The sequence below is a fragment of the Sceloporus occidentalis genome, unplaced genomic scaffold (assembly GCF_023333645.1).
Source record: "Sceloporus occidentalis isolate IW3139 unplaced genomic scaffold, rSceOcc1.0.p SCAF_2, whole genome shotgun sequence".
In the NCBI taxonomy this organism is placed as follows: Eukaryota; Metazoa; Chordata; class Lepidosauria; order Squamata; family Phrynosomatidae; genus Sceloporus; species Sceloporus occidentalis.
The window spans coordinates 207,274,455-207,418,633 of NW_028316982.1; the positions used below are offsets into that span (position 1 = coordinate 207,274,455).

The window sequence follows — 144,179 nt, forward strand, 5'->3', positions numbered from 1 at the left end:
GGTCATGGCTGAAACCTCAGTGAAGAAAAATTGAAAATTATTTCAGTAGGACGAATATGCATAGGAAGCCTTCCGTCCAAAATGAAATTCTATGCAGAAATCTCAATTATGATTCCCAGTATTCTAGGTATATTCTTTCCTGATAACCATTTCAAAAATATTCCCTCACCAAGAAATCTTGTCAGAAGAGATCCTTACTAGTGTTTTCTTCTTCTAACAAATATTTGGCAATTTTATCTATTTGAGTATTGAGATTCCTTTGCAATTTGGATTTTCTCTTGTTTCAGAATGATTACATTAGTGGTGTAAAGGGGGCTGGGGACATCAAGTGCAAGCTGTTGTTTTTTAACATGTGCAGTTTGTTTTTACCAGTAAAAAATAATACAAATTTGTTTGTGGCAGGAACATGCAAGCTTTATTATCACCAATCAAAAGTCATAGTATAACATGCAAACTTTTAAATTATACAGAACTTTTCCACAAAGACCAAAAAAGGCATGTCATTTACATTGCTTCTATTGATTCCTTTGTTATTATGGTATTATTATGGTATTCTATTTTTTATTATTCTAAATAGTCTGTTAGTATAGTTAAAAGCACAGCTGCTGGTTCTCCAAAGTATATGTCATTCAGATAAGGTACTTGTTGATCTCCAAATGTAATGGTTCAGGTAACCCCAAAATAGCTAAACATTTAGAGCCTTTGTATCATTAAATTGCAAAACATAATCTCTGTGATTTCCAAGACAGAACTCTAGGAAGTACTACTAAGAATAAAGACCAGTAAGGAGGACAAGACTCCAAGAGGCTATTTTATACATGTTTATCTGTTGTGGTTTCTCCAAGAAGGCTTGTGATTGTAATCATTTATTATGTCAGCTCTTGTTTTCCTAGAAGTCTGTAGAACCAGATTCTCTAAAGGCACTGGTAAGCTGCTTCTTGTTGTGTGCCATCAAGGTGTTTCTGACCTACGGCGAGCCAAAGGAGAACCTATCACAGGGTTTTCGTGGCAAGATTTGCTGGATGTATTCAGAGTTCTCAATGAGAAAGGAGTATGTGATGTTTTTCATAATACCAAGTCATCCAAGCACATTATGTCCCTTGGCAAGAGAGAAGTGGTCCAGAAAGAGAACTGGAGTTTTCCTCCATGGCATGTAAAACTAATAGGCTTTCCTTGCACCCCTTGACTGGGTTTTTGCTCTCAGGTTGTGGACTGCACTGGGATAGCATCGTTCTACAGCAGCCTTAGGTTCCAGTACAATACACAAGGTTTTCTGGTATTTGACTAGCCATTGGGGATGTGCTAAACATTGTATCTTTGTGAAGTCGAAGGCTTTCATGGCCAGCATCCATAGTTTTTTGTGGGTTTTTTGGGCTATGTGGCCATGTTCTAGAAGAGTTTCTTCTTGATGTTTCACCACCATCTGGAAGAGAATGGGTATATATATATATACTGTGTACCCTCCTACCCTGAGGCCTGGCCATCAACAGAACAATACACAGATTAACATGGGAATCAGTCCTCCTCACCCAGGGTCACACAATATATATATATACCCACTCTCTTCCAGGCAAGCATTCTCTGAAGATGCCAGCCACAGATGCTGGCGAAACGTCAGGAAGAAACTCTTCTAGAACATGGCCACATAGCCTGAAAAACCCACAAAAATATGTTATATCTTTGTTTAGACCCAATAGATCTAACAGAGTACCCATCCTAAATTAACATAATAAACTATTTTTTAAGAAGGAACTTTATTGAACTGCAAATCTTCTATTGGGTCTAAACAAAGATATAACATTTGGCACATCCCCAACCGCTCAGTCAAATAGCATAAAACCTTGTCACATTTATTATTTATATGCATCTAAAAACCAGTAAGTGCCAACACACTGTAAACTTACTACAGATGGTGTACTGATAAGGAAAATACAATAGACTGAAAGTGGTTACAGTTAAGTATATTTGCATGTTATGGACCATTGCCTTTTCCCAATAGAATTCTGCTTGGCACATATAGTAAAATTCCACTATTTGCACTGCACCTGAAACTGCAAAGATTCAGACATATAAGCAAAAGATACATACCATAGCCAGTATTCAAGACTAACTGAAAGAAAGCAACTCGTAGCATGAGCTTTTGTAAACCTGACCCTACTCCATCAGGACTAGCCTGGAAGAAGGAAGAGCCTCCCTCCAATCCATCTGCCTTGGTCCAGGCCTCAGAGGGAGAGAAGAACCACTGGACCTCATCCCCTTCCCCTCCACCATTCCCTTCTCCTTTTGTGTCGTGTCTTTTAGATTGTAAGCCTGAGGGCAGGAAACTGTCTGATTAAAAATAATAATTGTAAGCCGCCCTGGGAGCCATTAGGGCTGAAGGGCGGGCTATAAATACCTAAATAAATAAATACTTCCTCAGATGTATGCTACCAGCTTCTTTCACTCAGTTAGTCTTAAAGGTGCTACAAGACCCCTTTGCATACTGGTTTTCCAGACTAAGGTCCAAAACACACTGCAGGAATAATCTAGTTTGAGACTGCTTTAACTGCCCTGGCTCAGTGCTGGGGAAACCTATAGTTTATTGTGGCACCAAAGCACTCTGACAGAGAAGGCTAAATGTCTCACAATTCCCAGAATTCCCTTGCATTGAACCAGGGCAGTTAAAATGGTCTCAAACTGGATTATTCCTGCAGTGTGTTTTTGACCTAACACAACTATGTCTTTGAATTTTATGCCAAAGCAAGGACTCCTCCCTTGTTCTGGCAAACCTGGCCCACTGGGAAACCTCATTCGACCTTATCTTCTGGAACATCAGCAGGAATTGTGATAGGGTTCCTTTCATTTCTCATATATGTTTCTTTCTTTTCTTTTCAGTATAGTCTGGGCTTCTTTGTTTGAGGCTACTGTATGGGTGAAATAATGAAATGAGAGGTTAACTGAAATCCAGATACCTGATGTACAATATGTGCCTAGCTGGATCACAAAAAGGAGGGCAGGAGTTAGGATCAGTACTTGGAAAAGTTACTTTCTTAGTTTATCGCAAAAGTGTGGCCCACTTGGTTGGACTACACAGCATGCTAGCTGGGAAGCTGTAAGCTGGTGAAGTCCTCAAACCTCTCCCCTTCCTTTGGGCCTAAGAGGAAATTACAGCTCTTCCAAAGTAAGTGTCAGTTGGCTTGGGATAATGACAGGCAAACGCACAGAGGGAATCCAAGCGGGACCAGAGAAAGGGAGGGAGGGAGAAGGGAAGGAACTGGCTTTGCTCCAGCTTGCAGAGATAGGGCAGCTGTTCTTAGCTCTCCTCCATGACACCCCATTCTGAGCTATTGGACACAGCAAGGCACCCTTCCTTCTTGATGCTGCTGCTGCTGCTGCCTAGCTGTTCCTCCCCTGTTTGCAAAATACCTGAGAAACATCACCTGTGTGCCTTTGCTCACTGACTCTGCATCTTGACTGCGTTCAAAAAGCCCTCACCACTGTCGCTTTGGTGGCTGGGAGGCAGGCAAAGGGGGGAGAGTGCTTCCAGCATTTGGACTATGGCCCTGGAGACCACGGTCCCTGTCCCTGCTTGAGCGGAAAAGCCCACTGGGCGAGGCACACTCTCTCAGCCTCAGAGGAGGGCCATGGCAAACCTCCTCTGAAGATACTTGCCAAGAAAACCCCAGGATAGGGTTGCCTTATAGGGTCGCCACAGGTCCACAATAGCATCAACTAGATGGGGAAGAAAGAACTGCATCCTCACTGGAGACATAACCCAGTTTGGCCCCGCTTGGATTGTCTCGTCTGAAGTCTATGGAGTTCTGGGAGTTGGAGTTTGTTGTGGGGCGCTCCGGGCCCACAAAAAACTCCAACTCCCAGAAGTCCATCGCCTTCAGTCAAGGCAGTTCAAGCGATGTCAAAGCGGGTATTCCTGCAGTGCGGACGCCTGGCTTCCGGGGCCTTTGGTGCCCCCCTCTGTCCCCAGTCTGAGGGGAGGGAAGGAGGGAGGGCTCGGTTTGGGAGCTCTGCCTTTAAGAGGCAGCCTGCAAGTGACGAGGAGGGATGCACGGGGCCATGGCAGGATGGCAGCCGGCTATAAAGGCATTGTTCCACCTCCTCTCTCTCTCGCATCTTCCCAGCTCGGCTCCGCTCGCTCTCCCGCCTCGGAAGACTGGGGATAAAGCCCCGCCGACAAGGAAACGGAGGAAGAAGGGGCGAAGAGAGGGAGAAGGAGGGAGGCGGGAGGCTGCCTTTGAGCCCTTGCCTCAACATCCTCCCTCCTCCTCCTCCTCCGCTGCTGCTGCCGACAAGTGAGCAGGGCTCCTCCGTCCCTCTTTTGCGCTCCAAACTAAACGCTGCGGGTTGTGCTTCAGTCATTTGTTGACTTGCCTCCGAGTCCTTTTCCCCCTTCAATGGCTTACGGCGACCCTCTGATAAATAAAGCAGGGAAGACGGAGAAGAAGGCGGAGAAGAGGTCCTCTCGGGGTGGCTGAAAGTGCAGAGAAGAGAAGAGAAGAGAAGAGAAGAGAAGAGAAGGGGGGAGGCTGCAACCTCTGAGAAGCCAGAGGAAGAGGAAGAGTGGGCAAAGACAGACTGAGAGACCAGAGCGAGAGAAAGAGAGAGCTTGGCGGGAAGTTTCCTGGGGGCCACTGCGGGCAGCTCCTCAGAGGAGACCGGCGCCAAGGCAGCCTTCCTCCTCGCGGCTCCCGCCATGCTGCCCCGGTTTGTGCCCTTGCTCCTGCCGCTGGCTGCCAGCTTGCAAGCCGCCTCTTCCCCTTGGAGCCCTTCGGCACCTGCCCCGGCCTCCCCGCCTCCGCCTCCTCCGCTGCTGCTTCTGCCGCCGGGCGCCGGGCTGGTGGAGAGCGTGGACCGGACCTACGCCGGCGGGGGCAAGGCGGGCTACCTGCTCTACGCCGCCGGGCAGCGCTTCCTCCTGGACCTGGAGGAGGACGGGCTCCTGGGCTCCACGGAGGAGGAGATGAGGCGGGGGAGGAAGAGGAGGAAGGGGCGCTGCTACTACCGGGGGACGGTGGACGGCAGCCCCCAGTCCCTGGCCGTCTTCGACCTCTGCGGAGGCTTGGAGGGCTACTTCGCCGTCCATCAGGCCCGCTACAGGCTCCAGCCTTGGCGGAGGCCAGGGGAGGAGGAAGGGGAAGAGGACAAGATCTACGGCGACGGCTCTGCCCGGGTGCTGCACCTCTTCTCCAGGGAGCCCTTCAGCTTCCAGACGCTCCCCGCCCGGCCCAGCTGCGAGGCCCGCCAGGGCGCCTCCTCCTCCTCCTCCTCCTCCTCCTCCTTGCCCCCGTGGCTGGCGGCGGGGACGGGGACGGGGCTGGCCCCCAAGGCGGCGCTCTCGCCCGGCCTCTTCTCCCCGCCGCAGCCCAAGCGCTGGCGGAGGAGGCGAAGGCGGCGGAGGCGAAGGCGTCGGCGGAGGCGGAGGCGCTCCCTCTCCCGGGCCCGGCAGGTGGAGCTGCTGCTGGTGGCCGACGCCTCCATGGCCCGCAAGTACGGCCCGGGCCTCCAGCACTACCTCCTGACCCTGGCCGGCATCGCCTCCCGCCTCTACGGCCACGCCAGCATCGAGAACCCCATCCGGCTGGCCGTGGTCAAGGTGGCGGTGCTGGCGGGCGAGCAGGAGAAGCAGGGCCCCGAGGTCAGCAAGAACGCCGCCGCCACCCTCAAGAACTTCTGCAAGTGGCAGCACCAGCACAACCAGCTCGACGACCAGCACCAGGAGCACTACGACGCCGCCATCCTCTTCACCCGACAGGTAGGGCCAGCGGGAGGGGCTCCTTGGCAGGCAGCCTCCGGCTCCAGCGCAACCTTCTGCCTCGCGGCGGGGCTTGGCCTGGGCGGCCCAGAGCTCAGGATGCCCCTTTCTTTCCCTCAGGGAGTCTCTCTACTTACAGATTCTACAGACTAACACGGCTATATCTATTTGAATTCTACTACAGCCCTGTTTAAATATTTGAAGGGATGCCATATTGAGGAGGGAGCAAGAACAGGACCCAGAGCAATGGATGCAACCTCCAGGAAAAGAGATTCCACCTCAACATTAGGAGGAACTTCCTGACAGTAAGGGCTGTTCGACAGTGGAACACATTCCTTCCCCGGAGGTCTTCACACAGAGGCTGTATGGCCATCTGTTGGGGAAGATTTGATGGAGATTTCCTGCATGGCAGTATTGGGTTGGACTGGATGGCCCTTGTGGTCTCTTCCAACTCTCTGATTCTATGATTGCAGCAGGTGTTTGGCATTGCAGCTGGATTGTCAGGTATTGATGCAGTTTGGCATGATCCCACTTAATGGCTGGAACTCATGAGGGTAGTAGTAGATCTCTTCAGTGACACCTCTGACAGTCTGTGAAGTCTAATTAGACGTCTGTCAGAGCTGTCACTGAAGAGATCTACTACTCCCCCCCCCCCATGAGTTAGTTGTCACCAGCCAAGTGGGATTATGCCAAATTTCATTAATACTTGACAATCCAGCAGCAATGCCAAGCATCTGCTGGAAGGATGACTCCTCTTCTCTTTGTGATAGAATTCAAAGATATAGCCATGTTAGTCTGTAGAATCAGTATGTAGAGAGATCTTGTGGCACCTTTGAGACTCACTGAAAGAAAGAAATTGGCAGCTTTCATAGACTTCAGTCTAGCTCCTCAGATCCATTTGGTGGAGTGGAAGCCAGGCACAGACACACACACACACACACACACACACCTATATATATATATATATACACACACACACACCATTGCATCTTCTCCTTGTTAGCCTCTGCCTGACCACTGTGGGAAAAGGATGTTGAACTTTTGGTCTAACCCACCCCAGCATCTATTGTGTGCTTAGAACATTTAAAATAACTTCTGAATAAACATAATTAGAGTTCAAGGGCAGTATCCTCCAGCACTCCCTGACCAAGCCATTCATCATCCTGGGCACCTTCTTCTTAAGATGCGCGGGGACTTAACATTGGCAGACAGGTTGTTGTTTTGCACATTTAGAAGTACTTGTAGGAGGAAGGCAGCCTAATTTTTCCCATCATTATTCAAACAGCCATAAATAGGAAGACCCTTACAGAGACAATCTGTAGTTACAGGTGCTCTCCATGTGTTCAGTGTAGTTTAATCACAAGTACTGTAAGGATGAATGCATCGGACAGATTGTTGACAGCCTTTGTTATTCCTGGGAGGACTTAACAACTATCATTCATTATACAAATGCTTCATCTTTTAGTACACTTCCGACTGATAATCTTTCATGAGTCTCAGCTATGGAGGCTCAATGCCCACTAACCTAATCATAAAGGGAACTGACCCACCCATACAACCACCCAGCCTTACTCCTGACCCCACTCCCACCCCATTTTTGTGTCCATATACCATCCTAATGTGCCCATGGGAAGCAAAAGCACTAGGGCTCTGCAGTGAGATGCTGCAGAAGTGAAATTGTCGACATTGTAATCAAATCAAGAGCTAGCAGAGACACCAGCCTGTGTGACTTCCCAGCAACTGTCCTTACATTTTGTCTTTCTAAACTTCAAATGAATTAGTCCCCCTCCTTTAGGTTGTTTAGGATCCACACAGCAAGATGAAAGTTGCTCCTTTGACTCTTCTTTGCCAAAGTCATCCCTGATACCTGACAGGGATGAGCTAAAAGCCTTGTTACTTGTTACTATACATTTCTCACAAGGAGCTTGATTAGTGGTTATGTCCTCATACTGCCTTCAGTCTGATAGACTTCTCACAGGGCTTTTACATCACTGAGGTTTGTTCTGAATTATCCTTTGTTGTTATTGTTGTTGCAGTTGTTGTGTGCCTTCAAGTCATTTACTCTAAGGCAAACCAATCACAGAGTTTGCTTGGCAAAATTTGTTCTGAGCAGGTTTGCCTTTGTCTTCCTCTGAGGCTGAGAGAGTGTGATTTTCCAGTGGGTTTCCATGGCTGAATGGGAATTCAAATCCTGATCTCCAGAACTGTAGTCCAATGCTCAGATCACGGCACTGTTGTGGAGCTTGAATTATACTTAGGGAAATTTTGCTATCGAAGAATCTCATTGTGTAACTTCTGTGTGACAATGCTACAGACCAATAAGCATTTCTCATTTATTAAGTTTGATGTTGGTTCTGAGCAGAGATTATTATGTTTGTCTGTGTAGAGTCTAGCATAGTTCCAATTAACCATTCTTTATATCAGCACTGAAATTTTATTCCAGTACTGAAATCCATGTTGAAAAGTTGAACCAACATGAATAATAAGGTAAGTCATGAATAGAGAGAAAAGTTAGTAAGTATCTTTACCAGAGAGTGTTTTTGTTTTAGTGTGGCCATCATTTTTGACTTATGGTGATCCTCAGGTGAACTTTTCATGGCATTTGTCCAGAAGGGTTTAATTCTACCTTCCTTTGAGGATGAGAAAGTGTGACTTGCCCAAGATCACCCATTGGGTTTCTACGGCTGAATAGAGATTTAAACCTTGGTCTCCAGAATCCTAGTGCAACACCCAAACATTATGTCACATTGGTTCTCTGATCAGAGAGCATTACTCTTATTTTTTTCTATATTCATTTTAGTTATTGTGCATGTCCTCTATCAGTTGGATACTAGCAACCAAAAGAACTAAGAATGCCTTTGGATCAAGTTTAGACCTGGCTCTGTTGATGTTAGTTGGGAACAAAATGTGTGATATAGACCTTGGGGAGCTCTCAATTTCCTTGCTTAGTTTCTGGTAATTTAACATGGCATTTCCAGCATTAAAAGAAAGTAGCAATAAAACTGGAGAGGCACAACATGTGTGGCTCAAAAAAGGAGAACATAAATTCAAACCACATGTAAACACAGCCGCAGAAAAATAGCGCACCAGGTTAGGTGAAGGGTGGAGTTGCAATGCCACATTATCCGCAGGATGGAAACTGGTCTCTTAATCCATTAGAGTTCTGAACTGGCAAGTGTTATCCTCACAGCTTTTTGGATGAGTTCAGAATGATACTTGAGAAGCATTGGTTGAACCAGTGAAAGAGGTGTGACTCCTGTGGACATGTGGCACTGTTTATGCAATAGGAACTTCTCAAAACAAATGTTCCCGTCAGTCTGCTCTTCTACTTTTCCCTCTTTAATTCAGAAAAACATACAATTTTCCATTAGAGTTCCCTTCCTCTGCTACATCGCTAGAGAAGGCTGCCAGAAAATAGGAAGCTTGGGATGTTTTCTGGAATGAGTTACTCCAGTAAAGGGGCAAGGAAGAAAACAACACCTAGCCTGTTTATCACTTCTAAATTCTTTAAATAGCCTGGATGTTCTTGTCGTGCTGCACATGTCCTGTATGGATTTTTGTTGTTGATGATGATGTCTAAAACCATTCATTTTTAACCTTAAGCATAAAGTACTGGAATACATCTCCAAGGCCTTCATGCTCAGACCAGATCATTAGATACACAAACAGTTCCTAGGCATTATTATTTAGGCCTTTTAAAGGAACAAAACGTCCTTCAGTTGGTTATCTCATAAATACTTATATATTTTATAATTCTCTTTTTCTATGACCAAAAGGCCAATTGCTTTCTGTCCCATTTTCATACAAGGCAGAAAAGTTGAGAGCAGGATTAGGAATCATGTGGCACTCCAGATGGCATTGAACTACATCACTCATGAATCCTAGCCAGCTTAGCCAATAGTGAGGGATGATGGAAACTGCAGTTCAACAGGAGCCCTGGTGGCACAGTGGTCAAATGCCTGTACTGCAGCCACCCATTCGTAAACCACAAGGTTGTGAGTTCAGTACCAGCCAGGGGATCCGAGTTGGCTCAGCCTGGCATCCTTCCGTAGGTTGCTAAAATGAGTACCTAGTTTGTTGGGAAAAATTAGCTTACACTTTGTAAACATCTCAATACATCAGTAAGTGGTATAGAAATGTCCTTGCTATTGCCAGCATCTGGAGAGCCACCTTATTCCCACCACTGTTTTAGAGGCAGTCCATACAGCCAGAGTGGGACGAATCATGTACCTACTTCTTCCAATGTCCCTCCTTTAAATTTATTGATTTTTTCCTCTATCAGGAGCATGTGTACTTGCATACAAATTGTTTTATAGCTCATTAGCAATGTAGACCACAAATCATGTACATGGTAATAAACTATATGCACATTTCCTCAGGGAACTACGTTGTTCAGGTGGCAGTTAAAATGTGTTTTATGATCATAACGTATTTGTCATTCATTTAGTCTTAGAAGGGTGGGAAGAAGATAGCTGTCCATAGACAGTTGGAAACCTTAAACTGACTTTGGGAACACACCCCTATATTTTATTACTTTCTTTGCTTTGTTTATGGCCATGTAATGGAGAAGTTGTATGATTTCATTTAGTGTGACATTTTCCATTCATTGGTTCTCCCACAAAATCACTTGGGAAGCATTGAAGGCAGGTGGTAAATGTGGCTTGAGAAACTAGCACTCACATACAGTTGTGGGTAGTGGCTTCCTTGTCAGATGTTGAGGAACCTACGGCTTTCCAAACATTTTTGGGCTGTAATTTTCAATAGACCTAGCTTGCACTGTCAGTGGTGAGGAGTGTGGAAGTTGCTGCCCCCAAGATCTCCAACACAATTCCACTATTGTTCCACTTTAAATGCCATGGTTCCATACCTTGGAATCCTGGGACTGATAGTTTAGGAAGGGACATGTGGAAGGGACATGTAGAAACCTCAGCCAGAAAGCTCCAGTTCCTCACCAAGCTACACACCGAAGTATTCCATAGACTGGAACAATGATAGTTAAAGTGGAATAATAATGGTTTAGTTCCATAGTGTGAATGGGCCCCAGGTAAAATGCTCTGACATAGTCTTGGCCTGTGTTTTCCTTATTGAAACAAAACCATCACATCTTCTTTTCACATAAATTGAGCTATTGAGTGGCATAAACTGACATCTAAATTTTGAATTTTTAATTCAGTGGTGACATATCAGAACTTTTTTACGTCAATTAAAAAAAGTGGCTTTTCTCCTTCTCTATGGCCTGTTACAGACAGGCCAAAATAAAGCTGCTTTGAGTCACTTTGGAGGTATGGTATTTCAATGATGCATGAGTCCTAAGAGTCCAAAAGCCACACCAAAGCTGCACTCCAGTCCTTAGGACTGGAGTGTGGCTTTGGTGCGGGTTTTGGACTCTTAGGACGCATGCATCATTGAAATACCATACCTCCAAAGTGACTCAAAGCAGCTTTATTTTGGCCTGTCTGTATGGGAAGGAAAAAAGATGCTCAGGAATGTCCTTAGAATATTCATCAAGGAGCATCAAAGAGTGAATGAATCACTGTCCACATTTGAAAACATGAAGAAGAGTTTAAAGGTAAAAATGTCAGAGTAGAAACATCTCATGGAGCACAGGTCTGTTTTCCTTAAGTCTACTGGTTTTTTTACACATTTTCTTTCAGCAAGGCAAGAAGTAGCAGCCTTTGGCATGAGTGTTCCACTTTTACAACTCTGTTTTGAATGTCTGAAGTGGGTTGCTTAGCAACTAGACGCTTAGCCACAGCTCCATATTTTGATGGGCTCCAAATGTGGCTCTGTTAAGTTTTTGTACATGCAGATACCTTCTTTTTCACTGCTTGTTTTTCAGTCATGGATCAAATGTATGAGGTACATTTTCCATCCCTGTTTATTACTCCAGGCCACTTTGAACTTCAGTAGACTAATATTTGCATATCATCTATCAAATGAGCACATTATTGTAGTCACGTAGTTCATTAAACATGACATTCTGCCTTTAAAAATATTTGAGTTGTCTTTGGATTCATTTGCCAATGGTAAAAATTACACTTTGCATAAAAATCATATTATGTATGTAATCACCTGGTTATTATTGAACAGGACATGCTTGCAGGTTTTTCCTTGCCACATTTTTTCATTAAATGGTGATATGGCTCAGAAAAAAAAAATCAAAGTATTATCAGAGCAGTTCAACATGGTTCAGCAAACTTTATTCAGATCTAATAATACAACTGTAAAATGAAATAAGCAAACCAGGTAAGCCTTGCATAAGTAAACAAAAACATTTTCAGCATTCTAGAAACCACTTGAATCCTTCTTCCAAAATGCAACTACAGTCACCCTTTCAAGTCCGTCAACTTGAAAATCCATGGAGGGGCAACCACCATTAACCATCAAATGGACATCTGTCGGGGATGCTTTGATTTGGATTTCCTGCATGGCAGGGGGTTGGACTGGATGGCCCTTGTGGTCTCTTCCAACTCCATGATTCTATGATTCTAATTATTGTGGCTGTTGCTTCACTTCTGGAGGCCACTAGGCTTTAGAACCAGAATGTGAAGCAGACAGAAGACAAAAGCAGATGAGTAGTTCTTGCTGATGGCTCCCTAAGCAGGAAACATGCCTTTCTTGGTGCTTTAATCTACCCAAAGTTCTCCTCTTAGCAAGACCAGTAAAAGCTTAAAGCTGGTGAGAAGGCAAATCTTCACTCACCCTTGCTCATGTGACCAACTGACCAGTGTAATACAGTAATGTTGCTTTTTCATTCACTGGGCATCTGCTGGAAGATGATCAGGGCAAGCTAAAAGTTAAAAATAGAAGACAAAGGAATTGGTATTCTACAGCAAACTAAAGCATTACTTCAAAAATGTCATACTTCAATAGGGGATCCAAGCCAAGGTTAATTTGAAATAATCATGATTTCACACGTGTTTAGTTATTTTCACAATACTTTCAGCAAGTTTATGGCTGTGATATGAGCATAGTGGACTTAAGCATGTACAAAATAATTTTCCCCTGATGTTCCATCAGCATATACATTTTATCCTGTATATGGCTGCATGTAGAGTTCAAAGAAACAATTTCTGCTGATGTTCCTGAAAATATGGTCAAATGAGGTTCCCCAGTAGGTGGGTTTTGCCAGAACAAGGAGGGAGTCTTGGCTATGACATATAATTCAAGGACATAGCTGTGTTAGTCTGAAAAATCAGTGTGCAAAGGTATCTTGTAGTGCCTTTGAGGCTAACTGAAAGAAAGAAGTTTATAGACGTGAGCCTATTGAAGATGCATGTACACATGGCTGCATGTGTACATAACTAAGTACTATGTTTTAGGGAAGTTATTAGCAGCCTCAATATGCTAATACTGTATAACAATGAGAAAAGGCTCAAAACAAGGTGGCTTCCCTTTCAGTGGGTACTGAACCAGTTCCAGGAACTGTCCAAAGTTCTGATTACTATCCTTCAATAGGTTAAGTGCCTTGAGTCGGTTCTCTAAAGGCTGGAATAAAATGTGGAGAAGATTCAGCACTGCACTGACAAAGATGCCAGCCACAACTGACTCTAAGTCAGCAGTAGGCATGAGTGACTTGAAGATTAATATGAGGGAGAGGGATATGTCATAAGAAAGATATAGAATTTATTAGTTTACTTGAAATGAAAAACACTATTTCCTTCCTTCATTCCCATAAAAGCTGTATGTTGGAAGCAAAGCTTGCAAGTAACAAACAAGTGATATTACTTTTCCTATGTTGACTTTTGGTTAACAAGGGCACAACAACATAATTCAGAAAAATTATACAATGACTAACAACCTTGTTGTGTTTTAGTGTAATTCTCAACAAATAATTCCAGAGATTTGTGGGGCATTTCTTGCATTTTGAACTGATTTCTTCTTTAAAATAAAAAAGTAGCACTTTCCTGCCCCAGAGCTTCATAGCATAGGAGATGCCAGTAACAAAATGCCACAACATAGAGCAGGGGTAGGCAACCTTTTTGACCTGGGGGCCAGGTTGCTGTCCCTCAGACAACTGGGGGGCCGAAGCCAAAAAATAAATAATGTTTTAGAAAAATAAATAAATAAATAAACCGGGACAACTGTAGGACAAAATTTTCAAATGGAGGACACTTTTTATTTAAAAAATGGAGGACACGAAAAAAATTGCTGATTTTTTAACAAATGTTAATATAAATGCATGTTTCTGAGGCTTCTATAGACAATTGCCCCCCTTGACCCCCTTGCCCCCTCTTGCTCCCCTTGCCCCAGCTTGCTCCCCCTTGCCCCAGCTTGCTCCCCCTTGCCCCTGCTTGCCCCCCAAAGGCCCCGCGCCCTCGGCATGGGCCTCTCACACGAGGGCATGGGGCCAAAGGCTGCTCACGCGAGAGGCCAAAGGGCCTGCACCCTCACCATGGGCCTCTCACGTGAGGCCAAAGGCTGCTCGCACGAGAGGTCCTGCCAAAGAACCAGCTTTGTCTGAGGACTGCTCTGGTGGTCATGTGGCCAGCATGTCTGCACCAAACACTGTTACCTTCTCACTGAAAAGTGGTACCTTTTACATTTGCATGTTTTTGAACTGTGAGGTTGGCAGAAGCTGGAACTAGTGACAGGAGCTCAGCCCATGATGCAGCACCCAGACCTCAAATTGTCAATCTTCTGATCATCAGAATTGGTGTCTTAACCACTAAGCCACTGCATCCCTTTTTTAACCATACCTGGAGTTAAAAACAAGCTGAGAGACTCAATCTATATGTTGGATGTTAATCAGGATTTAGTTTCAATTAAATCTTCAGTTTTCCCCCCATTGGTATCATCTGTTGAAATCAGCTCATGGAAGAGCTTAGTACTTATAAATTTTTACCTTTGTCCCTCTGAGAACTGCATTTACCCGGAAGCTACAGTTAGTGCAAAATATGGCAGCGAGACTGGTCGCTGGTGATTCCAGGTCAGACCACATAACACCTATTTTGAAAGATCTTCATTGGCTGCCTATTTGCTTCCGGGCGCAATACAAGGTGTTGGTTATGACCTATAAAGCCCTAAATGGCTTGGGCCCAGGGTACTTGAAGGACCGCCTCTCCCCATATAATCCGCCCCGCACACTCAGGTCGGCAGGGAAGAATCTGCTGGAGGTCCCAACTGCACGTTATGTGAGGACCTCGCAACGGGCCTTCTCTATCTCGGACCCAAGAATATGGAATAATCTCCCGAACGAGCTTCGCTCCACCACATCTTTAGATACTTTTAAGAAGAACCTTTCTTCTTCTCTAAAGCCTCCCCCCCCCCCCATGAGATGTTATTTTATGTTTTACCCCCTATGTTGACGACCTTGTAATGTTTATGGATTCCCCCACTCAGCTGGCCCTGTGTTGTTATTGTGACTGTTTTTCAATGTTGTTTAAACTGTTTTTATCTTGGTGTATTTTTAATCTAAATTCTGTATGCTGCTTTGATCAAAGTTGGAAAAGCGGGATAAAAATAAACTACTATTATTATTATTATTATTATTATTATTTACAGAACTACATTTCTGAACTATGAGGTCAAGCAGATGGGCTGGGAAGTGCAGTTCACAGCTGCTCTGGCACCGTTTGCTCCAGGGCCACAGTGACGGCATGTGCCTAACCCTAGTCCAGGCCACTGCCACAGTTTTTAATCTGGCCAGAAAAAGGAGCAGTATTTTTCCGCTTCTTTTGCAGCAGGAGTTGGGCCAGCTCTTCCTGAAAGAGCCGTGCCTGGGATGGCTTCTGGCTGCGCTCAGGGTGTGTGTCACTAGACACCCTGCCCCCAGCGTGGCTTGACAGCAGACCTTTTCATCCATCTGTTTCAGGCCTATGCCAGTATCTCTTTTGGATGGCCAATATAGAAATGTTATGAGAAATTTGAGGCTCTGCATTTGTGGTGTGGGAGAGGTAGAGAGTATTTCATGCTATTTGCTCTACCGCCAGCTTTATCAAAACTCCAGGAAGAGATTCTTAAGACAGGTTTTAGCTTAGGGTGAGAGTTCTTATGTGAAATAATGCTGGCTACTCTGATGCATATGTCACACATAAAACAGCCATATTTGCTAAGACTTCTAAAGGTATTTGTGCTAGTTATTTGTAAAGATATTGTTATAAACTGTGCAAGAGGTTCCATAATCTGATATTTTTATATATGTACATGTACATATATGCATTATTGTATTGGATTTGTAATGGCTATTAGTCAAATACAGCAAATGAATGACAGTAATCCTATGAGCTTCATGGCCAAGTGGAATTTGAACCTGGATCTCTGCAGTCTTAGTCCAAGACTAATCATTACATCATTAATTTTTGACCTACAGAACTTGGCTATAGACAGAACTTAGAAAGTTACTTTTATAATGTAACTCACTACTTCTAAATGCACTACATGCTTGATTAGATTCCAGTGCAAATAGAACACATGGAAGATACAATTTAGATTTAGACCACTGAAGGAAACAAAGATAAAAGTTAATGCTATGGCTCTGGTTGCCTCCCCCCACACACACACATTTGCTATTTATTTTTTAAAGCCATTAATACAATTGTTAATTATGTGAATGATGGCTGTTCTATTTTGGTCCTTAGTTTCAAAAAGCTATGAGAAGTTTAGTTGCAGATAAATAACATAATAGGAGTCCTCCAGTGGAGATCCTTTGGAAATCTCCAGTAATAGAAATACTGTAATAAAGGCTAGAGAACCAGTGTGGTGTAGTGGTTTGGGCTTTGGACTATGACTCTGGAGACTAGGATTCAAATCCCTGCTTAGCCATGGAAACCCACTGGGTTACCTTGAGCAAGTCACACTCTTTCAGCCTCAGAGGGAGACAAAGGCAAACCTCCTTCTGAACAAATCTTGCCTAGAAAACCCTATGATAGGTGTGCTTTAGGGACCCCATATGTTCAAAGGCACACAACAACAACAACAATAACAACAACAATTATCCCTTAGCCACTTTTATTGTCACTGATCAGAGCAGACATTTCAATGTGACTATGATTACCTACTCCTACTGTTCACAGGAATGTGTGCAATCATGATAAGCACTTACTTGAGAATCCTTGCCGATCTATTCAGGAATCCACAGACTCGTTCATGAAATCTGCAGTGCCTCTGCCTAATTCATGCAAATTTATGAACTTGGGCAGAGACATAGCCACTTTTTTCTAATTGTGCAGAAACCAGGCTCAGTTCCTTAATGAAGTTCCACTGGCTGCCTCATGAACTCTGAACTCAGCAATATTTTATGCATTTCATGAATTATTTAGTTTCTTAAATATAGTAGAACATATATATGTATGGAAACACATGCACATGCCTAAAACAACATTAGTTAAAGATGGGTGTCTGTAAGACCCTGTATAAGTGTTGCCAAAATTTTCTGTGTAAGAGGTTAAGTATATGTGGCTAAGAGTCACTACAGGATATTAATAATATAGTTAGTTTGTATATATAATTTTCATGGAAGTGGTGAATTAGTGAAAGGGATATTTGAATGAAACAGGGAAATCTAGGATTTGGAGAAATAAGACATCATGCTGATAGATTTCTTGGCTTGTTTCTTGTAAAAACAACATTATTGAAAAGGCACTTACTAATCCACACATTCTATAAACTATGGAATTGGCAGGATTGGAATTACTTTTAGGAAACATCTGTATTGTTTTTGCAGGTGTTGGTTTTAATCAAGGTTCTACCACTTTAGCACCCTACTTTGAGCAGCCTTGGTCTGCATACAACTTGCAAAATGAACTTGAAGAGTGAACTCTGAATACCCATGGGCTTACCTGTTGCCATTTGAATGGCAAAGAATATTTAGAACATAGAAGTAAATGGAGGAGGGGCTGCTCTACATACTGTGGACATATCTGTAAAAATATATATGTGCACATCAGTCTAATCTTTACACACATACACATGCACACACACTGGATTTCTTCATATATTGCCCTGGAATTTATCTTCAACTAATTTGGAGTATATACACACTAGGAATGTTAATATTGACAATGTCATCCTCACAAGTCAGAACAAATAATGACAATAGTTTTCTCCCCTCCACAGGGCATTTTCTTCATTCATACATCCCAAAGTATTTTGGGAAATTATTATACACAGAAGTAAATGTGGCATTTTGTGTGTGAATTGTGGGGTTTTACACACACACTTACACACACACACACACACAATTGTTCCCATATAGCCATATGTCTAGGAGGGAGCTGCAAGATTGTGGATTTTCTATCCAAACTTCCCAAAGCAATCGTACAAAACAAAAATCTTGCGCACACAAAAAAAAAACCATTTTGTGCAACAAGACCATATGCCTATTTTCTTGTGCAAGATTGCTGGATTTTGTGCAGAAAATATTGAGTAAAAGTTTGCTGTTTCTTGCATAGAGAACAGTAATCTTGCACACACAAAAACGCACATCTTTATCTGAAAATATATTTTGTATATGCAAAACACCCCATTATTCCCAAACAAAAAAGTGTATTTCTGCACAGAATACTTTTCCAAAATACTTTGAGATACATGAATACAAAAACTGCACAGAATTCTTGCCCCTGTATTATTCTTCCCTGAATGTCAGAAATTGCATTTTCTTAGACAGGAAGCACTTAACAATGAATATTCTTTCCATCCCAATCTACACATACATCATGAAAAACAAAATCTAGGATTTCATAGAATGGTGGCACACCAGTTGAATTGGTATAAACAGCCATAATTATATAGTGTAGACTGGGGTGGAAAGAATATTCATTGTTATAGATAGTTTTCCTTTGAAAGACAACGGAGATTATCACATGGGAGGCAAGAGTCCTCCTCCTGTCATTAAATCATTTCATTTGCATGATTGGGGGAAAGATTATCACGCTCCCGTTAATACCCAGTGGCATGTCCATTACTATTTACTGATGGGAGAAAAACAGGATAAGCATGCGGGGGTGTGATTACCTTCCCCCGATTGCGTGACTGAGATGATTAAATGATTAGAGGAGGACATTTGCCTCCTCCTCGTGGTAATCTCCAATGCTAGAGCCTCCAAGCAGAATTTCAAGTATCACTTTAATTTATTTATTTATTTAGGTATTTATAGCCCACCCTTCAGCCCTAATGGCTTTCAGGGCAGCTTACAATAATATTTTTAATCAGACAATTCCCTGCCCTCAGGCTTACAATCTAAAAGACACGAAACAAAAGGAGAAGGGAATGATGGAGGGAAAGGGGATGAGGTCCAGTGGTTCTTCTCTCCCTCTGTGGCCTGGACCAAGGCAGATGGATTGGAGGGAGGGCTCTTCCTTCTTCCAGGCTGGCCCTGATGGAGCTGGACCTGCCTGGTGAACTCCTTCACCGGCCGAAAGATGACAGTTATGGAGGGCGGAGTCTCCTTCCTTCAGGCTGGCCTCTGATGACACTGAGCCAGCCTGTTCTCTCCCTCACCGGCCGAAAGATGACAGTTATGGAGGGAGGGCGCTCTATCTTCAAGCTAGCCTCTGATGACACTAAGCCAGCCTGTTCTCTCCCTCACCGGCTGAAAGATGACAGTTATGGAGGGAGGGCGCTCTATCTTCAGGCTGGCCCCGATGGAGCTGAGCCAGCCTGTTCTCTCCCTCACAGGCTGAAAGATGACAGTAATGGAGGGAAGACACTCTATCTTCAGGCTAGCCCCTGATGACACTAAGCCAGCCTGTTCTCTCCCTCACCGGCTGAAAGATGACAGTTATGGAGGGAGGGCGCTCTATCTTCAGGCTGGCCCCGATGGAGCTGAGCCAGCCTGTTCTCTCCCTCACAGGCTGAAAGATGACAGTTATGGAGGGAAGACGCTCTATCTTCAGGCTAGCCTCTGATGACACTAAGCCAGCCTGTTCTGTCCCTCACCAGACGAAAGATGACAGTTATGGAGGGAGGGCGCTCTATCTTCAGGCTAGCCTCTGATGACACTAAGCCAGCCTGTTCTCTCCCTCACAGGCTGAAAGATGACAGTTATGGAGGGAAGACGCTCTATCTTCAGGCTAGCCTCTGATGACACTAAGCCAGCCTGTTCTGTCCCTCACCAGACGAAAGATGACAGTTATGGAGGGAGGGCGCTCTATCTTCAGGCTAGCCTCTGATGACACTAAGCCAGCCTGTTCTCTCCCTCACCAGCCGAAAGATGATAAACCCCAGATCCCAGCATTCTGTAGGGTACAGTAATGAAATTTAAAATTGTATCAAATTGCTAGAACTGTGTGGTGCAGATATGCTGGATGTCTAGCTCCAACCTGACAGTTGCACTTAAATATCATGATAAACCATTATTTATCATGAGAGGAATGAGTCCAGCAATTCCCCAGTGTTTCATACTTTCCCTCTTGGTTCTTCTAATACAATCACAATGAGATCCACATCTTTTTGAGAGTGTGCAACATGCAATGGAAACACTAAACTGTGGATACTCTTAAATATGAATAGTTTAGAGGATGTTGTAGCATATAGCCCTCTTTTATTATTGGAGCAGTTGTTTAATAAAGTGGTAATACAGCCAAAGCATTACAAAGTAACAGTAGTTCTTCTGTTTTTGTATATTGCTACCTAGAATTCTCAACCTGTTGGAGTAAGAAATCTGAGCAGGAACATACCCCATGTAGTGAATAATCATCTGCAAGGATCCTGGAACTGTGTGCTTTGCCCACCAGAGATAACTGTACGGGTTTTTTTTCATGAGAGTAGAATTCTGAGACATAGCTGTGTTGGTCTGGAATAGTTTACAGTTTCATTTATATACCGCTTCATACTGAATTAGCAGTGTCTAAGTGGTTTACAACTGTAAGCTAATTGCCCCCAACAATCTGGGTACTCATTTTAGCAACCTCAGAAGGATGCAAACCTGAGTCAAGCTTGAGCCCTTTTGCTGGTATTGAACTCACAATCTTATGGTTTTGAGTAATTGGCTGCAGTACAGGCATTTAACCACTGGGCCACCAGGTATGGACTATTGGTATTAGTCTCAAAGGTGCTACAAGATCCCTTTGCATACTGTTGCTTTCATAGTCACTTTCTGTGGAAATCAATCAGGCCCATATGATGTTTTCAGGTCCTTGCATTGCTTTTATGTTTACTTTGCCACCATAGTTAATTTCTGATCACATTAACAAAGTAAAACATTTGGAGTGAGTTCAGAGGTTATTTATTATTCTAGTCACTTGACCATGGATCATGCAAGGAGGCCACAGCTTTGGCCTCATAACTGTAAATAAACCCTATAACAAAGTTATTTTGGTAGCTCTCACAGACCTGAGGTTAGGCGGGTTACTAAAATTGGAGAGGAAATATCACCAGCAGGCCTGAAGTTCCCTGTAGGTAAAGACCCTGGGAAGCCTTTAAAAATCTCATAGCTAAAAACAGTTGCCAAAATCACCATCATCACTGATAATCAGTAACATTGATTATTCATGGGATTGGATTGATTTGTCAGTTTTGTCCCCCCCCCCTCCCGGTACACATGCACGCACGCACACACTAATAAAAACACTTTTCTATAAAATTTGATTTTGGACTATTCTCAGCAAAACAAAAGAAAATTCTCAATATACCGACCAGACCAAATTTGAATGGCACATCTATTTTTGTCATGTTGTACCTGCAAGCCATGTAGCTGTTACACATGAGGAGTTTGTCAGGGGAAAAGTGTGGAAACCCTAATTCAACACCTCAAATGTGGCTGAATCTAAGCCCTCTGCTTGGAAGGCTGGATCTGTCACTTTTATGTTCTTCCACATTCAGAATTTTTTTTAAACCAGAATTTCTTTCTACTGAATTTGTGGGGGAAATATATTCATTATGGAATAATTACAATTTTTATGAAAATATTCTTATGCATTCTTAAACATAGAGACTCATGTTGATCTGTATTGGAAAAAGAATATTTGAATGCCAACTCCTGGTCCACCAAGGCACACACAACAATTGGCTTACACCAAACATTCACCCTGTGACTACATCCTTAGGGAAGTAAGGATAATCTTGATTTTCAGTATTAAAATCGTGTGTGTACTATGAATATGGGTGGTTAATTTAAGGGCTGCTCCAGCTCTTTGCAATAAATGAAAATAGTTTCCAATTGGCCCTAACAGTTGTCAGTTGGTGGCTTGAAGAGCTTCAAACAAAGAGTCCAACATGCTGCTAATTGTTGCCTTTGTTGTTGCAATCCTTGTGTAGGCTTATTATCATTATCCATCTCTTGCTGTTTGCAAAGAGATTGTAGCTCAAAGCTGTCAGTGCCTGTGGGTGCAAAACTGGACTTCAAATGCTTTCTTTCCCTTCCCTTCTTTGGCAGGATTTATGTGGGCATCATTCATGTGATACTCTGGGAATGGCTGACGTTGGAACCATATGCTCTCCTGAGCGCAGCTGTGCAGTGATTGAAGATGACGGCCTCCATGCGGCTTTTACAGTGGCTCACGAAATTGGTATGCAATGCCTTTTTTGTTCCCTTGCCAAATACAACACTTGTAACAGCTGCATTAGTTACCAAAATACTTTACAAGTAATTCCAGATTTTCCCCTGGTTCAGATATACTCTTGGGGATTAAAGCTGTGTACATTTGCACTTTGGGGTTAACTAACAGGGGATCAGGAGGCAAGTGGAGGTACACAGTAGGTATTTCCTTTCTGACAGTGTCACTTTTAAATAAAGGCTGGAATAAAAATTGGAGGGATGCTACTATCCCTTTCAAGGAAGTACTCACCCCTCTTAAGCACATTTGCCAGGTAAACAGTTTGTTTCTCTGTATCTCTCTCTCTTTCTCTCTTTCTCTATTTGCATGTGTACCTAATGGGTTGAATTTGTAACAGTTTATTTTGTACCACTTCATTCTTCCAAGTGGGGAGGCACATATCCAGAGATGTGATGATACAGGTTACCAGATCTAGAATGGGGATCAGCATAAAAGAATCAGGCAGCTTTAACCTGCCCCCTTATACCACAATTCCAGTTGGATTAGGGAGCAGTAATTTATACCGCACAAGAGTGATTAAGAAAAATGAGACACTTTTTTCAAATATAATTTGCTGGTGAGGGCCTCCTGACATGAATAGGGACTGCAACAGGAAGGGTGAAGAGTAACCTTCTACCTCTACTATTTGGTCCAAATCCATATCAAACCATATGTACTTTGTAGTAAAAAAAAATAAAGAAAGGAAGGAAATGTGTTGTTCTACTTGCATCTTTAAAATTAGATATTCTATGGCTTTATTAGTTACCACCCTAGAGGCAAAAACGTAACCTTGAATTTAGCCTGCAGTGCATCCCATCAAATTCAGTGGGGCTTTTCTCTCTGTAGACATGTGCAGGATTGCTCTGATTTTTTTAAAGAAATGGCAGAAATGTGAACATAAACATTAACAAAGGACAAACCGGTCAAACAAAACTCTGCAACACCTTGCATCACTTTTTGCACTCTCTTTTCTACACTGAACATTGTGTGTACTGAGATTTTGTGCCATACTGGCTTCTGATGCATGTACTATATTTACAAACTTAGATGGACACACAGGGCAGGAGGTAGCTGTGATGGGCAAGCCATTCACTGAGTTGCAGTCCCTTTCATAGTAATTAGCTTTGACTGAAACCAGGCAGGCTCAAATGGTTTGTTTCATGAAGTGGTGAGGGTGAACAATATGTTATTGCAGGGTTGGGTAGAGTGTGAACCTTCCAAGCAAGTTAATAAAATAGTGAGTGTGACCCTTCAAATCCCCTGAGTGGTAGATGCGGACTTTCTAGAAGTTACACACCCCTGTATCACTGTTATAGCATTTCCAAAAGTTTCCAACCTAGAATGCCTATTTCTCTTTCAAGAGTGTCTGAGGTCAGTGACAACTAATAAAACACATAGTTTCAAATTTTGTGAGGTATATATATATATATATATATATATATATATATATTCAGTCAAAGGACATGAAACTAAACACTACTGCATCCTACCTGATCACTATCTGAAAACTAATGAAACTCCCATCCACATCAATACTCTTGTAGTAAAACAACAATACTCCCAAAACAAACTTGACTTTGGTTTGGCATCAGGTACAAGACAAATCAGTAGCTGGCACTCTCTAAAAGTTCTCTTTGCCTTCTTATTTCTTTCCAAGAATGTAAAGAAAAAAAAGTGCCCCTGTTTTCCAGTTTTAAATTTAGCATTCACTCTGCTCTACCCTGCTAACAGTTTTCATGGAAAACATCTTTAGTGACAGGAAGGGGATCTGCCTTTATGTTAACACACAAGACAAACTGAAAACCTGAATACACTGCCAACTTTGTTAGTAAACTGGGACCCTAAGTCCCACTATGCCTGTTATTTTAGGCAAGAAACACCCCCATGTTCTTTCCTACAGAATGACACAAGAGATGCTTGGTAAAAATTAGGCCCAATTTAGGAATGTTCCTCTTTCCCTGCTTCCTCCTGCTCAGTTTGAAATAAGGGCTGTCTTATAAATTTACTTTCAGCTGTTCTCTGATTTAACTTTGGATGGACTGACTTCCCTTGTGAAGAAAAACTTACATAGTTGTGGGTTCTTTGAGTATTCAAAGAGGCAGCTGCTGTGTTTGAGTATGTGCACTGCTAAATTGGATCTGAATTTTAGAAATGTGGGAATCTGCCTTCTACCTCTTTCATGCTATCTTCACAGGCAGCTCTCAAGGTTTTCAAAGACAAAAGTGTTTCTCAGCCCTAGCTGAAGAAGCCCAGGACTAAATATGGACCTTCTGCACATAAAGCAGGAGGAAGCAGGAAAAGAGGAACATTCCTAAATCGGGCCCTGTAATCTAACCACTGTAATCTTTCCTGCAACTTGCTTTTGATGTTGATTTAGCATCCAAGTCCCAATGCTGTCCTCCATTGCCAATGGTCTGATGTTTTTGGGCAGGGTATCCAGGGAAGGAGGGAAGCTTGCACAGGTTGCAGCTTAGGTATGCACATGCACAACTTCATATTAGCCCAAATACATCCTGTCAGTGATAGGACATCTCAGAGGCTTAAATTATGCCCTGAGTGGAGCGGGGGACAGGGAGGGAGAGGGGAGATGGTGGTTGTGGTAGTACACAGAATTTGATTTGTTTAGCAATAATAATATAATTCCTGACATCAGACACACTTAAAAGAAAAATTGGTCTTTTCAGTTGGAAGAAATGCAATTGAAGCAATATCATGTTGATCTTCCTCATTTCATGAAAGAAAGCATTTCAGCCTGCCCAAACAACAGAGCCTGCAGAAAGACATATAAATCAGTGTAATACAGATACTTTGCAGATGTTCCCAATTCAGTCCCTTTCATCTTAATTTAATTTTTAAAAAGTGACCAGTTAAATATCTTTGTCTGAAGCTCTGGAGCACCATAGATAGTCAGAATAGACAATACTGCATATGGTGCACAAATAGCTACCAATATTCCTGTTTCTGCACTCTGCTGTTGAAGTGCCTAGGCCAAGGAATGGTTGATATATAGTCTTCCAGATGCCATTGGCTGGCGGCCTAAGGCTGATTGAACTGCAGTTCAGCAGTATCTGGAGGGAAACATGCTCTCTATCCTTGATTAAAGGTCAACTGTCACATTCTGAAATAAGAAACATTGTATGTGCTCATCTGGAACACCTGCCTGCTAATCTCACATGTGTTGAACTTTAACACTCCTCCAAATGGCCAGTAATCCCAGTAATAGACTCTTCTGTTTATCTTTCTCAAATCATGGAGCAATTGTTCTCACACTAGCATTTATCATTCATCCCACCTCCTGTCCCCCCTTTGTGGTCAGGGTTTCTTCCCCTCCTGGAAACTGTAATGAGGGAGTAGGGTCTCCATCACATCCCTATTCATAATATCAATGGGGCCACTAAGAAATATATGAGGAACTGAGATAATGGAAACAGACAGTATTGTGTCCTGTCTGTTGTGGAAAATCCTAAAAGCAAGGAGAGTGGGATTCCAGCCTCGGGTTTAAAATGTCACAGATAGTCTCAGGAATTTATGGGAAGTAGACCTGAACAGGAACTTCATCATTAAATAAACTGCTTCTGATATTTATTTTTTATTTTTTATTTATTTTATTTTTTTATTTTATTTTATTTATTTATTTATTTATTTTTGCATAGGTATAATTGCTGAGGCTTTTAATCAGTCTTGATGAGGTCTCATACATAAGGAAAATCTAGTCTGCACTTACCCAATTCTCTTTATATGAAAGATGAGTCCTGGACTTGCAGAAGGTTCTTTTGTTAGGCAGTTTTGGCATTAGCCAAAATATATTATGGGGTGCAACATTTTTCTGATCAGTGATCAAGGCTAATTGCAGCAAGACAAAGACATCCTGTGTTCAGTAAAGATACACAGAAAATAATCTGATCAGTTCAGAGCTATGGGAGTTATATTGGTGGGAGGGAAAGGTTACTAGGAAGCCTTAGCAAGGGTCAAAGCCAGTGCTGTCATCATTAACTGGGGTGGTAATTATAGCCTCATTCAATTTGGACCAATATGCATTGAACAGAACTTGCACATACTACTAGTAGTAGAAATAACCTTGGTACCATTTTTAACCAAAGTATAATTAATGGAGTGGGGGTAGTTTTGAAGAAGATAGCTGTGTTAGCCTGTTTCAACATGGGAATGCGATTTGGCCGGGATCTAGTAGCACCTTTCTTCAAATGCGTGGAGTGGAGCCTCTGTGGACAGACATATATACAAATGTGATGAGGGGATTATAAAACGTAATGGAAATTCAAGACATATAGGTTAAATGGGGCAACATCTGAATGGTGATTGTAAAATGTGGTTAAAAGCACAAAGGTGAGAAATTGTTTTTTAGGGATGCAAAAATAGATGTACAGGTAAACACACGTTTAGTAAGGATGATCAGTAATTGGTGCAAGTGATTCAGTAGTTGGTGTTGGTGTATTAAATGAGAACTAAAGAGATTTTGTAGAGTATCTTTGTATTATTAATTTTTATTCTATTTCAGCTGCATTTTTTAAAACCGACCAAACTGTAGGTGCTTTCAGAAATACCATCATTTAAAAAAAAAAAACCTGCCACTTTCTAAAAACAGAGAGAAGATTTAAAATAAAAACGACTTTTCTTATACAGAGCTACGTGGTCTGTGGAATATTAAATAATTGATTTCTACATATAAATATGAAAAGATAAAAGCTGCATTTGAAGAAGTAGTACAACATCAGAGTTGTTGTTTTTAAAAAGGTTGCTAAAATAGATATTTTCAGAAGTCTAACATTTGTTAAATGATCTGGCTTTTGCACTTTTTACTCAGACACTGCATCTTGCTTTTAAAAGGGGGAGAACAAGCAATGTTATAAATTAGCAAACCATCTAGATAGTTTCAGTTTGTTTGTTAACTGTATCCAACAAAAAGCTGAAAATAACAGTAGGATAGCTGAACATTTTTATACAGGTCCCTCTTCCCTTGAAGACCCATAAAGGAAATATGCTCTAGTCAAATCTACTAAACTTTTATTTGAGCTCTAATTAAAAAGTTGAAATACATTCACATCAGTTTCCATAGTTTTAAGCAATTTTATTTGGCTCATAGATCCTTACTCTCTGCCTCATGATGCATGTTTCCTTTCATTATGTAATATCAGACATGAATCTCATGCAAAAAAGAAGAATTCTGTGAGAGAGCAGTTGTAATAAATTATGTCACTAAAGCACTCGACAGACGAACAGCTCTGTGCTGCCCCTCTTTGCTCCACATCGTTGCTGCAGAAACCCAACAGCATGGCAACAATGCGCTCCCTCTCGGGAGCAAAAAGAAGCTGCTGAAAGTGGCTTCCTGGAAGATACAGGATTGGCATGCATGTGTGCCCCGATCGCATCACTTCCTGCCAGGGCCATTTGGGCACTGCACAACACTCGCGCCATCATGATGCCACCTGTGTTGATGGCAGCGGGCCATCATGGCAGCACCCTCATGGACTAGGGCTGCTGGACATGTAAATGCCCAGCCTCATCTAGCCCTAGTTTGTGGTGAAGACGCCACCAAGTGCCTGTTTGTACTGGGCCTACGACAAATTTGCAAAATTCTGTTTTGAACACATGTGTATCTAGAAGGTCTCCATAGATGCTTCTGCCATATAGTTTTTGGTTGCTGAGTGAAATCATCCTGAAATGTTACTAGGTGATATGTATTCCATGTTTTTCCATTTTTAGGTTCACTTTGGCCCGGTACAGACCGCCAGTTTGCGGCGGCCTGGGGCCAATTCTAGGGTTCCAAAGCATGCAGCATCCACACACTCTGGAACCCTAGAACATATGGACGGCACCATCTTCACGTGGTGCCATCCATATGGGGCGCGCGTGTATGACACCAGTGCGGTGCCACATCCGTACCTCCGGGCGCTGCACTTGTATCATGAACGTGTCACAGTGCACCAATGGTGCACTGATTATGGTGTCCCCGCACACCAAGAAGAACCTGTTTCTTCTGGATTCCTTTTGGTCTGGAGGGACATCGGAAGGTTTGAGTGCTGCGGCATCCCTCCGGATGAAAACTGGGCACCTCGAGCCCGCCCCTTTGAGGCGGTCTGGAGAGCCCCTTTGTTACTTTGTTTCAAAGACTTGCATCAAGATGAGATTGGGACTAGAACACAAACTAGAAGACACCTAGATATTGTGTTTTTTGAAGTTTGCACTTCAGTTTCAGGAGGACAAATTGCATAAAAATGCATACATATGAATGATATATTTCAAACTGGGTTTCCAAAAAACATGTACACAAAATTGTACACATTTGAAATATGTGTACAAAAACTATATACAAAATATGCTTATTTTGGAATTTTTCAAAAAAATGCATAATAAATTTTCATGTGACATTCACAACCTGATTCTGACCTAGGCTGAAATGAACTCATTGGTAGAAAATTGTGAACATGAACAAAACTGAATTTAACAGATTCATGCATCTGTATTTGAATAGACTTTTTGTTTGAACATTATCTCCCACTTCAGGACATGCAGGTATGCAAGGATTATTTAGCTGGCAACTTTCACCACTAGCCTTCAGCAGCAACTTTCACCACCAGGCAATAAAGTGCAAAATATAAATTTACAATGTATAAGAATATATCATGAGATGGCATGTCAATACCTCTATGCGGGAAACAAATATGAACCATTTGGATCTATCAACTTCAGACACTTTACTTAAATGAAAGATTTTTAAAGTAAAAATAAAACAGGTAAAAAAATCACTTCAGTTTAGTCTGTAAATTGGGCATGAGTTGAATAAATGCAGGAACAGAAATGCTGGCTGGCTGATATGTGTCTGAAGTTGAGTAACAGAAAATGTGTACTTGTTTCTTTGTAACTTGCTATGTTAACAGGGGTAGGGAAACTTTGGTTTGTCATATGCCTGTTCCTATAATACTCTGACAGTGCCAACAAACATGGACAATAGTATGAGACTGTGGGAACTGGCAGAGCCAAAGGTTTCATCTGACTGAGGTGCATGTTTGAATGAGAAAGAACACTTGAGGGACATATGTTATAGTTTCACTGTGATTTTTTGGAATTAAAGCTGTTGCCTAGAATCTTCTCAAAATAGGCTTAATTAGGTAGGTGAAAATAAAAGATGCATTTCCACAGCATCTCTTTACGTTAGGTAAGAAAACAATGATCTTCTTGCTTTTCTCTCCCCTCCTTTTGGATGGTTTCCTATATTTAGAAAATCCCAATATTGCTTTAAAGTCTTCTGTTTTCTTACACTGGTATTTGAGTCACTGAATAACTTAAGGAAGATCTGTATCATAATTTGAGAAATTCCATCTCATTCGGTCCACTCTTAACAGAAGAGATGTCCATGTCTCTAAATCTATTGCAATGAAGGATCTGCCTTTTAAAAACGGTTTCCATATCCAGTTTTTACAGGCGTACTGTATTGCAGAAGAATGTGACATGTCCAGGATCACACCTGACATCTATAGCAGAGAGCAAATATTCATGAGTTTTAATGGTTTAATTATTAAACTAATCTTTTTGCAGACTTTAATCATGTCATGTACATTCAAGGAAATTTCATGTGAAGAATGATTTAGAGAGTCAGAAGTTAAACATTTCTTTGTCCTCTCAGCTTCAGAAAGAGTGTATCTGCTACAAAATGGATAAAGTTGGGAGTAGTTGTCCTGCTGCTCCAATAGTCACATTGGTGTTTACATTTTTCTAAAACATTTACTGGACTTCTATTTTGTCATTTAGGGTTTGGCTTTGGCAATTGCACTGGTGATTGAATTTAAACACAACTCCCTACCAACACCTGCCTCATTTTGTAGTTTTGGCTACCTCCATCTTTTCTCCCAACCAGCTCCGCTTTTCCCTCTGCACAGGACTTCCTTTGTACAGCCTTCACTTTGATCTGCAACACCTCCATTTGCAGCTTCCATACCACAGAGTAAAGTAACACTGCTCATACAAATGTTTTTGGTACTTTATTTTTAAAATGTAACTTTATATTTATGGCATTGTAAGAAAAGGACTTCTGTTTGTTTACCTTTTTCCTCCTGTATACCATCCCAGTCCCCCTTTTTTTTCTCACTTGACACTTCATATTAAAAAGAAAGAAGAAATTAACACAGTAACCGATAGTTGAAAATAAACAGTTTAACACTGACTTGACTAGTCTTGCAGTTGGACAGAGCGCACATTTCATCAGAGCATTGATCTGAAGCGGAACCATGTTGATGAGCTGGTGGATGCCTCTGCTGGTTGAAAAAAAAAGGCATGAGGATGGGGCTTTCTAAAGAAAATAACATTCTGCAGACATTCTATGAATCACCAACTTTAACCCCTGGAAAATCATAAATTATAGGATTTTCCATAAGTGCATAATTCTACCCATCCATTTTTAACCCAGCACCAGGGTAACAAATGACCGATGCCTGACCACTAACTACTAGCCAGTTCTTTTTGTCAGCATTGCTAGAATACATATGCACTCTCTCCCTTTAAGAGTATCCTTGCATGCAACTATAATACTGGTTGATTACTCAGGTGCTTATCTACGTCCTTTAAGAACCACATACAGGATCATGTAATCATCCCTTAGCATTTTAACCATCATATTAACTTAACACAACTGGAATACCAAAAAAGATTAATTTACTCAGCCCTTTCAGAAGTGTAGGTGAACTATGAATTTTAAGCCGTTTTAGAAATCAGGGCTTTGCAAACAGTAGTTGAACATTCTTCTAGAAAGTGAATATAACTTACAAGACTATGGTCTCAGATGTATGGTGTTAGATATATTGCCTTACATTTTGTGTCAGAAGTGTTGATAGCAATGACTTTTTGATGCAGTAGCCTGAGGTCATTAAATATATAATGGTTAAATAATTTGTTCCACATTTTCCACATTTTAAGGTAAACACGTATGCACTTATAGTGACTGAAAAGGTGTGAGAAAGAACTTGCATTGGCTAGAATGAACATTTGATTTGTTTTCCATAGTTCAACCCATGTTAACTACATTCATTCATGACCCAAAATCCAAAGAGTCTCAGCAATTGTTAATGATATTATATGCTTAATATTGTTTGTATAACAATAGATTAGACAAGGGCCCGAAAGAGACAGGCCAAGTAAAGCGGCTTGCAGCCACTTTGGGGAATGTGGATTTTAGATTATGCATGCCCCCAAAGCAGCTGGAAGCTGTGCTGAGGCTGCATCAAGCTGGCAAGAGCTGGCCTTTTTAGGAGCAGATTTATTCCACTGTTGCCAGTTTGGGACCACAGTGACAACCTACTTCAGGAGTGGGCAGTACAATTGCCATGGCCCCAACCTGACCTGGGCTCTAGTGGCCAGAAGCCAGTCCTTCCGGACTATCTGCTTTGGTCCTAGGACACATATATTGTGTAATAGGAGTGCATTGCTATATACAGTGTGCCCACGTTATACGCGGATGCATTTTACGTGGCATACGCTGGAAGCCATGCCAGAAGGAAGGGAAAACAATGGCACACGCTCCTGTGGTGTGCACCCCATGCGCCACCACCACACCACTGTAGGCACAAAGCCCCATTCATTTGAATGGGGCTTGAGCATCTGCATTTTTTCCCTTATGCAGGCGGGTCCAGAACAGATCCCCTGTGTAAGGGAAGAAACAACTGTATACAAGTACAGTAATATAGGCGGGTTACAGACCGCCGAAAAGCGGCGGCCTGCACACGCCCCTTTCCCTGCCGGATCGGGGCCTCAGCGGCCAGAGCGGCAGCCTCTGAGGCCCCGATCCGCCGCTTTCCAGGCTGTGGGGAAGCGGCAAAAGGCCCCTTCCCCACAGCCTGGAAAGGGGTGTCCTTAGGGCTTCAAGCCCCAAGGAAACCCCGCGGCAGCAGGGAGGAGGAGAAAGGGGCCACTTGGCCCCTTTCTCCTCTGCGTCGCTGGGCGCAGCCATCTGAAGGCTGCGCCCAGCGACACAAACGGAAAAGGAGCTCCGAAACGGAGCTCCTTTTGCGGCTGGGGAAGGGGCGCACTATTCGCCCTGGCACGGCATGATGATGTCACATCCGCGCCACCCCGTATAGAGGCGGCGCGGTCATGACATCATAATGGCGGCGGCCGTGTGGAACGGCCGCCACCATTTTGTGTGCACTCCGCGTGTGCTAGGGTTGGGGGCATCCGGAAAGGACGCCCCTTTCTAACCCTAGCAGGCGCGGAGCACACACTTTAAGGCTCGTCTGTAACGGGCCATCGACTTTCTTATAGAAGATAACATTTTACTTGAGGTATCAATTCACATCCCTGATTGTCAAAAGTTAAAAAAGAAAATCAAAATAAAAAATCCATGTTCTTAGTTGCCCAGCTCATTATTGTAAATGGTGGGCACATCTGTATATATTTTATGCAGCATCAAAATAGACTAAAGTATGTGATAGTATGAGGATTTGGAAGCTGTACAGACCGGCATCTTTGGCCAGCCTGGGGCAGAGTTGGTGTGTGGCATCTACATGACACACACCCCGACTCCGCTCCCTCCCAGGTCAGTGTGATGTCACTCATTGCACCACATGATGGGAGGTGTTGCGGTGCTCCTCTGGCACTGCATCTACATAGCCCAAGATATGGTGCCCTTTCTGGGGTGCAAGAACAAGCCACTGGGGCTGTACAGACCACCCCTTTTAGCACCAGATTGGGGCCACAGCAACTACATGCCGTGGCCCCGATTTCACCTTTCCGTGATTCAAAATGGAGCCACAAAAAAGGCTCCTTTTTGCACCCTGGCTTTTTGGTGCTCCTTTGGTGCTGCATCATGTAGATGCAGCACCAGAGCTGGTACGCAGTGTCACACTGCACTGTGGTGCAGTACACAGTGTCACGCTGGCCTGGGATTGGAGTCGGGGCGTGCGTAGTATGGACCCCATGCCCTGACTCCACCCCCAGGCTGGCCTTAATGGGTGGTATGTACAGCCCCGCTTTTTTGCAGATCCTTCTTGTGCTGCAGAAAGGCAAGATCAGGGCCACGACATGTAGTTGCTGCCACCCCAATCCAGCACTAAAAGGGGTGGTCTATACAGCCCCATAGTTGCCACGGCCCCAATCCGGCTCTAAAAGGGGCGGCTTCAAACCACCCCTATGGAGTGGTCTGTCAAGCCCCTTTAAAATGCATATATGTCTTATGCTTGTTGGAAAAATATTCATAAACTTGCAGGAAGTATTTCTTTTGGATTTCAAAAAATGGAACCTAGAGGGGCAACAACTGTCATTAAGGCCTAGCACAACATTGTATTTCTGTCATGAGGCCATGAAAAACTGGGAAAGCAGTCTCAAACTGGATTATTTCTGCAGTTTGTTTTGGATCACAGATAGTTTTTTGCTGGATTCTGTCAGAAACACAAGGGGAGAGAAAGGCTGGTGCTACAGGGATGACTGCAGATTAATGAGATGAAAATATGGTTCTGTAAAAGAGCCTTCCCATTTGGGTCCAAGTGTGAAGAATGAGAGTGGAAAGTAGAACCAAATATGACCAATCTGTAGTCAATAATAATATATATATAGTAACAAACAGTTTCAGTTCTCCATCTGACAATCATTTATTTTTTTTATTTTTTATTTTTTTTGACAATGAGCTCTGACAATCATTTATAAACAAAATTACACTATTTCCACAGACTTATACAGGTTTCATACCATTTTTACTGTCACGGCACCAGCCTAAGGAGTTAGCAAAGTGTTTAGAATTGTCTGCTATAAATTTTAAATCCATACCCTTGAAATACAGCTCCCAAAGTACTTGAGAAGAACTGAGTATTAAGTCTGTACTCAATATTGGAGAAAGGTGGAATATAAATGAAATATCAACAGCAGCAATATTTTGAGAACTTGCGCACACACAGCATGTAGTGAGTACTCTCTGAAAGAAGTTTACTGAAATTCAACCTTTGTATTTTGTAATTTGGTTATCTGTATGTGTAGATTATCCTGATACCACCATACTGTTCTTGAGGTAGATAAAGCTTTGTGTATGGCATGTTATCATTTTAATCTTACAGGATTCCAACACTGGGAAGGGGATTGCATATTTTTTGCTAGGAAAACATATAACCTACAGTTACTTTTCTTGTATATGCCACTGCTGACTAGGCAACCTTTTGAGTTGAAAGCTTGTCAGGTAATCTCAGATAAGAGCAAACTCTAGGCTAGACAGGCACAAGCTTTTTGGAGTCCTATGAGCAAAGAAACAATTGTGAAGGATGTCTAGCTTTCATCTTTGCCTTCCCCTGGGAGAGATAAAGTTTGGGCACATTTCCAGGTGTCTGAATCCGGCTCTGTGGTGGGTTGTTTTTTTAAGCCATCAGAGATTATAATTAACCCACAGCTGCTCTGCTGACATCTGTGGGAAGAAAACATTTAATGCATTTGGATTATTACTTTTTATACAGTTTTCCATTGAAATGTCTGGTGCTAACACAGCATTTGCACTGAGCCCTCGTAAACATGCTTGCGCTGGTAAAGAAAAAAGATGAGTACTCAGCATTCAGCCTTGGTAAGAGGTGAGCAATAGGACAAGAGACATCAAGTCTTGCTGAGCTGAAACTGGGGGCATGAACTGTGCAAAAGGTTGCTAGTAACAGCCACTGTACTACAGCTTCTCTGCTTGCATAAAAATATTTTCATTAATGTGGAAGGCCAAATAAATGCCCCACTTGCTGAATGTGTGAATGGCTACAGTATTCCTCCACACCAAAAAACCCAAAAACAAATACCGGGCTGTTCTACAGATGGCTGATGCAGAGAAGAGTAAACTGATCCCATCTTGACTGGCCCAAGACATTTTGCTGCCTGAGAGAATAGCAGATGGCATCCCCTCCTACTCATGTTTTACAATACCCAAAGCCAGCTGAGTAATTTTTTGATACAAGGCAGAAAAACATGCATAAAGTTCTCTTCATCTATAGCAGTAAAAATGCAATAATAACTAAAATATTTACCAATTTGCTTCTTGTTTATGATGCCCCAAATGGACTACTTGAGGTAGCCACCTCCTTCTGCCTAATGCTAGGGAGTAGTGGAATATTTCAGTGCTATTGAGATCCTATTCACAGATTTTAATGCTTTAGTGTTTGAAATGTTTTTGAAAGAACAATCTGGTCTTGCAGTAACATGAAGTTCTGCTTAATGGGTATGAGGGCGTGTTAAATGAACAATTCTGCCAGAGACCAGGGAAGTGCCTCAGACATAACAGCATCTCGATGGGAATTTGGCTGCAGTTAGAGGCTTTCTACAGTTGTGCTGATCTCTGTGTGAATATACCTCCATGAATGATTAGATTAAAAGAGGTCATGTTTTCAAAAGCTACATAGCAGCAGTGCTTGAAACCTTATGAGCAACAGCCAAATATCAATCTCCCAGCTCTCAGGACTCTGTACTTGGCACCATGGCTTTAACAACTGAAAGTGCAGAGCACGGCCCTCAATGTAGGCAACCTTTTTTTGTCTGCCAGCAGAAATTTCAGAAGCCAGATTCTTGAAATTTTACTTTGAAATAGCAACTTGACACTAGTGGAATCATACATCCTGGAATGGGGGAGTTTTCTAATGAGTCAAATGTTTTCATAGTCAGCTGGGGGAAGAACTGTTCAGGATCTTAGCATGACTTTTTGTGTGCTTTATTGAACCAAACCCTTTAAACAGCAATTTTTTTTGCAAATCATTTTCCTGGGGGCAGGTTCCAGGTTTAGAGGAAGGTGGGCTACAGAAAATGTTCCCTGGTGACCTCACCAGAGACCAAAAAGGAACTGTAGGGGACTTAGCAGAGATGAGTTACTAAGAGGGGAAATTTTTAATTTCCTACAGTGACTGTGACTGAAGCTAAGTGGTTGTTAGATCTGCTTGTCAGGTGCTGTTCAGAGTGCATGACTGTTAAAAAAATGAAAAGAGGCCAAGGGCAGGGGTGGCTAAAGGACAGCTGCACAGGAATTTGCAGTTTAAGTGTCAGTTTTGATTATCCTTAAGGTACTTAGTATGGCAGTATGCATGCTTGTGTCCATAATCATAAAGCAGAGGTGGTAAATAATCTGCCCTCCAGATGTTGTTGGACTGTAACTCCCAGCACTTCTCATCATTGGCTGTGGTGGTTAGAGCTGATGGGATCTGAGGTCTCATGAAATCTCTAGAGGGCCACATTTACCTACTTATATAAATGATTAGAACATTGATGTGTAGCTTGCACTGAAGCATGCCAAATGCTTTTCAGATAAATGAGTTCCTTTATACATCCCAGTAAATTATTTACTGCATCGACCTGGGCATCAGGAGGATTATATGTTAGTTGCTGACTCAGGTTGGACAAGTAATCTGATCTCCTCCTACCTCAGTTATTTTAGATGGAAAGCAAGGCAAAAGGCATGGTCACCTTGGAAAACAGATGCTGTATGTGAGCTGAGATTTTTCCCAAATAAATACATCACAAGTCCTGTAGCATTCTTCTTACTCAAGAATGTGGCATTCCTTGTGTCCACTAATCTGGTTGACATATATAATTTAAAATGTAGAATAAAATGTGGCATAACCATGCATAGTAATAATATTTTTCAAACATATCTATATTTATTTTATTTTATTTAGGTATTTATGACTTTAATTAGACCAGTGTGTATTGAATGTATTATGGAATTGCACTTTTACATATTAGATATCATGGATCAAGAAAAATAAAATACCTTAATAATTAACCTGTATAGAGAGAGTTTGCCTTTACAAAAAAAACAGTGTTCTTGTATAATATCTAGAAAACCACTTTGGTGAAGCTTCATGAGAAAAGGTTCTTGGAAGCTAGGAAGTAGACATGGAGGATTACCAATATCTCAGTACAATCCAGTTTAGCAGCTTAGAAACCATCATCCATTGCACCTAGAATATAGGGTGGCACATGATGGAGGACAGTCTCTGTTATACAAGGGAACTGACATGCTCATATGAGCTGTGGTCCCAGGGCATAATCTAAAGACCCCTCATCCAGCACCTTCACCAACATCCAGATATGGTTAATCCTTGGATGCAGTGACATCACTTGACTTGGTGACACCTGATGCAGGCTGTGGGGCTTCTGGGGGCAGGACTTCTGGCATGTACGTCCCGCATGGGAGTGTGCATGCACACAAGTGAACTGTGCGCATGGCCCAGACAGGGTGCCCAAGCCTTGCGGTGGGCTAGATGGTGCAAAGGCCTCGGGCCTTCTGGAGAGTCACCTGGTTCTGCCCGCACCCCTCATACCCTCCCCCAGCGATGTTACTGCCTGTGAAATGGCTCACTATATTGCAGGTGTATTTCACTATGAGCTCTGTCATGGAGAAAGGATGGAATATAAATGGAATAATAACAGGACTAGCATCCAAATAAATGTCATTCTTAGGTACACCTAACTGTGCTGCGCAATTTGCACACAAAAGCTGTGCAGTTTCTCATCATTGCAGGAGGGGAAATTGCCAGAGTGTCTCAAAGCTACAAGATAATTCCCCCTCCCATTCTTCTTGATATCCATCAGGAATAGGGAAAAAATGAGAATTACCATCCCTAATATATGTACTGATTGCTCCAGGACTTGATAACAGGGGCCTGTCTCCTAAAACCATTCAGCGTGCTGGGAATGGTTTTAGGGAGCCAAATCAGTTACTAGGTTAAGGAGACTGTCATCAACTGGCAGAGAACATTTGCTTGCTAACTCCTGAAGGTGATTTCAGTACAACAGCAGTTAAGTTTCTAGCAAACACAGCAGTATCTAGGAGCAAGGAGCATGGAAACATTTTAATCCTAGCAACTGATTTGGCTCCCTAAAACCATTCCCAGCAAGCTGAATGGTTTTAGGAGACAGGCCCCTGTTCTCAAGTCCTGGAGCAATCAGTACATATATTAGGGATGGTAATTCTCATTTTTTTCCCTATTCCTGATGGATATCAAGAAGAATGGGAGGGGGAATTATCTTGTAGCTTCGAGACACTCTGGCAATTTCCCCTCCTGCAATAATGAGAAACTGCACAGCTTTTGTGTGCAAATTGCGCAGCTTAACCAGAAAACTGCAGAGTTCTTTAAAAATTGTGACACTTTTTGCACAGAAGATGAAAACTGTGCAGATGAAAATTGTACAATATTCAAATGAGCAAAGGCTGCAAATTTAGTCAGCCAACTTTCTTTCCCTGCTGTGTAATATTTGGTTTGCACAACTAATACTAAGCCCTTCTCTATGCTGTTTGCATTTTTCTCAGGTATGTAGCAAAAATATGTGAAGTTCCTTGGTGGGTTTTTTCATTGTTGGTTTTTGTTTTTGTTTTTAAGAAAGCTGTGCACTTTTCTATGTATAGTGAAAAGATTGTGGATTCAGATTTTTATAGCCTAGTTGCAATATATCTCAAACTCCTGCACAGGTTTTTTTTTAAAAAAATATTGCAGAGTTTATGCTGTGCCAGAAACAAAAGTTCTTGCAAATTGTGCTAATTTTCAATATGCCATTTTTCTTGCTGCACAGGTTTCCCAAGAGGACAGGAACTGTCTTTGACAAATGGACAAATTCTCATTCTGTCCCTAACACACACACACATCTCTACAGACACATGCTTCCAGATTCTTCTTGGAGAGGAGAACTAAGATTTCCCATGCTGTTCCTCTACTACATTGAGACAAGGATTAACCTCACCAATGAAACATAACACGGATTTGCCAAAGTAAACTTCTCGCCATCCTAGTTTTAAGATTGAAAAGGGATGGATCCATGGTTATTCCCAGTCAGTAACTGGAGACAGTCAGATTCCTGCATACACCCACCATATATCTTCCAAAGTCAAGCAGTGTGTGTAAGGGGAAGAGGTCTCCACCAGATTTATTTATTTAATTTGCATCCCTACTTTGTCCCAATAGGATATCCAGAGTAGCATTTTAAAAGCACAACAGCATTCTATGCAGTCATACTGGCCACATGGTCCACAGAGTAGTCTCTGACAATGCTGGCTCTTCAGCTTAGTAATGGAGATAAGCACCGCCCCCTACATTCAGACATGACTTGACAACCTTGTCAAAGGGGAATACCTTTACCTTACCTAATACAAACGTTAAAACACAAAGTAAATTTCTATTTATAAAGCACAATTTAGAAACAGTTAAAAACAGCATTAAAAACAAGTTAAAAGCAGCATTTCTCTCATTGGTAATTGAAGGTGTTCCAGTCCCATTGTGTCACTGGGACAACAGGAGTTTCATTGAGAGTGAACCCTGCAGGGTGGTGGTGGTGGTCGGGAGATGGTCTTTCTCAAGAGGGGAAACCTTTGCAAGATGCTTTACAAGAAACCCATTCCCTAGAATACTTTGAATCAGTAAAAAAGAAAATTTTAAGAATTTGATCAGACTTAGGGCCAGCATCATGTTTAAGGAAGCATACTGCTAAGTAGTCTTTGGTAGACCATCTCTTCCATTGGTGAGACCTGGCAGGCTTTTCTTGTTGTAGAGAAGAACATTCCACTGAAGAATCCTGCCACCAATTTGGTGGCAGCTGATGGCTTATGTCAGAGGGATGATGAGTTGTCTCTGGATTATAGTCCACATGTTAAAGGAGCTATGCAATATGCTAAATCTATTTAGAGGTTAAGGTTCAGTACCTTGGATAGCACCTTTAAAATTCTGACTAAACCTCAGTAGATTATCCTATAAAGGAAAACCACCAGTTTAATACCTCATGGTGCTTTACCAATATCTAGCATTGTAGCTAGAACCAGGTGGCCAGGGATATTCAGAGTGGCAGCATTTTCAAAAACATGCTCCCTTGTCAAGCATCATTGGCACCAGCAGTTACCCAAAAATGCTTGCTGAATTGATTTATCAAATAGAAGTCCCAAATAAAAGCCCCAAATAAAAGTACATTTATGAATATCCCTATAGCCTGGAATAAGGAGAAATTGCAATGAGATTCTGGGTGTTCTTGAGTACTCCACACCTATCGAGGGAATTGGACATTCCTTGAGCTAAAAATCATGTTTTGCTCTGTTTTCTTTTCATACTTCCATACAATTATCACTTATATTTTCTTGAACCCTAAATAAGAAGGAATTAATAGAGCAGTTATTCACTGTTTCCATCCTCTTGCATAGTAGACAGTATAAGGAAGAACCAACTACTTTTTCAATGCAATACACTGGAGAACACTGACATTTCCTCTGATCTGTTCTTTTAAAACCACTTTAAACATTACTGCAGTATAAACATTACCCTGCTGGTAAAATTATATGTCATTTTCACTTAGCTGGAAATATCAGTACTGAAAAAGTATCATTAAAGTTGTTTTTTTAAAAAACCATGAAGCATAGAATCATAGGAGGGAACCACCATAGTGTAGTGGTTTGAGTGCTGAACCAGAACTGTAAAGAACCATTATGATCATGAGAAGGCACACTCTCTCTGCCTTACAAGAAAGCAGTGGCAAATTGCCCTGAATAAATTTTGAGAAGAAAATGCTAGCAAATTCAGAATCAGCTTGAAGGTACATATCCATCAAAACAAATGGTATTGTAGAATTGGAAGAACTTCAGGTTAACCTAGGCCTACCATCAGCTGATGCAGAAAATCTTGTTTTACCACCTTTTGATGTGGATCCACCTCACCTTTGCTTCAAAACCAGTAGTGCAAGAGAGTCGACTGTATTCAAAAGCAGTCTGTTCCACAGTCATTTGAGAACATACAATCAGCATGTTCCCCATAAGGTTTAAATGTAATCCCCTTGTTGGAACGTGCTGATTTTGGTCTTATCTACTGGAGCAATTGAGACCAAATTTTGGGCCATCATGTATCTAGGATAAGATACTATGTCACCTTTTAATTGTCTGTTGTCCGAGCTTCAGCCCTATTTAATTAGATTTCAGATGGTCCACAGACCAGTTCTCAAACAGACTGTCTGTACTAAGCTTTCTTTAGCTTTCTTTTGCTTTTATCTTTTTTCTTTTAACCCAAAGCTATCATCTGGTAATATCTTTAGTGTGTGTGCATGAGAGAAAACTACTTCAAGTCACTTGTGGAGATGAATTTCATAGGATTTCCCTAGGCAAGGAATAATCAGAGATGGGTCCTTTCAGTTCCTTTCTCTGAAATAGAGCCTGCAGCACCTGGTATTCATTGACACTGTCCCATACAAGTAGTAACAAGAGCTGATCCTGCTGAGCTTCCAAGATTACACTGGTATTTAGGCCAGTTTAGGACCAAACAGAAATGTCACAAAGTTGTGAGCAAGTTTTCAAGTGAGCTTTACATCAGACTGGATGACAGGCAAATGAAAGGTGACAGGCAATTGAAAGTGTTTACACCTGGGAGAAATGTTTGGGGATGTCATATCTTGTTTGGTGCTCCAGATCTGAAGTTTTACAATTAAATTATCTTCAGTAGGTGCCAAAAAAAAAAGAAAAGAAAAGAAAAGAAGCAGAAGCAGAATATCATTAACAAGTGTTCTATTATTTTTTTACCTAGCAAGTGAACATATAAAGACGAAGAGAAGAAGAAATCTAGTGACTTCAAGACTAGCTAGTTCATTTTAGCATAGGGTTTAGGGGCTCTTTCACACTATACAATTATAGTATAGAATCATAGAATCGTAGAGTTGGAAGAGACCACTAGGGCCATCCAGTCCAACCCCCTGCCATGCAGGAAATCCAAATCAAAGCATCCCTGACAGATGGCCATCCAGACTCTGTTTAAAGACCTCCAAGGAAGGAGACTCTATCACCCTCTGAGGGAGTGCATTCCACTGTCGAACAGCCCTTACGGTCAGGAAGTTCCTCCTAATGTTGAGGTGGAATCTCTTTTCCTGTAACTTGCATCCATTGTTCCGGGTTCTGTTCTCTGGAGCAGAAGAAAACAGGCTTGTTCCCTCCTCAATATGACATCCCTTCAAATATTTAAACAGGGCTATCATATCACCTCTTAACCTTCTTTTCTCCAGGCTAAACATCCCCAGCTCCCTAAGTCGTTCCTCATAGGGCATGGTTTCTAGACCCTTCACCATTTTTGTCGCCCTCCTTTGGACACGCTCCAATTTCTCAATGTCCTTTTTGAATTGTGGTGCCCAGAACTGGACACAATATTCCAGGTGAGTCCTGACCAAAGCAGAATACAGTAGCACTATTACTTCTCTTGATCTAGACACTATACTTTTATTGATGCAGCCTAAAATTGCATTGGCCTTTTTAGCTGCCGCATCACACTGTTCACTCATGTTCAACTTGTGGTCTACTTGGACTCCTAGATCCCTTTCACACGTAGTTTCATTCAGCCAGGTGTCACCCATCCTATATCTGTGCATTTTATTCTTCCTCCCTAAGTGCAATACCTTACATTTCTCCGTGTTGAATTTCATTTTGTTAGCTTTGGCCCAGCTTTCTAGTCTATTCAGGTCATTTTGAATCTTGATCCTGTCCTCTGGGGTATTAGCTATTCCTCCTAATTTGGTGTCATCTGCAAATTTGATAAGTATGCTCCCAATTCTGTCATCCAGGTCATTGATAAATATGTTGAATAGCACTGGGCCCAGGACAGAGCCCTGTGGGACCCCACTGGTCACTTCTCTCCAGGAGGAAAAAGAACCATTGTTGAGCACCCTTTGGGTTCGGCCAGTCAACCAGTTACAAATCCATGTAACAGTTACCTTGTCTAGCCCACATTTCAATAGCTTGTTTGCAAGAATGTCATGGGAAACCTTGTCAAAGGCCTTACTGAAATCAAGATATACTATATCCACAGCATTCCCTTCATTTAACAAGCTGGTAATTTTATCAAAGAAAGAGATCAGATTTGTCTGGCATGACTTGTTTCTCTGAAACCCATGTTGAGTTTTTGTGATTATGGAATTGCCATCTAGATGTTCACAGACTCTTTGTTTAATTATCTGCTCTAGAATCTTTCATGGGATTGATGTCAGACTAACTGGACGATAATTGCTGGGATCCTCTTTTTTCCCCTTTTTGAAGATGGGGACAACATTTACCCTCCGCCAGTCTGCTAGTACTATGATTCCACTTTACCTGCTATAGTTCCATCCTGTGGGATCCTGAGATTTGCAGTTGAGGAACAGATGTTCAAAATTCTAAGCTAGAGAGCTCTAGTGTATCCTACTAAAAGAAATAAGAACAAATAAAGTTGCAGACTAAGACTGGAATAAATCATTGACATATAGTTTTGATTTAGCTAATGGAAAATCAACAAGAATTTCACAGGCTCTGAAAATATAGGCACACATACTCCAAATGTTGTTCATTCAATCACTTCTCTATTAGGTGCTGGCTGTTTAATGTTACATTCCTGTTTTTCTTTATAATCCTGGATCATTGCTAGACATCAAAGTAGAAATCTTTTTCAAATAACGGAATGCAGTGTGCTCAAGCTATTCCTTCATTTTAACTAGTACTGAACTGAAACTTTCAACATATTTAAAAAAGTTAAAGAGAAAAGTAGAAACAAACTGGATGAAACTGATATTGTTCGGGATGAAGAGAAATGATGAACGTGCAGGACAACTGAGTACCTGATAGACTGGAGCATCACACCTAGGTTGCTACTACCAAGAAGGCGGTGCCATTTGTGATAGCTCCAAGGTCTATGTTACCTGAGCCTCCTTGGCTAAACTTAAATTCTAATTTGAGATTTAAGGGAAAATAATCCTCTAAATCCTTAGCTCCTGAGCCATATAGGGCTTGGTACTCTAGCATTAGCACTTTGAATTAGACACTGTAGTTCACTGACACCCTGTGCAGATATTTCAGAACAGGTGGCAAATAGTTGCTATGCTTGTCCACATTAGGACAACAACATGCTACATAGTCTGCAACATCCAAATGATCTTCAAAGGAGGCCTCAAGTATACTGTATTGCAGTAGTCCAATTGGACATTAGCAGAGTATGAACTTCTGTGGCCAGGTTGTCTTGGTACTGTAACAGATGTATCTTGTGGATCCACTTTTCCTGCCACTACACACAACTTGCCACCAGTCTTGCCACCCTCCACTCACAGATTTGAACTAAGTACTCTCAGAGTGTATACTTACTCTGCCAGGGGTTGTTACACAATCCGAAGTAGGCCATCTGCCTAGTTCATGGACCTTAGAACCCATATCTCCTGATATCCTTTCTATATGGGTTCATATAGAATTCTCATGGGTCTGTGAGCCCATTTTCTGACTCAGAACCCTTGGACATAAATGGGGGGATGGGTGAACCTAAAAGTGGTCCTAAGTCCACTTGCACATTTGGAAAAAAATATTTGGAGATGTTAAATTGTGTTAGGGAGATACGCAGCCTATTTGGAAGATTATTATTCAGTTTCTAGAAACTTCCAGAAACAGCAACACACCTTTTTGCCAGAAAAACCAGGTTTGGGCTAGAGGAGAGAGTCTGTGGAGGGCAGTCTGGGAACACTGCAATACAGATGTTAAGTAATGCTGAGGACAAAATAGTACCCTTTGGCACCCCACAGTTCAACAGTTAGGCCTAAAGCACAATGCTAGAAATAAGAGCTGAATCTCTCTAGAACCAATGCTAGAAATAAGAGCTGTAACCTCCATAATAGAATGTTCCATAAAACGTGTGGGAATGCATCAAGAGCAAATGTGACCAACAATGTTAAAAGCTTCTGAGAGATTAAAAAGAAGTGACAAGATCACTTGTTTTGTACTTTGCCCCAAATAGGGGTAGTTATGACTCTGTAATAGCTGGTATAAATCTCTGGATCTGGGGAAAATTGTTGTGTTTACATTAGCTGATGATAGATTTTTCAGGGGAAACAGACCTTGTATGATGTGCTGGATTTTTAATTTTATTTTATTGTTACTTTACTTTCTTTTCGCTGGTTTTGATTTTGTTATGTTTTAATGGCTTTTTAAATGTTGTATGCCATTAAGTTTGAATTATGTTTATTTTAACTGTTGTAAGCCACCTTGAGTCCCTAACTGGGACAACATTTGGAAATAACTATCTAAATAAATAAAACAGTCTAAATAAGTGGGGATATATTTTCATTTTCAAATCTAACTCAGACCACCCCTAAGAGGCAGCTCTGCACTGCCCCTGGAAGCACTGGTTTGGGGACACAGCAACCGTATGCCAATCCTCCAAACCAGCAGTTCTGTGGCACAAAAAGAAGCTGCAAAAAGTGGCTCCTTTTTGCTTCCCAGAAAGGGCACACTAGCCGCCACCACCACCACAGCTCTTCAAAGATGCGGCATGATACCTTCCACCATGTGGTGGGGTGCGTGACGTCATGCCGGCATGGAGGTGGAGTGAGGGCATGTGGCGTGCACACCCTCACTCTGTTCCCACACTGGCATTTATCATCAGTCTTTTAAGCTCTCAGTCTTTGAATATATGTTTTAAGCACTAAAATGTTATCCTTTACTATTTCCTTCTTCTAGGACATCTCCTTGGACTTTCCCATGATGATTCCAAATTTTGTGAAGAGAATTTTGGTTCCATGGAAGACAAGAGACTTATGTCTTCCATCTTAACAAGCATTGATGCTTCCAAACCATGGTCCAAATGCACTTCAGCAACAATAACAGAATTTCTGGATGATGGCCATGGTATGTATGGAGATCTTAGCACTAAATCTCTTGCCAAATTTTTGCATTTCTAGATGCTTTAAAAACAATTTTAATGCTTTATTTTTAAATAGAAAACTGCTGTTTGTTATTCTAATCAAACCTGATGTTCCTTTGCTTTATTCTTTATATTGCTTTGATAGTTATGGGAACCACCTTGTTTCTGGCTCACAGTGTGCTAAATGCAGTACTGTTATGCCCTTCATATTCTGTGGCTGCTATCTACTCAGGAATAAGTCAAACAGTATGAATCAGGTTTGTGCTGGAGGAGAGAGTCTGTGAGGGAGGATCTGGAAACACATCATACTAACCCCTGATACAGACATTAAGCAATGCTGAGGACAGAATAGTACCCTATGGCACAAAATACTACCCAACAGTTCAACAGTGTTAATTTCTAGAAACAATGCTGTAAATAAGAGATGAACCTACAAGCCCCTTAGAAAAAGTAAATGGATAATAATCGAAGCAGTGACAGATTATGAATAAGTAATAAGGGTGCTTTACAAACCAAATCCAATTAGTTCACTTCTGTTAGAATCCTGTTAGTGACATATCAGCATTATCTTTACTCCACAGTTTCACTTTTTAGTTGTTACACAAGGACTGTATCCTGATTATGACAGCACAAGTGAATTTTTCCAGCATGACCATTGCATAAGTAGTTGCACATTGTTAAAGTGTTGCAAAAATGGGTCCCTAGTGCTATTTGACCAAGGTTCTCATGACCATTGCACATTGTGAGTGTGAACATGGCATGATGTGTGTTGCATGACTGACTGCACAATGGTGTGATCCAGTTTTATAGGTAGTGTTCCATGTACATATCATAGCTAAACTTGCATAAACTTACAACACCACACAACTCCTTTGTTGGATCTTGGCCTGTTGTCACCAATTGATGAATGAAGAACTGAAAGTGAGCTGAATAACTTGACCAAGGCCAGCTGACACACTAGTTGCTGAAGTGGAGATTTTAACCCAGAATATCTAGCCTAGAGTGAACAGATGGCTTCAGACACATATAATTTAAATTATTTTATTAGTATTAGTATTTCAATAATCTACATTGACTTCTTCTAAACAAAAACAAAATGCTCTTGAAATTTTTCACTGTGCTCCTAAAGCACCAGCAGGTCTTAAACAACCATTTCAAATTCCACAATGCTGAGATAAAAATGACCTAACTTAACAAATAGATCCAGTTGTTATGGCAACTGAAATACTTATGGGTGAAAAACATATTGTATGCATGCTGAACTGGTAAAAGGCAACATTGTGTGGGATGTTTTCAGTGTTGTATGAAATCGGATTATCCTGTAGAGATAATTACCTTGAACTCTGCTTTTTCATTAGGCAATTATTGAGCAGCTATGGTTATCTTTTCCCATACTATATCTATGTTGCTTTAGTAGTGACTTGAACACCGCAGTTCAGTTATCCTAACTAAGGCCTGGTACAAACCTCTCTCTTAAGTTTGGGCTGGTGGCAGCCTGATTCCCTCCAGAGGGACGCTGCAGCAGCCAAACTGTGCAGCGTCCCTCCAGAGTAAAAAGAACCCAGAAAACCCAGGTTCTTTTTACAGCGCCCGGCACACTTCACGAGTGCACCAATAGCACACTCATGATGTAAGCGCCGCACAGCAACATGACTATGCTGCATGTCGCTTACATCAAGATGGCAGCGCCTGTGTGGATGGGATGCCACCATCAGGCCAGCATCATGCCATGCTAGGGTTAGGGACCATGCGGTTAGTGCACGGTCCCTAACCCTAGTATCAGCACTGCCATTTCCCTTTTGGCCCATCTGTCTTGGGCCTAAGTTACATCAGCTAAACACAGACAAGATGACTTTGAAATCTCATTATATATTTGATTTATATCTTGTTTTTCTCTCAAAGCTAATCTCAAAGACGTTTACAGTAAGATTGATTTTAATGTATACAGAGAGAGAGAGAGAGAACACAAAATAAGTTCAGATATGAAAACACAAATTAAAAACACTATTTAAAACAAATCAAGAATGAAAACATAGCACCAGTAAAAAGACTTTTACTCAGCAACTGATCAGTTGCCAAAAGCCTGCCAGAATAAAAGGACATTTGCCTCCAACCAAAAGAAAAGAAAAGAAAGGGGACTATATTTATAATACTAGTATAGCTCCAAAACATGGCCACCACAAGGAACTGATAATAGCATGGCAATTTCACTATGGCCCAAAACAGATGGGCAGACGGGGGTGGCTTCTGGTCACTCCGGAGGCATGGCATTTAGCCGACGCATGCTCCTGGAGTGCCTGGAAGCCACACTGGGGCCACAGTGAGGCCATCTGAGGCAGCTGAACGCTGTCTAAAAAGGAATGAATATTTTCCGCTCCTTTCTGTGGTCCTTTTGGGACCACAGCAGGAGGCACTTTCAGCCCTGGGGCAATAGAGCTGGGAGAGACTTCTGACCATGCTTTCCTGCCTATCTGTTTTGCCCCATATCACTGTAGTTCAAGAACAAAATCCAAGGACCAAGCAGCTTGTAGTCTAAATCAAACCATTCTGTTAGGATTAAGCTCTGTCTCCCCTTCAGGCATCAAGGTACACCATTGAAGCACAACCCTGATGGACAATCTTACAATAAAATTCGGAACTGTAACTGTTAACAGGGAGTCAAGGGAACTGTCCATAATACCATTCCCCATCTCTGTGTTGAATAATAAAGGAAATCCTCCCCCCTCTGTCTCTCACACAATATATGTAAAGCAATAGTCATAGTCTGTCAAGTCTATCATAGTGTATCAAATGATTATGAACTCCCAACAAGAGAATAAAGTTTAGTATTGTCCCACTGTCCTTGCATCTCTATAACAGGTTGGTCATTTTGGTGATAGGAAACTGAGTCAAAGGACACTTATTTGGTGCACAGACACAGCATGAGGCTTGGGAGGATGAGGAAATGTGGGTTGGCTTCTGGAAGATTATGAAGGCCCTATCACATGTTTCTTCTATTTGCTGTTAGGTATTTGTGATTAATGGTGCTTTGTAGAGTTGGATTCTTCAGTTCTAGTCCTGCCTCTAAATTATTTGTTGTTATTTTTGAACTTCCAAAATGAGTCCGTTTAGACCAGAATCCTATTGGTGACTTTATGCTTGAAGGGTGGTGTAGGTCCTACACATACCAGTGGCTGGACCCCACCCCTTTTTCCTCTGGATTGGGGGCATGGCAACCACATGCCATGGCCTCCACAGGGAGCAAAAAGAAGCCCCAAAAAGGGGCTTCTTTTTAACTCCCTGGAAAGGGCATCATAGTTGAAATTGGGCAGCATGATGACGCCCCTTCCATGCTGTGCCATTTGGATACTGAGCATGAGTCACGCCATGATGCCGTGCACTGTGTAGAAGGGTGTGCGGCATCATGACATGATGAGGAAGGAGTCACAGCATCCAGCATGCAGATGTTACACCATGACTCCACTCACAAGCTGGTACAAAGTACTGGTCTGTATTCCCCACCCCCCAGATGCTTTTCCTGGCTTGTGTAAGAAGCAACATGTTGCTTAGACAGAAATTAGAAGCAGTAGCTGAGACCAGTTATCTTGAACTGCCTACCCAGCAATGGATCATAAAGGACTGATCATGGAAGTAGCAACCACCTCTTCAGTTTAATTCAAAGGGTTTAATTATCCTCCTATATAATGCCTATAATATGAAAAACGGTATTGGTATGCCATACAGTGCAGCTAACAAAATTGCTTGCTTGGGTAATCCAGTCAGCCCTCCATATCAATGGATTCTGCATCCACAGATTAAACCACCCATGCCATGGCTTGAAAATATTGTTTTTAAAGAATCGAAAAAGCAATCTTTGACTTTGCCATTTTATATAAGAGACACCATTATACAGCGCGCGGGCGCCATACGCGGGCGCGCCATACGCGGCCATGAGCATACGCGCTCAAGCCGCGGGGCGCACGCGGGGCGGAAGGGGCGGCGCGTCCCATTCAATTGAATGGGTGCGCGCCCGTTGCACCCCGCGCGTGCCCGCGCCACCGCGCCGCCGTGCACGAGCCCCATTGTTTCCAATGGGGCTCGAGCATAGGCGGAATTCGCCTTACGCGGAGGGATCTGGAACGGATCCCCCGCGTAAGGCGAGGACAGACTGTATATAATATACAATGACATATTATATAATATACCCCATTGTATACAATGGGACTTGATCATCCACAGATTTTGGTACCCATGAAAAATCATGAAACCAACTCCAGTGGATACTAAGGGCTGAAATGTCTCTAGCAAGAAGCAGTCTTCCCCATCTGTTCTTGAAGTAGCTCAATAGACTATAATCTTGAGCAGTTCTATTTGCAGTTACTAGAGTGTTTATCAAACACAGCCTTTATGATTACTTGTGGCCACTGTCTTTTGGGCAGCTCCTCTAGTCTTGACATAGGCCAACTTGAGCATTTCTCAGTTTGCTGGTGTAGCAAATGCCAAATTGCAAAATAGCTATTTATTTTTCTATTTATTGTTAGAATAAACAATGTGGTGAGTAACCTTGAGGGTTGCTTGCTGAGCTACCAAAAATACAATTTTAACTCATTAATTGGAACTGAAAAGCAGTAAGAAAACTTGTGCATAGTTTCTAAATGTGTTTGTCCAAGTGCCAGGACAAGATGTTTTTGGAAAAAAGAAGTCAGGTCTCTAGTTTAATCTTTACTCAACAGAAATCTAGTGTGGAGTTGTACATTTTGCACTCCATATGAATTGCCCAGACATGTACATGCCTAGAAAAGATGGAAAGCAACCAAATTTTGATGAATAAATTGCTTGGATTTTTCAAATGTTAATATATGGCAAAGATCTTGTAGAGTAAAGGAAAGGACTTTAGCAGCCCCCAGTGTTTGCTGTACTTCTTTACTTTGAATTGGGCTATGTCTGTGTCTGGTGGTGGTGTTTTTTAATCCACTGTTTTTGAGAATATTATCACCAAATGTACATGTCACATGTAGGCATATGTAATCTTCCACATATAAACCCTGCAAGTATTTGCTAGTATCATATGAAGAGAGCAATAGGGTCACTCATGCAAGCCTGATCCTAATGTACCCATCCCCATTGCTCTCAACTTTCATTATTTTAATTTATCCAGGTATGCACATCTCACTTGTTTCATCCCTGTTTCCCTACTGCCTTGAGCTGGAAGGTCCAAAGAAGTCTTAGCAATAGCAATAGCAGCTTCATTTATATACCACTTCATACCACACTAAGCAGTCACTAAGCGGTTTACAGCTGTAAGCTAATTTCCTCCAACAAGCTGGGTATTCATTTTAGCAACCTCGGAGGGATGCCAGGCTGAGTCAACCCTGAGCACCTGGCTGGGACTGAATTTACAACCTTGTGGTTTGTGAGTGAGTGGCTGCAGTACCTGCATTTAACCACTGCGTCACTGCTCACCTTCTAAGTGAGTTTTGTAAAATGTTCTTAGAACTGTCTCTGCAATAAACACTCCTCATTGAGAGAATTCCCAGCTCTGGGGAAAATTTTATATATGTTCAGCCAAACTTAGGGGCTCGACAGACCAGCACTTTATGCCATCCTGGACACGGACTAGGGTTCAGTGTTCGCATGCTGCAATCCCTTACCGCACCACACTGTCACCATTTTGGCACATGCCCATCCACACAGTGCACGCCATGATGACATCTATGGTGCACAGTGCCCAAACAGTGCTGGCTGGAAGGGGTGTCACCATGGTGTGAGAGCTTCTTTTAGGGTGCAGGTCGGTGCCGCAGTGTGCAGCTGCTGCGGCACCAACCCAAGGCAGGAAGGGGTGGCTGGATGCTGCCCATCTGTAGAGCCCCTTACATACAATCTCCCTTTAGACTTTCTGGCTTGATATGGGAAGGTTAGGAATAGAACCAGCAGGGCCACAGCATATGTGGACATTGGGCTGGGTGCTGGACATATGCCCCCACACCTCCTTCACACTTTATACTTTACTCACTCACAAATGTGAGTACATACACAGGTTCTTTTAATGCTTTCATAGGGTATAGCTTTTTAGGCCTGTTTAAGCCAAAGTGTCTTAGTGAAAGGGAAAACATCAAAAATATTGGCACAGAGGAGAAAGCCAGAGTACGATGGAACTAGTTTATGACTTGCATTGAGAGAGAGACAAGCAGGTTATCTTTCTTGATATCTCTTGATGCCATTTGACTTCTCAGCAACATTTTATATCACTACTCAAAACATCTTACTTGCTTACATGGGGCTCGCATGATGATGCCCCTAAAAAGAAGCTGCCAGAGCAGCTTCTTTTTAGAGAACGCATCAGTGCTGCGCCATGAGGCTGCTGCGGAACTAACCAGGGGAAAAGAGGGTGGCTTTTAGCTGCCCGTCTGTCTAGCCCCTATGTTAGCTCTCAGCCATCAACTATATGCGAGCTAGTAAATGGAGGCTAAATCCTGAGAAGCTGGAGGACCTGAGCAAGTGGTTCTCAAGTTCTAAAGGTGGGTTTCACTCTTTCCTTGCTATGAATGCACTCCCTTTGAAGAGCAGGTGCATAGTTTCGAGGTTTTCTCGATCTAGTTCTCTCATTTGAAGCTCAGGCACCCTCAGTGGGTTTTAAAAATATATCTGAGGGTAAGGATTGGAAATGATGGTGGTAGGTGGAATTAAATGGCTAGAAACCTGAGCAGCACTACTGTATCCACAATGTAACAGTACAGGTATGTGTGTGCTGCAGCTGCTTTCCCCTGCATTCCCCCACCAATGATGCAGTCTGTCCCATTTTCAGTCTTAACATTTCAATATGCAAACAAAAGCAGTGCTAGAATGATGTAATCACAGAAATAGAGGCTATTCAAGAAATGATGTTCATATTTTGTGTCCAGGTGTCTTTTAAAAACAAACACACTGCCACCTTTTCTTGTAAAGCTATAAGGGGGGACAATAGAACCTAAATGTGCAGTTTACTTACAGAGAAGGAATAGACCTTTAACTCTCCTTAAAAGGTTGTAGCATGGAGAAATTGGTAGGTAATTGAGTAACACCAGTTCTGTGGCTAGGCATAATACTTCATCTGGGCTTCTAAATCAAGTATTTTTGATTGAACAACTATGACAGATTAGCATAAAAGCAGTGGTTTTTCTGGGTATTTCTCACAATATTACAAGTTCATTACACAACAAATAAAATATCCTTAGCTGAGGTATACCACGTAATACCTTTGTCTGGAACAGGAGCAGCAAAAACTTTCCCAGACAAATGAATATTTTTTTTAAAAAAAGTCACATGTGCCCCATGTTCCAGGAAGGGTTGTGCAGCTGGCATGAGGAAGATCAAGCACCCAATCAAACAGATTGCTGAGCTTGTCAGGTTTGGCACAGTATGCACAGATGGCAATATTTAGCACCTTCTCTAACCCACTGAAAGTTACAGTTAGGAGGTGTAAAACTATGTAAAACTGAAGTGTCTCTTTTTTCCCCCCTTGCCAGATGTTTCCTGTGTGTATGCAGGTATGCTGGTATGCTCAGCTTATGTGTCTTTGTTGCTGACTTTTTTCTGACAGAAGAAATTCTTTAGAGGGCAGAGACTTGAGGCTTTAGTTTTTTATCAGAGGTCCCAATATTTTTGAAAGACATCTGCAGTTGGAAACACAGACATAAATTACTGCCCTCCTCTATGCCTATTCAGAAACATACCCATGATTCATAACACAATTGCCAATGTTACTCCATACTCACTTTCTCAATCAGAATGAGACATGTAACAAGTACTGTCACTTACTTTTGTTGTTATCATACTGAACTGTCTAAGCGGTTTAAAACTGTAAGCTAATTGCTCCCAACAATCTGAGTACTCTTTTTAGCGACCTCAGAAGGATGCAAACCTGAGTCAAACTTGAACCCTTTTACCAGTATTGAACTCGCAACCTTATGGTTTTGAGTGAGTGGCTGCAGTACAGGCATTTAACCACTGCGCCACCAGGGCTCCTGGTTATCGAGTTTTTGTTCTTTTGCTGTTAGGACTATCAGCCAGTAAATGAAATTTCAGTCAATTTGTGAACTTCTGTCAATTAATCAGTGAAATATGCAAGCATTTGTGTACAAGTAGAAACAAAGATTCTGAAGAAACTGGTGTTTTAGGTGATGTACATAGATATTGTAGGCCTTTTTTCATAGATATTGTAGGAAACATAATCTGACCAAAGTATAGATGACCTTAATAGAATAGTTCTGCCCCAGAAAGATTTATATTATATGCACTGTTGGTTATCCTGTAGCCTCGGTATAAGCTATGATTCACTTCCTCTCCACTTTTCTATTGAAATTATTGTTAACTGGGGGATACTCAGGATGTCATTTTCACCATGAAGTGTTCTCTGCTTAATTTCTCTTCATTTGGGGCCTAACTGACAATTTAAGTTTGCTATTGCAATATTCTGCCAACTTGTATGCAAGTGTTGTGTTAGAGATTGGGTTGGATGGCATCATCACAGTATTATGACTGCCAATGTGTGTTCGGAAACTTCAATTAGTCCAAAACATGGCAGCCAGACTGGTCACCAGGAGTTCCAGGTGTGACCAAATAACACTGATTTTAAAGTCCCTTCATTGGCTCCCCATTAGTTTCCAAACACAGAACAAGGTGTTGGTCATTACCTTTAAACAAGGTAATTACCTTTAAGCCCTACATGGCTTGGGCCAAACCTATCTAGATAGGTCCAATCTACCTAAGGGATCGCCTGCTTCCATATAATCCGCCCCGTACACTCAGGTCCTCTGGGAGGGATTTATTACAGCCCTTAAAGACCAGGTTGACGGCAACCTCCCAGCGGACATTCTCTGCAGCCGCTCCCAATTTATGGAATGGCCTGCTGGATGAGATCCATCAAATTACCAATCTAGAAAGCTTTAAAAAGGCCATTAAGATGGATCTCTTCCGGCAAGCCTTCCCGGAATAAAATGCTCAGCCACAAATAAGACTTCCCATCCAGTGAACTCTGCCCATGATGATCTTTATTTAGCTTAGTCAGTTTTAATATGTAGTTTTTAATCTTACATTGTTTAATCTTGTTTTAAGGGGGAGCATTATGTATATATGGATGTATTTTAACCTGTTGTACGCCGCTTTGCTTGCCTGGCAAAAAGCAGGATAGAAATAAAAATTTATTATTATTATTATTATTATTATTATTATTATTAAAGCCTTTCATGGCTTGGGCCCAGCTTATCTACAGGACTGCCTTCTTCCATACAATCTGCCCCACACATTTAGGTCTTCTGGGGAAAATCTACTGCAGCCAAAAAAAACTAAGCTGGCTGCAGTTATCCAGAGAATTTTCTCTTTTGCTGCTCCCAAGCTATGGAATGGCCTGCCAGAGGAGACTGCCATACTACCAATCTTGAGAGCTTTAAAAAGGCGGTCAAGATGGATCTCTTCTGACAGGCCTTCACAGATTAGCATCTCAGTCACCTGGAATTGAATTCTCAATGTAAATCTATGAGTACTTTGGCCTTTTTGTTCAAAAAAAGGGGGCAGTAGGTCAGTGCTTGACATCACAGATAGCAATATTCTGCTTCATGTCATGTTCTTTCACATCTCTAAAAGACACAAATGTTTGTTCTTTGGTCTTGTGGCTTTCCTTGCTATCCAGATGTGCCCAATGAACAGTTGCCAATTCTGTTGCCTTTCTGCTGCTGATTCTGTTTTGTTTTGATTTAAAATTCCTTTTACCCTCAACTCCGTTCTAAAATGATTCTGTTGGCTATAGCTCTATGCCATGCTTTCTCTGGCTCTTGTTAATACAGTTTACCTTTTCAAAAGTGGTCTGCCTCAAGATGTTCAAATGACAGCTTTGCTTATTTGGAAATGGTTCTAGGTTCCTTTGATAGTTATGGAAGACCCTACTCACAGAGTGTCTTCAGGTACATGGAAAAAGTTAGAGTTAGTTCCATGTCCTTCTTTGAAGGTGATGCTATAAATCAGAACACTCATTATGCAGATAGTAAGGCAAAAACATCTACTGTGGCTGTAATGTACAGTTTTACTTTCTCCACTGGGACCAACCCAAAATGAGGAGCAGCCTGTAAGGTAAAGTATATTGTAAAAGCAAAAACTGTTTAACTATAAGTTACACAGTATTTTAGGGCACATCTACACAGTAGAAATAATACAGTTTGACATGACTTTAACTGTCATGGCTCCATTGTACATAATCCTGGGATTTCTAGTTTTCAGAACCACCAGCACTCTTTTGACAGAGATGGTTGAAAACCTTTTAAACCTCAAATCCCAGGATTTCGCTTAAAGGGGTCATGCAGATGGGGCAAAAGGAATGGCCAGAGGCTGCTCCTGCTCCAGTCGGCCTGGGACCACAGCGACCACACCGGTCTGGTCCTTATCCAGGCTGCCACCGCGGTTCCAAAGAAGCTGCTGGCAAAGAGCAAACTTTCTTCACTCTTTTGCCAGCCAGCTTTTTCTGGCCAAGCATACTTTTTGCATGGCTTCCAGCCACTCTAAAGATGTGTATTGTCTAAACACCATGCCCTCAGAGTAGTTGGAAGCCATTCTTTTCTGCCTATCTGTTTCAGGCCAAAGTGATGTAAAACTGCATTATTTCTCCAGTGTAGATGCACCTCCTGAGCATCATAACAAAATGCAACTGTAGAGTGAACATTTGTGAAGCAAAATCTTGCTCTCTTTATCTAATTTGCAAGCTTGGGGATGTGGCATGCATCAGAGAGAGGATGTAAATTATAAACTGGGTTGTTCTTTTAGGTAACTGTTTACTGGATCAACCACGAAAGCAGATCTTGGGCCCTGAGGAACTTCCAGGACAAACATATGATGCCATTCGTCAATGCAAGCTGGCATTTGGGTCTGAATACACAGTGTGTCCTGGAATGGACGTGTGCTCTCGTCTGTGGTGTGCGGTTGTTCGCCAAGGTCAGATGGTGTGTTTGACCAAAAAACTCCCTGCTGTGGAGGGGACACCATGTGGAAAAGGAAGGATTTGCCTTCAGGGAAAATGTGTTGACAAAACAAAGAAAAAATATTATTCGGTATGTTGCTACTTTAACATTCAAACCATATGAACCAAAAAGAGGGGGCAGGAAGGGGGAGTCCTCTTTCTTCTCTCTCACTGCCCTATACTGCTTTATTAATACATAGGTGCCATAGGGCTGAGAGGAGGGCTACTTTCTCCAGAAAGAAAGCCTGTGACCGGAGGAGGAAGAGCTGTAGGAGGAGGAGCACACATGCATGGCCTTCCCAGCTTCTCCATCTCAGGTGTCCTTTCCAGGGAGAATGTCCAGGACAGAGAAGCAGAAGGAGTGCATATCTGCCCTTGCAGACTGCTCTATCCTGGGCTTTTTCCCTGGAAAGGAAACTCCAGATGGAACGGCCTGCAAGGGCACATATGCACTCCTCTTAGCCCCAGGCATCCCAGAACAGCTGGAATGGGGGAGGATGTCACCCCTCTTCTTGGTGTCACCCGGTGCAGTCTGTACCCGCCGCACCTTGCCTATGATGCCACTGCCAAGAACAACAGCAATAAATACGACAGTTCCAGTAATCATCTGATGTATTTGTCATGTCTGGAAGAGCCTTTGGTGAAGTACTTACAATTCTGTTCCTAAAAGCTTTAATTCTGTAGGTTTGGGTAAGCATGTAATAAAATTCTGTAGCAGATAATTCTAAGTCCCTCACCAAACTATAAATCTCAAGATTCTGACAGACAGAGACATTGCAGTTAAAGGTACTGATTTTTCAGTGTGGATGCATCCCAGGATACTGTTACTATTTCAAGAGATTGAAATTATTTCAAGATCTTTAACTGCCACCATACGCATCTTTTACTGGTTGCATATTGTAGTATTTTCCAAGAACATGGAAAGGTTTTTTGGTTTGGTTTTGGTTGGCAGGGCAGAGGAAAACCTCTCATGCTCAGAATCACTGAAAGAGAGATACTAAGAATTATAGTCCTAAATTAACTTTTCCAAATTCTTAGACGTGCTGGTGTCTGATCTCTACTCCGTTTTGGTTTATCGTTAAATATGTAATCTGCACTTACATAAATTTATCAGGGAAATTTACTGTAAAAAAACAGTAGAATATTTGAAAACATAATAAAATAATGAATCTATAAAAGAACCAAAAACTAGCAAATCAGTAAAACCAGCATGAATGTAATATACACATGAGGTCATCAACGTGCTGCTTCATTAGAGGTATAATTGGTATAATTCTACCTCATTTTACAAGATCAGTGAAACAACCTGTATATTCTTCCTAAAACTTCAGCTCAAAGATATCTCAATGTAGGTGGTCCAAGAAAGTCAGTGCTTAGCCAGTGAAATACTTCAGATTTCAACTAGACAGACATCAAGAAAGAAACAGGAAGAACTAGAAAACTGGGATACAATGCTGGTGAATTTTGCTATGGCTTTCTTCATTTGATGTATTATCTTTCATAACATATTATGATTCATATTTCAGGCTTCAAACCATGGGAATTGGGGGTCCTGGGGACCATGGGGCCAGTGTTCCCGTACATGTAGTGGTGGTGTTCAGTTTGCCTATCGTCACTGCAATAACCCAGCACCTAGAAATAATGGTCGGTATTGCACTGGAAAGCGTGCCATTTATCGTTCCTGTAATGTTATGCCCTGCCCTGCCAATGGTACGTATACATAAATCAAAAATTATAACATTATCAGACATTGTTTTCCTTTTCAAGATGCTGTATAAATTAGCATCTCTTTCCCTCTGTGTTGGCTGAAGATACAGCTGGAACTACTGGTAGATCCTTCTATTCTGGCTTTCAAATGTTTTAACAACAGCAACAACAAAATGAGTTCCCCTATTTTATGCAAGTGCAGTGTGAAGAAAACAAAGGGATCTTGCCACTAGTTAACACCACAGCCTCATGAGGACTCCTTTGCCCAGTTTATCACATCTCCTTTCTAGTTTCCAGCTATCTTCACACTGCATTCCAATAATTCCCTCCACTATTCATATGGTTGTCTACATTCACTGTGGGCAATATCTTTCCTCTTGCCAGAAAGGAACCAGAAAGGAGATGTTATAAACCAAACAAGAGTGCCCCCATGAGGCTGGGGTGTTAACTAGTGTTATAAAATGTGTAGAATGCCATGAAACCATTGTCTTTGTTCAACCCATTGTCAGTGGACAAGTCTTGTTGTTGTTGTTGTTTGAAACTCTGACATTGATACTTCTTGGGAACCTAGTAAAAACAAAATGTGATTTATTTATCTATTTAAAACATATCTTTTCCCCCTGCCCTTCATTGTTTTTATGATTATTGTTGTGATTAACATACAGTAATTAAAGTAGAAAACAAGATTTGTTTGGGTCACCAGAAATATTTTAGCTTAGCCTCAAAAGGCACTAGATGGGCTTTTTGAGGGGAAATCTTCCATAGCATCATTTTTGGGATTTTACTCTCTCCATAAAGATGTTTAGGATCTTAGCATTTAATGATTTTTGAGTAAGCACATTTTTTTCTGAACAGTTTACAAATGGTTACTTTATCTAGCAGGCTGAAGAAGAAAAGCTATACAAATAAAAGGTTGCCTCAAGACTATAGATATAATTTTTTCTGATTTCAATCTTACATTCAAGAAATAATAAACTGAAAGGTTTTCTCTCTCCTAGGAGAGATTATAGGTAGTGTTACAATTTTATATATTTGTTTATTTATTTTCTATTTCAGGGTGATTTTGTGAAAAATCCATTTGAGCAAAAGTTTGGGTATTATGCAAAAAGCTTTTTGTGTAAAACATTTTTCAGATAATATATTTTTATATAAATAATAGTGTGTTTTTGAGTGTGTATGTGTGTGCATGCATATGCACAAGCACAGAGCCTTCTTCTTATTCATATATATGCACTCTAATTCAGTGAGCTTCAGTATCAGTGGCCCAGTGAATCTGTTCTAGGTTGTAGTCTGAAATTTAAAAATACTGTTTGAGCTGCTAAACCATAGCCCAAAAATAGGCTCTGAACCTTGGATAGCTTATTCACAATTCAGATTAAAACTGAGTTAGATTCACTGCCCCACCAGCATAATCTATCACTGTCCACTGTTGTTATAACCCTTACACTAAACACACAGAGTACATCAGCGTAACCAAAATACTTTCTGCTCTGTGGAGTGCATACTCCCTCCAGTCCACCAAACAACTGTTGGACAGATTAAGTTGGCAATACCTGTGTAAGTTATTTAGATGGTGTGCAAGTTCCACATGTGGCTAGGTTGCTATTGACAGTACCATAAATGTTCCATGTAGATCATTGTAAGGGAATACTGTGGAACATCATTAGTCTTGTTTGTGAGGAGATTTTTATAATTGAATTGAATATGATCCAAAGAGCTTGCATTGTCTGTCTCTTGACAGGTGATCATCTAGCTCTGGAATTTGTTACACACCAACAAAATATGTATGTTAGCATTGACAATGAGAGAATATCCTTATGTTCAGAAAAATTAATGAACTAATTATCTTCCTTCAGCTAAAGCTTTTCGGCAGGAACAATGTGAAGCAAGAAATGGCTACCAATCAGATGCAAAAGGTGTCAAAACATTTGTAGAATGGGTCCCCAAATATGCAGGAGTGCTCCCGGGAGATGTTTGCAAACTCACTTGTCGAGCCAAAGGAACTGGCTACTATGTAGTTTTCTCTCAAAAGGTAAAAAGTTGCTTCTATAACTGCTTATCTTTCAGACGTAAAGATCTCATGAGTTATAGTCTGCTGTAGAGAAACTATACCCATGCAGGGAGAAAGGTGAATTGTGGGTTTACATTTTAAATATGCAGGTTAATGGATTTTCAGTTCATGAAACTATCCAAATTTGTACTTTCAGTGGTTATAACATATATAAGAATGGTCGCCATTGTACAACTCAGAAATAAATCCTCAAGCTCCACTTTTTAACCAACAGTAACTTTATTTAACAGGTAACTGATGGAACAGAATGTAGACCATATAGTAATTCAGTCTGTGTCCGTGGCAAATGTGTGAGAACAGGATGTGATGGCATTATAGGCTCAAAGCTCCAGTATGATAAATGTGGAATCTGTGGTGGAGACAACTCTAGCTGCACTAAAATTATGGGAACATTCAATAAAAAGAGGTAAGAAACCAAGACTATAATAAAATGTAATAAAATAAAATAAAAGTCATTATTTTACCACCGAAATAGTTGACTGCTGTATGAACAGAATAGCTGGATGCTGTTTACTCACTATAAACAGAATAATTTACAAGCCAGACTCAATGTTAAGATCTTCAGGGGTGAGCTAGCTCTCTCTCTCCCACCACTGTTACAGGTGCATTTGGGAGAGCGCAAGACTGGGCCTTACTAATGGCTACTCCCAGACTGTGGAATTCCTTTCCATGCAAAGTTTGGTTGCATCCTATCTGCTTCCTTTTCATTGGCAGGCAAAGATATAAAAACCCTTTTGCAGAAGACTATTGACCACAGATTACAAATCCCTGATCTAATGGTACAGCTTACTCTGTTCAAGCAGCTACCCTCCTGTGCTGTCATATTTCTCCAGTCTCCATACAGTATTATTCTATTACAGACATAGATTCAATATATTCAATAGCAGGAAGTCAAGAGGTCAGAGAAACACAATTTTTCTCCTAGCTAGATTTTATTCAAGAGAGAACAACTCCAGAGATTGAAAAAGGTGATAACTAACCACCAGAATTCTTTTTCAAGCCTGGTTTATAATATTTTCCATTAATGTCAAGTTATCATTTTATTATTTACCAAAATGAATAAATATCATTTTTATAATATTTTGGTGTCACAAAGTATTGTGACATTCCAGCAACTGCAAATAAATACGGAAGTAAGTGGTCTGCTTCCCTTAGCTTCAGAGGGATAAAAATTAAGTTACCTTCCCCAGAGATTAATAGAAGTGGCAAATGCATTTAATGCTTGACACAGATCATAGTCAAGTAAGGGATAAACTTCCATGAGCTTCAGTAGCTTTAAATAGACCCTCATTTATTCCTCACTAACATGTATCTTTCTGTGTCTCAGTAAGGGCTACACAGATATTGTGAAAATACCAGAAGGAGCAACCCACATCAAAATACGACAGTTCAAAGCTAAAGACCAGACTAGGTTCACAGCTTACTTGGCGCTGAAAAAAAGAAATGGTGAGTACCTTGTCAATGGGAAATACATGATCTCAACCTCAGAAACCATCATTGACCTCAATGGAACTGTCATGAACTACAGTGGCTGGAGTCACAAAGATGATTCTCTGCATGCGATGGGACATACAGGCACGAAGGAGATCCTTATAGTACAGATTCTTGCCACTGATCCAACAAAGCCAGTGGATGTCCGTTATAGTTTCTATGTGCCAAAGAAACAAACCCAAATAACAAACTCTGTCACCAGCAACAGCAGCAGCAGCAGCAACAAACTGGCACCTCTTCTTACACAACCCCAATGGGTGACTGGACCATGGCTTTCTTGTTCTCGAACATGTGATACAGGCTGGCATACAAGAACTGTCCAATGTAAAGATGGGAATGAGAAATTAGCAAAAGGATGTCCTCTGTCTCAAAGACCTTCAGCATTCAAGCAGTGCTTGCTCAAAAAATGTTAACCTGTGGTTATAGGCTTCTTCAAAAGGAGTTTCATTAAGTCATAGTCAACACATTGACATAAGATCTACCCGGGTGCAGACAAAACATGAACACTTCAAGATACTTTCATATCGTCTGAAATTATGGGCAGAATCTGCCTATTTGGACCAAATGAAGATATGCACTCTTTGGGTTCTAGTGAGGTGATCCTAATATGTCAAATGCACTAAGCATTAGTTGTTACAAGGCCCTTTGTATCTGCAATTAAGAAGAGGATAAACCAGTGAATGGGTGATCATGAGATATCTGAAGGTTACAGAACCATCTCCCTTTTTTCACCTACCTCTAGCACAGTACATCCTTAGACAACTTGTCATACTTACCCATGATACCACAATAGCTTATTTTATACTATTTGTAAATACTTTTACTTTGGTATGTCACTTTATATCACTTGCTGTTCTTGTGAAAAAATGACAGCTACTCTGTATGACACAAGTGATTGACCAAAGTGTGTCTGCAGCCATTTTGGACTGCTTTACCTTTTAAAACAGATGGCTGTGGATATTTTGCTAGAGAATTAAGAGCTTGCTGCTTTAAAAAATACATTTTTGACAACAGGAAATACATTTCCTTTCTAGGAATTTCCTGACAACAAAGTTTTGTTCTATCTGAATGCCTTTCTAATGAAAAATGTCCGTATAGGCACACCTCTGCAGTAATAAAAGCAGCTGTTGGAATGCCTCTTAAACACAAATGGGGGGGGGGGGGTACTTTTTCTGGATTAAAAATTTATACTACAGGAACAATGAAAATTTCAAAAGGCACAACCCAGTTGTGTAGAGCTAGGGTCAGAACTGTGTGACCTTCCAGTTGATGATGGACTCCAGCTGCCAGGATATTTCACAACTGGTTGTGCTTGTTAAGGTTACTGGGGCTTGCAGTCCAATCACACCTGGAGGGCTGAGTAATTCTCACCCCTGGCACAGAACGGAGACAAATAAAGAAGAAGACAAGGGGGAAGGAATTCACTATATGGAAGCAGCATGTACAACAGGAATGGGAAACTGTCAGAGGCAGCTTTCCTTCAGGAAAATTCATCAGGGGACTATGTATAAAGAGCAGGCAGTCCAAACAGGCAGCTTCCTGCACTCTATGTCCCTTTCTCCCCATCCGAGCAGGCTACTAGAGGGCTTTTAGAGATCTAACTTGATTCCTGGTAATGGGGGGTAAAATCCAGGCCAAGGCCTGAATAAGATCCTTGGGGCCACAGGATACATGTCTCCAATAGTGAGGAAGAAGATAATTCTGTAAGGCACCGAGTCAGGTCTGTGCCTGACATCTTCTGACTCAGATATTCTGAAACTTCTTCATAATTGTTTTTCTGTTAGTTTCACTGTGGCTGCCAGAAATATAACATGTAATGAATTTGTTATCTACTGAAAAAGCTATGATGAATTCTAAAAACACACCATGTGTCTTGCATATAGCAATACTTTTTTCAATTATTTTAATTTTGGGATATACCTTACCACTTAGATTCCCCAATCCAGAGATCTACTTATGATCAGATATGAGCAGAGGTTTCCTCTGTACAAACTGCTTTATTATTTCTGTGAAGGATGTGCTGTCTTTTGCACATTAGGGTTGGGTCCTCCCTTCGAATAGAAAGGGACATTCTTTCAATTGCACCTCAAAACTCACATGCCTACAAACATTGGGGGAATCCATGCAGATTATTTGTTGTTGCTGTGGATATCTTAGTTTTATTTTTAAAAAAACAAAAGGAGAATTTTACTTTTGGACACATTACATATTTTTATAGATGAAGAATGCAGCCCTATACCCACTTTCTTGGGAGAAATCACTATTTGAATCAATAGAATTTACTTTTGAGTAGCCACAAACAGGACTGAGTAGACACTAAAGAGCCACAAGAAATTCAAGTCACATTTTGATGTCACCACTCTAGCCAATATTAAATATTGCCTCAGAGCAGAGCATATTTTTTCCAATCATGGACAAATATTTTCCATTTTAGAAAGTAACATAAATACTTCATCTGAAGTCTAGCAAAATAAAACTTTTGGATCATGTTTATCTTTTATGGATGAAAGTATTAAATATGGGGATATAATAGAAATGAAAATAGATTGCACCTCCGTTCTCAGTGCCTTCCATAAATGTTATAAATATAGACAATTCTAACTTTGTAAATTTCTGTTATAATTTTTATTGTTCAATGAGATCAGGCTTATAGCCAGAGTATCCAAATTTAATTTTCATTAGAATTTTGATCTAAAATCTTTGCACATGTATGTTTGGCTCCAGAACCAGGTTCTGATGTGATCTGAAATTGTGGTCAGGATGCATCATCCTATGCATAACATAGATATGAAGAAAATAGTTCCAGTGTTAAACCACTCCATTTATATAAGCCTTGTTGACTTGAATGAGGAGAACCATTGTGTAACACTCAGAGAATTGGATGGTTAGGTAGGGTGAACACTGCAACTCAGCAGTAAAATTATCACTTTACAGTTCCACTTCTGTTCTTAACTAGTACTCTGACTTTGTAAAAGCCACTCGGCAATGACTGGCACTTGTTCTTTCACATCTCCAGATTATCAGCAATTAAACAATGTAGGTGCCTTTATTAGGAGCCCCAGTATGGAGATCTAACTAGTTAGTGCTTATTTTTAAGCATTTTTCTCCAATGCTGTTCTAACTGTGTGCAATTATATATGATTAAGTGTGGCAGAATGTAGATAGAAATGCACATTCATTGAATTTTGTTAAAGAGTAATCCACATTTGTATCAGGAGTGGTCAACTGTGGTGGGGCTGAGGGCTAATTTCTCAACATCAGTAGCCACTATGGACCACATCCAGTCCAGAGATGCAGATTTTTTAAAAGAAATGGTCAACATCAGTCCACTACTGGAACTCATTTTTGGTTTAGGGACCTTAGATGGGGATGGGGGATCAAAATTGGATTATCAATGGAGTAATTTGAGCAAATGCTCCAGGGTTCTAAGTGGATAGGGAGATGCAATACACTTCTTCATGTATGATGTTGCTAAAGAGAGAATGCTTCTGGAGAAACAGAAACTGTAGATCTCCCCCTCCCTGGAATAATCACCAAGGCTTTAGTATTTACTGTCTACTCTAGTGCTTTTTCTCAGATGCAGGTGAGAGAAAAGGCAGTGATGCTTTGGAGTCACTTACTAGGGTTCTGGCCTTAGCCACCCAGCTGTGGAAAAGGCAGGATATCCATGATTTTCTCCTTCAACAGAACTGAAAATTGCTGGCTCTGACCCAAAGGGAGGCTCCTGTCTGCCCTGTAGTGCCACCAAACCCAATCTGCTGTACCCCAGATCAGGTCCTCTAATGGAAGAAACTGCAAATATGCATAAAGGGACCCCAGAACGCCAGCTGTCTTAATCCAAGTTTAGGCTCTGTAATCTCCCCTATGCAAAAACAACTGGTCCTAAAGGTATCTCTTCTTTATGTGTTTTTTTTTTAAATATGCCCAGATGCTCTGTGGGGAACTGACGGCCAGAAAAACCACCCTCTAGCCTTATTCAGCCCACAAAGATCTGGGCTGATGTTTACGTTTTCAATTCCTGATTCAGAGAAAGAGAGATTTACATATGGATGATAATGTATATAGAAAGTTCTCTTCTATATTGCAGTACTATCTATGATGTCTGCATTGACAGTTTCTGTGATCGTAGAGTTCAGAAAAATAGTAGTTTATTAACATTCTTTGAGTCATGCCCCATTCCAGATTTTGAAGCTTCCTGGATTAAGATTTTTGAGCTTCTCTCATACCATTAAATCAAAAGAAAAATTACCTCAAGGAGAATAATCTCCCTGCTAAGGAAAGATGTAGCCCCTTTTCCCCACTTTCTCTCCACTTTCTCTCTGAAAAAGAAGGTAGAGGTTAAAAGGTGGGAGCACAGAAGACAAATCTTAAACTGGTACCAATCTTCATAATTTATTCCGGCAATATAATTTAAGACTTCATTTTACTCAGCATCATCTTCAAGTTTAGCTCTCTTTTTTGGTCACACACACACCCCATTTACTTAAATTCTTCATAAAGATAATCTGGGAAGTGCTAGAAATATATCAAATAATATGAGTGAATAACTTTTCTCATACATGGTTACTAAAGTAGTGGGAAGCTTTGGACTGAACATAATCCATCTGGGTCCAAGAAAGGGAGAATTCAAAGGATTAAAATTAATAAACCAAGCAAAGAGGTGACACAGGGGTCTAATTTATATGGCATGGGGAAGTTAGACTTTGATTTTTAAAAAGCATGAAAATAATGTGAACTTCAGTTTCCTAGTTGTAGCATGGCAGTCTGATGGATGTGACATGTGGTAATCATGGTTAATTTTGGCAAAAAAACAAAAACAACTGAAAGAGGTCTTATCTGATTTGATTTGTTTCCAGACCATGCTGTGTTACTACTTCTTTGTTATACCTCCAGATCTCCCACACTGCTTTGTGTGTCCATTAAAATGAAAAACTAGTGTCAATTATGTCACTTTATACTTTTTCTGTTTGGCACTAGTTTGTTCCAAGCACTTGGGATCTATTCAATGCCTAGTTATTTTCTCTGAAAAATCCTAGCAACATGAATGTCTACTGAAATCCCAACTAGTTTCATGATTCTGAGCAGCTCTGCATTTGGTAGAGCCATGCCAACTAGCCTCACTACTGAATTGGCAATAAATTTCCAGATTACCCTAGAAAATAAACCTTAATCTTCAACAACCCTCTGTGTTGCAGTGGTTTGGGTGTTGAATTGAACTCAGGAAACCAGGATATGAATCCCCATTCAGCCATGGAAACTCAGTAGGTGACCTTTGGCAACTTACACTCTCTCAGCCTCAAAGGAAGGCAAATCTTGCCAATAAAAAACAATGACAGTTTTGCCTTAGAGTCACCATAAGTGAGAAATAACATGAAGACACATAACACACATTAAGTAATAGTAGTTTGAAGATACTCCCTTTAAAAAAAAACACATTTTGACAAAGCTAGATGCAGCTGAAATCCCATAGAAACTGTTTATTCCATGAAAAGGAAGTTGGGAGAAGATATTGGTAACTGGTCACCAGTATAAAATTTATAATAGTAATATTTTTTAAAAAATTACACACAAAAGTAAAAAAGCAAATAGCACTGAAAATAAATAATTTATTGTTTTTACAAATTGGTATGTGAATGATGTAATGGATTTATTTATTCTTATTTAATGTGAAACACCAATTGTGAAAAAATTTCTATATTTAAATTGTTTTGCTACCACTTCTTTGTCTGCCTTCCTCTTCTTTTCTTTTTTTTTAATTTATGCCTTTATATTTGAATGGAAAGTACTATGTGAATTTATCAACGCACAGCACTGGTTGCTTTTATAAAATTTTTGTTTGCTTTTTGAAAAATAGAATGTGTGTGTATGTGAATGTGGTACATGTTGGTGTGAGTATGATAAATAGTATGAATAAAAATATTTGGGTGTATGGCAGTGTGGGTGTGTCAGATATATAAAGAAACAGAATGCACATGCGTACATATGCAGGACACTGACATATTTTTCAGCAATGACCTCTCTTTACAAAGGAAAACTACAGTGCTCCTGCACCATGCACGGGTGCACTATAGGAGGCTTTCAGCTTATGCTGAAGCCATACGGCAAAAGGGAAAATGGCATGCACGCCTGCAGTGCCAGCACACGGATGCACCGCAAGCACAAGCCCCATTATATCTAACGGGGCTTGAGCATATATGCTTTTTTCCTTATGCAGGGGGTCTGGAATGGGTCTCCCGCATAAGGTAAGCGCCCACTGTATGTTGAAATACATTATTCTCATTGTATTTATTTGGTGAAATTCAAAAAAGTCTCAGTATTGCTAAGAGCCTTCCCATGTCACCTTATTCTCCTAATGTTGGAAGTGCAGCATGTATGAGTTAGGTCCCATGTGGTTCAGTGAGAAAGAGATCATCAATATTACCAGCTCCCTGACATCCTTGAAAATAGGGACAGTCACTAGTTTGACCAAATTGGTTTAAACCACATTGGGTCCCTCAACAAAGATGGCTTCCCTTGCAATAATGCATATAGTTCCTGGCTTCATTTTACTTATGCTACTACAAAAATGAAGTTGGTTGTCTCACATCCAGGAACAAACAGAATTCTTGGCAGGCTACTAGTTAGCTCAAACAACCCACTATAAAAGTGGTATGCACTGGTTATTCTCTCGAAAAATCCATCATGACTGGTGGCACCAATGCCAGTGGAGTGGTGAATCCACTTTGGGGTTTAGTCGAAGCTTTAAAGGTGCTGTCCTTAGGGATGAACCCTATTCCCAAAGTAAAATATCGGAGCCCCCAGCCCCCAGCAAAAGCCATTTTTCCATGGGCAGTGACTGCTCCCATAGTAAAGCAGCATTACCATATGCAAGACAATCGGTCCCATTTTATATTAGTTATTTTTTGTTTTTATTGTATAACCCTGCCTTTTATTGGATATCTCTACATTACAATCATGTTCATTGATTTCAGTGGGGCCTGGATGGGGCACTAATGATAACTCTGAGGTTGGACCATCCATTGTTCTTCACATTTTGATGTTTTTGAGCATATAACTGAAAATAAGTGGCTTAAATAGTATGATATACCAGGGGTGTCTGGTATACCTGCATTATTAAGACCAGAATTGAAGGTCTTTTCTCATGCATGGATGTCTCCATAGATTTTAATGAAGATGTAATGGAGCTGTTTCCCATGTCTTCCTTAGCAAAGTTCTTTAAAGTGACTTGAAAATTAGGGAGAACTCATTCCCAAAGAAACAAGTATTAGCTTACAGTTTGACTTCACTAAAAACTACAATGCCTTTGAACTGATGGGGGATGACATTCAGGCTCAGATATTCAGAGAAACTGCTACTGAACAAAGGGTTCAAAAGCATCATAACCTGCTAAGGTGACTGATTTGTGGAATGAGCTTCCTTTAAATCAAGAATGAAGAACATGTCCTTCCTGATGTTGATGGACTGGAACTCATCAATTCTTATCATTAACAATGCTAGGTAGGATGGAAGTTGCAGTCCAAGAACATCTGGAGGGCATCACTATCATAAATCAAAATACTGCAATTCCTACGCAACTTAGTTTGGATTAATCTTGGCATAGTCTTATCAGTTAAATGGCAACTTCTGTGGTACAGATATCTTTCCTGGTGCAGAAATATGCAAGAATAGTAGCACAGACTATAAAAGATTCTAAAATATTTCAATTTTGGCTCAGCTTGGAAACATGCCATGCCTCCTTTTTGGCATACTTTCAACAGCTGAAAGTATCATCCATATGATTTTTAAAAAGGTAACAGTTGGTCCAGACACAAATGGTTGAAAGAAGGTGGGTGTGTTTTTCATTTGTTTTTAAGAATAAACAGAAGACCTGGAAATTACCACCATTTCATAGCAGCCAGACTTGAAGAACCTGGCTTCCTGGGGAGCATACTGAGCTGTACAATACAGAAAAGCATAGCCAGTTCAGGTCACTTATATATTGCTGTGGAAATGTTCCTCCACATTACCAATGCCATGTTTTGGTATAAATGCAATCTATAAGAATGAGGAATCAGTTCTTGCAGTGAAATTCTGTTCATGTCTACTCAGAAGAAAAGTCTGCTAAATTCAATGAGGCTTACTCCAAAGTCAGTGCCTCAGAATGTGCCTTAGAATGTGAATCAAAAATCTAAAAGGAAAAAAATCTTCAGCAGTGTAAATTGCAATTTATTTACATATTTTAAACTACCAAGACTTATATATAATATATTTTCCATGCACACCATCCAAACATTTTGAAAAAAGTTTCATTAGCTTTTTCTTCCACATATGAGTTTATTTTTAATTCTAAGACCACAGATCTGTCCAGTTTCATAATAATATTTTTAGCATTAGCAAATACAATTGTTTTAATTTTTTTTAATTGGCTTACAATTTAATTTGTACTTAAATGTGTATCATCAAATTATTAGCATATTGAAAAAAATTCAGAGTCAGTTTGGCAAATCAACACTTTTAATTTTATACTAATTCAAAAATAACATATTGTGCTTATTACACTGGCTCCAGTGGAGCAATATAGAAATTACACCAAGTGTGCTGCCAATTGTAAAATGAAGTCGTCTTTTACACTGATAGGAAAAATTTGAATGGCAATACTTCTAAAATGGGGGGAAAGTAGCTAGTGACGTCTTGTTCTGAGTCAATGAGATTTTATGAAAAAGGAAAGTGAAGCTAATTCAAAGCTAAAATATAACACAGATTCTAAAGCATACCTCCAAAAAGGGACACTGAAAAACTGTATGCCAGCTTATAAACAACTAAGAAATTAGGTATATGTATAATTATATGTAAATTATTGAAGTTTATATATCCAAATACATACTGTATACTGAAAAGAGGATCTATTCAGTTCTTGTGTACCTAGTATCCATTTATTACTTCCATTACATCAGTCTATATCCAAACTTCACTAAAGTCCACAATTTATATCCATATACTTGTATGTTAAATTAATGACAGAATGTAAAATATGTTTTACAAGACATTAAGGAAAGTTTGATTTATTATATTGCAAGCCATGGCATATAGAGTGAATCCAATTAAAAACTTACAAGATTTCTGTCCTTCATAGACTAATAGTCTAATAATCAATATAAATTTGGTTGCAGAGAAACAAACATCACTAAAAACAAATACATAAAAGAGGAACAAATGAGATATTCTAACTAGAATCAAAACATTTCTGAGGGTCGTAGTGTTGGAAGAAAGCTTCAGATTAACTTGGTTCCAGTACCATGGCCCTGACAGAACATACTGTAGTAAAATGAGACCTTGAAGAAGTTTAATTTTTTGGTTCATAACTCCCAGAATCCCCTAGCCAGTATGCCTGATGGTTACAACTCTGAATGTTGCCCAAAAAGTAATGTGTCCATGTTCTGACTAAACCACAGGCACATAACCATGTGTTTTGTGGTAATGCTTGATAGGAGCAGGAGCAGGTTATGAGATGATGCCAGCCTATGCATGCAACACTCAGAGTTGAATTTGACTTTTAGTACACATGCCAAAAAGGTTGGTCATCTGTGGCCTTTTCTTTTAAACATCTTATGAAGGAAAATTCATAAGTGCTTTGAAAAACATTCTCCAAACAACCTATAATTTGAAAACTTTCAATAATGAAGCAAAAACTGCTAGGTTGTTATCATGAGCATACTTGTTCTCCTTTCCCTTCCCCACTCATGCTTTCTGAATGCTAAGCATGACAAATTACTTCATTCAAGACATATGTATTTCAAATCCTTCCTCCTTTTGACAGTGATGGCTCGTGGCTTCCATGTCCATGATGCAGTGAATCCATTCCAGGTTTTAGTCTTAACTAAGTGCTGTCAAAAGTGTGAAACCTATTTTGGGCTTAAGGTTCAGCACCTTTGGCTAGCTCCTTTGGACTAAAAATCTGGTGTGGATTCATTGGCCCATGAAAGTGACCAGCTGTTTGTGCCTTTTGTTTTTTTCACAGTCCTGTTCCTTCCTATTCTGCCATTGCAGTGATCAATGCTGATCCGTAAGCTGGCTAAGAACCAACACTCCTACGTAGAAAGGTGCTATAATCACTCAGTCCTTCCTGCAAAGACTAATACCAACCAAATGAAATTAGCCTTTCCTGGCCTTCTATTAAACATTTCATTTAATGTCTATGTGGCTAACATGTTCTGTGATACCTTTCACTATGTTTTATACTCATTGGTATTGTAAATACATCTTAGGAAACTGATATCTCTGTTACCTTTTCTTTGGGCAAAATTCCTTATAATGATGAATTAACACTGGATAACATTACAATGTTGGCCACTGAAAATAGATTTGTACTGTATTATGAAACTTTATAGTCTAATGTCTGGTTTTGTAAAACTATGATGACCAACATGTGACCAACGTATAAGTGACCAGTTGTAATCTTTAACTGATTTTACAGTTTCAGTTAAAATAAACTGTGTCATAGAAACACTGTATAGATTGTCCTTTTCTTCAGTGGCAAACTGAAGCTAGGTAAGTCCTACTATCCAAGGCATACAAGGTTCACATAGTTTCTTTTTGTAAATACACATACCCTTTATGTGCAAAAAGATGCTATTTGTTTAAAGGAGAGAATAAAAAAGGGCAAATAACTACAATCTTCTGACCAAAAAAGTCAGTTATCATTAGTATAACAATGAAAAGAAAACGAAACTCAAGAATACTTGTGGTCTCTTCTCAACTTGCCAAAATTTTAGAATACTGTTATTCTTCAAGAGATTTTTTACCAGAATGGGGAGATTACAAATTCAGGCCTGTATCTAGTGATATCAGTGTATTAGTAGATACACAGAGAGGAACAGAATCCAGAGCAGCTTTCTATTGCATGACAAAATACATATGTATACTATCTCTTTTGCTGACACTCACACAATAGATGACTATAGATAAATCCAGTGCACCTGCACGGGCAAAGCTGTTTACTCCACTAGCATCATGTTGGAGCTAGGCTTTCATGAATATCAATTAGGGGGGAAATCTGGGGATTTAAAAATAAATAGAGCCATGTTTCTTTATTATGGAACATTATGGAACACTGTTGTTAAGCACTGGTAATGAAATATGCAGATAACATGTTGAACACATGATCATTTGGTTTTATATGAGTTTCCCCCCCTCCCCCTGCTTTTTTATTTCATTTCATTTTATTTTATTTCATTTTATCATATTACAGGACCTACAAGGCAATTGTTTTGTTGCTCACAGCATTAAGAGATCTGATTTGCCTGGGGAAATAGCCCAAGGAGAATATTTTATGGTACTCTGTCCAGAAATAACAGGGTTACACCTATGCATTGCTGGCTAAGTCAAATTCTTTCCCAGTTCCTGGTTCTATTTATGTGGCAAACGGCTGCTACCCTCCAGTTGCTTTCCAGCCAACATCATATTTGAAGTCTGTATTTTCTTTTTTAGTTATAGCCCTGTTAATGACACACTTATTATAAGGAAAATGGAGCAAAAAGCTGCTGCCTGTGGTCTTATTTCAATCACCACACAAGGTCTATACCTGTGGATAAAACTTCCTTTGATAGAAAGCTACACTATGACAAGATTTTGAAGACAGCAAGAAGACAGACATTTACATTCCAGAATGGAGAGGCACAAGCTTTGCCTGTTCACTTCAAAAGAAGACGGAGCAATGATGTTGCCTTTGTAAAACTCAGTCTCTTGACATCCTTGGTTAGTTGCCCATAGTTTGCTTTCTTCTTGTATTTCAAAATGCTAAATGATTTGGGGATTTTTTAAAAAAAGATTCTTCGTATAAATATGTCATGCTCACTCCAAACATAAAGAAACAGTACATTCAACTAGGTTTAACAGATCACCACCTTTTTAAAAAGGAAAGAGAAAAAATGCTGTTGGGGGAGATTGGGGAGGGAAGCAGAAGGAATAAGGTTAGGCTTTTCAGTCACCTCTGCATAACAAGTCACATGTACAACTAGCTCCACAACTCTGTGTATATGCAGAATCTGGGTTTGGGGAAATTCTGGCTACATCCACACTGTAGAAATAATCCAGTGTGACACCACTTTAACTGGCACGGCTCAATGTATGGGGTTCTAAGAACTGTAGTTTGTTGTGGCAGTTAAAGTGGTGTCAAACTGGATTATTTCTACAGTGCGGATGCAACCTTTGTCGATATCATACACTCTGTCCCAGTTTGGCAGGGACAGTTCTGATTAATCTTCCTATTAGCTCACTTTTTCAGATACTTTTAAATTGTCCCAATTTCTTTCTCCTTCTCCCACTACCCCCCTTTGTCCTTGGCTTACTTCCATTGGTGTAAAGTGAGTTCAACTTGCAAAGTATTTTGCACTCAAGATAGCAGGAGGAGAGGAGGGGGGGGGGAAGGAATCTTGCTTTTCACTGTAGATCCATGTGAAAGAAAATCGCTGAGCCTCTCCTAGCTTGGGTGTTCTTCCTCATTAATAACTTTTGGCTATGTTGACCATACACTGATGTTGCTGAATTACATCTATCCTGGTTATCATCTGAAAAATGTTGAAAGGTATGCAATATGTACGTAGAAGCAAATGCTGGTGTCACGAAAAATAGATTGCACATTCTGCTTCCAGACCAGTTTTCTTAATTTAAACAAGGGTTTTTAATTAATCAAGGGTAAATACTAATGAGCACTTTAAAATATTCCTGTTCAGGAAGCACAGAACAACATGGCACATACTTACAAATACCTAGTAGAGAATTAGTATAACCTGGGAGCTTCTGTGCCAACAAGGCAGCAAATGGTTTAGACTTTACAAGAACTCACCAAGTTCCTGAATCCTACCCTCATAGCAGCTTCTTTAACCTTAAGACTAAAAATCTAGACATGGTTGTCTGCTGACATGGAAATAACCAGAATAACTAGAACATTTTTTAGAATTATTTCCTATGGCCACAATGATAACACAAAGGAAATGTGATTATAGTGATGACATTGCAGATGAATTATTTAAAAACACTTTTTGATTTTTTTTTAAAGATATCAATTGGTCAATATTGAAAGAAAGTATAATTTTAAAAAAATCAGCAAAGCAATGTTGAGATTCTATTCTGGAATACATAGAACCATCATTTAAAATCAATGAACACATCTCATTTAATTTTTCATTTAGTGAATTTAGAAATATTTTTTGGATACAAGTGGGCTTTGTACATTTTAAGTTGCATTCTAGCCATAAATATTTGTAACAACAGCTGGTTCAGATCCACAACTTTCATCTCTAAAGGGGTTGGAAAATCTCATATTTTGAAGGACACAAATTATAAGGCAAAAAGTTCTATTCTGCCCACATTTTGTGGGAAACTAGCCAGTTCCCACTTTTTGGTGTTTTTTAGCCAATGAATGAAGCCATTAGCTATGTTTGACATTTAAGGAAGTAGTGCAAATGATACAAGCAAAAGATTTCATACCTCATTTTGAAGCTACTTTGGGTGAACAAGTTATCTCATCAAAACAATTCAAAAATCCTGAATTTTAGGAACTGTACAGCACCAGCTTGGAGGAGGCCTGGGAGCATGGCATTTGAATGATGCACGCCCTAATGCCAGCCCCAAGCAGTGTCATGCTGCCTGCCTGCCTGCCTGTATGGTGGGCAATGTTATGGCACTTTTTTGGCACAGCGTTCACATGCCACACACCAAAAGGAGCATGGAATAGTGCTGCATTTTGCTGCTTCCTTTTGGCCTGGAAAAACACCAGATTGGGGCTTCAGCATGCAGTTGCTGTGGTCCCGATCTGGTGCTCAACAAAGCAGTGGCAAGCCGCTCTTTTGGGGCAGTCTACTTTGCCCCTAAGTGTAGCTGTGACTGAGTAGTAGCATCACTATCTGAAAACAAATGACAGCTAGAAAGAGTTCATGCAGGGATGCGGCTACAGAGAAGGCAAAATGAAGTCATTGCCACCCACAATAAGAAATCTACCCCCAAGGAAACTTTCTTTCAGAAATTTCTTACATTACAGTCAACTAAAATATGAGCTGGGCACTTAGAAATATAGTTTAAGCATCCAAAGAACATGGGCAGTGTTACCTAGTGAATTTGAATACTGCAAATGTAATAGTTCAAATTATGATTTATTTTCAATAGCTCTCGCCCAGTCTCTCTCTGCGATGCTAGAAATATGGGGACTGAAGGAAATTTTTAGGTAGAGGGCTGATAATGGCCTCATTTTCCTTTTTCTTCCCTAAAGCTATACTGCTGAGTTCATGATCTCAATAATCCAGGTCTTGTTTCACAGGCAAGGAACATGGGAAAGCAGCAGAAGTTCCCAACTCACAGTGAACTGCATAATTACTGGACAAGTTGCATGACATGCAGATTCGTCTCACCACATTTCTGGAAATGGGCTATGTTCATCCTAAATGTGAGCAAAATAACTTTAGAAGCAGACCGAAGCCAAAAGGCACTGGAAGCCAAATGAAAACCAAAAAGGCATTTGTCTTTAATTAAACTAGTTCTCTCATAATATATAGTGCTATACCCCTAAGTATAGTTTTATATACAATTCTACACACAACTGAATTCTTGCCCATTCTCCTTCTTTTTGGTCATGTCATCCAATACTGGAATATTAGCCACCTTGAATCCCATCTCAGGATGAGATAGGAATATCATCTCTTGTGTAAGGCAAGATACGAATTCAATCAATCTGTCAATAAATCAAATGGAATATGTGTGTTCAAGTCACACTCTCTCATCCTCAGAGACTGAGAGAGTTGGCAACCTACCCCCCACCCCTGCAAAGAAATCTTGCCAAGAAAACTCTATGATAAGTTCATCTTAGATTTTCCATAAGCCAGAAATGGCTTTAAGGCACACAGCAACAACAAACACAGTAGAATTTGCATGTACTGTACTGTATTATATGTGTGCATGTATTAGCAATCCAGTTTGATTTCTTGTTCAGTATATTTGACATAATCTAGTTTCAACCATCAATTTTATCAGCATGTTTTCATTAAATTTAAAGATTTTCTTTTAGATCTGTTTTAACATATTTCCAAATACTATACAGTTAATTAGCTTGCTATTACTATTAAGAAATACTTACCTCTTCAACTTGAATCAACACTTATTTATGCACTAGATCATTATTTAGTTAACCTATGTATATGCTGTCCTTGAGGCAGTGTGAAGTAGTGGTTTGCATATTGAACTAGGACCAGGGTTTGAATCCCTGCTTGGTTAATGAAACCCCTTGGGTGACCTTAAGCATGTCACACTCTCTCAGATTCAGAAGAAGGCAAAGGCAAACCCCTCTGAACAAATCTTGCCAAAAGAAAATCCATGATAGGTTCACCTTAGAGTTGTGGTAAATCAGCAACAACATGAAAACACACAATAAATGTATTATCTACATCAACAACCTTGACAATTCTCACATTTTCACTTCTTAATTTAAGTCATCTCATTATTTATTGTAGCCTCTTTACAAGTTGTCTCTATAATCTATAAACAACAACAATAGCCTGTGTTAAATATATTATTGTGTCACTCTTCCCCAGCAGTTATTTCATTTTATTTTTTTAGATATTTATTTATCCTGCTTTTCTGATATCCATGCACCACTCAGCCTGGTTCACAACAGTTTAAATACACAGTAAAATCCAAAACCATGCATTTAGCTTTTTTAAAAAAATACAATAAAAATACAGCAGCAGAGACCTTAAATAAAATATCCTTTAAACTAAACAAACACTTAGGAGGAAAAATCTTGTGGGAATAATAAGAATGTGCACATCCAGACAACGGACCACCCACATTTCACAAGACAGTTTTCAGGCGTATCCATAGTAGTAGCTTTAAAAAAGCCAGAGGGGGGCTGGCTGAGTGGGTAGAGGGAGTGGTCAGTGCTTCACTTAAACAAGGCCAAGGTCCACCATGCCTAAAGGAAGCAATTATAAGTCTTTTATTGAAAAAGCCCCCTCTCCAAAGGGTTTTACTATGTTAGACAACTACCAAACCGTTTCCAGCACTCTATTTGTGAGGCAAAGTATCAGAACAGGTGGTAGTCGGCTCCAGGGCTTTCTGGAGAAGGAATATCTAGCTGCATCTCAATCTTCTTCCAGGTCTTGCTATGAGGCAGAGACTGTTTTGGTTGCTTTGCTATGTGACCTACACTGAGAATGGGACAGGAAAAGTGTGTCGGTTCTGCTATACTTCTCACAGGTTTTCAATACCATCAACCATGATATTCTTCTAGATTGCCTTAGATGGGATTTGAAGGCAGTGTCTTACCATGGCTCCATTCTTTCCTGGAAGAATAAATCCGGAAGGTGCTGTTAAAAGACTTCTTTTTCACTCTTCAGCTGTTGGCCTGTGGTATCCCTCCGGAGTCTGATCCTTATGCTATTTAACATATACATGCAACTGTGGGAGAAGTTGTCTGGAATTTTGGGGTCTGGTGCCACCAGTATGCTGATTACATCCAACCCTATTACAGTTGACCCTTCGTATCTGTGGGTTATCTGTTCTGGACTGTCATAAGTAATGGACTAGTTAAATGGAAAGGTTTCCCTTTGACATGAATGTCTAGTCATAACCAACTGCAGGGGGTGGTGCTCATCTCCGTTACTAAGCTGAACAAACCAGCATTGTCCAAACATGACTCTGGCAGTCATGTGGCCAGCATGATTAAAGACAAGGCACATAGACTGTTGTTACCTACCCACCAAAGTGGTGCCTATTAATCTACTTGCATTTGCATGCTTTTGAGCTTCTAGGCTGGCAGAAGCTGGGAGTAGGGTTGGGAGCTCACTCTGTCATGCATCACTTGGGCCTCAAACTGCCAACCTTCTGACCTTATTATCATCAGAATTGGCATCTTAACCACTAAGCCATTACCACGAGGGTAAAAAAATTGAAAGTTAAGCTAGATTAGACAGAAATGCTCCTGGTCAGTTAAAAAGCAGTTCAGCAAAAAGGAATTCAGTCTGTGCTGGAGGGGATTATGCTCCCTCTGAAGACATAGGTTTGTGGACTGGCTGTACTCAGGGCTTCAACCTGGAACCTGGAACTCAGGCATCTGGTCAGGAAAAAGCAGTTTCACATGCTTACAGTACTGAAACAACTGTGTCCACTCCTAGAGACACTGGAATTGGCCATGGTGAGACATGCCTTAATTACATCTCATTTGAATTAATGCAATACGCTCTACATGAAGCTGCCTTTGAAGAGAGTTCAGAAACTTCAGCTGATCCAAAAAGTTCCACTGGCTGCTAGCCCATTCCCAAACACAATCTGAAGCTGTATAAAGCCCTATCAGGCTCAGATTTGGATTATCTGAAATGCCATATTCTCCCATATGACTGCCCATATTTTGAAATCTTCTGTTGAGGCCCTTCCTGCCAGCATCCTCACATGTGTATCTGGTGGGACCATGGGAGAGGGCCTTCTCAGTGTCATATTCCACTCAGAACTTACAATCAGCAAATGTATATTTTATCTTTGGATCCCATTAATGAAGTACAACATTTAGTGTAGGAATTAGATTTTACTGTCTGTTCCACTTAGGATCTTGCAGTTTTTCTTTTCTGAAATTTTGAAAATGAAAGTGTTTGGAAAATAATATGTGTAATAATAATACATTGAGATCAAACCCATATTTTAAAGTTATTTTTCTCAAAAATATTTGATTTGGAATGCTATCCAGTTTCCTTGGAGATGGCTTGCTCATTAAGCTAATTTCCATTTTATTATTTATTAAAGTAAATATCTTGTTTTTCTCTCATAAATGTTGGGGGGGTAATTTCCTTTGTGGGACAATACACTGCATGAGGATGTTAAAAGGGGTCTTCTCTGTTGTAGCACCCCATTTATGAAATATCCTTCCCTTGAAGCAATTTAGCACGAACACTGGCTTCATTTCTGTGCCAAGTTAAAACAGCAGGTGTAGTAGGCACAATAAGGAAAAAGACAACCCATCTCCTGTACAGTAACACTAAAAAAAGTGAAACAAAGAAACATAACAGCTCTTGAACAAATCACCCATTGAGTTCTCCCTTCTCACTCAATCCTCAAGAATAAGCAGGCTTTAAGTTGCCACATGGTTGTTGTCGTTTTATTTCTATTGCAACATGTTTAACACAAGTTACACTTTTTCTATTGCAACATGTTTAACACAAGTTACACTTTTTGGCATTGTTAAAGTTACCCACTTGTTCTCTCTCCATCATGATCCCTCCACCTCAGGACCTTTCCTGCAGTCACACCCAAAACTGCAAGATCCTAATTTCTTCCTCCTGTCACACATTCCATTCTAGGCAGGCTCAGGAAACACCTTCCTTCTGGCAATGTGGAAACCACAATTGCTTTCTCCTCCTCCCCTTTTCTCCAATCTAGGTATAATACATCCAGTCCAGTCAGCTTTTCTTATATCAGAACTCCAAGTCACCTCACCCTCCTCACTCTCTCCCCTCCGCTGCCTCACATAACTGCACACACTAGAAGAACTATGCATTTGGGATGAGAATTCCAATCATTTATTTCTGGAGAAAAATCCTGTAGATCTGAAATGTTGTTAATGGGAGTACAGTAAATTGAGATTTGCATGTATATTAGATGTACTGTTAATCATACTGTGTACACAGAGAAAGAGAGTTCTGTGTGTAATTTTTTTTCAGGTTTTCTGAAACTAAAAACATATATTTCATGGTTTCTCTGCTTATAATAATAATGTTGCAAGTTCTTCCACATTAATTATCTTTGCCCTCTTATTACCTGGCCACACCCTTATGACCATACTGTGAAGTTCTCGGCCACATGTCCCATTCTTCATCTGTGAGATTTTGAAGGGCATGGATTGGTGTCCACTGATTAGACAACAAAATAAAACTCTATCATTGTAATTTAGTTCAAGCAATTTTGCAAGCACAGTACAGTATATGATATTTTTTCTTCCCTCTTTTATTAGATCCAGAAGAGTCTTTATGCATACTTGACCTTAGCAGTTGTTAGAATCATTCATTAGATCCAAGTCAGCTGTCTTTCTATTTACACAATGGCTCAAATCCATCTTCTTGGAGATTATTCTATTAAAAGATACAGTATCATAGATGTGTTCCACACCTCCTCAGTGATCCTACAAATGACATTGTATTCTTAGTTATAGCATTTGTTTGAGGATTAATGTGTGGTAACACTGGATATTTGACATGAGAGGTCTAGACTAGGGTATGTTCTCATTAAAAGTTAATGCACCATAAACAGCAAAACTTTTATAAAGTGCTATTTAATCAATGGTCTATCAATTTAGATAGTGAGACAGAGGCGGTGTACAGACTGCCCCTTTCCCCAACAGATCAGGGCCACAGCGGCAGCCCTTAGGCCCCAATCCGCCGCTTTTCCAGGCCTCGGGGAAGCGGCAAAAGGCCATTTGAAGGTAGTGTGACTGTGACATCGTAATGACGGCGCCCATGTAGAAAGGTCACTGCCATTACAACGTACTAGGGTTGTGGAGCATCTGGAAAGGACGCCCCAAAGCAACCCTAGTACGTGTGCAGGCTAGCGCAAAGCGCCGGTCTGTACAGCGGCAGAGAGAGGAAAAAAATTGAAATCTACACAAAAAGATGGTTGTAATAAATAATATTAAAACCCTGTTCTGGCCTTTTCATCTGCAATTAAGTTGGTTGCTGTGGAAGCCTTTTGGCTTGGCAGCTGCTTTTTTCCTCTTAGTGGTGTGCTTTTAATGTATTTCCATCAAATACTTTGTTTTATTTGGTTTCATAATTCTTAGCTGCTTATGAGCACTATTCTTTTTAGAAAGGCAGGGTATACATCTAATACTTAAATAAATATTCATTATAATGCACAGCAGAACATCTAAAGAAGAATAAAATATGTAACACAGTACTAAAAGGAAGGAGTTGAAAAAGCAGAGTTTTGACTTTACCCATTTCTTGAAAAGTCTTGCCTCAAATAACTCCCAAGACTAATAAAGGGAAGTTCTCCTTCCCACAGTACATATTCAAACTATGGAATGTTACCACAAGTTATAGTGATAACCATCAAGTTGGAGTTGGAAATGAGGATTCAAGGAGGACAAGGCTTTTAGTGCGCACTAGTCATGATTGATATCCAGTATACTTTTGAATACCAATTGCAGGAAATGTATGTAAGGGGGTGGTATTGGCTGGCTGGAGGGCTTCCCACAGGCATGGTTGTTTGGCAAAGTAGAAACAGAAAACAGGACTAGGCCAGGTTCTGGTCTGACCCAAAACAGCTCCCATTGTGTTCTTATTTATTTCAATGCATATTCCAGTAAATTTCTTTATCTTCCCGATCAAATATTTAGCCCAGATGGTTCCCAACCCAGCCAAGGAAGGGGATTTGGAACATTTTCAAACCTTCATACAACCCAGGAATACATAACCCATTTTTAATAAACATTTTCCTATCAGTTGTATGCAAAGGTATGGCTGCTGCACGTGCATCTGTGCTAAATTTATTAAGAAAGTAGTGTATATTTAGAATTTGGTTTCACCTGCCATTTTTTTCCTCATCATCTTCTTCAATGTCCTTATAAGTCACATTTAAACATGCTGCCAAACACAAATGGGCATGTGGAATAATTTCACCTTTAATAGTGATCTTGTTAAGCCTTTTATAATACAGACTTTTTTAAAAAAAATGATGATGATGATGATGATATTTTGAAAAATCAGTACTAGAGCCTGAAGGTGGTTTTATCTAAAGTCTGTTTTCTTTGGGTTGATTTGTTCATATTTTAATAAGGCATTTCTGTTCACTAATACATATATAAAATAGACCAGCAGAATGTTGGCTTCTTTCCATATAAGGCTGCAGAATGCAGCAGATCACCTCCACAAAGAAAATAGTATACATAGCAGACCCTTCCCTTACATGGGGGTCCATTCCGGACTCCCCGCGTAAGGGAAAAAGCATATATGTTTGCATCTCATTGAAAATAATGGGGTGCAAGCCTGCAGTGTGTGCATCATAAGCACGCGTGCCAACTTCCTCCCGAGCAGCATCCGTGTAAGCTGGAAGCAATGTATGGCACACCCATGTACAGCATGGATGCACTGTACCTTTTTCCCACAACAACCTTAGAAAGATGTATAAGCAAGTGTTAACAGGAGTTTAGACTTGTACAGTGGAGCCTTGCCTTACACAGGGATTGGTTCTGCCCCTGCCCCCCCCCCCCCCGTGTAAGGAAAATACCGCATAAGTGGTGGCGCAATGCATGCATACCATAGGTGCAGGTGCCATTCAACGAATAGCAGTGCGGCTTCCGCATAAACGGGAAGCCATGTATGGCGCGCCCGCGTATGGAGCAAGCGCGCTGTATATGTCACCAACAGGATTCTGCCCATCATTATTTTGACATATTTACATCCAGAAGAGGAATCCATGTCTGGAGGACATTTGTACGTGGTGACAGCCCTTCTAGATTTGGTTATTTATCTAGCTTTTAACTATAGCCTGCCAGTGGAATTAAAGTATCATTCATGACCAGTCATCTGTGATTGCAGCATTTTAGTTTCTGTGACCAGAAGGCTGAAATATTCAGTATAGTATCACTTTGAAGACTGTGGCATATTACCATTACCTTTCTTTGCTACTAAAATATATAATCTGATCTTTAATCAATCATGACTATTGATTACAATTAAATATTTAAAATACAATAAAAGAAGAACTACATATATAAAATATTTATTATATAGGTCCATTTCTATTATTATATAGAACCAGGTTTCAGGCCTGATTATTGGACAGAGATGTCTTCAGTAGCCTTGGTGAACGCCCTGTGCTAGGCGCTAGACATGGGGAGTGTGTCCTTGTTGGCTCTGCTGCCCTCTCGCTGGCTTTTGATACCATTGACCATTGTATCTTTCTGGCTTGCCTTGCTAGAATGGAACTTAGGGCCACTGTTTTACCATGGCTATGTGCTTTCCAAGAGGAATAAACCTAGAAGGTGGTACTGGGGGACTCATGTTTGGCCCCTTGGCTGTTGGCCTGTGTGGTCCCTCAAGGTTTGGTTCTGTCCTCCACGCTATTTAACATATACATGAAACTGCTGAATAAGGCTGTCTGCAGCTTTAGGGTTTAGTGCCATGTGTATATAGATGATGCCCAGCTCTATTATTCCTTTCCCCCACCAGCAAAGGTCCTACTGCCTGCCATCAGTAATGGACTGGATGAGGACAAACAAATTGAAGCTTAATCCAGAGAAGATGGAGGTGCTTCTGGTCAATCAGAAGGCAGTTCAGGGAATAGGGATTTAGCCTGTACTAGATGGGGTAACACTCCTCCTAAAGACACAGATTCACAACTTGGGTGTGCTCCTGGATTCAATTCTGAGCAGGGAAGCCCAGATTTCAGTTGTGGGGCAAGGAGTGCATTTGCACAGTTGCAAATGTGCCCATTCCTTGGGACATCAGAGCTAGCCATGGTGACACATGCCTTAATTACATCCCGACTGGATCACTGTAATGTGCACTACATGGGACTGCCTTTGAAGAGTGTTCAGAATCTTCAAGTAGTCCAAACAGCTGCAGCCAGATTACTAACATGTGGTTACTACAAAGATGACACAACACCCTTGTTGAAACAGTCCCACTGACTGCCGGCCTGTTTCCAGGCACAATTCAAAGTGCTGGTTTTAAAGCCCAGGTCCAGGTTATTTGAAATACCATATTCTCCTTTATGAATTGGTGAACTGGCACTGGGAGCTGGGGAAGCCTTCTCTGCACCTCACATCCTCTTCACAGGTATATCTGGTGGGATATATCTCATAGGTATATGGGAGACTTTTCTCAGTGGCTGCCCAAAGCCTGATACTACTTTTGATTGTAAGTATATCTGGACTGAGGTGGTTAAATACTTGGGGGGGGGGGGGGGGGGAGAGAAATCATTGTTTTTTCATGTAATACAATACTACCACCTGAACCTGAATTTTATCAACCAACAAATGTTATCCTGTCAATGCATATTCACATTGGCAAAGAGTCCTGCATAAACAGCAAGCACAAAAGACACATCAATGCAAATGTTTTAAAATATTTCTTCACCAAATGATTGCCTGATACAAGAGAGCCATCTGGTGGTTTGTACTATTCATTTTCATTCTAGTTCCAGCCCTCTTTCTTTCAGTAGCTCTTTCAGTAGTTTCCCCCACCACCTGCCAAAAAATAGCAATTGCCAGCTTTGTAAGGCATTCAGTAAAACGTTTTCCAAAATGGTAAAGTAAGAATGTCACAGCAGCAACCACTTCAATCATTGTCTCCATATTTCTTCCCTGTGGCTTGAGTTCCATCAGCAGAACTGGTTTTGGACACTTAGTACTAGAACTAGCATATATTAATATCCCATGAAGAAGAGAATGTACAGTGCTCTAAATTTATCCCAGACTGTTTTACAAGATCTCAAAGCTATCTTGTAAAATAACCCCAGAACATTATGGATGCAGAGCTAACTTATAAAGCTGTTTTTGTGGTATGAAAAACAAGTACAATTTCCCCCTCACTATTCATGTGCTTGTATGGTCAACATCATATTAACACTTGATATAACAATACTTTCAGAAGTTTAGTTTATCACATAGATGTCAAGAAGTGAAAAAATATATATACAACCTCCTCCACTTTGTACACGGCTGACCAGACCAGCTCCAGAGTCTTTGTCAAAACTACGTGGGGATAGCTTCATAACAAATCTCCAATCCTACCCACACCAACCTGGGCCTAAGTCCCACTAAACACAATGCAGCCGGCCTTTGCACTCAATGAAAGCCATGGACTGAGCAGTCATTCTTCGGCTGGATCCATTTAAATCAATGGGATATAATCTAGCTAAATTGTCCCTCCAAATTCAATGGTCTGGTCCATGAGCTATTGACTCTGGATTCAGCTCAGTGGGAATGAGTTTGGATCCAATTAAATGGGTAATATGTTACTCCACATAGTTCAACAAGACTAATCTGGGTCCAACCCAACATTTGGAAGTTAGCTTGTTTGAGACCAATGGAACTACATTCCAGTAGTATATTTGGAGGCAAAACATAAACTTTTGAGATCCTTTCATAGCAGCCTCCTCCTTTATGAGACAGATCAACCACAGCCTCAGGTTGTTTACTAGTCTGAGAAGTAACCATGTTACTTTCTAAACCAAAATGTAAATTTCTGTGCGTGTTGAGATGAATTCATGTTACCATCATTGCCCAATTTACAACACAGTCTCATAAATACTTACTCAAAAGTATTTATCCACTGATTTCAGAGGAGATTACCCCCAAGTATAGGATTCAGCCTTAGAATAGCTAAAATTATGCCAAGCATGAAGAATATCTCTGAAATTTTCTTCTTTCTTTTTTAAAAAGATATTTTCAGATACTAAACAAACAAGATACCAAAAAAGGCAATGAAAACAAAATACAAAGAATACCAAACCTCCTAATACTTGCAATAGATTTCTTTAACCTTCAATATACCTCCCGAGAGTGATTTCTAATAGCAGAGTGCCACCTGGTGGTGAAACTGTTAGATTTTTTTCATGTCAAAAATATTTTTAAGGTGGTCTGTAATCTTTAAAATATTAAAAAGTGAAAAAGGTTGAAGTCAAGAAAGTTGCCACCAACAAAAAAGAGATTTTAGGATGCTATAGCAACAAATCTTAACCAAAGGAGAACTGTCCCATTTACAGTTGATTTTTGGTAACTGGATTAATTTAGAAGCCTAACAACAACAACAACAACAACAACAACAACAACAACAACATACCCTACAGGTATCCAGTCCCATCTGATCTTGGAAACTAAGCAGGGCCAGCCCTGATTAATATTTGGATGGGAGACAACCAATGCATACCAAAAGCTGTAGACTATATTTCAGAGGAAGGGACTGGCAAAACCACCTCTGTGTAGCCCTTGTCTCAAAAAAGTCTATGAAATTCATGAGGTTGTTGTTAAGTCAACAGGCAATTTGAAGGCGTGCACACATACACATACTCTTACAGGTAATATTATTAGTATACTGATTGTTAAGAAAAAACAGGGACTGTATACTTCTGAAACTGTAAATAATGTCCTTTTCCTTCTACAAGTTTCCTTTCATTTAAAACACAGAATAATATTCCTGTAAGCTAGACCTAAATGTGAAAAGATTTGCTTCCAAGTAGAAAGATGCTGGGAACAACAGCATAAGGCTGTGGGTCCAGATAAACTAATTCCCAAGGAAACATATTACTTCCAAGGAAAAGGCATATTACTTCTAAGGCATGTTACCTTACCAGGCATGTTACATCCAAGGAAACATGCACAGGCCTGGAAAATCTATGTAACAAATAATGCTCAGAGTCTGTATGCGCCTACCAAAATTCAAGTTTTATCAGTAGTTCTGGTGAAATAATTTACTTTCCTCTCCACTTTCTCCAGAATTTCGTATCTGTAAGATTAATATAGAATTCTATGTTTTCATTTCTTTTTTTTGTTTTGTTTTCTTCTCACAGAATTCTCTAATATGAAGAATTCTATGAGAAGAAACAAAAAATGAGCAGGGCCTGTCACTGCCCAGGTGTCATTCAGGGCTGGTACTTTGAGAAACTCCTCTTTTCTATCCTGATGCAGATGAACTGGTTCATGAGATCATTCCAATGTCTCCCAGCCTCCAGCCATGTTGGTTCAGTGGATGGAAAGTTAGTGCTGCTCTGCTCCATCCTAAAAAATATATATTCTCACACTTGGATCTATTAATGTGCCAAGGGAGAAGACGCATCAGAGTAAAATTACAGGTCAGTTAAAGCCAAGTATATCTTATCAGATGCAATGCTGCAGGAGACACATTTGAAAGCAAACCTTCACAATGTGAAGTCAAAGGCTTTCATGGCTTTCACAGCCAGCATCCATACTTTTTTGTGGGTTTTTTGAGGTACGAGATCATGTTCTAGAAGAGTTTATTCCTGACATTTCACCAGCAGCGGTGGCTGGCATCTTCAGCCAGTGTGCTACCTGAAGCATCACTTTAGCAAGAATATATGCTATACCCTATGGATACCGAATAAAAGATGCCCAAATATCTGTTTGAGAGCAACATCCAGCATGGTCTTTGGATTTGAGGTGCAAAAACATTTAAGGGATAGGGAGAAGTTTTGAAATGTTGTCATTGTGCAAAGGCCAAATGAAAGAGAGTTTAATCTCAACATGCAGCTGACGTAACAGAGAACTTTGGCGTCAGGAGCATTGCTTAGTCCAGACATGTGTGTTTGTTCTTAACCCTGGGTCTCTAAAAGAGGGGTTGGGGAGCCAAGGAAACTGCAGCTGAAGTGGTGGACCACACAAACATGTTGGATTAGCTGTACTGCTAAAGTTTAGTTGGGATTTAGATACGTTTATTGGCAGCATTGACACAAATGTGTTTCTTGAAATGGTTTTAAAGGAGCACTAACTGCTCAGAAGTACAGGTGTACAAGAGGCTGAACTGGCCATAAGAAATGTCAAAGAAGAAGAAACAGGTGAGACCAGCCAGTGAGGTGCTACAGGCGCAAATGTCCCTTACCACTCACATGCCTAAGGATGCTTGGGACACGCTGTCCCCTTAAACTGTACCTTAGACAGCTTTTCTTCATCCTCTTGATGTTCCTGTTCCAAAATGCTCTTGATTTATGGTCAAGCCAAGGAGTGATGAAGTTTCTCAGGGCCAGAAGAAATCCAAACCAGGACTGCCCATATTAATAAGGAGGGAAAGGGAAAAATAATTAGACTGCTTGTGACTTTCTCCCGGACACCTTTTCCTCCTCTGTCTGGATGAAAAGGGGTCCAAGAAGTGACAAGTGTGCCACAAAAAGCTAAGAAGAATGGAAAGACTAAACTCCTCTCCCAGCCCTTGAAGGGTGCTAGGAAGACCAAAGGCCCATTTCCCTCCACTTCACCTGTTTTGGAGCCCTGGATTTTGGGGAGCTGGCCTGTGGCCAAGAAGGGGCCAGTGCAGAGGAGCAGTCTGGGTGTCATTCTGGAGCCTGAGGACAAGACTTTCTTCTTCCTATCTAACCTATGTAATTATCCATACACTTATAGGAGGAAGAGTAGATGAAGAGAAACTAGATACCCAGGCCTTTTTTTAAAAAAAAACACCTGGCCTGCTGTGTGCGATGTGGCAGTTGGGGGGTTGGACTCTGCTGACCCTGGGACCCGCTTCAATCCCTGACTCAGCCAAGACAACCACTGCCTGACCTTGGCCAAGTCACACGCTCTCAGCCTCAGGGGCAACCTTTCTCCCAACCTTACAATAGGCCCCCTTTGGGTCGCCATGAATGGCAAGAAGAAGGAGGCAGCCTGGGCCCTCTGCTCTTGCGATGTCCCAGGCCTGGCCTCGGAATCCCTCCTTTCTGTCCTGGAAAGCCACGGTTTGGCAAGAGAAGGGGAGGCGAGGCGAGGCTGGCCCCAGGGAGGCGCCTTGGGGCAAGAAGCGGGGCTCTGGTGGTGGCCTTTCTCCTGCCTGCCCGCCCGCCTGGCTCCCCTCCTTTCCGGGGCTGGGCTGCTGCTGCTGCTGCTGCTGCTGCTGCTCCTCCTCTTCTTGGCGGGCGGGGAGTTTGGCCAAGGGCCGCCGGAGGAGGGGCGGCGAGGGCCATAAAGGGCCGCCTTGGAGCGCCTGGCTCTTCGCTCTCGAGAGGCGGACGGCTCAGGCGCCCCGACAGGCTGCTCCTCCTCCGCTTGGCTCTTCTTCGGAGGGAGAGAAGCCAGCCTCCCCTCGCCTCCCCGGGACCGAGAGGGCTCCTGGCTGGGGCTCTTCTCCCCGGACTCTCTCCTCTTTTCGCGCCAGGACTTCCCCTCCTCCTCCTCCTTCCTTCGGAGGCAAGCATGAAGTCCGGGGGGCTGTGGGGGCTCTTGCTGGGGCTCTGCCTGGCCGCTCGCGGAGAAGAAGAAGCAGAAGCAGAGGCGGTGGCGCTGGTGGTGCCTCGACGGCTGCGGGGCTCCGGGCTCTACCTGCTGGAGGCCTTCGGGGAGAGCCTCCGCTTGGAGCTGCGGCCGGACAGCAGCTTCTTGGCGCCGGGGCTGACCCTGCAGTCCCTGGGACGCCGCCCCGGAGGCAAGGGCGGAGAGGCCCAAGCCCAGCAGCCCTCCTCTGCCGGGGCCTTGGGCCGCTGCTTCTTCTCGGGCCGCGTCAACCGAGACCCGGCCTCGGCGGTGGCCCTCAGCCTCTGCGGGGGGATGCGGGGGGCTTTCTACCTCCGCGGGGAAGAGTACCTCCTCCAGCCGGCCCAGGCCGCCTCCGCCTCGCCTTCCGACTCCGCTGCCCCCCTTCCAGGAGAAGGAGAGGGAGAGAGCCGGCTCCAGCCCCACGTCCTCAGGCGGCGCCCGAGAAGCAGCTCTCCTGCCCCGGGAGCAAGGGCCAAGTGTGAGGTGGACGGAGAAGGAGAAGGAGAAGGAGGAGAGGAAGGAGGGCAGCTGCAGGTGGAGGAGCCCAGGACTCGCCCAGGTGAGGCGCTCCCTCAGGAGACCCTTCGGGCAAGGAGCCACTGACTCCAACGCTAGGATTGTTATGATGATATTGTATTAGATGTAATAACTACATATGTTACATTATTATATCATATTATATATCATGCAGTATACATGTATGTGTATATATATATATATATATATAAGTTTATCTATTGTATTATTATATAATATATCATGCAACATATATATATATATATATATATATATAATTTTTATATTTTATTGAAATTATAATTACAGTTATTCAATGATATATTATTCAACCATTATTACTATTATTATAAAATAATTATTCAAGGTGGGCGTCAACCTACTAAAACAATTATTATACTATTATTATTATTATTATTATTATTATTATATTGGGTAAGTATAAAGAATCAGAATTGGACCCAAGCGCCCTCCCTGCCCCGTTCTGCTGGAGCGAAGGCTGCTGCTAAAGCCCCGCGGGAGGACATGGAGCCCCGGGGGGGGGGGAGGAGAGAGTCAGTGGGATGCTGCGTGGCGCGCATGCGCCGAGCTGAGCACTCCCCTCCTCCTCCTCTGAGGCTTTGGAATGGCCCAAGGCTACATTTCGACTTGCAGGGATGCCTTGGTTAGTCTGGAGTCAGGAAAGGGAAGGGGAGGAGGAGCTGGGAAAGGGAACTGGCAGCCCAGCTGGCACTTAAAGCACTTAGGTATCCATCCCAAAACTCCAGTTATTTGTTTATTTTACTTCATTTATATGCCACCTTTCTCCCAGGATGGGACCCAAGGCAGCTTGTTGTTGTTGTTGTTGTTGTTGTTGTTGTTGTTGTTGTTTGTTGTGTGCCTTCAGGTCGTTTCTGACTTGAGGGGAACCTTTCATGGCTTTTTGTGTTTTTTTCGGGCTATATGGCCATGTTCTAGAAGAGTTTCTTCCTGACATTTCACCAGCATCTGTGACTGGCATCTTTCTCTGAAGATGCCAGCCACAGATGCTGGCAAAACCTCAGGAAGAAACTCTTCTAGAACATGGCCATATAGCCCGAAAAAACCACAAAAAACTATGGATGCCGGCCATGAAAGCCTTCAACCTATCATGGCTTTTTCGGGGCAAGTTTCCTCCATGGGCTTTGCCATTGCCATCCTCTGAGGCTGAGAGAGAGTGACTCAGACAAGGTTCCCCAATGGGTTTGCATGACCAAGCCAGGATTCAAACCCTGGTCGCCCAGGGACCTAGTCCAATGCACAAACCAGTACTCTACGCTGGATCCCTTTTATTTATTTATTTATTTATTTATTTTTATTTCACACCATTTGTTATGCCTTCGTTTGCCTTCATTTTCATATCTCCCAAGATAAGACCCAAAGTGGATTCCAAAAACAGTAGATTGGAAATGTTTGGAATCATTTATAAAAAAAACTATAGGATTTGCAAAGGACTTAGAAGTCCCTCTCTATTCCATATGGCCCTGAACCAGCAGAGACCTCTCCCTCCCCAAACCATAGATCCCAGAATTCTGTAAAATGGAGCTCTGGCAGTTGTGGTATCAATGTTGTGGTGTCCGTTTGTGGTGAGTGGGGTGTGTCTACTTTCAGTAGCTTCCACTTTTCTTCCCATTCTTCCCATTATGAACAACTGTCAAACCAAACCCAGGACCGAGTGAGATCCTCAAAAGCGTATCTTTAGGTCTGATCCTAAGCATGTTGGTTTCAAAGTCCTGCATCTTGCAATAAATGTAATTTCCAAGTAGCTTTAAGACCAATTTCCAAATAGGCAGGCAAAGTACTAAGGTGCACAGTTATGATCCCTATGGCCCCATACAAACAGGCCAGAATAAAGCTGCTTTGGGTCACTTTAGAGGTATGCTGTTTAAATGATGCATGCGTCCTAAGAGTCTGGAACCTGCGCCAAAGCCACGCTCCAGTCCAGCCAAAGTATTTACTCCATTGCCCCTCCACAATGAAAGCCTTCAGCAAGGCAATCGCTTTGTAATTTAGTCAGAGGAATGCCCTTCATCTGATGAGAAGACCATTGTAAGGATGCTAAATATGAATGGAAAGGGCAGGCACTGAGATCCTAAAGGCAGTTAAAACATATAATTTACCGATCTTTTAATTTGGGACATAATCTCAGATGAAAGTATTGAGAAGGCTCTAACATTCAGCAGTTTGAAGAGAGCAGCTAAGTGGAATGTAATTAGAACTGCATAGCAGAGCACAAAGTCTGATTCTGTATATATTTTCAGGCAAATAAACTCCACTGGTTTAAATAAGACCTTTCTTCCAAGGAAATATGGATAGGGTTGTAGCTTTAATACAGCGTTTTTGGTCTAAGGGCACAATTAAGAAAAATACAGTTAGTAGACCTAAGCACCTTTTCAACAACAAGGGTGGGATCATACAGCCCTGTAGATATTGTTGAACTATAACTCCCATTGGCCTTAGCCACTGCATATCCACTGAACAAGAATGCTAGGAATTGCAGTCCAACAACATCTGGGGAAATGCATCAATTCCCACTCCTGCATGAAAAAGGAGGTTTGATTGACTTCTGAGTAAACAGGAATGTGCTGTACACATCTTCGGTGCAATGTGATTTAGTTAAAATAAATGAAAGGATTTAGTTCTTTGAGTCCTAAATATTGAAATGTGTTATCTGTGAACAATTTTGCACACAGTGTTCAATTAAAACGAGTTAAATGCTTTGATTCATAGACAATTCCATTAAAAGTCCATGAAAAAAATCCACTGAAAGCTATTCTTGGGGGGGAGGAATCAGTACTGAATCAAGTTTACTATATCCTTAAGTATATGCAGAGGAGGAGAGAAGCTGTTATTTGTTCATACAAAAGCATCCTAAATAGTGACCACTGCCTTACACTAAGTTCATTCATTGAAAAGAATATCCACAGCCAGTGCCTTGACACAGGTGCGGAAAAGGCGGTGAAGGAGGTTGCAGCCCAGGCAGTGCTTATGAATGAAGGCTGTTTAATATCTCATGCAGCCAATGAGAAGGCAGAGGAAAAGGCAGTTAAAGTAAGACAAGGGCACATTATTTGAAGCATAGAAAACAGTGCAGTGGGGTCACAAGAACTAGGTCACACAAGCAATCAAGGGCTTGGCAGAGACAGTTCTTCTTGCACTCTGCTTTCCACGTGGAGCCCCACCAATCTTAGTCAAGGGTTTTTGATACCCGGTGCCAGCATGACATAATCTGTAAGGTTTCATGATAGGAGAGGCGGGCCAGAGAGGAGATTTAAGGCTAGTCTTGCCTTTTTAGTTCTAGTTCAAGCTCTGCTTGGAATGTTTATTCCTGGTTACACATACATTCTTTTTCTTTTGTGTAATTCCAGTTTGTTTGTTTTTGTTTTGTTTTTTGGTAGTTTTTCAAAAGTGCCACTTTGTTGTTATGTGCTTTCAAGTCATTTTGAATGTATGGCAACTCTTAGGGGAACCTCTCACTGAGTTTTCTTGGAACGATTCTTCAGAGGGGACTTGCCAGTGCCATCCTCTGAGGTTGAGAGAGTGTGACTTGCCCAAGGTCACCCAGTGAGATGAATTCGAGCCACCAATGCATTTTTCTTCCAGATCCCCAAATTTTGGCATTCCAGTAATTTGTACCATCACTTTAGCATTTAAAATACAGTCTAGACATTTAAAGCAAAAAGGCAGCAAAGTTACCAAGGGAATACATACACAGCAAATAGAAGAGTTCTAGATGTCAACATTTTTGAGTGTCTTACTTTCTGCAGTGCTAGAAATTTAAGAACCCAAGGAAAATTTAATCGGAGGGGTTGGATTCTTATAAGAAAATATTGTTATTTTCTCCCTCTTATAGCTATACCCCTGTCAGGTGCTAAAGAAAGAAAAACTTGGGAGGGACCTCTCCATATTGTAAAGGGACGGTGACTTGGAGAAGCATCTCTAAAGTACCAGATGTAGATGTGTGTTTCAAGGAAATAATCTGAAACCTGTCTCCCAGCTTCCTCCATTATTAGCAATGGAGCAAGAATTCTCCAGCAGTGACTCTTCCTGTACTACACAGGCCAGGAATTGCAGGCCAAGAAATCATCTGTTGTGGTTATAAAGGTGTGCCATTTCTGGGAAAACAATGTGCATGGGCACACATAGGAATGTTGTGGACACATGTAATGCACATCAAAGCCACCTTGGATCCCACTTTGGGGGAAAAGGAGGGATATGTTCAGTAAATAAATAATAAACAAAGTGGCTCCATGCCATTGATGAGACTTTGGTCTAGTCCAGGGAGAGCCTTTTTTCCAAGGATTTGAATCTTTGCCCAAGCTTGTACTTGGAGATTTATTGGTGGAAGCAAAGCAGAATATACAGCAGTCTTCAGTGGAATCATTTCAGGGTAACCAATCAGAGGAATGGACTTGATGAACCATAAAGTGTTAACACTGTTAAGCCTTAAAAAGCCACATGCACACACACACGCAAGAATGCAACACTGTTGAGCTCCCACTTAAAATTCCTATCTCATCTTTGCCTTTAAAAATTGTTTATAGTTGCAGCTTTTGCTGCTGGTTTATTTGGCAGTTTATAGATTTTGAGAAGTAATCATGTTCTCAATTAGTAGTAATTCTATTTTTTTTAAAAATAACAGGAAATAGAAGCACAAGGAGGAAAAGGTTTGTGTCAAGCCCTCGCTATGTGGAAACCTTGCTTGTAGCAGACCAGTCTATGGCAGAGTTCCATGGCAGTGGATTGAAGCACTACCTTCTTACACTCCTGTCTGTGGCTGCCAAATTGTACAAGCATCCCAGCATCCGGAATTCCATTAACCTGGTTGTTGTGAAAATAATGGTCATCTATGATGAACAGAAGGGGCCAGATGTGTCTTCCAATGCTGCTCTCACCTTAAGGAACTTCTGCAACTGGCAAAAGCAACACAACCCTCCCAGTGACCGCCATGCAGAGCACTATGACACTGCAATTCTTTTTACCAGACAGGTAAGTGAATTAAAGCCCAGTGATCCTGCAGCCAGCACACTTTTGGTCCTGGACTAAAATTCCCAAAATCCTCTAACCAGCATATCAGCTAGTGAATCTGAAAGCTGTGGTCAAAGAAATTAACTTTTCTGATATCTGAAGAAATGTAACAAATAAAATTTCTTCCTTAAACCACCCATTCAGTGAATATATTTTTGGAAAAGCTTGGTAACATTTAAAACAAAATGGTGTTCTAAAATAAAATCGGTTCATTTATACTGTTCACAAGAATTATTTCTGAGGTCTTTAGCACCAGAGAGTTCATTCATGGATTGATCAGGCACACTCTCGGTTCAGTTCTTCCAACCTTTTCAAATTAAATGCCACATTTTATTCTTTGCTTATTTTTTATTAATTTCATATATACCTTGCTTTTTCCTTGATGAACTCAAGGTGACATGCATAGCTTCCACCTACATACACACACATTTTATCCTCATGACCACTTAGAGACATAGAACAGGCTGAGAGAGAGAGAGAAATAAGATCATCCAGTGAGCTTCACTTCTTAGTGAGAGCTAAAATCCATCTCTTCCAAAGCTTAGACCAGCATTCTGACCAGCTGCATTTTCCTGAGACATTATTGTGCACTTAAAAATAAGGCACAAAAATAATGCATAATATGCCAAATTCAACAATCAGTTTTCTTCTATTTAAATTAGCAATGCAGTAAGCTAAAGAGGGGAATTTTGTGGCTCTCTGGGGGCTGAATCCTCTTGCCAATCATAACTAGAATGGATCCATTAAACCACTTGTTGAATAGTGAGACAACACTTGCTATACAATGGGTCTGTCCTAGCTGATGCTATCAACATTTTCCATACCTAGAAGTTGTTGGACTGTAACTTCAGTCAGCTGTAGCTGTCATAGCCAGTGGTGAGAAATGCTGGGACCTACAGGTTCATACAGTTCCCACTTCTGCTCTAAGGGAAGTGATTTATCCACCTTGAACCAGTTCACAAGACGTTACAGATAGGTCTTCGTTGGCACACAAGTGTAAGATGTAGGTTGGAAAGACTGTCTTCGACTGAATTGAGGGGTTATTAACCAACTGATAATTGAAAATATCTGAATAGGAACCAGGCACTACTGAATTACATACATAATATGTGGCAAGTTTGCAGTTGTTTGGTGCAGCAAAGTGATATTATTCCTTGGTGCAAGTCCTTGTGTGTCTTCCAAGAAAGAATTATCTTTATACCTGTTGAAATACTGCATATTAATGTTCTTTCCATAAGGAGAGGCAGTTTGCCAAAGTAAGAGTTTTTTCCTGCCAAAGTTAAACTCCTGACCTAATTAATAATGGAACTGGTTCTTTTCCTTATGTAGGATCTCTGTGGTGCCAAGACATGTGATACACTTGGGATGGCTGATGTGGGAACTGCTTGCGATCCAAACCGCAGTTGCTCTGTCATAGAAGATGATGGCTTGCAAGCTGCTTTTACAACCACTCATGAATTAGGTAATTGAGATTCAGGGGAAATCTGTGGCAAGCTTATTTGTTTTAAAAGATGCATTATATATATTGCTATATATTTAAGGTATTAAATCAGCAGAGTTCTTCCTGTTACTGTGGTCTAGCTCTCATTGAGGTACATATTGTAATGATCTTCAGGAGTGAGGTGCTTGTGGATTCAGTTCTGGGACCAGGTGGTGGCTGACCACTTGACCATCCAAAAGGCCTGAGGATTCATCCCCCCCACATGTTTGTGTGTACCTAAGTGTTTTAAAAGAGTAAAGCCCCCCAAAATGAACTCATTCAGATTGTAAGCATTCATTTCCCTCACCTTACCCAACCCTCCAAAATAGATGAATAGCTTTCTTTAACATTAACAAAGAACACTTTGCCCCCCACACCAACATACATACACACACACACACAAAGAAAAATTACTTTTGTTTAAATTTTAGCACTCAGATAGTGTTTTCTCTGTGAGAAAGTAAATACATATACTTAGTTCTGGGATCTAAAGTAAATTAAACTTTCACTGATATGAATGGAATTGACTGCAGATAGGCTCACTTAGGGTCAGGCTGCCATTCTGTGCATATTTACTCGAAAAAAATGTCCCACTTTAAATTGATCTTGATTTGGGATACAGCCTGTAATAAGCAGTGCTCTTCTCATCTATCTTTTGTTTTCACTGAAGCAGTGTTTGAAAATCTGGGTCCTATTTGTAGGGATTGAAAAGTGCACTTTGGTTTCATTCAGAGAAAACTCTTAAGTTTAAATTACCAAACAGACATTTTTTAAAAAGAAATATAGAATTTTATTTTTAAAGTTGGCATATATTTTCAATAGCAACTGTTAAAATGGTGTTCTACCAACCCTGACTTACTTTATTTGTTTGTTTGTTTTATCCCACATTTTTCCCAGATTGGGAATCTTCCCCTTCACTATTTTATTTTCACTAGATATGCCAGTATAATATCCCAAAATGTGACCATTCTTTTGCAGCAATACATATTATGATAAATAGAAGCATATATTTATGACTGGGTACAAAGAATGGCAGATCAGACAGGAGTATATGATTTCAAAGTACTTTAATGTATATGGAAGATATTACAATTTTTCCTCACCTTTACTGTTTCTTTTTTAAAGGCCATGTGTTTAGTATGTCCCATGATGATGCAAAGCAATGTGCTGGTATTAATGGCATAAACAGAGACTCCCACATGATGGCATCTATGCTTTCCAATTTGGATCGAAGCCAGCCCTGGTCTCCATGCAGTGCTTATATGATTACTACATTTTTGGATAATGGACATGGTAAGTTGTACTTTTTCTTTTCTGACATCCAGAATCTGAGGAATCCCTGATCATGCTGCTAGGAGATTCTGGGAGTTTAGTAAAGAAAAAAGTAACATTTCCCTAACTAAAGTAACTTTTACATTATTATGGTAGCTAAATGGAGTCATCATATTTATGTGCAGTGTGTGTCTGAATACTAAATACTAAGGTATTTAATAAAAAGTGGTATTTTCATGTACTACCAATAAAGTTCATGAACGCATTTGGCCAATAGAATGAGATCACAAAGTGTACAAGCTGGGCCTTGGGATAGCCTTGCATTGAAAGAACATCTCTTCTTTCATGTTTTTGGGGAACAGGATCTTAGAGTCTGTCCTTAGTGTTCCCAGGTAGAGCTGCAAGATTCTGCTTGATACAGTACATCTGCGCCATACTATATGCACTATATGTGGCTTCGAGCTTATGCTGAAGTTGCGTGACAATTAAAGAAATGGCATGCATGCCAATGGCGCACGCACTACCCCGCACCGTGAACATGCGCCCCATTGTTTGCAAAGGGGTGTGAGCATACATCAATTTCCCCTTATGCAGGAGGATCCAGAACAGATCCCTCACGTAAGGAAAGGGCCTGCTGTACATTCAAGAGATACTAGTGAGGGTAGGCAATACTTTACTAAATCATGATGAATTAAATGGAGCAATAATCTGACTTAGTATATAGCCATATATAATCTTCCTTTCCACTCATTCTCTCACTGATTTTCACAACAATGCTTTAAGGCCAGTCAGTGTTGCATAATGGAATATCAGAATTAAGAGCTAGCTCACAGCTATCTCTGAATTCATGGCTCTACAGGCATTTAGTTGGATTTTTTTAATGTCTAAATCTAATACTGTATTCACTGCATCATACTGCATTATATAAACAAGAATGGGCAAAATGCATCCCCCCTAGATGATTTTCCTCTAGCTCATAGACCATGGAACAAGGATAGGGGTGCTTGAGCCCCACTCCACTCCACAAAATCAGGCAGGAAGGATCAGAACATCAAGACTCTTGTGCAGTTGAACTCACTGAGTGCTCTAGTTTATAGCCCTATTTGCATTTGCTTAATAGGGCCTTATATATATTATTCTTTCCGTGATACATTAATTTTATGTTTTATACAATTTTATAATTTTTCATTTATTATTTTGTCATTTTCTTTAACATTGTTAACTGTTTTAGCTGGCAGTATTATGATTATGATTCCCTGTACTCTGTGTTTTTACTGTTTTGTAAAATACATACATATGAGTACACAAAATTCAACCAGTCTTGAGTCTGCCCTCTCCCCCACTTTAAAAACAGTCTGTCCTTCGTCCAACATTTCTGTAGTGGCTATGGCTGGTGGGAGCTTCAATCCAACAATATATGGCAGGTTACACTTTTCCTACCCTTATTTGAAGAAAACACAAATTATGATTCCGTGACAAGCTAATTTTGTAACAAAGTTTCTTTTCATTGTTTTTCAGGTGAGTGTTTGCTGGACAAGCCTCACAAGCCTATTCAGCTCCCTTCTGATCTTCCTGGAACATTGTACGATGCCAACAGACAATGTCAGTTTACATTTGGAGAAGATTCCAAGCATTGTCCTGATGTGGCCAGCACATGTACAACTTTGTGGTGTACTGGCACCTCTGGTGGATTACTTGTGTGCCAGACTAAACATTTCCCTTGGGCTGATGGCACCACTTGTGGAGAAGGAAAGTGGTGTGTGAATGGCAAGTGTGTTAACAAAACAAACAAGGAGCATTATGATGTAAGTAATTTTTTAAAAAGTTAAATGTAAATAGTATGCATCAGGAGTAATTATGTGTACAAATAGCTGAGAGTTATGGCTAAACTAAAAAAGATATTCTGGGCCATCCATGTTTCAATGTTTAGGGCAACCTAAGCATTTTTGTTATAATTTTAACCTAGTGTAACAGTGTGTTTTCTCAGAACAAAGGGGCAAAGCAGACCCTCCCCTTTGCGCCAGTGTCGGGGTGACGTCTGAACACGGCATTTAGATGCCACATGCTCTGATACTGCCAGGAAACTACATGGTTGACCTCACGTGCAGCAGTTTTATGGAGTTTCAGCAGCACAGTGTTTACATGCGCTGTAGCACAGAAACACTGAAAAGCCACGACAGCAAAGCCAGCTTTTTCCTGGCTCAAAAAGGAATGGCTTTTTGCCACTTCCTTTTGAGCCGGGAAAATGCTGGATCAGGGCATGTGGTTGCTGTGGCCCTGATCTGGTGATTAAAGGAGCAGCGTGATGCCACTCCTTTGAGGCCATCTGTTTTGCCCCAAGGTTTTATCAGTCTTAGTTGCTAGTAAGTGTGTACAGTATGTGGTCTAATAATATGTGGAGAAATAGTGTAGCATCACACATTTTTAATGCTTCACAGGACTGTAAGAGAACCAAAGGGACTAAGCTAGTAAGGAGAGGGTGAAACTGTGTCCCTACACTTTTCTAGCACATTTTGGACTCTTGCACAACAAATGCATTCTTGCAGTTCAGAAGTACATGCATAAGAAGTTCTCTGAGAACTGCTTACACAGGTTACTTACTACTTACATAAGCCAGTTACACAAATGTAAATCATCAACAGATTTCTGAAGTTTTGCTGTGTATAGTTTGTTTTGTTGTGTGAGGCCTGTTACAGACAGCCAAAATAAAGCTGCTTCGAGTCACAGTGGAGGTATGGTGTTTCAATGATGCATGTGTCCTAAGAGTCCAGAAGCCTCACCAAAGCCACGCTCCAGTCTTTAGGGCTGGAGTGTGGCTTTGGTGCAACTTCTGGACTCTTAGGACGCATGCATCATTGAAACACCATACCTCCACTGTGACTCGAAGCAGCTTTATTTTGGCTGTCTGTAACAGGCCTATATGTTCAGTTATAAGCTCTACCATGGACCTTTCATACCTGATAGGTCAAAGAGTTTGGAAAGTAACTTGTTTGAACAACAAGTGCAAAAATTCCCAGTGAGCCTGGCCATAGAGCATGCTATTTAGGGATTAATGGCATTATAAAATAAATAAACAATAAGACTACAGTCCAACATTTCTTATTTTTAATGCTTTTTTTGAAAATATTTTAAAATATGTGTTTGTTTCTGTGTTTCCAAATGTAGACCCCTGTCCATGGAGGCTGGGGCTTATGGGGACCTTGGGGAGAGTGTTCAAGGTCATGTGGTGGTGGAGTGCAGTATTCACTGAGAGAGTGTGACAATCCAGTTCCAAGAAATGGAGGGAAATACTGTGAAGGCAAGCGAGTACAATACAGATCCTGTAATATTGAAGACTGTCCAGACAATGGAGGTAACTTTTTACAGGGAATTTCATAATGGTTAAATAAAACCCCAAGTCATTGTAATATAATAAATGAAAGATGGCCTTCCAGTGCCTAAAACTGTATTTTCTGTTTGCAGGCAAAACATTCAGGGAGGAACAGTGTGAGACCCACAATGATATTTCCAAATCTCATTTTGGAACTGGGCCTGCAGTGGAATGGACACCTAAGTTTGCTGGAGTGTCTCCGAAAGACAGATGCAAACTTGTTTGTCTTGCAAAAGGCACTGGTTATTTCTTTGTTCTTCAACCTAAGGTGGGTGTAAATGTGGATGTGTGTATGATACATATAAAAAGTTTTAAATATGATGTTGTCTTTTATGACTGTTGAGGTTGAGGAAAGAGGCAGTCTAATATTAAACTTAACCTTGCATTAAAATGACTGTACTCTTATACAGTGCACCCTTGTTTTACGCGAGGGATCTGTTCCGGACACACACACCCATGTAAAACAAAAAACACGTATGCTCGCAGCGGTGTGTGGTGGTGGCACACATGCTCAGTGGGCGCATGTACAATTGTTTCTTCTGGCGCATGGTGCCGGAAGAAACACCAACTCTTTCAGCATATGCTGAAAGCAGTGTATAATGCCCCCGCATATGATGTGGGCACACTGTAATTCCTCTTGCAATTTAATTTAAACAATGTAAAAAAAATTGCATGCATAGTCATTCCATTTCTGTATCTGATTCCTGGTGTTCAAATATGAGATTTGGTAATCTATTTCAGCTTGTTCACAGCTAGATCTGTGAGGTTTTCTGAACTGTACTTATAAACTACAGTAGTTCTGGTTTACTTTTTATATATTGGACACCAGTTAACCACAAAAACTACAAAAAGAGAGAAAACTGCAGCATTTTACAGTCAATGGGTGCAAAAGTCAAGCTCCTTTTTTTTTATTTAGTGGACCAGTTAATTATATGCTTGAACTTCTGTTGAAACCAGAGAGTTAATAATGCTTAATCAACTGGATTAGTTCCCACTGTTTTTAAACACAGTGATAATGTTGTAACCCTCCTTCATTCCCCCGTGAAAAGGCAAGCTATAAATAAAATTATATTATTCAATTTTATTATAATCTTATCACATTTTCTATATGATGGATTTTTTTGTTTTGTTTTTATTTTTATAAAGGTGGTGGATGGAACCTTATGTAGCCCAGATTCCACTTCAGTCTGTGTCCAGGGACAATGCGTAAAAGCTGGATGTGATCGCATTATAGGCTCCAATAAGAAGTTTGATAAATGTGGAGTCTGTGGAGGCAATGGGTCTTCTTGCAAGAAGGTGTCTGGGATGCTGTCTAGTTCCAGGTGCACTTTTAAACTTTTGCTGTGTTCTTTGAACCTGCTCGATAGCATGCACATGTATTTCCACTAAAATTGTAAAACAGTTATATTCAGTTTAGGGACTACTGTATATACTCGACTATAAGTCTACCTCATGTATAAGCAGAGGGCAAGCTTTGGGGCAAAAATATGGATTTTGACATGACACATGGCTAGGTTGAGTGTAAAACTTGGAGGCTTCTTCAGTGTGTGTATGCAAGTGGCAAAAGGAAAGCAGCAATCAATATGAGGTTTCAGTGTTTCAGCCTTCACTCCTGAGACAGGGAAGCATGTGACAGGAGAGAGACTGTTAAACAAACAGCAATCAATCAATCACCAAGGACTCTATCTGCTTGGCTCAGGACAGAAAGTTGCATGGGGCAATCTGAAAGAGCTGGTATCACATTACCATACTGACCCATAAATAAGTTGACCTAAGATTTTGGTGTCAATTTTTGGGCATAGGTTTTTAGACATATAGATGAGTATATACTCTAAGTATTGCCTTATAAAATTAACTACATAGTGGAGGTATACAGCAGTCTTCCTTATCTTGGTGATCTTCAGGTTTTTTGGACTACCTGTAGGTCTTGGCAGTGTGGTCATGGATGATAAGAGTTGTAACCCAAAATACCTTGAAAGCACCAAGTTGAAAACTCTGGTGATGGACCTATCATCATCATCATTATCATCATCATCAGTTCAGCCTGTCTCCCAGTAATGTCACTCAAGGCAGCTAACAACATATTTAAAACAATACAAATTAAAATCTATGCAAAAACATTAATGTATCAATTTAAGATTTAAAAAACTATTGAACAATTGATAATATTAAAACATTAGGCATTAAAATGTTAAAAATCATTAAAAGTCTATATACAAACTTTAAAAACAGCACCAAACAGCATTAAAAACCCAACTCTAATAAGTTTGTAAAAGCCTGATGGCATAAAAATATTTTGATTTGTTGAAGGAAAGAGAGCAAAGACAGAGCAATCCTGGCTTCTCTTGGGTGTAAGTTCCAAAGTCTGGGAACAGCCACAGAACAGCCTTGTTCCCATCAAATGAGCCTGAGAAGCTGCTGGGATAGAGAGAAGAGCCTTGCCAATGATCTTACAGCTCTAATGGGGCTCATAAAGGAACTATGAAGATTCGATCTAAGTTCTTGTATTTGTTGTGATTTTTTGAATACACAATGAAATGCTTGGAAACTCAGCTGCTTCTCTTTTTCTCCTGTAGACCTGGTTATCATGATGTTGTGGTGATTCCAGCTGGAGCAACAAATGTGGAAGTTAAGCAACGCAATCCCAGGGGTGCAAGACAAGATGGTAGCTTCCTTGCTATAAAAGCTGCTGATGGCACTTACATTCTCAATGGTGACTATACACTATCAACGCTGGAGCTAGACATTACCCATAAAGGCAGTGTTTTAAGATACAGTGGCTCATCTGCCTCTTTGGAAAGAATTCGTAGCTTCAGTCCTCTGAAAGAACCGTTAACAATACAGGTCCTTACTGTGGGTGATTCATTTAGACCTAAAATCAAATATACCTACTTTATGAAGAAATCAGTACAGCCAGGCTCTGAGAAACCTTCCAGTAAGAAGACTGAATCATTCAATGCTATCAAGGAGACAATTTCATCTGAATGGATTTTTGAAGAATGGGGGGAATGTTCTAAGTCATGTGGTACTGGTTGGCAGAGAAGGTCTGTAGTATGTAGAGACCTTAGTGGACAGCCTTCCACTGACTGTGCAAAAGAACTCAAGCCCAGTGATGTCCGCCCATGTGCAGACACACCATGTCCGCGGTGGCAGCTGGGAGACTGGTCATCCTGTTCTAAGACATGTGGAAAAGGTTTCAAGAAGAGATTAGTAAAATGTCTTTCCTTTGATGGTGCGGTAATGTCACATGAAAGTTGCGAACTTTCAAAAAAGCCTAAACATTTGATAGACTTTTGCAATGTTACAAACTGCAGCTAAACCAGAACAGGTTGGGAAAGCTAAATATATATTATATATTATTTTTCAAACCAAAGCACTGAAAATGAGAGTAGCAACTGTAATTAATATGAGAAAATTCATAGTGGATTTACTGAGATGGGACAGTGCAAATAATGATAGATAGTGTTGAATCATAACAAACCACATTGTTAACTGAAAATCTGATCAAATGACAAGAGAGTCACTAGCTGTTTCATTTTTAGCAGATACAGTCCTAAGGCATTACAGTTTCCTCCTTTAAGTCTGTTAAAAATTAAACAAAATAATAGGCAGCAAACGCAAGTTTAAACAAACATTTTGATCTCTTAGTGAGGACTGGGGTTAGCCTTCTTGTTTGTTTTTTTTTTTAAACTTCTGGTTTTTGTGTTGTGGTACTGATAAAATCATTTTCTTGATCAAAGTTGGAGAGGGAAAGACAGTTTTTCTCCAAGCATAAATATTAGTTGGGTGTTGCCTACCTCACAAAGAAAACACAACCACACTATTTGAAAAAAAATCTTAAACTTTATTTTCATGGCTGCTATCATTTTAGAAAATAGGGTTGGTTTTTTTATTTAACAGTAAGATTATGTTTTCCATCAGGAAGTAAGCAAGTACAGTCATGGCTGCTTGTTCAGTCTCCTGATGATTAGAATGTAGTGCTCTGAATGGCTAAAGTAACAATTAATGATTTGATTTAATGAGATGTCTTTTCTTTTCAGCTGTTACACTCTGCCTGCAGAGTTAAAATGGTAACAACTCCAAAGCCACATACTGTTCTTGTTGGCCTGGACTTGTGTTCCTTTTGTGTGTGTTTGTGCTTCATGCCTCATTTGCTCAAAAGCACTCCAGTGAAATCATGTTTAGCACTGGAGCACCTGCATGTGTTTGGTTTCTTTGTGAAATCTAGGTTCTTCATGAAAATGTAATCTTAATATGCTGCCATTTGTGATACAGTAACACCTTATCAGTCTGTAGCCTTGCTTTGTACTGGTATTAGTAACTTACTATTCTTCAGTAACACACTATCTACTACAGATGGATGAAAATCTCTTAATTGACAGCACCCAATCATTTTATACTGCTCAAGACACTTGTAAGGCAGGGAAGATGAAGCTGATGGATAGCAGGTCCATCCACAGCAGTATACCTGCATATTTTTTTTAAAAAAATGTATGTGCTAGGCTATAGATAATGAGAAAATATGGCTCTCCATATGTATATAGTAAAATATATTACTATTGGGGATACATACTTTATAAGTATTTTTAAATTCCCTTCTGAGAAGGGTTATAATTGGTAATAAATGCATATAATGAACCTATTTATTTTTATATTTCTTGTCTAATATGATCTCCTAAGTTATCACTTTTTTAAAAAAGAAGATGTATAACAAGGATAGAGTATTTATGCAATATAATATGATACTAGAGATAATAAACACTATGAATTTTGGAAACTGCGTGGAGTTTTTCTTTCTTTGATATGAACGGCCATATGTTTATAAAAAATGCTATTGTGAAGTTTATCAATGGCTATGACTTAATCATAATTCATTATAGCTCTTCACACTATAGGGGTATCAGTATAGGAATGATCGAAATTAGAAAAGGGTTTTGTTTTTGTTTTTTGCGATGACAATTTCCAATCATTATAGCCACTGATCATGCTCATAGGGTTTGGGCTTTGTTTGGGGTTTTTTAAAAGCTGTAGTGCAAACATAACTTCATCACACAATGGAGCTGACTTGAGGCCTTTTGGCTCTCATGCCCTGTTGGCATGTGCCATCCATAACACCTAGCTTGTTATTGGGTACAGAAGATCTGGGTCCCTATCAAAATCAAGCCTTCATGCTGAGAAACATATTCAAGCTTAGATAAGCTACCTAACTACATGGCCAGTCATTCAGATAAGGCATTTTGTAGTATTGAATCCATTTGTTTTCAACACATCAGTGAATGTCTTGCTGTGGAAAAGTGGATAATATTTGATCCCTTGAGTTGCTTTACCTGAACAGCCTGCTAAAAGAAGCAGTTTCTGTACTTTTGTATTTCAGTCTGCCATTGTACTGCTAATCAGGAATGTAGTCCACAATCAGACTTCTCTGACTGGTGATTCTAAGTAGAAACACTTAACCACTTTTAATGCCAGTGTGATGAAAACTAGAATGTGTTATGGGTTTAAAATTTTTAAAAAAAAATCAGTGTGCAAGTATTTTAATTGTATTATATTTAATTCACACTTACATATACAATTCTATGAGATAAATCTAGGATTTGCTTTCACATATTCAGAAGAATCCCACACATATGAGGTGGTACCCCTAACACTGCAGTTCATCCCCAGGGTTGCTAGCATTTTTATACACAATGAGGGGTGCCATAAGTGAGGGTGCTGATAAGTCTGTTTCTACTAGTCCAGTTGCCTGCTCCTAAATCTCAATCCAGCTCTACATCTTGATCTGTTTCAATATGGTTTCAGGCCAAGATACGGCATTGAAAAACTTCTACCCTATTTCATTAGCTTTATCAAAAAGGGACAGGAAATATGCACCTCTTGAAACTTCTTGATCTCTCAGCTTTTGATAGCCATCAAATATGGTATCTTATTGGACCAGCTCTGCCCTGGGCTTGGGAGACATGGTGATGCAATGGTTCTGCTGCCACCCCAAGGATAAGTTTCAGAAAGTAGCATTGGGCCTCATGACATTTGGGCTGTGGGGTCCCAGAAGCTCTCATTTTTTTCTCCTATGCTCTAACATCCATATGAAATTCTGGGTGAGGTTGGCTAAAGTTTTTGAGAGCTCATCATCTGCATGATGACACCCAACTCTATTTCTTTGTCATCCAGAGTTAAATGAGGCTGTGCTAGTGCTGAACCATTATCTGAAGAGAAGCTGTTGGTAGGTGATTTTAACCATGGAAAATAGGTATTCAACTAGTTCTGGATGGAGCTGTACTCCTGGGGGTGGGGAAACAGATTCTACAAAAAACAGGTTAAATCAGCAACTAGCAACTCAATGACTATGTCAACACTAGCATTACTATTCCACTAAGCACATTTTCTATTAAATGTACGTATGTTTTATAATCCATCTCTGTTTTAACATTTTCAGATGCTATTTTCTAAAAGTCAGTGTCCTCAGGTTTCCTGATTAATATCCTCCGTCTATATAAAAATTAAAAATAAAGGGCACACACATCCCAAAATGAATGTGGGACAGGATGGGAATCAAAGGAGGGATCTCAACTGGAGCTAGAAAACATTACTGGAAGGAGCCTAGTCTGTAAATTACTGAAAAGTTCCATTGAAAAGTTCTGAGACTAAGTTTGCAAAGAATATCATAAAAGGGTGACTAGCTGATTGCTTGCATGTTTTGTATTTATACACCATCTTTCAACAGAATCCTAGGGCAGGTCACACTATTCAATATAGCTTTATAAAACCAATTAAAATGTTCAGCAGACAGCTAGCACCAAACATTCCATATATTTCCCCCTCCCCACCCCCATGCTTACTCTAATATATAGGCCCACCTATTCTAATCTAAAGGTCTATTTGAAAAGTGTGTATTCATCTGGTACTGAAAGCTGGACAAAGCTGATGCCAGTCCAACCTCTAGGAAGAGAGTGTTCAACTCTTGGAGGGCGCTGCCAAGATTTCCAGGTTTTGTTAGGTGATTGTGGTGCGGTACAAACCGCCCCTTAGGGGCGGCCTGCACCCGCCCTTTTTCTCACTGGATTGGGGCCAGGGCAGCCTCACCAGCCACACAGAGGCCCCAACCCAGTGCTTTTCAGGACCATGTAAGTGGCAAAATGCCACTTCTCCATAGTCCCGAAAAGAGGTGTCCTTGGGGCTGCCTTCTCCCATGGCTTCATTCCTATGGCCGTCTGTTTGCCACGCAGGAACAAAGCTTGTGGTGCCGCAACAAAAAGGGGCTGCCTAGAGCAGCTCCTTTGTTGCGGCACCGCAACCAGGAAGTGACACCGTTATGATGCCACTTCCTGTGCACCACGTTTGGGCACTCAGCGGCGGTGCTGGCGTCATGGCAGCCCCCATGTAGATGGAAGGCTGCCATGATGCCGGCGCAGTTCCGTACTAAGGGTAGGGACGTGCGGATGGTGCGCGTTCCCTAACCCCAGTATTGGTGCGAGTACACCACTTTATGGCGGTCTGTACCGTGCCTGTGTAACTCAAAAGTTATCCTATCTCAATTCACTAGTAGGAAAGGAGACTCCTTTAGCTACTAGTGCTCAAGACATTTAGGACGTTCTGCATGAAAACAAATACACTGGATTGGTATCATTACCAAATTAACAGCCAATGTCATTTTCTTAGTTGATGCACCTCTGATACTGTACTGTGAAGGATAGTTGTTTTCTCCTTTAACGGAGTACCCAGTCCTGGATAATGGCAATAGAGGAATTATTATCAAGAAAGAAAGAAAGAAAGAAAGAAAGAAAGAAAGAAAGAAAGAAAGAAAGATGGTCGTCTTCAGAACATACTTTCTTCTGGCCTTTTAATGCAATTTTATTTATTTGAAATATGAATCAGGATAATGGTTTGTGTCAGGCAGGAAAGTCCCTGCAGTATTATTTGGCCATAACCCTTACAAGAACACATCCAAGAAAACACACAACCGCTACTTGGCAACTTTAAGAGTAGGCATGAAATTTTAGAGCAGTGTACATGTACAAATCTTGCATGAAACAATGTGGAATTTAAGCCTGCTGAGGTCATGCACTTTCAAGCTCCAAACATCTTCTTCTTGTTTAATAAACAGAGCTTTATTTTGTGCAGCCTGTGTCAGCAGTTGGGCTGGTTTGGTGCCACATAAGGACAATTATTAAGTTTGCTAAAGTCAGATGTTCGCCATTCTGGTGCATTTATATTCTACTTCTTTGGAGTTGCTTTCTTAGAATAATATATTGTTTTTAATTACTATGGGCCTGCGGTACAGATGTTGCTTGCTGCTCAAGATGTTTAACCCACACTTTATAAGCTCTGGTCATATCTTGCCTTTTTTCTTCACTTTACCTCTTTCTGTCTAAAATGCTGCTATCAGCAAAGGGTAACCATATTGGCATGTTTCAGCCAAAGCAACAAAGTGTCACCTTAAAGGCCAACCCATTCATTATGGAATGGTTTTGGTGGACCACTGGCCTAATCAGCAGGTTCATGAAGTGCGCCACTGACAATATTATCCACAACACTAGAAATTGAATACATCTACTTGTCTTAAAATGTGTTTGATAATATTTATTGTCAGCAATGCCCTACTTTATTCTACATTGAACAGACAAGCCAGCCTCTATGCCAGAGGGAGGCAATATGTAGCAAGGATGGCTTCATGCACTCCTGTTTGTAGCCATCTTGCAGGACTCTCTGGGCCAGAAAGACCAGCTGATCCCTCTTGTACTTCTTTTGTAACATAATTTTATCATATCAAATTAGCTCTCCCAGTGACACTAACAAGATTACTGCACTACAGTCTTATAGTGCCACTATCCCACTTTCACTGATCCAGCTGCCTCCTGCTGCATTCTGGGATTTGCAATTTAAGGAGGGACATTTAGAATTTTCAGCCAGATTGCTGTTAGGCCTCAATGAATTACAAACCCCAGAATGCAGCAGGAGGCAACCAGAGCAGTAAAAGTAGAATAGCAGCACTATAAGGATGTAGTACACAGGACTGGGAAGTAGTGGTGATTTGGGGATTACTCCTTGTCCTACTCCAGAGTAACTGCAAATTACTCCTACTCCTATTATACTCCTCAATAAAAATATTTCATCATTGCCACATCTGGCTGCTTTTCAGAATTCTGATTATATGGTAATCACTAATCAGAGATCCCTTCCCCAGCAGAATCATAGAGTTGTAACAGACTGCAAGGGCCATCCAGTCCAACCCCCTGCCATGCAGGAAATTTAAATCAAAGCATCCCTGACAGATGGCTATTCAGCCTCTGTTTAAAGACCTCTAAGGAAGGAGACTCCACTACACTCCGAGGGAGTCTGTTCCACTGTCGAACAGCCCTTACTGTCAGGAAGTTCTTCCTAATGTTGAGGTGGAATCTCTTTTCCTGTAGATTGCATCCATTGCTCCGGGTCCTAGTCTCTGGAGCAGCAGAAAACAAGCTTGCTCCCTCCTCAATAGGACATCCCTTCAAGTATTTAAACAGGGCTATTATATCACCCCTTAACCTTCTCTTCTCCAGACTAAATATCCCCAGCTCCCTAAGTCGTTCCTCATAGGGCATGGTTTCCAGACCCTTCACCATTTTAGTTGCCCTCCTTTGGACACACTCCAGTTTCTCAATGTCCTTTTTAAATTGTGGTGCCCAGAACTGGACACAATATTCCAGGTGGAGCCTGACCGGAGCAGAATAGAGTGGCACTATTACTTCCCTTGATCTAGACACTATACTTTTATTGATGCAGCCTAAAATCGCATTGGCCTTTTAAACTACTGCATCACATTGTTGACTCATGTTCAACTTGTGGTCTACATGGACTCCTAGATCCCTTTCACATGTTGTTTCGTTCAGCCAGGTGTCCCCCATCCTATATCTGTGCTTTTCATTTTTCCGCCCTAAGTGCAGTACCTTACATTTCTCCCTGTTGAAATTCATTTTGTTAGCTTTGGCCCAGCTTTCTAATCTATTAAGGCCATTCTGAATTTTGATCCTGCCCTCAGGGGTATTAGCTACTCCTCCTAATTTGGTGTCATCTGCAAATTTGGTCAGTATGCTCCCAATTCTGTCATCCATGTCATTGATAAAGATGTTGAATAACACTGGCCCCAGGGCAGACCCCTGTGGGACCCCTGTGGTCCAATAGGATAAAATTCTTTTTGATGTTTGCATGTACAATATAATAACAGGAATAAGGAGTAACAAATATATTTTGTTACTCCTTATTCCTACTCCTGTAAAAACGTCTTATTCCTTTACTCCTTACACCTTACTTCTACTCCTCAGCCCTGGTACTGCAGTAACGTGGCCAGTCACAGTGTTCTGTAGTTACTGATCCTAGGCTCAGTTTGTTGTTTCCATGTCTTCTTATCAACAGATAAATAAAATTATTTTTATTGTCTATTCTTTTCATCTCGGGTTACATGGGAGAGCTGGATGAGTAGTCTCCACTGATTTTCTAACCTGCCCGGACAACATTAACTACTAGACACATCATTAGAATGCTCATGACTATCTATGCATAGCCATCTAAGAGGAAAGACAAGTATTGCCTCAAGGCAAGCTATTCTGACAGCCCTGTTCACAGATATCTTATAGAAAATACATAACACCATCCACGCAAAACAAAAACAAGTGATAGCATCAATCTCATGATCATGTCAGTCCTACAGTGTGCTATTAATATCCCAAATGGGAAATGTGTGGGGGGAGGGGGTTGGGGGGGAGGGAGTCATCATTCTGATAAGGATTGCAATTTGCCATGCTGGGTCAGAATACTAAAGCCATCCAGCTGAACTCAGCATTTTCTTGTCTCTAAGAGTGCTGCCAGATGATACACAGGAAGTTCACAAGCTGGTCATGATGGCAATATTCATCCAATATTGTTAGTCCCCAGCATCTGGAAGTCAGAAGTGAGCAGAGTCAGGCACCTGTCAAAACTCATGCATCTCAGCAAAGGCCCCTACTTAATTCCCAGGGCCCCTTACCCTGGTCCTTTTTCTTCTTGCCATAGCTATCTCTTTACCTGTCTCACTGGGTGACTGGTTCAAGAAGGAGCCATTGCTGCCTTCTTAATTGGCCTTTTTCTCTGTGTGGCAATGTGGATTGGGACTACAATAGACTAGAATAGACTAGAAAGCTGGGCCAAAGCTAACAAAATGAAATTCAACACAGAGAAATGTAAGGTATTGCACTTAGGGCGGAAAAATAAAATGCACAGATATAGGATGGGTGACACCTGGCTGAATGAAACTACGTGTGAAAGGGATCTAGGAGTCCAAGTAGACCACAAGTTGAACATGAGTGAACAGTGTGATGCGGCAGCTAAAAAGGCCAATGCTATTTTAGGCTGCATCAATAGAAGTATAGTGTCTAGATCAAGAGAAGTAATAGTGCCACTGTATTCTGCTTTGGTCAGGCCCCACCTAGAATATTGTGTCCAGTTCTGGGCGCCACAATTCAGAAAGGACATTGAGAAACTGGAGCGTGTCCAAAGGAGGGCGACAAAAATGGTGAAGGGTCTGGAAACCATGACCTATGAGGAACGACTTAGGGAGCTGGGGATGTTTAGCCTGGAGAAAAGAAGGTTAAGAGGTGATATGGTAGCCCTGTTTAAATATTTGAAAGGATGTCATATTGAGGAGGGAGCAAGCTTGTTTTCTGCTGCTCCAGAGAACAGGACCCGGAACAATGGATGCAAGCTACAGGAAAAGAGATTCCACCTGAACATTAGGAGGAACTTCCTGACAGTAAGGGCTGTTCGACAGTGGAATGCACTTCCTCGGAAGGTGATAGAGTCTCCTTCCTTGGAGGTCTTTAAACAGAGGCTGGATGGCCATCTGTCAGGGATGCTTTGATTTGGATTTCCTGCATGGCAGGGGGTTGGACTGGATGGTCCTAGTGGTCTCTTCCAACTCTACGATTCTATGATTCTATGATTCTACAGGAAGAAAGCCGGGAAACGGGTAATGGTGGCAATGCAAGAAGTTGCACTAAAGTCAGTCTGAGGCGCGTTACAGACAGGCCCTTTGCAGCGCGTCCACGTTGTGCTAGGGTTGCCTCGGGGCGGCGCATGCACATGCCCCGCAACCCTAGCATGTCATGCATGTGCTGCAGTTGTGCAGCACCATACATAAGGGGCGCGTATCTGTCACGTCGCAGCTGTGCAGCTTCCAGATGGAGCTGCACAGCTGCGACGTAACAGCACCGTCTTTGGGGCTTTGCAGCACAAGAAGGAGCCGCTTTTTTGCACTCCTTCTTTGCTGCGCAGCTGCACCACACAATTTGTATGCTGCGGCGCAGCTGTGCAGCAAAGAGGCGCCGAGGAGGCGCCTCTTTGGGGCGGTCTGTAACGCGCCTGAGTCTGTTAGTACCGAGGACATGGACAAACTTCTTGGAAGTATAAGGAAGACAACTTGCCCTCTCAACCCTTGCCCTTCATGGCTGGTCATCCAAGGAGGAGATGCACTTAAGGCTTACTTGAGATATATTATAAATACAACTCTTAGGGAGGGATATTTTCCATCTTGTTTAAAAGAAGCGGTTGTACAGCCGCTTCTGAAAAGGCCCTCCCCAGATCCTTTGGACATGAATAATTATAGATCAGTCTCCCACCTTCAATTTTTAAGGAAGGTAATTGAGAGGGCTGTTGCTCTTCAACTCCAAGCAGTCTTGGATGAAACAGATGATCTAGAACTATTTCAAACTGACTTCAGGGCAAGATATGGAGTCGAGACTGCTATATTAGTAGAGAAATAATTACAACAATTAGAATCCTGCCACATGCTACATGGGAAGTTCACAAGCAGCTTTCCAAGAGTGTATTTCTTCTAGGAAACAAAGTGTGTATTGTATCTCCCACGAAATCACTGGGATATTGGTGACAGTGGCAGGCAGCTTGCAAGGGGCAGAAATGGCCAAGGAAAAGGTGCAGTGTAGTTTGTGTGCCAGATGTTTGCCCACTCCCACCACCTTAGACTTTAGGATAGAGGCAAATGGGAACAGGTAACAGGAAAATTCTTATATTGTATAGGCTAGTGTTTCTCTGGGTGTCTGATGTATAGGACTGGCAATTATTCTTTTCCAGTGTGTCAGGGATTGGCACCATCTTTGTGCCCATTGGCTACAATTGTTTCTTTCTTTCTTGGAAATTCACCAGGGACTGGCAGCCGTTGCCTCAGAGAATGGCACTAGTCTAAGGACAACCACTTTGAGTAGCCTATGTACAGGCCATAGCACAGGTAGAAATCCATTTATGCATAGCATAATGTATGCATTGCATTTGCACACCAGCTGTATATCGAACCAAAGGACAATTGCAATTTGTGTATAGTGGATGAGGTGAAAACCTTTTCCACATGAGCTTGCTTCCATGTAGCTCCTACATGGATAGAAGCTTTTTGCCAATGTAATACATGATCAGTACTCCATCTAAATCGCACTACTCCCACTAAAAGAAAGGGAAAGGAAGACTTTTTTGTTCTTGATTCAGAACAGAGAAGAGAATTATGCATAATTTTGTCTCATTATCTTCCATTTTCAAAGAGATACAAATCTATATTGATTTTTCTGTTCCACCCTCCCATCACCCCCCTAAAAGTACTATATATAAGGAAAAAAACTTCCGCAAATTTGCTGCATCAGTTCAGCCATCTGAAATCATAAATTCTACACCCACTAATTTCTTCTGCAACTGAATTTATGATGGAAAGGCTGGTGCAGCTTAAATAAAAGACACTCAGTAGTGCTGTATTTTAAGATGACAGCAGTATGTTGTTGTTGTTGCTGCTGCTGCTGCTGTTGTTGTTGTTGTTGTTAAAGATAATGAAACGTTCCATGAAAATATTGAATTAAAATCTGTTGAGAAAGAAACGGAAAGGAAGTAGTTCTCTTACAAAGCACAAATTACTGACTTCTTTATTCCTGGCTTTGAGTTAACACGTTTAGTCTTATAGACAGACTTTGTTCCTTAGCTGTGAGCATTCATTTAAAAAAAAAAAAAAGCATTATCTTCACAGAAGGGGAAAAGAAAAGGTTATGAGACCATTTGAAGGCAAGGTTTTATGACCACACTGTTTCCCAATAATTGCTCATGGTGCTATAACTTTATATATTGCAAAGATTATACTGCATGACATATTGGTTGTACAGCTATTAACATGAGGCTTGTGGTTCCTTAAAAAAAAACAGCCCTTTGATTGATTAAGGCTGCAGTCCTGTACACATTTATCTGGGAGGTGGCCCTAATGAGTCAGTGTGGTATAGTGGTTTCATTGTTAAACTAGGACTGTTGGAGACCAATGTTCAAATCTTCACTCAGCCATGGTGGTTGATCTGGGGCAAGTCCCATGCTCTCAGCCTTAGAGAGAGGCAATGAGAAACCACTGCTGGAAAAATCTTGTCAGTTAAACCCTGACAATCCACCATAAGATGGAATCAAAGACACATAACAAGAGTTTGCCAGAACTTTGTTCTTTTTATGTGCCTTCAGGTTGTTAAAGTCCTGACTGAGGGGTTCTTCAGACCAGCCATTAAGGCTGGCCTGGGGGTGGAGTTGGGCCGTCACGTCCACATGACATATGCTCCGACTCTGCATCCGCACAATGCAGTGCCGAAGGAGCACTATATAGTCATGGCGCCATGACTACCGCACCCTCTCCAGGGCACAAAAAGGAGCCACTTTTTGCAGCTTCTTTTTGTGCCCTGGAAAGGCCAGATTGGGGCAACAGCGTGCGGGGCTGTTTGTACAGCCCCTAATTTTTTATAGGTTACTTCCAAGTAGATTTATGTAGGACTGTGTTGTAAGGCTACAGTCCCACAATCATTTATCCAGGGCTAAATCCCATTGAATTAAGGGAAAGTTAGCCCTGAGTAGACATAAAGGCTCATGTTGCATAACATTCAGATTATTTTATAACATCAGCACTATATTGTTTAAATTAAAAGATTGCTTTGTCAATATTAGATGGTCACTTATGCAATGCTAAAAAAGACAAAAGACAATACAAATTTGCCCGACATTTCAAACATTAATTTATATGTATGCAAACGATTAATGTTGCTATGTACTGCTAAGTCAGTTTTGATTTAAGGCAACCATATGAATGAGAGATATCCCAAAGATCATGTTTCTAACAACCCTGCTCAGGTCTTACAAATTCAGGACCCACTGCTTTTTTATTGAGTCAATCCATCTGTAATATGGTCTTTGTTGTCTTTCTTAATCAATCATGTTGCCTTAAGTTATGTATATAATACAATAGCCACAGTTTAATCATTAGAAGTGAAGATGGCTATTGTACTTCAGACATACAGTAGCACAAGACAACATGATTGATTAGAAGACAAAACATTGTTTGTTTTCACCATCCAGCTTTCACATCTGTGTTGTTCAAAGAAATACTGTACTGAAAAATAATTACAACAATTAAAACTGGCATCTAATAGATATCAATTTAAAAGTGCAAAGTGCTGGTGATTACCTTTAACACCCTACGTGGTTTGGGTTCAAGTTACCTATGGGATCACATCCTCTTGTACACTCAGGTTGTCTGGGGGACATTTACTTCAATTAGCTGGAGGTAAACTGCCAATTGTCACCCAGAGGACATTTTCATCAGCTACCCCAGACTATGCTGGCAGAGATTTGACAGAGAAACATAACATAACATTAAAGATCTATCTCTTCCTGCAGGCCTACCCAGTCAATTTTAAACTATTAATTTTAAAATGGTTTAATCTCTGTTGTACCCTGCCTTGTCCTTGAAGAGGGTAAAACATAAAGATGATGATGATGATGATCATCATCATCATCATCTTCATCATCATCATCATCTCATGACAGTGTAAGATTATGATCAGGTAAGCTATGTGACACTGCTTAGTTTCTTGTCCAGTTGCTAACTTCTGATAAGTAAATTCAAGACCCCCAATTTTATTTCTTGTGTGTTGTGTGCTTTCAAGTCATTTCTGACTTATGGTAACCCTAAGGCAAACCTATCATGGGCACTTTCTTCAGAGAGAGTTTGCTATTGCCATCCTCTGGGGTGACCCAGTAGGTTTTTAATGGCTGTGCCAAGATTTGAATCCTGCTCTCAACCATGCTGGTTCTTTTTATTTCTTATGGGTGTTTTTATTTAAACTAGATTGGGCATCCCTACAATTGAGGACTCCTACAAACAGAAAAAAATCTCTTCTGTATAGCTGGACTAGGCAAATTCAATATCCAGGAACAGTGGAGCCTAAACCTGCAACAGGATTTTACACCTTACAGTCCCTGTTCTTCAGTTAATATTACTTGACCATTGAGGTTTCCTTTCAGGCTCAAGGAAGCCCACAGGGAAGCATGGAAGGTAAAAGAAAAACATTTATAAACATAAATCTGAATCACACAGAATGCTATATGACTGTATTTTCAAAAAGAAAATAAGCACTTTGAAAAGAGACCCTCAATGATAAATTATCACTCCCTTTTTCCAAAGAACTGCATATTTATTTCATATTTAAATGAAATAAAAACATATTGGTTCCATCTTCTCCAGACACTTCTTTTCATAGGCTCCACTTAGTTTCCTGTTTTTCTCTCTAATGCTCCGAAGTTTGCATACAAAGAACTTAGCAATGTTGGCCCTGCCTTTTCTAAATCATTTCAAGTTGTCTGGGAAAGTAAAAGAAGAATACTTTGTTGCAAAGGAAGACAGATTAAACAAAAAGCATAGCTAATAGCTGCTTCATACGTTGCATTTTTCCAACAGGGGAAAATGCCTATTTCTTGCCATCTGTTCCATATATATGTGGCATTCATGTCATACTTGATACTTGATCTGTATACAGTGCTTGTGATATTTATCTGAGCGCTAACTACCTTCAAGATAGCTTGCAATATGAATTTCATATAAAACAAGCTTTTTAATATCTTAAGTGCAGCAAAAGAGAAAGTCAGACAGATACACAGTCACACAAAAACAGAGAGAAAGAGATCAGATGTGGGCACTTGAAACCATCCATTGTCAAAGTAGTAGTATCTATAGGGACAGGATGAATGAGGGCATCCCCCCAAATAGGAATTCTGCTCCCCTTGATTTTTTCCCCTTCAGTCCCCAGTTTTAACATTACAAAGAGACATTGAAAATCATTCACACCTATAACTCTTCTATTTGCTGTTTTCACATGCCTCAGGTAATGGGGTATGTGAAAATCCCTGATCCTTCTTGGATGGCGAAAATGTATTTCAAAATATTCCATTAAACTTTTTAGTTACTGCAATGTTAGGAATTTAGAGATTTCATGGGGTAGAATAATAGAATCATAGAGTTGGAAGAGACCCCAAAGGCCATCCAGTCCACTTCTCTGCCATGCAGGAATTCACAATCAAAGCACCCCCAACAGATGGCCATCCAGCCTCTGTTTAAAGACTTCCAAAGAAGGACACTCCACCACTTTCCGAGGGAATGTGTTCCACTGTCAAACAGCTCTTACTATTAGGGTGGCAATGCCCTCATCTGAGTAGTAGTAATTGGAATCAGAATCAGAATAATTTATGGCAATATTGGTCATCCTCCTGAAAGTACCAGTTGTATTGGCCAAGCCCAGGGAATACACAGAATACATTAATGCACAGATGTGGAACTTACAGTCTGGATGGGGGTCCCCACCTGCCCTGTACATGTCTTCAGCTGTTAGCACCAATCAGTAAATTCAGATAGGTGAGAAAATGCTTAAAACATCTTCCTTTCCATGGGAGTGTAGGCTGGCCCCTCCCCTGCTTTTCTTTCACCGGTAGACAAATAATTTTTTATTCAAGGAGGCTTTTAATTCCCTAATGATCCCCACATCTTCTTGATGACAAGGAGGCTATCAACAGCATGTGGAAATGTTATTTTCTTGAATGATGGCTAGTATTCTGCTGGTGACATAGGAAGCTGTAACCCCTTGTTACACCTGCAGTTGGTTTTTAAAAAACATTTCAGAAGATGTCCTTGTATAATGCCACTCACACTTGGTGCACAATAGCAATTGGATGTTTACAGATGCCAATGATTGATGGCAAGATTGTGCCCAGATACATACTAGCTCACCTTCCACATACAGTGAAGAACGGGCAGCCTTACACAGGGGAAGCAAGGAAACAGAACATAACAAGGCACATTCCCACAATAGTTGGTAGAGTGCATACCCTGTGCCCACAAGACTCCATCAGCTGTTGTTGTTCAGTTGGACAGGGGATGGTGAAAGGAAGCAGCCTCTGCCTCTAAGACAACAGTGTAAGTGTGTAAGTGGTGACTTGCACTCTGTGCTTGGCTTTGCTGGTTCACGATTTTTGCTGGGAGTTGTAATCCAAAAAAGGTGATTTTTTTCAGGCTCTGTCTCTAACTATCAGCACCCTCCAGTGTTCAAGTAGCATATATTTGTTTTAACCATTTTCAGTTCTTCCTCAAGCCTATTTGAGCTAAGAATACAACAGTTTTGGCTTGGGGCTCTCTTGAATATCTCCTCCATCAGAAGTGATTAATATATTCAGTACCAACAGCCACCTCAGAGTAACTGCAAACTATGGAAAGGAGATGAACTTTGCACTTGCCTATCATTAACATATGGAACAACTCAATCACTTAAAATTCCATAACATTATTGGGGTTGTACCTATCATTTCCAAGTCATTTTCAATACCAAGGTGATACATGGTATGCATTATTATATTTTCAAATTTATCTGTGGAGTCTTTAGAGCTAGAAACATATTTTTCTCATAAACACAAGCCGGGCTTTTTGGAGTCCAAACACCAACTAGCCAAAGCCCAAAAAACCACACAGTATACTATCCAAAGTTGTATTTATATCTGACCAAGGGCACCATATAATCCAGTCTTTCTTTTAATCAGCTGAAGTCTTTACTTCCATACATTTCTTCCTGCAGGCTAATAAGGCTTCAGTGACTCTTTGGGGCACTCTCTCATACAATGGTGGGGTACAGACTGCCCCTTTGGGGTGGCCTACGCACGCCCCTTTACTCCACGGATTGGGGCCAGGGCAGCCACACCAACAGCCCAGAGGCTCCAATCCGGTACTTTTTGGGACCAGGGAGAAGCGGCAAAATGCCACTTCTCCCTGCTCCCGAAAAGCGGTGTCCTTGGGGCTTCATGCCCTAGGACACCTCGGGAGCCGCAGCCAAGGGATAAAGGGGCCACTCGACCTCTTTCCACCTGGTGTTGTTCCCACAGCCGTTTGGTGGTTGCGGTAATGAGTCACGCCCTCAGAAGGAGCTCTGTTTCAGAGCTCCTTCGCATGCCATGCTCAAGCTGCCATAAGCGGCCTGGGACAGCGCGACGACCTCACACACACACACCTCTGTTTGGACACAGCATGTGTGTGATGTAATCATAGAGTCCCCCATGTGGAAGGGAGGCCACCATGATGATGCCCCATCACGTGCTAGGGTTAGGCCGCATGTGGATGGAGTGCCCCGAGGCAACCCTAGCACTTGATGAGGATGTCACGTAAAGCCCATTTGTACCGGGCCAATGTTAAACTATTCTCAACATTTCATTTTCACATTCCTCTGCCTTTTTCCATAAGTAAACTACATGTTGCCTCAATGTAGTATAGTGAATATTTTTGAAATGGGCCTGGAGAAATCAAATTTGAAATTGTCCCAGATTTATACAACTTTGTTCTAGTTGTTCACAAATATAAAGAATATCACTAAAAGACAAATGGGATGGGGAAGGGAATAAGTTTTCAAAAAATTCCACATGGAGACTTCCTGTGATATGATGTCAAAGAAAGCCATCATTTAATTATATTTGCAAATCATTACATTTTTGTCTCTGTTTTTGTCTATGTCCTGGCTTCTGATGGATGACAGATCCAACACAGTCCCTGCCCATCCTGTCTCACCATAGAACAAAGAGGGAACTTGGTGTCATTGACTTCCTTTTTCCTGTTTCTGTTTGGCCTGATCTGCCTTTGGGCTGTTAGATACATCCTGTTGTACCTTCTCTTTGTGTCCTCCCACTGGGACCCATTCCTAGACTGCCTCCCCTGGAGATTTGAAATCAGGGAGTATGTAAGGAAATGACATATTAAGATAATAAAATTAAACAAAACTGTCTTTTTAATATATTCAATTTATGCTGGGTTCTTTTTTCACTATTGTGGTCCATCTCAGAAATAAATAAGGATAATAAATAAAGAACTATTCCTTCACATATAGAACAGGTGTCAAATCTAAATCTGCACATCTTGCTTGTCTCCATTGGGCATTTCCCCTCTTAGGCCCAGGTCAGGATAAAGAACCTTCAGCACTTGAGAAATCAGTAAACTGCTATTCCCATCCTGCTTCACCATTGGTAAGGCTGGTGAGGGCTCATAGGAACTAAAGTTCAATAACATCTGGAGCATAGCTTCCTCTCTGGGGCTACAACTTCTAGAACTCCCTGCCAGCATAACAACTGTCCCAGTTGGCTGGGGTATTCTGGGAGCTGTAGTCCAAAAAAGTGAGATTCTCAGACTTTGATCTAGAGGACCACGGTCTTCTTAGCCCTGGTCTAGAATTATTGTTTTGCAAGTGGCAGCAGGACATAGACATGTTTTTCTTGGAATAGGAGATGTCAGTTGCCGTTACTCTCATGGCAGTGAGATCACTGTGTACTCTGATATTCAATGGATTTGGAATCACCTTAGGTCCCATATTAATGATTTCCGCTGAACTGTAAGCCTCCAGCCCACACATCTATTTACATATAACGGGTTGCTGCCTTGGACTATCATATTGATATATTTGTTTGATTTAAGCAATTTCCTTTGCATAGTTATATAATTATACTTTCACAGCATGAATTCTGTATTATGGAGCAAGTGAAGACAGATGTGCATAAATCAATGGGCTCTTTAGAGGGCCTTATAAAACCTTTAGATGGTCACTTACCACCCCCTTTAAAAGTATCAAAATTATAATTGTAAATGTTTGCATCAGGATAGTTACATAATTTCCCCTTTGTCAGTGCCTGCATGACATTTCAGTCATTTTCATCACATTTGGCAGGCCTTATTGTGCCAGTGCATTCAGTTTCAATTAAGTTCTGTTCCTTTGCAGTGTATTAAGCAGATTCTTAGAACTGGAGGAAGGGAGCAAGAATATCCAGAGTCAACACATTTGTTTATTATAATTTTGTTCACTTGGATAAAAGAAGTGGACATGAATCATCTCTGTATTATTTCAACAGATGGAGGGCCAAATTAAATGTGATGTAATAGACCCATGATGAGCATCCGCAAGTTCTTGTTGTGTTCTGCTGAAGTGTTGACTCTATCACAGCAGTGATACTTCCTCTCGTAGACTCTGGCCAAAATCCATTTGTTATTCTGAAACAGAGTAGATTCACTGAATCAATGGGAATCTGGGGAATCAATGCCTTTGTACATCCCATTGATTCAACTTCTACATCCAAGAGCCATGTGGATCATCTGAAAGGAAAAATACAGGCACCTTCCCCATGCCCTATTTATCATTAGCAGGAAGCAATTTCTAGCCCTATATGGCTCAGATTATCTAAAGGACTGTATTCTTCCTGCCTGCATTTTAATATCCTATGTGAAGAGTCTTTTCTTTGTTCCACTGCCCTCACAGATGTATATGGTGGAAACATGGGCAAGGGCCCTCTTGGTGACTGTTCCTAGGTTCTGGATCCTCCTTCCCAAGGTGGTTAGACTGGCACTTTCCCTGTTCTGTTTCTGTAGGCAGGTAAATACTTTTTGTTTGTTTCAGAAGGCCTTGAAAGATTGATTGCTCAGAAGGAAATAATGTGCTAGATGTTCTTAATATGCTAGATTTTCTATTTGTTATTTATTTAGTTATTGCACTTATATCATGCCTTTCCCCCAAAATGAGATCCCAGGTGGCCTTTTTAAACAACAGAGACAGTTGAAAAACTGATTACAAAGTTAAAAGAGATTTAAATACCAGTATTATTAAAATCATGTTAAAAACACTTAAAACATGTATACAACATAATTTCAGTAAAAGTTTAAGAATTTTAAAAGTACAGTACATCACATTACACACTACACTACACAACAACTGTATAATTAAAATGTAAAAGGCCTACCAAAATAAGACTATTTTCACCTGAAGGTGGAAAGACAGGAGGAAGGGGGCCATCCAGATCTCCTATTGGGAGGGAATCAAGGATGTTTTTCCATTTAGCAACCTGATGTTAAGCAACAGAAGTTCCAGCCCAGGCTGTCCAGACAATTTGAGGTGGGGAACAGTTTAGGAGCAACCAGCACTCTGTGGCTCCCCACTCTCCAATTGTGAATAGCTCTGTCTCCCTGCACTGTATCTCCCACTGCCTATTAATATTACAATGGCTGCTCCCTTGGCAGCTCCTCCTCCCAGGGTGACAGAACACTCCATACGTATTGCCAGCAGGACAGTTAAAAATTAATTTGAAAGGAGAAAAGGCTTTCTTTCCACTCCCCAGGAGAATCACTGGCCCTCACCTTGGTTTCCTTTTAATGGCATGTATTTTGAACATTATTTTATTGTTTATAGTTTAATTATATTTGTAAGTTTTGTTTTGAAATTTTAGCTATTTTAGCTTTAACTGTTGTGAGCTGCCTTGAGTTGGGAAAAGGTGGAATGGTTTTAGTAAAGCTATTCATAAGTGAGTGGTGGTAGGATGATGCCCTGGAGAACCAATGGGGATGTTGATATTAAAGAATGTATACATAGTTGCATATTTACCTTTAAAAATTTAGAATGTGCTACTTGGGCAGTAATGATCTCTTGAGGAGTAGAGAAAGGAATGTTGTGAATTTCTATGCAAGTTTCTGGATCTCATATTTTCAATTCTTCTTCCTTTTTCCCTTCTCCTATCTAATATTTCCTGTCCTCCTCAAACTATAAGAAGACTCCAATCTGAAATGGTACCCTGAGATAACAGCTAAAGGAGGAGAATTCATGTACCACTCATTAATAAGAAGATTCTGATGAAGGCTTCCATTTGTCTGGCAGAAACTTTACAAGAGGGTTGAGGATTTCTTTTTTCAGCCTGACGTCTTAAGTCTAGTTTGAGAAATTTCCCAGATGCCACATTCCAATACTGAGGAGCCAAATGTCCAGGGCAGGGCCACAACAATGTGTGCAGGGCCAGATACTACCTTTACCTGTTTGGATATTTTCTCTGCCATGTTTACAAAGCACAGCTCAACTCACTCACTCTATACAGTATAAAGCACAACTCATCAGGAGTAGATATCTCACTCATGAGTGAGCCCTAAGAAGAGGTTGACCATTCATTGTTCACAGTGACATTCAGTTCTAGAAAGTCTGCAGTTGTTTTATTACCAGCACTTTTATTCTTCTCTTAGTGTGATGCCTAGTTTCCACAATGCAATTATGTCCCTTGACTGCAAGCCAGAGATGAGTTCTGTGCAGCAGATTTCTGAGTTGTAAAGAAAAGCTTTCTAAGTTGCAAAGCAGGATACAATTCCATCCAACAGCATTCTGGGCTTTAAATAGTGTCTTACCACTGATCAGATGAAACAGAAGAATAAATTTGCAAGCCAGATGAACCCTGGAAGGGGGCTGTCATATCTAGGACATAGATTTCCCTGCCCAGCCCTACAAGTTTTGTTTAAACTCCATCACCTAGTAAGGACACTGGGCCCAAATGAAAGATGGAAATCATGCAGTGGAAGTCTGTGCAGCTTTTAGCAGAAGCAGAAGAAAGGGATGGAGGAATAGAAACATGACATGTCTTTTTTGCTCAGTTAGTACTGGCTGTACTAATGTACAGTAAGGTGATGCCCTTTAGCCATCACAGCGGAGAATAAAAGCTGCCAGTTCAATATTAATAGGTATGGCATATCTGCTACAGATTTTAGCCTGAACTTTACAGGAAGGTCCATGGTACCAAAGCCTATTCCCCAGACAGGTTCAACACACTGAACAGATCCTTTAACATTCAGACTAAGGACACTATCACATGAAATACATATGGATGTATTTTAACCTGTTGTACGCCGCTTTGATTGCCTGGCAAAAAGCGGGATAGAAATTTATTTATTTATTATTATTAAGTTAAAACCGTGGTTTACCTTTCCCAAATTCAGTCCTAATAAATGAGGTATCGGAGTGTTATCTCAAAGAAATCATTACCGAATAGCTGCCCAGATCCATCTTGGGTCCTGTAAGCCACTTCGGCAGCCATTTTTAGAAGCCGGGAAATGGCTACCAAAATTAATGGACCCAGGTGGTGATTTCTTTGCAATAACACCCAGCTGCCTCCCGAATTAGGATTCAGTTCAGGAAAGGTAAACTGGGGTTTTAACCCCATGCGATAGCATCTTAAGATTCAGCACAGATTCACTACTCCAGTGACATGGGAGCCACCAGCTGTTACTATTATTTTTTTAATCTGTTGTTCCTCATCTTGGGAACTCTAGTGACAAACACATAGAATCATAGACTCATAGAGTTGGAAGAGACTGCAAGGACCATCCAGTCTAACCCCCTGCCATGCTTTTAATAAATAAATAGCTGTCTAGATAGATAAATAGACAAATAGACAGATAGATACTGTAGATGATAGGTAGCTTAAGGTTTGCTACCTTTGGCTACAACCCATTTGCTGCAGAACACCATGGAACTGATATTAATGGGGCAAATGGGTTTGGGCTTGCAATCCACCATTTCCAGGATGGCAAAACCAGAGTTTGGAAATGTTGCTTTTTGGACTACACCTCTCAGAACATCCCACAGTGAGCTTGGCCACTAGGCTAACCTCATCAAGAGCAAGCTGAAAATGCAATTCCCCTTGAAGATGTTTTGTCCTAAAGGGTGGTGCCAAATGAGAGGAGAAATTCCTGATTTAACTTACGTTTTTCTTCTGTTTCGCAATCGGTTACCTGTTATCTTTATTTAACAGGAAGACAAATAAACCATGCTGAAGGGAAGAAGTTAATCCATTTAAATCAGTGATGGATTTATAAGATCCAAGATGCATCACAGATGATCTCATAATCAGAGCTATTGAAAATGAAGCAAAACAAATGTCCATTAGTCAAGCTCAGAATGGAAGAAAGTCATGCTTTCATCTTCTTCCAGATATATTGCAAGACAAATAGACAAAGGCAAAAATTGACCCAGCTTTCCCATAACTAATCATATAGCTCGTCATGCTACTGTGGTAGTCAAAACATATTCTTCCTTGATTAAATGTAGCCTGTATATTATGTTAACAGGGAAAGTGTAACTTCATGGTGGTGGTTACAATGGATTAAATTTTCTTTGTTGTCGTTGTTTTAAATTCTGCATTGTAAACTTGTTTTTAATCCTATTTATAGTTATATTTTAACTGTTGTCAGATTTTAATGAGGTGAACTTTTATATGAACCTGTTTTAATTTTGTAACTCTCATTAAGTCCCAAGGCTGAGGAAAAGCCCTAAATGGCTTAGGCCCAGGGTACTTGGAGGACCACCTCTCCCCATATAATCCGCCCCACACTCTCAGATCGGCCGGGAAGCAATTGTTGAGGGTTCCTAATACAAAGTACATCTCAACTGCACAGAGGGCATTTTCCATCTCGGCCCCGCAGTTTTGGAACTCTCTTCCCAGCGAGCTCGGCTCGGCTACCTCCCTTGACCTGTTTAGGAAGAAGCTGAAGACCTACCTCTTCCAACAGGCTTTCCCCCATGCGTTGTGACATCTGTTCTCTCCCCATTACACTGGCACTTTTAAGCTAGTTTTTGTTGTGGTTTTTAATGTTTGCAATTTTTTTATCGTGTTTTTAAATCGTGTTTTAAATTTGGTGTAGTTTCGTGTGTTTTTATGATGTGGATACTGTTGTAAATTGTACATTGTTTTGTGCTCTTGTTGTAACCCCCTTTGATCTCTTTTGGAAAAGCAGGCTATAAATAAACAGTATTATTATTATTATTATTATTATTATTATTAAAATGTGAGATATAAATATCAGCATGACCATCACCAAACTATTAGTTCCAACTGAAGTAGATCCAGCCTGGGGTAACAAGTCCCAGTCATTCCATCCTTAGTTATTCTAGCTGTTACTATGCTGTACATGTGATAACATTGTCCTTCGTAGGTAATATTCTGGATATCATTATTGAAGTCCAGGAAATTGCTCCCTTACGATTGAAGCCGAAGTTTATTATTGCCTTATGGACCTTGTGCACTTTCATTATGTCCTGTTATATAAATGACATCAAGAGAATCATTATTGGAGTTAGATTTAGCTGGTTGGTTGGAAGAAAGCTATAAACTGCAAAAGCCTAAAACAATAGAGGGTTTTGGCACTACTGAATGGAAACTAAAATGAAGGGGCATTTTTTTGTTTGTCATATTAATGGGTCTGTTAAATTTAGATACAGTCAAGTCCATGGAAGATTTGTACAGGAGAAAATACTGCGCTAATTTAAAACAGGAAGTATTTCTATATTTATATTTCTATGGTTGGATACATATATTACTGAAATATGAAAATATAAAAAAGTAAATATTACTAATATGTGACATAGTGATATTATTACTACTGAACGCATCACTTAGTTAAGCACTCCAACAGGCACTGAAGAGATTCAGGGGCTGTACAGACCGCCCCTTTTAGCACCAGATCGAGGCTGTGGCACCCACACACCACAGCCCTGATCTTCTCTTTCCATGGCACAAAAAGAGCCACAGAAAGCGAAAGGGAGCCATAACCACCAGCACCACGGCTTTTTGGTGCTCCTCTGGTGCTGTGTCATCTGGTTGCAGCACCAGAGGAGTGCCATGATGCCACCCACTGTGTGGCGCAGTGCATGGTGTCACAACAGCCTAGGTGCAGACTCGGGCATGCATCATTCAGATGCTGTATCCCCACTCCGCCCCCCACTTAAAGATTCAGTAAATTACCTGAAAGGAAGCATCAACTTTTCTATTCCCAGGTTTGAAGTAAACATGGACATCTATTAACAACACCTCTCATGGCAGTGGATCTTGGTAGAAACCTTGGGAGAAGTGTAAGGCTTTTTATAGATGCAATCTCTTGCAATAGTGATAGTTACGAAATAAGCCAAAAAGGCACTAAGCAGCTAAGGACAATCCAGTTGGTTGGTGGCTGTGTTAGCTATTCAGAAAAGGCCTGCCTAAAGAGATCTGCCGTCTAAACTGGTAACATGATAGAATGGCCCTACTACATCTCTCAGTCTAGACACTATCCTTCTGTTGATGCAGCCCTTTATGTTTTGGGCACTGAATTATAAACTATTAGGGGGATTATTTTGTACTTTGTATCTGTAATTTTTTTGTTACCTTTGCTTGTAATTTGCCTTGATTACACAAGGAAAAGGCTGAATATAAATATTATATTATTATTATTATTATTATTATTATTATTATTATTAGCTAAAGTCATTATTCATGTTTATTTTGTGGTCTGATAAGATCTCTGGATCTTTTTCACATGCACTGATTTCAAGCCAGGTGTCACCCTTTGTATATTTGTGCATTTCATTTTTCCTATCTAGATATAGTACCTTATAGTTATCTCTACTTGAATTCATTTTGTTAGTTTTAGCACAGCTCTCCAATCTGTCAAGGTCATTTTGAGTTCTGTTCCTGTTCCCTTCTAATTTGATGTCATCTATAAATTTGATAAGCACGTCTTCTGTTCCATCATCTAATTCTAAGTCATTTATAAACATGTTAAGCAACAACAGGCCCATGGCAGAACCCCCTAGTGACTTCTCTCCAAGATTAAGAGCAACTATTAGTGAGTACACTCTGCATTCAGGAGCTGTTCAAACAGCCCTGAAGGGGTGGCCTCCAGCTGCTCCTTCTTCAGATGGATTGGGGCTGTGGCAACCTCATGCCACAGCCCCGATTCGGCCTTCCGAGGGCACAAAGGAGAAGCCACAAAAAGTGGCTCCTTTTTGCACCCTCAAAAGGGTGCCATAGCGACTGCAGCGTGCCTATATGGTGCCCCTTCAGCATTGCATCATCTGGGTGCAGCGCCATGATGCTATGCACCATCTGGAGTGGCATGCAGTATCAGGGCACCCTGTGGGGGGGGGGGGGTGGAGTCAAGCATGTGTCATCAGGATGCTCTGCTCCCAGGCCATCCTTTCAGGCCAATCTGTACAAGGCCTCAGTCAGTCAACCAATTACAGATTCACTTAAAGCAATACTGTCTAGTCCACAGTTCATGAGCTTGCCTGCACAAGTATCATGAGGGACCTTGTCAAAGGCCTTATTGAATTCAAGATATATTTCATCTTCAACACTCCCCTGATCTATAAAGTCTGTAACTCTATTTAAAAAAAGAGAAGATTCATTTGGCATGATTTGATTTTGAGAAATCAATGCTGGCTCTTAGTAATCACAGTAGTCCTTTCTAAGTGTGTATAGACTGACTGTTTAATGACTGGTTTTAGAACTTTTTCTGGTATCGATAACAAACTAACTTTTTGGTACTTCCTTGGGTCCTCTTTTTTGTCCTTTTTCAAGGTGGGGACAACAATTTACAATTCATTCATTAGTTCTTTAGATACTGTATATTTCAAACATGAGTTCAGCACATGGAATTGTATCCTGGACTATTAAAAATGGTAGAATGTCCTGTGGTTCATAGAGAGTAATGGAAATAAGATTTAGTTACAAAAGGAGACTTGGTCTTTTAGGTTGCTGGAGACACTGACATTTCCTGCTGAAACTCTCTGTTGAACTACAGTGTCGAAATGTTCCTCTTCCAAGGCTTATTCAAGCCTAGGTTTTAAAAGTTTGGAAGCTCAAGTAGTTTTCCAGATTAGGAATTGGGCTGCAAGGACAAAGTCACTCTCTAGCACAGTATTTCTTGGATATGGCCAAGCCTGAACTATCACAAAAATATCTTTCCTCCTCCCTCCCTTGCAGTGTTGGGATACATCTGTTTCTGATCTTAAGTAAGACCAGGAAGAGAAGATGCACAGGGAGATTAAATAAGACAGAGAATGAGACAATGTGGTATTATTTTTACTAATTTATGAAAACAGCTGATCAGTAACTAGGAGTGGGGAGCTGAAACAGAATCTACAGGAAAACCATTTATATCCCATCTTAAGATTTAGAGTTAATTCTTCCTATTGGATGGGAAACGATCATGGCAGCAAAATATGGTAGGGAAGTCAGAATGCAAATGCCATGCTACTACTGTACAATCTTTCTAAGAAAGACAACAGAACTTTTTGATCATTTTTACCAAATTGTGACCTTTCACTTGCTTTTGTACCACAATTCCCATCAAAACTAGGCAGAACAGCCCATGGTGAAAAATTTTGGAAAGTCTTTAGAGAGAGGTCAGTGGACCTTAGTTGTGTATTCCTGCAGACTTCATGATTCCATGATGCTATGAGTAATCCAACAATATCTGGATGGCAAGGCTTGGTCAACTCCTGCTGTATAGTACAGTTACAGTTAGGTCTAACATTGCACAAAAAAGTTAACCAACTAGGATTCCTTATCTTTTCTCCTTTTTATTTATTTTTATTTACGGTATTTATATCCTGCCCTTCAGTCCTAAAGGCTCTCAGAGTGGCTTACAATTATTATTAATAATAATTAGATGGTTCCCTGCCCTCAGGCTTACAATCTTAAAAGACACGACACAAAAGGAAAAGGAAATGTTGGTGGGGAAAGGGATCAGGGCAGCAGTTCTTCTCTCCCCCTGAGGCCTGGACCAAGGCAGATGGACTGGAGGGAGAACTCTTTTTCTTAGTTCAGGCCTGGCCCAATGGAGCTCGGACTGCATCTCTTCTGTTATAGCCAGATAGCACCAGATGAACTGGAGGGAGGGCTCTGCTTCTTTGCTCAAGCCAGGCCTGATGGAACTGGGACTGCATTTCTCCCTCCATGGATGGATGGCACCAGATGGACTGGAGGGAGGGCTCTGCTTCTTAGAAGGCACTTGGAAGGCAGAGGTCCAAGCAGTAGTCGAACCAGCAGCTTCTTCTTCCCCCTGGCCCCAGACACTCACTGTGTCCTCCCATTCTCTCTACTGCGATGTTCTCTCCCTCAGAGTCCATGGCAGTGGCAGTTGGAATGAAGGGAGGGTGCCTCGTCAGATGCTGGGACTGGCAACGATGGCTTTGGATGTGTGCCTGAAATTGGTTTCCAGTTCATTGTTTGGCAGTTCCTAGTCATTTATTGGACTTAATGTCTTAACCTTGAAATAGACTACCATGTATGTTCCTCACACATTATGAAGATTGTCCTCTATATGCCAATGTATATTATTGTCCATTTGAAAAAATGCCCTCAAATTGGCAGAACCTGTCTTTCATAACTATTTAATCTCTCCAACTGGCAATGCTCTGTGTGAGTCTGTATTTGTGGGCATTCTTGACTGACTATGTTTACTGCCTCCTACATTTAATATTTCCTTTTAACTTTGGTTATCTTGACCACTGGCTTCTAGTAATAGATTCTGGGCTTGCTGAAACATTGAAACTGTGCCTCCCTTCATATTCTGCAAACTTGCTGGATTAACCATGTATGACTTGGACTGGGTTGAATCACCTGTGGCTCCTTCTCCTATGATAACTTTTCTCTGTAGGCACTATAGGTATAGGACAGTATGAGAGGTGGAAGAGGAATTAAACAAAGCATTCTTGGCCAGCACCTCCAAGAAAAGTCTAGGATTATTGTTTGACAAGTGGCTGTATTACTGCCTCTCATCCTTTCCCACATGAGATGGGGATGTGTTAAAGAAGAAGTCAACCTCAGTCAGTGGTTACAGGGAGTACCAAATGATAGGTGGCCAAATGGTCTTCCTTCCCCATAGCCAGCACTTTCAGGGGTTTGGGGAAAGGAAGGGGAATGGTCAGTCAGGAGACTCCAGTGAGCCAAACTGTTACCTCTGCTAAGCAAGAACAAGACTACTGCCTAGTCTTGTTCTTGTTACCCATTGCTCATAGCATTATTCATTGCTTTTTGATCACTGGACATTTACAGAACGGAGATATTAGGAGTCTGGCTGCTGGAGTCTTTCCAAACAGTATGAATCACAGATGACGGCTGAGCACACAACATTGCCAGGTGAAACTAAAGAATGTAATCTCTGGATATAAGCATATCATCGAGTTTAGCTATCGGTATTCAAGGCTTTAGTAGAACAACAATTCCTGTGTTATATGCTGAAAAAACAATCCTGTCCTCTTCTGATTGCAATCTGCATGTATAACTTCCACTCATAAATAGCCCCTTTTATACTCAACATCTGTGGGAAAGGCTGCTTCCCAAGCTGGCCTTATGCTTGCCAAATAAAACCTAGAGGAAATTGCCCAAGCTGTTCTGAACACTATTGTGAGAGAGGTCAAAGTTTAGGAATGACCTTTGATCCAACGACTTTTGATCCCACATCTGAACTCTTTGAATGGTAAGTGTTTAAGGGGACTGGGAGGATGACGTATAGTAAGATGGCAAAAGTCTTCTTCATTTTAATAAATGGCCTCATGGCTATTAATAGCTTTGCAAGCTATTCCTGGAAAGCATTATCATCTGACATTTTAGGAAATGGCTATATGATGGCCAAGAAGATAACACTTAAAAATGCTTTGCTTTTCATGGACTTTCATAAGACCCTTAAATAATAACATAAGGCAGGCTGTGGCATTACAGAAATAACATTTATGCATGGTTCATTTCACATTCTCTGCGTAACATACGAATAAGCCTCTGTATAACCTGGGAAACTTACCATATCCAGGACTCAGCAGCTGTCCTTGAGCAAGTTATTTTCTTGCTTCATTTCCTCATCTATAAATTCAAAACTAGTGATCTACCTCAGAGGATGGGTGGGGGTTTTAATGACAGGATGAACTTTTTCAATGTACGGACAGGGAAAGTTCAATAATGTATTAATAACCATAAGAAAGATCATCCTCTTATACAAAAGCCTTTGATATAGTGATAGAGACATATTTATCTTTAAGAGAATATGGAAACAACATGCTTCCTGTTCTTCCTTGGAATCTTTCTGCATTTCCACACATTCAGGCATATTGTGGCTAGCTCTTCCTACCAATAAAATCTATGTATCCATTTAAAGCCTTTATGCCCCTTTTTGATTTCTCATTCTGTGTCCACCCACCAGAGGAACAGTTTTGGCTTTTCCTTTGCAACCCAGCACTTTGAAGAGGGAGGGTATCTGCAGTTTCAGGAAAAAGAAAGTAAGGGCAAGCCCTCTTCTACAGCCAGAAGTGCATTTGCATTCAATTTTGAATTGAAATTTCTGTTTGTCTTGAATATGTAGTGACTGGATAAAAAGTGTATATTTATCCATTGTTATGTAATACCATTGTAGACTCAGCTTCATATGGCATAAGAGTACAGTTTTTGCCACAGTCTGGATGATTATTTTTCAAAACTAATTCATTGCTCATGACTTGATGTGTATGTATCTGTGTATACATAAGTACAAAAAAAAAAAAAAAGCCAAAATGGCCAAAATGCCCTAAATGACATCACAAAAACATATGGCAGTACATAAATGTTATCAGTCATTACATCATCTATTTGTCTTCATATCATCAAAATAAATGCTTTTTATAGATGGCACTGTTACTTTGGACATGACAATTACAACTTCTGGTTTAGGGGCAGTACAGACCGGCACTTTGTGCTGGCCTGACTGTGGACTAGGGTTGTGCCACCCTACTATGCAACCCGGGTACCATCTTGGCGCACACCTGTACAGAGGTGCGTGCCATGATGATCTTGCTCATGTAAATTGCTTACATGCTGCTGCTCACAAGGGGCAGCATAAGGCTACACTGCAACTATTATGGTGCCCCTGTAGCACCAGGAATAGGAGCCACGAAACGCAGGTTGGTGGCAAGCTGTCCAGTTGCCACATCCCCAACTCTACGCTTCCAGGGGCAGCACAGAGCCACCCCTGGAAGTGCAGAGTTGGGGACACGGCAACTGTCAGGCTGTCTGTCAAGCCCCACAGTGCATTCAGCATCACAGAGGATCTATTAAAGTTGAAGGCTATATTGTGTAATGTATATGTATTTAGTCCTGTGTGTCAGAGCATCAGTGTATAGTGAAGAGAGTTACCTCTCACAACCTACATCATTAAGAAAACAATGAAAATGCTAACACTATAATTAACAATGCTATCAAAATAATAAACAGCATTACTTGTTGTGGATTTTTCAGGCTATGTGGTAAACTCCTGCGGCTGTGAGAGGGTCTCTCTTGTCCTTTGCTGAGCACAGAATTTTTTGGGTCAGTTTGTAAACCATTGGAGGTTGTGTTTTCTCACCAGTTTTCCTGTGACTCTTTGATGTATGGTAAAAATACCTTCCCTTTGGGTGGCTGCTTATCTTCACTCCTCTGGGTTTTTCTGGGTCTGGCAGCCCTTATAATGTCTGAGCTGGAATAACCATTATCCTGTAGAGCCTAGACCACAGGAATTTGTCGCATACCATGCAGCTGCGGACAAGTCTACATAGGGACCACCAAACGCAGAACACGAATCAAGGAACATGAGAGACACTGCAGACTGAGTCAGCCAAAAAAATCAACAGTAACAGAATACGTTATAAACCATCCTGGGTATAAAATGCTATTTCAAAATACTGAAATTCTGGACCATGCCAACAACTATCAAGTCAAAAGGAGTTCAGGACGGATGGGAGTTTCTCAAAAGAGAGATACTGAAGGCACAATTTCAAACAGTTCCAGTGAGAAAGAAAAATGGGAGGTGTCTCAAGAAACCAGGATGGGTGACTAAGGAACTTTCAACTGAGCTAAGTTTTAAATGGAACATGTATAAGAAATGGAAAAAGGAGGAAATCATGAAAAAGAAATTCAAAGAAATAGCAGGCATGTGTAGGGGTAAAGTCAGAAAAGCTAAAGCGCAGAATGAACTCAGGCTTGCTAGAGAGGTTAAAGACAACAAAAAGGGCTTTTTTGGATATGTCTGCAGCAAAAGTAAGAAGAAGGAAATGGTAGGGCCACTGCGTCAAGAGGATGGCAAAATGTTAACAGGGGACAGAGAAAAGGCAGAATTATTCAACACCTTCTTTGCCTCAGTCTTCTCAAAAAAGGAAAAGGGTGCTCAGCCTGAGGATAATGGAGCAGAGGACAGAATAGGGGATTTTCAGCACAGAATAAGTAAAGTGATAGTAGAGGAACACCTTGTTAATCTAAATGAATTTAAGTCTCCGGGACCAGATGAACTCCATCCAAGGGTATTAAAAGAACTGGCAAATGTAATATCGGAACCATTGGCAATAATCTTTGAAAACTCCTGGAAAACAGGAGAAATCCCAGTGGACTGGAGGAGGGCAAACGTTGTCCCCATCTTCAAAAAGGGAAAAAAAGAGGATCCCAACAATTATCGTCCAGTTAGTCTGACATCAATCCCAGGAAAGATTCTAGAGCAGATCATTAAACGCTTTTGAAACTGTTCCCAGAAATGGCGCCTCCTGTAACACATCGGGAACCCGATGGGAACGCCGGGGGCAGCAGCGGCGTTCCACCGTGTGGTAAACTAGCGTTCTGGGCCCCATCGGGTTCCCATCACGCTCCGTGCGCGCCCGCGCTCGTGCTCGTTAGAACACATCAGGGGACGGTTTTGCCCCCATGCGATAACCTTCAAAGAGTCTGTGAACATCTAGATGGCAATTCCATAATCACAAAAACTCAACATGGGTTTCAGAGAAACAAGTCATGCCAGACAAATCTAATCTCTTTCTTTGATAAAATTACCAGCTTGGTAGATGGAGGGAATGCTGTGGATATAGTATATCTTGATTTCAGTAAGGCCTTTGACAAGGTTTCCCATGACATTCTTGCAAACAAGCTTGTAAAATGTGGACTAGACAAGGTAACTGTTACATGGATTTGTAACTGGTTGACCGGCCAAACCCAAAGGGTGCTCAACAATGGCTCCTTTTCATCCTGGAGAGAAGTGACCAGTGGGGTACCACAGGGCTCTGTCCTGGGCCCAGTGCTATTCAACATCTTTATCAATGACCTGGATGACAGAATTGGGAGCATACTTATTAAATTTGCAGATGACACCAAATTAGGAGGAATAGCTAATACCCCAGAGGACAGGATCAAGATTCAAAATGACCTGAACAGACTAGAAAGCTGGGCCAAAGCTAACAAAATGAAATTCAACACGGAGAAATGTAAGGTATTGCACTTAGGGAGGAAAAATAAAATGCACAAATATAGGATTGGGGACACCTGGCTGAATGAAACTACGTGTGAAAGGGATCTAGGAGTCCAAGTAGACCACAAGTTGAACATGAGTGAACAGTGTGATGCGGCAGCTAAAAAGGCCAATGCAATTTTAGGCTGCATCAATAAAAGTATAGTGTCTAGATCAAGAGAAGTAATAGCGCCACTGTATTCTGCTCTGGTCAGGCCCCACCTAGAATATTGTGTCCAGTTCTGGGCACCACAATTCAGAAAGGACATTGAGAAACTGGAGCGTGTCCAAAGGAGGGCGACAAAAATGGTGAAGGGTCTGGAAACCATGCCCTATGAGGAATGACTTAGGGAGCTGGGGATGTTTAGCCTGTAGAAAAGAAGGTTAAGAGGTGATATGATAGCCCTGTTTAAATATTTGAAGGGATGTCATATTGAGGAGGGAACAAACTTGTTTTCTTCTGCTCCAGAGAACAGAACCCGGAGCAATGGATGCAAGCTACAGGAGAAGAGATTCCACCTCAACATTAGGAGGAGCTTCCTGACAGTAAGGGCTGTTCGACATTGGAATGCACTCCCTCGGAGGGTGATAGAGTCTCCTTCCTTGGAGGTCTTTAAACAGAGGCTGGATGGCCATCTGTCAGGGATGCTTTGATCTGGATTTCCTGCATGGCAGGGGGTTGGACTGGATGGCCCTTGTGGTCTCTTCCAACTCTCCGATTCTATGATTCTATGATTCTATGAAAATGCACAGGGAAGCCATTGAAATCCACAGACACCTGGAAAACTTCAACAGGAAAGAAGAAACCCTTAAAGTGAACGAAGTTTGGCTACCAGTCCTGAAAAACAGCAAAATCAGCACTCAGCAAATACAAATAAAAAACCACCCAGGGTCAGGGGTTTTCCCAGGGGTCAATTATCACTAATTAAGCAGACACTGATCCTCTTTGCTTATCCTCCCACCCTGAAGCCTTGCCATCTACAATAGAACAATACACAGATTAACATGGAAATCACTTCTCCCTAACCAGGGTCACACAGTATATATATACCCAACTCTCTTCCATGCCAGCATTCTCTGAAGACGCCAGCCACAGATGCTGGAGAAATGTCAGGAATAAACTCTTCTAGAATATGACCACATAGCCCCCCCCCCAAAAAAAAAACACCCAAAAAACAATGGCGGCCATGAAAGCCTTCGACTTCACATAAGCAAACATTATCAACATGAGATCAGATACCAGAAGCATTAAAACAACTTCATGAGATATTAAAAGAACTGGAACATTTAAAAAATATATTTAGCTGTTGCCAGAAGAATAAAACCGGTATGCCTGGCAACCTTCCTGGAAAGACAGTTGAATAGGCATTGTGCCATCACCAAAAAGATGGTAGCCTTTTTAAAAAGCATCTCAGTGTGGATGCAGGTAAACATAGGTTCCTTCTGGAACCTGGGTCCCATGACATAAAGAAGATTAAGCAGGTAGCATGTTGAATTGTACTGATCTGAGCATGTGAGGTTGCCATATACAATCAGACCAGTTGTCAAGCTCAATGCTTTCAGTATCAGCAGATGAAGCCTTCCCCACATCCTTTTAACTAGCAACACCATCATTTGATTCTGGGTCCTTTCTGTATGTAAATAATGCATGAGTTCTACAAATGAGCTATGGCACCTTCTGGAGCTGGAATCATAAACCTCTAGTTACTTGTAATTAATCAATTGCCCCAATGACTAAGATAACTATAGTGTGTTATTGTTGTAACCCAACAGCATGATAACCTCATCAGTTTCTGGTATGACTGCAGCTTTTAAAGTTATTTTTTTTTTATTACAGGGTCATGGCTTCAACAAACAGTGGATTAGAGATATATGGTTCAAGTTCTGGTTCATGTTGTGCCCCATGTTGCTGAATGAAACATATTCAAATATTTTCCAGATGTAACTGTAACCAATGGTTTTAGCCATTTTTTAGAAATAGGAAAGTAAACAGGGGTTTAAATTTTAAAAAAATGTAACGCTTAGGACAACTGTCTACTTTGGGGCCTTGCAATCAACCACACCGCCAAAACAAAACAGTTGTTTAATCAAGGCCTTAGGGGGCTAATTTGTTTTATGCAAATCTGCATATTTGATGCTTTTACATCATTTTAAAAATCTTTAATTGGTTTTTTAATTGTCTCTTTTTAACCTGTTAAATTATTTAGTATGTTTTTAGTGATTCCATTTCATTTTATAGTTTATATGGTTTTAAACTGATCAAGTTGATTTTCTTGTATGCTGCTCTGAGATCATTAGACATAGGTCAGTAAATAAATATTTTAATAAAGTTAGATAATGAAAAGTCATTACTTTTTAAAAATATATGTTTCCAGGTTTTTATGCTCTACAATTGTCCAACATGGCAGGAACAGTCCTGATTAATCCTCTGTTGTCCCACTTTTTCAGCTTCTTTTAAAAGTCCCATTTTATCTCATCCACTGCATCTGCACTGCGGAATTAATGCAGTTTGACACTGCTTTAAATGCTATGGCTCAATGCTATGGAATTTAATATTCGTAATTTTTTGAGCTATTTGGTCTTTACTGCCAGAGAGTTCTTGTGCCACAACAAACTACAAATCCTGTGATTGCATACCAATGAGCCATAGCAGTTAAACTTCTAGGAATGACCATATAACACCGTTCTTGAAGTCCCTGCACTGTCTGCCTATTAGTTTCTGGGCAAAGTACAAGGTGTTGGTGATCACCTTTAAAGCCCTACATGGCTTGGGCCCAGAGTACTTGAGGGAACGCCTTCTTCCCTACTGTCTGCCCCGCACACTAAGGTCCTCTGGAAGAAATCTACTACAGCCAAAAAAATCTAGGTTAACATCAGTTTCCCAGAGGGCCTTCTCTACTACTGCTCCTAAACTATGGAACGACCTGCCAGAGGAGATCCGTCACATTTCCACTCTGACAGCTTTTAAGAAAGCACTCAAGACGGATCTCTTCCGGCAGGCCTTTCCAACTTAGTTACTCTCCCCAGATATAAAGATATTGTCCCCTCATGTGTCTATTCTTCCCCACCTATGTTTCTGCCTTTTTTAAAATGCTTTTAATGTTTTTTAATGTTTTTAATACTATTATTGTTTAATTCTGTTTTAGTACTGGGTATGGGGGGTGATAGGTCTAGGGTTTGATTTTTAACTCTATTGTAATTGATGTATTTTATTGCTGTAACCCGCCCGGATTCTTCGTGATTGGGTGGGCTATAAATAAATCTTTATTATTATTATTATTATTATTATTATTATTATTATTATTAAACCAATGTCAAACTGCATTATTTCTGCAGTATAGACTGAGTCCTCCTCCCATTTTTCCTCTTTGTCCTCAGCATATTTCACTTGCTGTAAATTGAGTTAAAAGTGCAAAATAGTTAACCAAGTGGGAAAGGAAAAGAGGGAGTAGAATCTTGTTCTTCCCAGTAGGTTCAGGCAAAATCAGACTGCTGCAGCCTTTCCTAGCATATGTGTTTTGTATGTTCCTAGCATGACTTTTGTCACCTTGACCACAATCTGATGTTGTTTGCCACATGTGTCCCAGTGTCCCATGTGTCCCTATACATTGAAAGTATAGGGTTGGGCTTCTTCCATTTTTTAAATTGTAATTGATATTAGTTGCTGGATGTGACATGGTCCAGTAATGCATGTTTATATCACTTATCAGTGTAACTGTTGGTGGTGACACTACCAGTAATACTGATGTTTTCTGTAAGTATTCAGCAGGAACTACCTTTTGCGAAATATACAAGAGGATAGGTCTGCATTGCATCTGGCATGTTTCTTAATCAATTGCTTGCAATAGTGTCAGCTCTTGAGAAGAGGATTTGGGATTTATAGTGAACAGTTACCAGGGATGTTGCAGTAATCAATGATAGTTGAAAACTTTTGTGCCATGCTTTGTATACTAGCATGGCAATGTTTAGTGACCACTCAATGTTATCTTGCACAAGGGTATAGTACCAGATATAGTTCTATATGTCCATAAAAATTTGACTCCCCATCATGACTCCCAGTGCCATCATGAAGGGGGTACATTTCCATGAGGGAAAGGCTGCTTACACTATTCCCAGACCTGGCCAAGCAGGCTGTAAGCTTTAAAGGAGGTCTTTGCAAGGACCAGGAATCACAGCCACCATGAGACTTCAGTGAGTAACCTCAGATGAGATCTCACATGAAATCTCAGAAATTGCAAGCCTTGCAAGATCTGATGGGATTTCATCCTATATACAGGCCTGCTCATTTTCTGGATGGCCATTTTCAGCTGAATATTTTGTGTGACTCACCTTCCCTATATAGAACCAGGAAGGAATTTTCCCATGCTATTGTAGCATAGTTGATTTTGTTTCAGTAGCATTGTTTTGCTTTCCCTCAGGTTTCACTCCCTTTATGTGGGACTCTTCAAGTTCTACTGTCATTGATCCAGTCTCTGGAGTTTATCATTGGCTTTCCTCTTGCAATAGATGCAGGATGTAACTTTGAGAAAGCAAATCTTATCGCATTTCCCCATTGCCAGAGAGTATGCAGCCCGTTTGCAAATGTGTTACCTAGTGTGGTCTGATTCACCTTGCACCTCTTTAGTGATGCCACTGGACTGGGTTGCTCTTGTGTAACTTCAAGTCATTTTTGACTCATGAAAATTCTAAAGCAAACCCATCATGAGTTTTTCTTGACAAGATTTGTTCAGAGTGGGTTTTCCTTTGCCTTTCTCTGAGGCTGAGAGAGTGTTGAGTGGGTTTCCATGGTTAAGTGGTGATTTGAACCCTGGTCTTCAAAGTCATAGTCCGACACTCAAACTACTATACCACACTGGGTCTCAAGTGGACTGGACCAAAATGGAAAAAAGATGCTGTGGTTCTGCAAAGAGAAGCAGTGACTCCAGTTCATAGAATCATAGAGTTGGAAGAGACCACAAGGGCCACCCAGTCCAACCCCCTGCCATGCAGAAAATCCAAATCAAAACATACCCGACAGATGGCCATCCAGCCTCTGCTTAAAGACCTCCAAGGAAGGAGACTCCAGTACACTCCGAGGGAGTGTGTTCCACTGTCGAACAGCCCTTACTGTCACGAAGTTCTTCCTAATGTTGAGGTGGAATCTCTTTTCCTGTAGCTTGCATCCATTGCTCCGGGTCCTAGTCTCTGGAGCACCAGAAGACAAGCTTGCTCCATCCTCAATATGACATCCCTTCAAATATTTAAACAGGGCTATCATATCACCTCTTAATCTTCTCTTCTCCAGGCTAAACATCCCAGGCTCCCTAAGTCGTTCCTCATAGGACATGGTTTCCATTTTAGTCGCCCTCCTTTGGGCACGCTCCAGGATGTCAATATCCTTTTTGAATTGTGATGCCCAGAACTGGACACAATATTCCAGGTGGGGTCTGACAAAGCAGAATAGAGTGGCACTATTACTTCCTTTGATCTAGACACTATACTTTTATTGATGCAGCCTAAAACTGCATTGGCCTTTTTAGCTGCTGCATCGCACTGTTGACTCATGTTCATCTTGTGGTCTACTTGGATTCCTAGATCCCTTTCACATGTAGTTTCTTTCAGCCAGGTGTCCCCCATCCTATATCTGTGCATTTTATTTTTCCATCCTAAGTGCAGTACCTTACATTTTTCTGTGTTGAATTTAATTTTGTTAGCTTTGGCCCAGCTTTCTAGTCTATTCAGGTCATTTTGAATTTTGATCCTGTCCTTTGGGGTTTTAGCTACTCCTCCTAATTTGGTGTCATCTGCAAATTTGATACTTACGCTCCCAATACTGTCATCCATGTCATTGATAAAGATGTTGAATAACACTGGCCCCAGGACAGAGCCCTGTCAGACCCCACTGGTCACTTCTCTACAGCATGAAAAGGTGCCATTTTTGAGACCCTTGTAGCCAAGGGTCTGATTAGGGGAATTTATTATTAGTTCATTATTGTGAGATGGGCCAGCTACAACAGACCTGCGAGGTCGTCCCCCCTTGTGTATACGGAGAAGACCAGGGAATCCAATAAATGGAGCAAAAGGAGACTTTTCTAAGTAAAGTTCAATTTATTAATATAGGGAAAACACACACAATTCAATAACACACTCACACTCATACAAGGCTCAGGAAAATCAGAGGTTAGCGTTGAATAGGATTTCATGCATCACTGGGGTAATACACACCAGAATGTAGACTCCCTCCAGGAATCGAAAGGGTTGAGTGGCAATGGGACAAGTCTGTTCTGCAGCGTGGGTTTGAACAGAAATGCCGGTGTCCAAGTCAAAGGTCTGACTGGCATGGAGTGTAGAGACCTCTCAGATGGCACACAGACTTGCAAAAGTCTGGGGTTTTTATAGGGGCAAAAGACCCATCTCTGGCAAAGGTGTTTAATTACTTGTCTTACACCTGGATGACTAGGTCTTATTGTCTTTTAGGTTTAATCTGCTCGGACAACAGACTCAGGGAGGGGGTAAGTGCCTCAGGGAAGGCAAACATTGCTTCTCTTGGGCAAGATGATAATCCCATTTGCGACTTCCTAGAGTGTCTAGAATAACAATGTGTGTGCCTTTAGGGGTGGTGTGCACATGTCCTCTCACTTGGCTCTTAATGGCAGACAGGCAACTAGAGTTCATTTAGGGGTCATATGGGCTATCATTTATACCAACATGTATATAGAGAGCAGCATGGGTAACACAGGAGCTCTGCATATGAGTTCTTGGTCCTTGTTTCCTCAATACTGATGAACATGTAGAGTAAAACTTCACCTAGGGAAGAGACTGCCTCATGGTCTATTTAGTTTCATTTTTTTAAAATGTAACAAAACTATGGCTTACTACTCAGTAGGATCATGCTGCTGGAACCATTTGTCTTCAAAATTACCTGTGTTTTTGGAACAGGTGACTGTCTTTTCTTGAGCTCTTGATACCACAGAAAGTTTTTAAAGAAGGCATCCTTGGAATTCTCTGTATTGGAACATGAATTTTCTCCAACTGTGCTGCTTCAGCTGGGTCAGCTTTGGGCAGAGCTACTGCTGCAATGTGTCCTGATTTATTAAGAAGCTGACATGGCAATAGCAGAAGCACCTGGCATTTATAAAGGAATGACTCATGACTTTTCCTGCTCTGATCTTAGCCTTTTTCTTTGCCCTGGAGGCTCTCACACTGTTTCTTATAAAATTCCTAACCTCAAATGACCAACGAAGCCATGATACATCCTAACCAGAAGCACTGCCAACTGCAAGGGGGATGCAG

General features: G+C 40.9%; 2 protein-coding genes and 1 long non-coding RNA gene across 3 annotated transcripts; 2 read left to right on the forward strand and 1 right to left on the reverse strand.

The window, feature by feature from the left end:
• The first annotated feature begins 4,667 nt into the window (after window positions 1-4,667).
• ADAMTS5 (ADAM metallopeptidase with thrombospondin type 1 motif 5) lies at window positions 4,668-68,157 on the forward strand. The gene is made up of 8 exons (XM_089512149.1): window positions 4,668-5,749; window positions 22,065-22,197; window positions 45,659-45,826; window positions 56,613-56,896; window positions 58,332-58,515; window positions 60,369-60,544; window positions 60,814-60,989; window positions 61,911-68,157. Exons 1-8 carry the CDS (start codon window positions 4,691-4,693, stop codon window positions 62,485-62,487), a joined length of 2,757 nt encoding a protein of 918 aa, XP_089368275.1. The 5' UTR covers window positions 4,668-4,690; the 3' UTR covers window positions 62,488-68,157.
• On the reverse strand, window positions 61,640-89,097 carry LOC149319650 (uncharacterized). Its single transcript, XR_016280227.1, has 4 exons — window positions 89,018-89,097; window positions 88,695-88,807; window positions 66,324-66,393; window positions 61,640-62,231 (listed from the first exon to the last, which is right to left on the reverse strand). It is a non-coding gene; the product is annotated as an uncharacterized LOC149319650 (long non-coding RNA).
• An 838-nt stretch (window positions 89,098-89,935) lies between these two features.
• On the forward strand, window positions 89,936-106,432 carry ADAMTS1 (ADAM metallopeptidase with thrombospondin type 1 motif 1). Its single transcript, XM_089512150.1, has 9 exons — window positions 89,936-90,564; window positions 95,182-95,528; window positions 96,897-97,029; window positions 98,173-98,340; window positions 99,838-100,124; window positions 101,485-101,671; window positions 101,782-101,957; window positions 102,836-103,011; window positions 104,266-106,432. Exons 1-9 carry the CDS (start codon window positions 89,946-89,948, stop codon window positions 105,005-105,007), a joined length of 2,835 nt encoding a protein of 944 aa, XP_089368276.1. The 5' UTR covers window positions 89,936-89,945; the 3' UTR covers window positions 105,008-106,432.
• Window positions 106,433-144,179: the final 37,747 nt, after the last annotated feature.

Bases quoted from the DNA above. Each gene is read 5' to 3' on its own strand.
- ADAMTS5 (XM_089512149.1), top strand. From the start codon at position 4,691: ATGCTGCCCCGGTTTGTGCCCTTGCTCCTGCCGCTGGCTGCCAGCTTG. The intron at 5,750-22,064 runs GTAGGGCCAGCG...CTTCTTTGGCAG, and splicing joins CCATCCTCTTCACCCGACAG to GATTTATGTGGGCATCATTC. The intron at 56,897-58,331 runs GTATGTTGCTAC...TTCATATTTCAG, and splicing joins CAAAGAAAAAATATTATTCG to GCTTCAAACCATGGGAATTG.
- ADAMTS1 (XM_089512150.1), top strand. From the start codon at position 89,946: ATGAAGTCCGGGGGGCTGTGGGGGCTCTTGCTGGGGCTCTGCCTGGCC. The intron at 97,030-98,172 runs GTAATTGAGATT...TCTTTTTTAAAG, and splicing joins TACAACCACTCATGAATTAG to GCCATGTGTTTAGTATGTCC. The intron at 101,672-101,781 runs GTAACTTTTTAC...TTCTGTTTGCAG, and splicing joins AGACTGTCCAGACAATGGAG to GCAAAACATTCAGGGAGGAA.